This window comes from Impatiens glandulifera, chromosome 1 (genome assembly GCF_907164915.1).
Source record: "Impatiens glandulifera chromosome 1, dImpGla2.1, whole genome shotgun sequence".
NCBI classification, from domain to species: domain Eukaryota; kingdom Viridiplantae; phylum Streptophyta; class Magnoliopsida; order Ericales; family Balsaminaceae; genus Impatiens; species Impatiens glandulifera.
Window position 1 is genome coordinate 12405336 of NC_061862.1, and position 116075 is coordinate 12521410.

The 116075-nt window shown below is 32.6% G+C and overlaps 4 protein-coding genes, 18 non-coding genes and 2 pseudogenes across 23 annotated transcripts; 9 read left to right on the forward strand and 15 right to left on the reverse strand.

The window, feature by feature from the left end:
• Positions 1–18847: 18847 nt before the first annotated feature.
• Positions 18848–22963, forward strand: LOC124912734 (annotated as a pseudogene).
• An 8768-nt stretch (positions 22964–31731) lies between these two features.
• LOC124923167 lies at positions 31732–31929 on the reverse strand. The gene has a single exon (XR_007098177.1). It is a non-coding gene; the product is annotated as a U2 spliceosomal RNA (small nuclear RNA).
• A 1317-nt stretch (positions 31930–33246) lies between these two features.
• LOC124922878 lies at positions 33247–33363 on the reverse strand. Its single transcript, XR_007097929.1, has one exon. It is a non-coding gene; the product is annotated as a U5 spliceosomal RNA (small nuclear RNA).
• An 886-nt stretch (positions 33364–34249) lies between these two features.
• LOC124922984 lies at positions 34250–34352 on the forward strand. The gene has a single exon (XR_007098027.1). It is a non-coding gene; the product is annotated as a U6 spliceosomal RNA (small nuclear RNA).
• Positions 34353–34867: 515 nt separating this feature from the next.
• On the reverse strand, positions 34868–34984 carry LOC124922879. Its single transcript, XR_007097930.1, has one exon. It is a non-coding gene; the product is annotated as a U5 spliceosomal RNA (small nuclear RNA).
• An 886-nt stretch (positions 34985–35870) lies between these two features.
• LOC124922985 lies at positions 35871–35973 on the forward strand. Its single transcript, XR_007098028.1, has one exon. It is a non-coding gene; the product is annotated as a U6 spliceosomal RNA (small nuclear RNA).
• Positions 35974–36488: 515 nt separating this feature from the next.
• LOC124922880 lies at positions 36489–36605 on the reverse strand. Its single transcript, XR_007097931.1, has one exon. It is a non-coding gene; the product is annotated as a U5 spliceosomal RNA (small nuclear RNA).
• Positions 36606–37491: 886 nt separating this feature from the next.
• LOC124922986 lies at positions 37492–37594 on the forward strand. The gene has a single exon (XR_007098029.1). It is a non-coding gene; the product is annotated as a U6 spliceosomal RNA (small nuclear RNA).
• A 515-nt stretch (positions 37595–38109) lies between these two features.
• On the reverse strand, positions 38110–38226 carry LOC124922881. The gene has a single exon (XR_007097932.1). It is a non-coding gene; the product is annotated as a U5 spliceosomal RNA (small nuclear RNA).
• An 886-nt stretch (positions 38227–39112) lies between these two features.
• LOC124922987 lies at positions 39113–39215 on the forward strand. Its single transcript, XR_007098030.1, has one exon. It is a non-coding gene; the product is annotated as a U6 spliceosomal RNA (small nuclear RNA).
• A 515-nt stretch (positions 39216–39730) lies between these two features.
• On the reverse strand, positions 39731–39847 carry LOC124922882. Its single transcript, XR_007097933.1, has one exon. It is a non-coding gene; the product is annotated as a U5 spliceosomal RNA (small nuclear RNA).
• An 886-nt stretch (positions 39848–40733) lies between these two features.
• On the forward strand, positions 40734–40836 carry LOC124922988. Its single transcript, XR_007098031.1, has one exon. It is a non-coding gene; the product is annotated as a U6 spliceosomal RNA (small nuclear RNA).
• Positions 40837–41350: 514 nt separating this feature from the next.
• LOC124922883 lies at positions 41351–41467 on the reverse strand. The gene has a single exon (XR_007097934.1). It is a non-coding gene; the product is annotated as a U5 spliceosomal RNA (small nuclear RNA).
• Positions 41468–42353: 886 nt separating this feature from the next.
• Positions 42354–42456, forward strand: LOC124922990. Its single transcript, XR_007098033.1, has one exon. It is a non-coding gene; the product is annotated as a U6 spliceosomal RNA (small nuclear RNA).
• Positions 42457–42971: 515 nt separating this feature from the next.
• On the reverse strand, positions 42972–43088 carry LOC124922886. Its single transcript, XR_007097936.1, has one exon. It is a non-coding gene; the product is annotated as a U5 spliceosomal RNA (small nuclear RNA).
• Positions 43089–43974: 886 nt separating this feature from the next.
• LOC124922991 lies at positions 43975–44077 on the forward strand. Its single transcript, XR_007098034.1, has one exon. It is a non-coding gene; the product is annotated as a U6 spliceosomal RNA (small nuclear RNA).
• A 515-nt stretch (positions 44078–44592) lies between these two features.
• On the reverse strand, positions 44593–44709 carry LOC124922887. The gene has a single exon (XR_007097937.1). It is a non-coding gene; the product is annotated as a U5 spliceosomal RNA (small nuclear RNA).
• Positions 44710–45595: 886 nt separating this feature from the next.
• Positions 45596–45698, forward strand: LOC124922992. The gene has a single exon (XR_007098035.1). It is a non-coding gene; the product is annotated as a U6 spliceosomal RNA (small nuclear RNA).
• Positions 45699–46212: 514 nt separating this feature from the next.
• Positions 46213–46329, reverse strand: LOC124922875. Its single transcript, XR_007097926.1, has one exon. It is a non-coding gene; the product is annotated as a U5 spliceosomal RNA (small nuclear RNA).
• A 949-nt stretch (positions 46330–47278) lies between these two features.
• Positions 47279–49094, reverse strand: LOC124920340 (probable protein phosphatase 2C 34). The gene is made up of 5 exons (XM_047460809.1): positions 48821–49094; positions 48431–48733; positions 48106–48223; positions 47758–48002; positions 47279–47658 (listed from the first exon to the last, which is right to left on the reverse strand). The coding sequence occupies exons 1-5, from the start codon at positions 49061–49063 to the stop codon at positions 47464–47466; spliced, it is 1104 nt and encodes a 367-aa protein (XP_047316765.1). The 5' UTR covers positions 49064–49094; the 3' UTR covers positions 47279–47463.
• Positions 49095–50633: 1539 nt separating this feature from the next.
• Positions 50634–51618, reverse strand: LOC124921827 (CST complex subunit TEN1). The gene is made up of 3 exons (XM_047462525.1): positions 51472–51618; positions 50976–51126; positions 50634–50885 (listed from the first exon to the last, which is right to left on the reverse strand). The coding sequence occupies exons 1-3, from the start codon at positions 51573–51575 to the stop codon at positions 50790–50792; spliced, it is 351 nt and encodes a 116-aa protein (XP_047318481.1). The 5' UTR covers positions 51576–51618; the 3' UTR covers positions 50634–50789.
• Positions 51619–52813: 1195 nt separating this feature from the next.
• Positions 52814–64612, reverse strand: LOC124919312 (phospholipase D zeta 1-like). Of its 2 annotated transcripts, XM_047459537.1 has the most exons (20): positions 64096–64612; positions 63175–63276; positions 62934–63049; positions 62692–62833; positions 62382–62552; positions 61725–61898; positions 60294–60536; positions 60082–60198; positions 59351–59490; positions 57951–58100; positions 57259–57415; positions 56668–57180; positions 55705–55815; positions 54857–55003; positions 54586–54783; positions 54049–54150; positions 53782–53913; positions 53645–53710; positions 53510–53571; positions 52814–53430 (listed from the first exon to the last, which is right to left on the reverse strand). In XM_047459537.1, the coding sequence occupies exons 1-20, from the start codon at positions 64336–64338 to the stop codon at positions 53181–53183; spliced, it is 3336 nt and encodes a 1111-aa protein (XP_047315493.1). In that variant the 5' UTR covers positions 64339–64612; the 3' UTR covers positions 52814–53180. The 2 variants fall into 2 exon arrangements, with proteins under 2 accessions (XP_047315493.1, XP_047315494.1); XM_047459538.1 differs by lacking the exon at positions 64096–64612 and having other exon boundaries at positions 62692–62849.
• A 9160-nt stretch (positions 64613–73772) lies between these two features.
• On the reverse strand, positions 73773–74472 carry LOC124912840 (ubiquitin-conjugating enzyme E2 D1-like). Its single transcript, XM_047453512.1, has 2 exons — positions 74095–74472; positions 73773–74015 (listed from the first exon to the last, which is right to left on the reverse strand). Exons 1-2 carry the CDS (start codon positions 74470–74472, stop codon positions 73773–73775), a joined length of 621 nt encoding a protein of 206 aa, XP_047309468.1.
• A 2878-nt stretch (positions 74473–77350) lies between these two features.
• Positions 77351–78373, reverse strand: LOC124921601 (annotated as a pseudogene).
• Positions 78374–116075: the final 37702 nt, after the last annotated feature.

Consider the following 116075-nt stretch of genomic DNA (forward strand, 5'->3'; position numbering starts at 1 on the left):
ATATAGTTTATATTTGTATCCAACATATATACTTGGGCTTACTTCTTATGTAGGAACAGGTTGGGAAATGTCCCTTGGCTTCTATATATGCAAACTACACCTGATCTTAATTTGAATAATATGTCAAAACATGAAGCAGAACCCAATGGCTTAATCTGGTATGTATTGCAAATCCTACCGTTGTATCTTCATCATCTTAAAACATAAACCAAACTGTCTGTCATGTGTGGATGGATTAATTAATGTAAATTAGAGACAATTATTTGGCTTACATTTTTCAAGTTTAAAAAATAAAAGATGGGAAGAACTCTCAAAGCCCATTTTATCATCTTAAGAAGATGGTGTATGGCAGACCCTAGTAAGCCAAAAGAAGGCAATTTCATCATTGTCACCCACCCATATATATAAATGCACCAGCCGGGTTCAATATTGAACCCGGGTCTGTACCGTGGCAGGGTACTATTCTACCACTAGACCACTGGTGCTTGTTGTGAAGAGCAATATATTTATTAATATTCTTTAAGTTTCTATTTACTAATCCGATCAATTTTCTCCCTCGTCTTTCAATCATCATCCACTTCTTATTTCCTAAAATATTGGTTGTATTTCATTTTCACCGTCCTCCTCGAGAGAAGACTAAACTCTCCATTTAATTAGTCCTCAAATTCTCCAAGACTAATTAAAGAGAAAGGGAACCCCATGAACTCAGCCAATCCCTCTTCGCCCAAACTTTCATATCACTTTTCACATTCTCATATTTCAAAAACAATACTCTATCCGGTTGTTCCAAACTTGCTTTCTAGTAACCCCCAACATGATCCCAGTACAGCCCGTTCTTGGAAATCCCCTACCAAAAGAGCTCAACCGCTCTCTCCAATGGAAATATCGTCGATTCTTAAGGTTACCTATGAAATGCCACATAAAAACACTGACATATTTTGTGTCACAGCTAGCATAGAATGACTTGGGGTTTTCTATAGAGATGATCAAATCTAATTACATGAATGAATGATAGACAAAAATGTTACTCTATATATAGGTGTTATATATTTATCTCTTTTAGATATATAATGAAAATACATTTGTCTCAATAAATGTTTAACTTATTTTACAAATAACTTATTACATTTGATTTATTCACTCAATTCTATCATTCCCCATCTTGTCTCCAAAACAAAAGGTCCAGTTTTAGAAATACTAAAGCTGAAAGTTGAAGCTAGTGTAGTTTAGATTTGAAGAGTAAAAAACAAGACTCGGTATTATGCGCATTAATAGAGGAGGGCCTACTTGGTTCTTGATTTCAATAACAATACCTTCTTTTATTTGTTTTTAAAGAGAAAAATATGCCAACATTATCACATGCAAATGTGCAACCGTTGCAAACGAATGTGCAAGCGACATTGTGATTTCTTTTGTAGAAATCGTGTGACATGATGAATATTTATTTGATTAAATATTAATTTCTTTTATAGAAATCATGTGGCATGATGATGAATATTTATTTGATTATATACGCTAATTTATTTTATATAAATAACATGTTGGAATAAATATTTTAATTTTTCATGTAGAGGTTAGGTAAAGAATGATTTATATAAATAAATGTTCTTATCACTTATATATAAATTATTTATGAATGATTTATTCATTTCAATATTCACAATAATAAGTATAACAAAAGGAAATTTGTTAAAGAATTGTGTGATTAGAAAATCATTAATTTATTTCATACATATGTGTGTGATTTAAAAAGATACCAACACCAATGTGGGGCAAATAATTTTTTATTAATAAAATACAAAAATTATTGTGCATATTATGATGCATAGCAAAAATAATAATATATTGTTAGAGAAATATGTTCTCTACAAAAGACAAAGTTGCGCAACATACATGTCTTAGACATAATGTTATTAAACTATACTCTCTAATTGTGTTATCAAAATTGACTATATAAATCAAAGATAACATTGTGGATCCACTAACCAAATTATTGAATGAAAAGTTAGTTTGAATGTTTTTTAAGAGATGGGACCTATGCACACTAGAGATCACAATTACTAGGTTTAATAGGACAACCTAATTGTACTAACTTGTAAGATTATTATTGGGGATTAATCATTAATAAATAATATATATTTTAACGAGGATAAACATTTCTCTTTTAATGATTCTTTGTGATTAAAGAGATCACCTATGTGAGGGAGAAATGGGGACGCTTCGAAGAAATTGTACGTTTCAATTCTAGACTCTCTCACAAAACTAGGCACGTGTTCCATGGCCAAAAAAACACAACCATGAGAGCTTAACATGTATCAGGAAGAATTTTATGTGAAAGTGTGTAATGTTTACACAAATGGAAGAATAGGTCAAGGACATCGAGTCTACTAATTGACAAATAAAGTTAAATAAATACTTTTATAAGGGAATGTTCAAAGGTTACCCTACCTATCATATGTAGGATTCAACTAATGAACCTTTCACCAGGTTAATTTTTCAAGTTCCATTAATGTGGGGGATTGTTGTAATTTTTAAATTAATTCTATAAATTCCATTAATGAATGGAAATTAAAATGTGGGTAATAAAATCAAATCAATTTCACATTAAAATTCAAACCTGAATTAAATGGTGAAATTTGATCCAAATGTATAATTTGAAGTAATTAATTTAAAATAATTGATTTAAATACCTTGATGACCAATTAAAAAAATGTTATTAATTTCTAGTGTAACTTATATGAGTTTATTATTATCAATTGTTTTGATAATTTAATATTATTATTAACAATTGAAAAACCCCATGTAACGTGAGTAATGTAAAATAAATATCTTAATTAATTTTGGCAAGCATTTATTCATAATTATAAAGATATATTGAGACAAATGAAGAAACAATCAATGTCAGTCGTTGAATCAATTGATAATTCTAGTTAAAAATTTATTATTTCAACAATATAAATAGGCATTCTATCCCTCACCATCTTATGTACAATACAACATCAATATATCATCTTATTATCTCCAAAATTCTTCTCAATATTTTGTAAGTGTTATTCGATATTTTCGCTCGATATTTTCTGTTGAAATCTGGTGATAATTTATGCACATTGGTTAAGTTTGATACGTAGTGATTCTAGTGAATAGTTACTACTAGATTTATTGTACCCTAAGAGACATCCATATGTGATAAGCTCCAACACATATGGGAGACGATGAAACTTTTTAAGGGAAACATGTTTAACACATTCCTTAGATCAAACCCTCTAAATTAGTGATTTCTCTTTTTGGATATGATAGTTCATTTTTGTTGTAACATCGTATTTATATATTTTCTGTTATTTAAAAGTAAGAATACTAACATGCACTTATACCCCCTCCCAAAAAAAACCGGAGTGGTTGAGTGTAATAATCAATACATTTTTAAAATTGCAAGATATTTGATGTTCCAAGCACAAATGCCATTAAATATTTGTCCCTTTTCAATATTAATGTTTACTTATTCATTAATAGACTTCTCTCACATACTTTAAATAGTGGTAGTCTTTTTTACGGATTATACAAACAAAACTTTATTATTCTAATTTTAAAATATTTGGTTTCCTTTAATATATTAAGAATAACACATCTCATAAAATTAAATATTAAAATAAATCAACAAAATGTGTTTTTATTGGTTTTTAGTCAAAAGGGTTTTAGGGTTTTTTATACTTCAACTATTATTATGGTCTCAAGAGACATAGAGGATTCATAGAGTGAAAACTCCCAAAATGAAGTTAAGGGTTGTGCTAGATTGGAATATCCATCAACCAAAATTTATCCCAAGAACAATGGAAGCTAAATGTATGTTCCGCTTCTAGTAATTGAATTGATCTATCATCTCAAATCCCTTGTTTATCATTAGATGACTATTTAAAGTTTATATAAAGTATTATTAGATTTGGTTTATAAAATATAACCTATGATAGTTTAGTGAATAGCACGCAACATCTCATTCATTAGTGGAGAGCACGATTTTTTGGTCAAAATTACTCTCAAATCTTTTTTCTCTAACAATAATAGAATATAGAATAAAGCCCTTCGTCAATGTTTGCTACGACCATCGACAAAGGTAGTGAAAAACTCTCCAAGATTCTTAACTTTGAAGCTCTAATATCATGTTAAATTCTTTAAGTGAAATATGTAAACTGGAAATTGTAATATTAAAGTTATTATCCAAACAATTACATCTTCTTAATATAAGAGTTTTAAAACTAACTAATATGTATTAAAACTAATTAGTAGTTTTTATCTAACTAATTAATAATTTATTAAATTGTATAATTATTTTACATCTCCCTTCAAGGAGAAACATAGTAGAAACAATGTTTCACCTTGACAAAACAAGTGGATGAAAATAAAGTTATGATCAAGCGGTCATTGCCTTCAGCAAACCAATTCAGTAAACTATATTTTTTTTTACCAAAAACCCCGACAAAGATATAATATTAATTAGAACACATCCCATTAGATAGAAAGTCATATTATACAACAGACGACCATTAGATAGAAAAAACCAACCATTAGATAGAAACAACCAACCATTAGATAGAAAAACCAACCAACTAACTAATAATTGACTCTGAACCCTCACTAGATAGTAAGCCACATCGTAGAAAAATAGATTATTTATGATGATTAACCCCGACAAAAGGAGTAAAAGGCATATCATGTTGGTTGGTCAAATATGATGTGTAAGAGGTGATGACATCCGAGAAATACTCATAAGTAGTCATGCATCTTCCATCAGCCCAAAACACATTCCTTATCTGGGATTCCTCGTCCATATCATAAACATAAAAAAAAATACATTGCAGTTTAATTGAAATAATTTCAGTTTAAAACATGACATTACAGCGCTTCGTTGAGAATATGACAATGAAGCGTTGATAACATGACATGCATTTTTCAAGTCTAATAAACCTAAAAGCTTACATAAACATTTTCAAAACGTTTTCAGAATTTTTTAAATCAAATGTCTATGTTTCTTAAAGTCTATGAAGAACAAATGACTATATTTCGACATACATTTCTATGTTTCTATATTTTTCAAGGTTAAAGGAAGGGAGCTTGCGATGGTAAAAATAGAGATGTGAAAATGTAGCTTCATATTTTTTTCCCCAATAGGCATTACTATTAAAAAAATCTTTATATTAAATATAATTTATAATAAGTAATCTATAAAACATGTCATTTTAACTTTACTACAAATTAACAATAGTTTTAGTAGCCTTTGAAACATGCCTTATAAAGTAGTTTTAGATCTAAAGTGACCATCTCCACCTCTAGTAGTTTTGTAAACTTCAAAATGTTTATTATGCAAAACTCTGGTCATATGAATTATTCTGTTATATAATAAATATTAAATAATGATTACTATTATTAGAGGCTTACGTCCTAAGAGTTTGTTAAATGTGTCATTATCATATGCTTTAATGGTTGGTTATATGGGTCTCCAGATTTCAGCTTTTAAAATTTAAACATGTAATGTTGTTATAAAGGGGAACAACATTATATTAACAGAAGTACATATATTTTTTTTAAAGTTTGAGTTCTAGTATACACTCTTTAGTATGTATGATTTTACTTATTAGATTCATTGTATTTTGAATTTTTCCTATATTGCTAAAAGAAAACTTATTTAATTATACACATCTAGTTCTATTAAGAAATACATACAATATAAAGTTAGTGATGTCAATCATTTTCATGTAAAGTATTATTAGTTATAATTTAATTCAACTTTTTTGTTATCTTATATAAGACTCTTAATTAATATTTGAATTAGAGTGAAACTTATTTTTCATTGTACTTATATTAGAATAGATGCTAAATTAAAGAAAAAATATTAATATTCCAAAAAGTTGATTTGATAAGATTATAGTTGTGTTTACAAATATAGATTGTATAACTTAATTTAATCATATCCTAGACAAGCAAGGTCTTTGTATAACTCAATTTAATCATATTAATTATAACTCTTATATAAGATACTTGAAAAAATATTTGAATATTGATTAAAAATTATTAGTTTTATAAAAAATTATTAGTTTTATAATTCACATTAATTTATTTATTATGACAAAAGAGGTTTATAATTAATTATCTTGTCCCACATAAAGGTGAAAGAATGTTAAGAAGTCCCACATCGGTACAAAAACAAAGAACATAAGATGCATAAGCTTTTCCCGCTCTCCTTGTTAAAATACTTCATTCTTGAGTTAGAGGATCGATGTGGGATAAATTTTAGAAAATGAATGCACATATGCAGATTTTAGAAAATGAATGCACATTTTTCGATGAACGCATGTTTCATTTTTACAAATAACTTATTACATTTGATTTATTCACTCAATTCTATCATTCCCTACTCAAGATAAACATCTTTAAGATGCATCTTGTCTGGAAAACAAAAGGTCCAGTAGTAGAAATACTAAAGCTGGAAGTTGAAGGTAGTGTAGTTTAGATTTGAAGAGACAAAAGAAGACTCATTATTATGCATATTATAACAATACCTTCTTTGATTTGTTTTTAATGAGAAAAATATTAATTAATTTGAGAAAAGATGCGACATATGTGCCAACATTATCACATGCAAATGTGCAACCGTAAACGAACGTGCAAGCGACTTCGGCCTATGATGCTCGAAACATTGTGATTTCTTTTGTTGAAATCGTGTGACATGGTGAATATTTATTTGATTAAATATTAATTTCTTTTGTGGAAATTATGTGGAATGATGATGAATATTTATTTGATTATATATTCTAATTTATTTTATATAAATAACATGTTGGAATAAATATTTTAATTTTTTATGTAGAGGTTGGGTAAAGAATGATTTATATAAATAAACATTCTTATCACTTATATATAAATTATTTGGAATTAGGGTTTTGGAAAGTTGGATTCCTAAATGGGGGCGATGACTGAAAATTCCGCGGGGAAGGTATTTTCAAACAAGATTGAGAAAAATAACTAGCGACGATCGGAGAGGAAACGAGGAGACTCACCCTTTTTACCATGTTGTTAGGATCGGGGACGCCCTTGGAGGACTGGGGTGTTTCCGGTTTTAGGAAGGGTGGCCGCTTACAACACACACAACTCTTTGGTGATAGTCCGGTTAGAGACTAAAACCGTTCTCAGCACTGCACAACCTGTCACAGACTCTTGAACCGGGTTCAAGGGCGGAAATGTCTGTTTCAGGTTGAAGCAACGTATGCGACTTTAGATAATGTTTTAGGAGGAGTCGGTTTTATGGATATGAGTGACCGGTTTAAGGCGTATGATTAGTTTGAGGTTAGGATAAGTTAGTAAGTAATGAAAATGAAAGAAAGAACACGAGACAAGAATTTTTATGGATGTTCGGAGCAAAACTCTCCTACGTCACCCCTTCTTCTCAGATTATGAGAAGGATCTCCACTAACTTTTGTAGTTACAACAATACTTCCGGTCGAGCCCAACTTCGCTACTCGCCGGTTACACCAAACTCACTCTTTGATGTAATACAATAACTCAACACAAACACACACAGAAAGCTTCCGGTTTTAGACACACCGGTTTGGAATATAAGAGTTTATCTCTCTAACTTAATGCTTTTATGATTAGCTTTTCGTAATACTTGATTTCAACGACTGCATTAAATGAAGACGTTTCGTCTCCCTTTTATAGCTGAGAAGAGCCAACAGTCGTTTTTCTTCTCTCTCCTTTGGATTGGTTGCTCGTTATCACGCCTGGTGTAGAGAGATTGCTTGCACGCTTCACTTTCCTCACCACCTGGCAGTCATGCAGGCATCTCTGAGCAGAAGATGACATAGCCGGTTTTCAGATTTGGACACGTGTTGAACATGCACCTCAGGTTGTCAACTTCGGATTAATAAAGCATCATTGCTTTCCTCGCATGCTTCCGATCGGATCCGATTTTCTTTTATTCTTTCAAGACACGTTTCTTTCGTCATGGTACGTCACTCTTGAAGTTTGAATCTTCCGGTTTTTGTGTCTTGTGCTGTATGATTCGGCTGGTTTGTAAACTTTTGTCTTTGCTGACCGGTCGCTTGAGAAAGTAAAAACCGGTTCCTCTGATCTTTAACTTGATCACTTGGAACTGATTTCTTTGAAGTATAGCAGCAACCGGTTTTGATGCCCCAACCGGTTCATACGGTTTTGATCTGTATCTGCACATGAAAGTTAACAACTGTTTAGTCCGTCTGGCCGGTTCCAAAAATTAACTTACTTAATTTTTCTATCAATTTCTCCCTTTTTGATTATTTAGAATAAATATTCAAAACTCGTAATGTGTGGCCGGTTTGAAAATTAACTTACTTAATTTTTCTATCAATTTCTCCCTTTTTGATTATTTAGAATAAATATTCAAAACTCGTAATGTGTGGTCGGTTTGACAAAAACATGTGTTTGATTTTTAAAAACAGTATGTGTAAACTTGATGAAAGAGATATGATAAGATAACCAGGTTCAGAAACATAGTTTAAACATAAATTGTTTTGAAAGATAATAAAAAGATTAAGGCTTGGATGGTCCCCCTTTTCCAGCTCTTTTTCCAGTTCTTTCTCAAGCTGTCTTCTTTCTTCCTCTTCTCTTTCCTTCCACTCCCTGTCGCGTCTTGCAACGTCAATCAGCATTCCGGCCCATACACTTGAGTGGCTTGGAGTCTTTTTGCTGAACCCAAAATTGGCGCAGACTGGTTTTGGTGGAGGAGGCGGTGGAGCAATAATTGGTCTGAAGCTTGGAGTTGCGGTTGAGCCTTCAACTGCCCTTCTCTTCCGCTGGTTAAGTTCCTCAGCATCTTCTTCTTCTTCTTCATCAAGCGGTTGCACATTTAGCACGACTGGTACAACTGCTCTTTGTTCTGTCTGCTTGATTACGTTCACAACTGCGCTCCGTTTCTTCTTATTCCTTGTGTTCATTGAATGGGACGGTTGAACCGGTGAGAGTTTCTGGATGTTGGCCTGTTCCTCCTCGTTGCACTTTTGGGCAAACTCATAGTCTTTGTCCTCAATCTCCTTCTGCAACCGTTCTCTTTCCATTTCTTCCTCTTGCAGCCTTTTAGCGGTTTCAGCATCTGACTCGATTTGCGTTTGAGTTGTGCTGACTTGAACTTTGGACATCTCCCCAATTTGAATGGGCATTGCCTGCAGCATGTCTAATAATGGAGAGGTTGCGGTTTGGATGGACTCGGCGATCAAGGTTTTGACTGAGGTCTGCATAGCCGTATCTATCATGGACCTGATAGAGTTTGACAGATTAGCTTCAGCCGTTGCAATCCTCTCATCGGTTGCGGTTTTATAACTTCCAAGGCATGAGTCAACTGTATCAACCACCGCTTGCTTTATTTGATTGATTTCCGGAGCCTTGGCAGCTTGAGAAGAGTTTTGTTCCAGGTTTTCCGTCGTTCCGGATGTCTCACCGACCACATAGAATGGCTTACTTTGATATAGGTCGGCATTATTGAGTTGGCTTCGGCAACCTTTCCTCCACTGCATATCAAAAAGATCGAGATTTTGTACGATCTTTTCTCGCACCGCAATGAACCGTTCGGCCATTCTCATTTCAAACGGGTTTAGCGTCGCTCCTTTAGTTTCTTGAAAAGCATTCTTCACTGCTTGTAACCGAGCATTTTCAAGAAGTACTGCGGTTTTACTGAAAGCTGGTTGGATAAGATCGGTGTGAGCTAACTGGAGGGCCCTCTCTTCCAGCCTGATGAGCCTGTCCCAATGCCTGTTGCCACTCAGTCCTGGAGCCATGCCGGATAACTTTGTTTCACACCTGAGCTTCACCCACATGAGGTATGGAGCCAACACATCATTTGCACCCTTGTTCATGTCCCTGAGAAGTTCCTCGAATACTTCATCTTCTTGTTCTGCGGTAAAGGTAACCTCGTCCCCGGTTATGACTTCTGGTTGAGGACCGGTTTGTAGCGTACCTTTTCCTGTTACCGTTGAATCTTCGATGAGAACCCTTTTTCCTTTGTTGATCTGAACAGAACCTTCAGGTATTGTGGCTGAGTCAGATGGCCCATCTTGAGCCGATTGGTTTTCTGGAGCTGTCTTGCCTCCTGCGGAACCGGATGGTTCATGTTCTTCAATATTACCCTCCTGAGCCGGAGGTGTAATGTCTGCTGTTTTGGCCGTTTCTTCGACCGGTTGTGCTTCACTCTGATCAGGTATCTCAACCTGATCAACTGGCTTACGACGACTTGACACATCGTCCTCTTCGGTTTCCTTTGCAATATCTTGAACTACGTTCTCAATTGCTTCAGAGGTATTTAAGCCCACGTTGGCTATTACCTCTTCAATTCGTTTGCTTGGTGACTTGGAGGTTTCAGAGTGAACGCTTACCTCTGCTTCCTCCTTTGAAGTTGACTTGTTTTCTTGGCTCCCCGAGGATTCGGTTTGCCTTGGAGAATTAGATGGGACAGGAGTAGGAACGACGGTGTTGATGGGAATGGGTTGAAAGACGTCTACGGTTCTTTCTGGTGGATTATCCGAGGAAAGAGTTTTCTCGGAGTCCGCCGGTTTGTTAGAACTCTTCCTTGCAGCCGCCTTCATCCTCCTCTTCGGTTCTTGTGGGGCTTCGGTTTCAACCGCTTTTCTTGCCGGTTTCTTCTGTTTGGTTACTTCTTCAGCCGGAGCCGAAGAACTGGTCCCTTTGGACGACTTTGTTCTTGAGGATTTGGGTTTGATCGTCTTCTCCGGTTTCTCGATCATTGACTCTGAGTCGAGAATATTGGTGATTGGAAGCGGTTTACCTTCACCCAGTTCCACATTAAGGAACTCAACGATTTTGACGATCTGCATTGCGAAGGCCTAAACCCGGCCATCCTTCTTAATTACCATCTGACAAAATTCTTCGAAAATGATGTATCCCCAATCCACCTTGTCACCGCGGACAATGGCCAACAGCATTTTGAGTTTAAGTTTCGTCAGGTTGTCGAAGTTTCCTCCTCTTCCCTGGATTGAGCGGGCGATGACAATCAGCAACCATCTGTATTCCGGTTTTAGCTTATTCCTCTGGCTAGAGTGGATCACTAGATCCTGATCTGAGAAAGAAACCACCAACCGGGCAGCGTTTGATTCTGCAGCGGTTAGGTCAATCTTTAGGTCCAGACCGGTGTTGGGCAGACCGAGAGCTTCAGCAAATAACTCTTCGGTGATTAGAATGGTCTTCCCGTTGACTGTGGCTGAGACCTTCCTCTTTGAGAGCGTCGCCGTCGCCAGGAACTCCGTCACCGCCGCCGGATAAATGGTGAACGGACCCGATAGAAACTTCTCCAACCCAGAATCTCTTAGAAGTTGAAGAACAGCCTTGTTTTTGTCATCGGCGTGTTCATCAATATCCGCGAAATCCACTTGCAACATCCATTGGAAAGGTGCTTTGCTTAGATCCATGATAGTTTTGAAAAGAGAGGAATAAAGAACGATGATGATCGAAGATAAGAGAGCCTTTGAAGATCTGGAAATTTGTAGAGAGAGAAAGCACAAGTGTTGAATGAGATGATGTGAACTTATATAGATGGCGGTTCCGAACGGTTGGAAGACGAATCGTCGTTTGATGTTTTTGGCGCCAACTTTCCCTCCAAAAGTTACTGCAGTAACTTTCGGCGGTAAGTGCGGAAAACCCATGGGCGGTAAATTTTGGGAGGTAAAACCGTGGGCGGTTAAGTTTTTCAAACTTTTCATTTTTGCTCGAAGTTCCGGTTTTACTTGAAGACTTGTTAACAGGAATTGGTTAAGTTAACTTTAAGTTTTTGTATAAGTTTAGGAAACCGGAAGGAAAGATATGAATGATAACCGGAGACTTTGAAGATTAAATATTTCATAAATAAAGGAACTGGTGAACATTGAGCGGTTTTGGTCGTACAACAAAATGACCAAAAACCGGAGAGGAAAGACACAAAAAAAAATTTAGTCTTCTGTGAACCATCCCCCTTCCATCCTCCTTTCGTACCACTTTTCCATGGTGTTTTCAGGTGACCGTTCCTCAATTCTTGATATCCACCTGTGCATCATGAGTATGGTGATAGTGTTGGATGGTCCAACCGGAACACCGGTTCCAAGGTTGCGACGTTTGGACAACAGGAACCGGGTGATTTGAGGAGCGAAACTGGTCCTTCCCCTTGCAGCGGTCATGAGCCGCTTCAGTTTGTTGAAGAGGTAGGTTGCCCAGTTGATCGACGAGTTTCGAATGATGGCTATCATGATGTCGAATGCCTCCCGGTTGTAGTTTTGGTTAGGCATTTGGCCCATGATAGACCTATGAACCAAGTCATGCAGGACTTGGTAGTGAGGAGCGAGGGTTTCTTTCTTTCCAAAGTCCTTGATCGGAGCGTTGGAAGAAGAGAAAATCTGGAAGAAGTCTTCCTTAGCCGGTAGGAACGGCGTTGGGAAGTTCGAAAAACCTTCGGTCGGAAGGTGAAAGAAGTTGGCGAATTCCTCTTCGGTAAACTGAAGGAATTGACCGTCGACGATGGTGCGGATGCTGCCATCATCTAGAATATGACCGTTGTTGAAGAATTCACACACCTCCTCCACGAGGATAGTGTCTGAACCTTTAAGAAAGCCTTGGAGTCCTGAATCTATGATATGCTGAATAATGCATTCATAGTATGCACTGTCTTTGATATCTTCGAAGTCGACGATAAGGGTATTTCTGAGTTCAGCCGACATTATGTGGAGGACTGAGAAAGGTTTTGGAAGGATTTTTCTGAACTTTCAAGTTTTAGAGAGAAGGAATGCTGGAAGCGTGATTTGAGAATGGAGGAATGAATCCCCTTTTATAGCTTGGAACGGTTGAGGGCATTTATTGAGAATATTTGAAAATTCTAGCCGTTTATGTCTAGTCATTAATGACTTTGTGATTTTCCAAGAAAATAAAGGCATGTCTTGTCGAAATAAGTCAGGCATGCTTTTGATAATGAGAGTTTCTATTTCCAAGAGATTTGATTTGATTTTATTTTGATAAGGCACATTTGAATACTTGATCATTTATGATTTTTAAGTTTTAACTTAAAAGAGGAAGGAAATCTGCTTCATTGATTGAGATACAAAACCGGTAGTACAACAAAATTACCGGTTTTGGAAAGAAAATATAATTGGACAGAGGAAAAGATAGGCTAGACGTTGGATGACTCAGCCGCTTGATTTCTTCTAGCCTTGACTGCTTCCCACCGGTCGATCATCTCTTGTACTCTTTCCTTGGTGAGCACATGCCTTGGGTGGAGAGTTACGAATGGTCCGGAGTGGATGTCCAGACTTGCACAAAAACCGCTCAGCTGAGGAGCGTAGCCGGTTTTGTTGGAGAGGAGCATCTTCTTCAGGTTACTGAAGATGATCCAGGACCAGTTAACCGGTGTCCCAACCGTTACAGCGATCATCATCTCGAAGAGCCTTTGGGTGTAATAGTAACTTTTCTCTCTGCCCAAAACGGACTTTCTCAGAATCTCACAGAGAAGCTGGTACTTATGAGAAAGTTGGCTTTTAGCACCCCAGGGTTTAACCGGGATGTCAGATCCTGAGAACCGGCGACACATCTCTTCCATGGTCACCGGGGAGTATGTTAAGTCGGTTACCCCTTCATTGGGCAAACCGCAGTATACAGCGAAATCTGTCTCGCTGAATACAAACTTTTGACCGTAGACTTGTGCAACGATTATATCTCGATGCACTTCTTTTCCGGTCTGAAAGAATTCTTAGACTACGAGGTAGTCAAGAATGAATCTGTTTTCGAGGAAGCTTCTTAGCCCGCTTCTTTCTACGGCTAAGAACATTTCTTTGACTTCGTGATCTTCATATTGGTAGATTGAATTAAAATCTGCCAATAGAATCTTCTTTGCTAGAGAGTTGGTGTTCACGTTCTTGAGAGAGAGGGTTTATCTCAAGAATGATACTTGTGAATAGTAATCTTGTGAAGTTTTGTGAAGGTTTAAGGGTGGTTTATATAGCCAGGGGTTCGGCTAGATTAATGAGTTTTAAGCATGCTTGATGATGTCATCAGTCATTTAATAGACTTTAAATTGTTGAAGTAACTAATGTTTATTTCCAAGATAAAATCTAATTATTACCAAGATAATAATGATGACAAATATCTATTGACAAGATGTGAGTCTCCCTCTCTTGATGATGGACACATGTCGTCATCTCGATTGTAATAGACTTGTTTTTATTGATTACAGGCTTCATTTTTTAAAATATGCATGAAAACTCAGTCATTCATCCCAGGTTAGCCGGAGAAGTTCATTCCATCAGACCAGAATGCATTTGTACTAAGCGGTTTTCCATGACCGGTTTTAGTAGGATATTTTATTCCGATTGTGAAGAAACGTTGATTTATGTCAACATTTGTTCATTTTTGAATTTATTTTATCTACTTCAACCCGGTTATTTCAACCTTATAGTAAATATACACGTGATTTGAAATTATGAAGTAATCGGGCATAACCGGAGACTTCCTCCCGGTTAGCATTTTTGATTTATCAATGGCCTATTTGAATATGGTTTGAGAAGCGAGAGCTTCTCCCTGAACACATATCCCGGTTTCTTACATGCATGCATAATCATGATATCAATTGATTAATATTAGTAAGTCCCAAAATATTTCGAAAGTGAGAAAACTTAGCTTCCTGAAGCGGTTTTGTGAATATATCCGCTACTTGTTGCTCGGTTGATACATATTCCAGCCGGATGTGTTTCTCCTGAACGTGCTACCGGATGAAATGGTGTCTGATATCGATATGCTTTGTTCTTGAGTGTAACACCGGATTGTATGTAATCGCTATAGCGCTGGTGTTGTCACGGAAAATTGGAGATTCCTTGGCTTCTATCCCGAAGTCCCTTAGTTGCTATTGGATCCAAAGAAGTTGTGCACAGCAGCTTCCAGCCGCTATGTACTCTGCCTCTGCGGTTGATGTTGCAACAGATGTTTGTTTCTTGCTGCTCCAAGTGACTAACCGGTCGCCTAGGAACTGACAGGTTCCACTTGTGCTTTTTCTATCGATTTTGCATCCTGCGTAATCGGCATCTGAGTAGCTTATGAGATTGAAACTTGAGTCTTTTGGGTACCAAAGTCCCACTTCTTGAGTTCCCTTCAGATATTTTAGAATTCTTTTGGCCGCCGTATAATGAGATTGCTTTGGATTTGCTTGGAACCTTCCGCACACTCCGACCGCAAACAAAATGTCAGGTCGACTGGCTGTTAGATATAGCAGTGATCCGATCATTCCTCGATATGCTGTGATTTCAACGGCTTGACCATCATCATCTTTGTCCAGCTTTACTGAAGAACTCATTGGCGTAGCCGCTTCGGCGCATGTATCCATCCCAAACTTCTTCAGCAGTTCGGCTGTGTACTTCGGTTGGCTTATGAAGGTTCCGGCTTCAATCTGCTTAACCTGGAGTCCTAGAAAGAAACTCAATTCTCCCATCATACTCATTTGAAATCTATCAGTCATCATTTTCGAAAACTTGTCACATAATTTTGGATCCGTTGATCCGAATATGATATCATCAACATAAATCTTAACAAGTAAGATTTGTTCCTTCCTTTCAAATTTGAAAAGTGTTTTGTCTACCGAACCTATTGTAAATTTGTGATCAAATAAGAATTGTGTCAAAGTATCATACCAAGCTCTTGGAGCTTGTTTCAAACCGTAAAGGGCTTTATTCAGCCGGTAAACATGATTTTCGTGTTCTGGATTTTTGAAACCTGGAGGTTGATTAACGTACACCTCTTCATTTACTTTACCATTTAGAAAAGCACTCTTAACATCCATTTGAAAAACTTTGAAGTTTTTCAAAGCTGCATATGCTAAAAATATTCTAATGGCCTCAAGTCTAGCTACAGGAGCAAATGATTCTTCAAAATCAACGCATTCTTCCTGTTTATAGCCTTGAGCCACTAACCGGGTTTTGTTCCTCGTAACTAAACCGTCTTCATTGAGTTTATTTCTGAATACCCATCGTGTTCCTATAACCGGTTTGTTTTTCGGTTTAGGGACTAGATACCAGACTTTATTTCTCTCAAACTCGTTTAATTCCTCTTGCATTGCTAAGATCCAATCTGGATCTGACAATGCTTCATCCACCTTTTTCGGCTCAATTTGTGATATGAAAGCAGAGTTTTCATAGTGATCCAAATTTTGTTGCCTAGTTCGGACGGGTGAGGATATGTTACCTATTACTAGTTCAAGAGGATGATTTTTGTTCCTTCTGAGGTTAATCCGAGACGTGTCTATCAAGCTTTCGGTTGGCTGATCAAGGTTAGACTGATCGGTAGGTTGAACAGAGTCAGACCGACCGATTTCTTCAGTAGAAACTGAAGCGTCAACTTTCTGCGGTAAAGCATCTTGATCAGGCTGAGGTTCAGCATCAACCGCTTGGTCCTTGACAAATCGTCTAAAAACCGGAACCTCGTCTTCATCATCAGAATAGATATTAAAATTTTCCATTCTGTTGTGAAGGTCGAAGGGTAATGTAGTGTTTCGTTCAACCGATTCATCGAAAACAACGTGTGCGGTTTCTTCAACTGTTAAAGTCCTAGTATTGTATATTCTATAGGCTTTACTTACAGCTGAATATCCCAACATTATTCCCTCATCGGATTTTGCATCAAAAGCGGTCAAATAATTCTTGCCGTTATTGTGAACAAAACATTTGCTACCAAAAATTCGAAAATACTGTACGCTTGGAATTTGATCAAAGTAAATTTCAAAAGGAGTTTTCGAAAACCGTTTAGTTACTAAAGATCGATTTTGTGTATAGCAAGCGGTGTTGATAGCTTCAGCCCAAAACTTTTGAGCAATACCCGAATCAGCTATCATTGACCTTGCAGCTTCCTTGAGAGTCCGGTTTCATCTCTCAGCCAGGCCATTTTGTTGAAGAGTTCTGGCACTAGACAACTCGTGTCTAATAACGGAATCATCAAGAAAGTAGTTAAATTACTGTTTATAAACTCAGTTCCTCTATCACTTCTGATTTTGTTCACTCGAATGGATTTTTCATTCTGTATTCTCAAAATCAATTTAATTAGGTTTGGAGTTGCTTGATTTTTAGAAGCTAGAAAAGTAACCCAAGTAAATTTAGAGTAATCATCAATAACTACCATAGTATAATGCATGCCTCCTAAACTAGTTACTTTGACCGGACCAAACAGATCCATATGCAAGAGTTCTAAGCATCGTTCAGATTGATAATTTCCTTTACTTTTGAAAGATGATTTTACTTGCTTGCCCATTTGACATGCAACACATACTTTATCTTTTGAGAATTTAATGTTTGGAAAACCGTGAACTAGTTCTTTGGAGCAAATGAAGTTAATCGTTTTGAAATTCAAGTGATTTAACCGTTTATGCCAAAGCCAGTTTGAATCATTTCCGGCTATCATACACACAGGTTTTTCAAAATCAGTTTTCCAATCAACTTTGTAAATGTTTCCCATCCGGTTACCGGTTAGCAGAATGTCATTATCTTGGTTTTTAACTAAGCATGAGTTTTTATGAAATTCAACTTTGTAACCCACATCACACATTTGACTTATGCTTAACAGGTTAAAACGCAGTTTTTCTACCAATAATACATTACTTATGGATAGATCACCATGGACAATCTTACCCTTGCCCACGGTTTTACCTTTCGAGTTGTCCCCGAATGTGATGATTGCTCCGGTTTCGTGCTTGATATCGGTTAGTAGCTCCTTGTTTCCGGTCATATGCCTTGAGCATCCGCTGTCCAAGTACCATTCTGAATTCTTTAGCCGGTTGCTCCTCCTAACCTGCAACAAACAATTATTTACACCTTTTTGGTACCCACATTCAGTTGGGTCCATGGTTGATTAGTCCCTTTGGGATCCAAACTTGAATAAGTCGGATCACCTTCCCGGTATCTGTTTTTATAATATTTGGCTTAACCTCTTGGCTGTTGCTCAAGAGTGCCTTATGTTGTGATGAGTTTCTTTGATGTCGAGTTTTATTTGGTTTATTCGGTTTCCGGTTGACTTTCCGTCTCTCAGGATGAAGCTATTTTTCGGATTTAGTAGGGCTTACATATTTAAGCGTTTCTTCCGGTTTTAAGTCATTTTCGGTTTGTGAGCTCTTGACAAATTTTATAAACGGAAGATTGTTCTTCGTGAGTTTTATCCTGTTAGACTGTTTTGATTCGTTTTGTTTATTTGGTTCATAACCGATACCATACCTACACTTCGGGTGTCTTTTATAGTTACACATTTGTTTTACCGCTTGTCGTGATCTCTCCCACGCAGCCGTGACGTACATTGCTCGTTCATCGGTTTCGGTTACCGGTTGAACTGTCTTCTCATTATCGGAGAATAGTTCATCCGGTTCATACATTTCGGTTTCACAGATTTTATCATATACATCATTTGATTGTTCGATTTTAGATTCTTTTGGAGTTGGTATGTATGCAGATATGTTTCTGAACTCAGCAACCATTTGGTTGAGTGTAGAAACCAGATCTTCTTTGGTAAACTCGTCAGAAGAGAAATCAAATACCTCTTCGTCATTTGCCATGAAGCAGGTTACTTTTTCTTCACCGTCTTCATTGTCGGAGTATGCCCACTCACTTCCACCGTCGGATGCAATGAGTGCCTTTTGAATCTCCTTTCCTTCGTCAGCATGTTGATCATCGTTTCTTCGGTAGTCGTTTCGTTGGTTATTGTTTCCCCGGTAGTTATTCCCTTGATAGTTGTTTCCCTGGTACCGGTTGCTTTGGTAGTTGTTCCCCTGATAGTTGTTTCCTTGATAGTTTCCTTCCGGTTTTCTATCGTCTCTTCTTGGTTTTCTACACTCTGACCTGAAATGTCCAAAACCGTCACAGTTATAACATCTTTTGTTTGATTTATCTACATAGTTATAATTAAAATCATTGTTAGATGGTGGTTGGCTATTCTTCATGAATTTCCCGAATTTCTGAGCTAGCATTGCCATAACATCTTCAGTAATTTGATCGGTGTTTTTGACTGGAGCCGGAACGGTTGATACTTGGACCGCCGGTTCCACCGATGTAACCAAAGCTCTAGTTGCGGTTGATGTGGATGCTTCGTCTTCGATCCGAGACTTAATCTCGAACTCGTAGGCTTTTAGATCCTCGAACACATCACGCAACTTCATCTGCCCAAGGGTGCTCGATTCCCTCATCACCATGGTCTTGATATCCCACGTGCTTGGCAGAGATCTTAGGGCTTTGATGATTACTTCTCGGTTGTCATACTTCTTTCCGAGTGTTTGAAGCTCGTTGACTACACTGGTGAACCGGTTGCTGAATTCCTTCATGTTTTCCCCCGGTTTCATCTTTATGTTTTCATATTTCTGTGTAGCCACCAAGATTTTGTTCTCCTTAGTTCTTTCGTTTCCCTCATGGATCTGAATGATCGTTTCCCAGGATTCCTTTGCGTTTTCACACTCTGATATTTTGTTCAAATTGTTATCATCTATAGCCTTGTAGATGTGTCTCATGCAATGGTTGTCCAGGTTACTCTGTCTTTGATCTTCACTCGTCCATAGTTCTGCCTCCTTGTTGATCTTGATCGGTCCCTCTTTCAGAACTCGGCTCATCTCATCATTTAACGTAATCAGATGTAGATACATCTGTTTCTTCCAACTGCTAAACGCTTCGCTGTTTAGCATTAGAGGCTTGTCGCTGTGGGTCATGCTTCCCATCTTCTTCGGTTGCTTGAGTGCTAAGAACCTCGCTCTGATACCACTTGTTAGGATCGGGGACGCCCTTGGAGGACCGGGGTGTTTCCGGTTTTAGGAAGGGTGGCCGCTTACAACACACACAACTCTTTGGTGATAGTCCGGTTAGAGACTAAAACCGTTCTCAGCACTGCACAACCTGTCACAGACTCTTGAACCGGGTTCAAGGGCGGAAATGTTTGTTTCAGGTTGAAGCAACGTATGCGATTTTAGATGATGTTTTAGGAGGAGTCGGTTTTATGGATATGAGTGACCGGTTTAAGGCGTATGATTAGTTTGAGATTAGGATAAGTTAGTATGTAATGAAAACGAAAGAAAGAACACGAGACAAGGATTTTTATGGATGTTCGGAGCAAAACTCTCCTACGTCACCCCTTCTTCTCAGATTATGAGAAGGATCTCCACTAACTTTTGTAGTTACAACAATACTTCCGGTCGAGCCCAACTTCGCTACTCGCCGGTTACACCAAACTCACTCTTTGATGTAATACAATAACTCAACACAAACACACACAGAAAGCTTCCGGTTTTAGACACACCGGTTTGGAATATAAGAGTTTATCTCTCTAACTTAATGCTTTTATGATTAGTTTTTCGTAATACTTGATTTCAACGACTGCATTAAATGAAGACGTTTCGTCTCCCTTTTATAGCTGAGAAGAGCCAACGGTCGTTTTTCTTCTCTCTCCTTTGGATTGGTTGCTCGTTATCACGCTTGGTGCAGAGAGATTGCTTGCACGCTTCACTTTCCTCACCACATGGCAGTCATGCAGGCAGCTCTGAGCAGAAGATGACATAGCCGGTTTTCAGATTTGGACACGTGTTGGACATGCACCTCAGGTTGTCAACTTCGGATCAATAAAGCATCATTGCTTTCCTCGCATGCTTCCGATCGGATCCGATCTTCTTTTATTCTTTCAAGACACGTTTCTTTCGTCATGGTACGTCACTCTTGAAGTTTGAATCTTTCGGTTTTTGTGTCTTATGTTGTATGATCCGGCTGGTTTGTAAACTTTTGTCTTTGCTGACCGGTCGCTTGAGAAAGTAAAAACTGGTTCCTCTGATCTTTAACTTGATCACTTGGAACTGATTTCTTTGAAGTATAGCAGCAACCGGTTTTGATGCCCCAACCGGTTCATACGGTTTTGATCTGTATCTGCACATGAAAGTTAACAACTGTTTAGTCCGTCTGGCCGGTTCCAAAAATTAACTTACTTAATTTTTCTATCACATGTACCTCGCTATAGATAATTTCTCCTCTATAAATTCATTTATCAAAATTAACCATCTCATTTTAGACGAGGATCAAATTATGTCTTTTAACTTTTCAAAGTTTCAAATAAGTACTAGAAATTGGGAAATTTGATAAAATGGCCCTACTAAAGGGTCTAAATCCAAAAAGACCTTGCTTGATATAGTTTGCTAACATGGCCTTTTTGCCCTGCGAAATGTCTGTATTGCCCCTAGCGCGCTCACTTTACCGCTCAATTATTCTAAATATCACTCTCTCACTTTCATCTAAATCAAGTTTTTGAACTCACGCGATTTAGATAAAGTGAGAGAGTGATACTTCGAGTTAATGGAAAGACTCGAAATACCACTCTCTCACTTTATCTAAATCGCGTGAGTTCAAAGACTCGATTTAGATGAAAGTGAGAGAGTGGTATTTTGAGTTTTTCATCGTATATATACCATATTTGTCCCCTCATTTAAAAAAAAAACCCTTTTCCTTTCCCGACTATGACTCTCTCACTTTCCATTTACGAATCTCCAACTTCATCTTCGTATTTACAACTCTCATCATCATCCAACTTCGTTCCAACTTCGTTAAACATCATCGATCAACTCTCATCATCGTTCGTCGTCCGTCTCTTCGATCATATATTCATGTGAGTTTAGGGTTTAGGATTTAAGTTTAATCTGTAATGTTCTCATTATTCTGCCGTTTATATTGATGGATATTGATGTATAATCCTTAGATTTTAGGGTTATGTAGCTTTTAGGATTTATGTAGCTTTTAAGGTTTATGTAGATTTTAGGATTTGCTTGTGGAGGTGAAGCTAAATGAAAAAGACATTGATGGGCTTGTGGAGGAGTGGTGAATGATAATATTGAGGTATGTCAATTTTGATTATTTGATATATTTCGAGCATATGGTCTATTTCGAGCATTTGATGTAATCTCAAACCGTTCGTCTCTTACTACAATCTCAACTCCAAACTTTGCGCCAATACCCGTTTTCTGATTCGCTGCCGTGTTGGATTCAGTTCACAAACTGTGAAAAAATCAAGGTCAATCTCTTCTTCTCTAGTCTGCAGAACCGTGTCGTTACAGTCTTAGCCTGAAACTGAAGTCCTCAACATTGCCGAAAATGTTACTGAGGTGACCTTTCTCTGTCTCTCAATAATTTCGAATTGTCTAGATCTATAAAAATGAATTTGATTAGGTTAATAAATTTTATATCATTATACTTTGATACTTCTGGTTTGGATTTTGATTATTTGATTGGAGATTGTTGATTAAACATGTATTCTGTTTGGTACATTGCAAGATAGTTGAAAGATTAGTACAACTTTTCTACATAGTTTGATATGGAATTTGTTGAGAAATAAATATCTTATGTATGCCTTCAACAACTTATTGGAAACATGCCAATGCTTTTTCTAAATAATATTACAAAAGGATTTGTTGCAAATATACCTGCGAACCTTGAGATAATGGAGCATTGTTGTAGTGTCAAGGATAGGTGAGAAACAATTTATTCTGAAGTGTTTATGGTTCTAAAGCATTATGTTGCATTGATTAAACTTCTTTTTTCAGGATAGGATACAATATGATTACTAATATAGAGGAGAAGGGGATTATAGCACCAGGAAAGGTACTAGATGATTCTTACACATTTTTGTATAGGATTTATGCAAATAAAATCTTAAACTGATGATAGATTTATTGAATGATTGCTGGTCATATTTTTCACCTTTCTCTTTGGATACTTTATAGAGCATTTTTGTGGAACCTACAAGTGAAAACACAGGCATTGGTCTTACATTTATCGCTGCCTCAAAGGGATATAAGCTCATCCTAACAATGTCTGTCTCAATTAGTCTGGAGAGTCGGGTAATTCTCAAAGCATTTGGAGCGGAGCTTGTGCTAACTGATTCAAAGAAGTTTCAGTCCACAACCGCACTCTATTGTGTGTATCTTTAGTAGAGAATTCACTACCTATAAATCTAACAAATCCAACTCAAGAAAGTGTAGTGGTTCCAGAAATTGATGATCTTGACGTATTCCCGAAGCAGCGGGAGGTTGTCTTTGAAACTGAAAATGACATTGAAGATGAACCATGTTTACTATAAGAGCATCAACTCAACAACAACATCAACCATCATCTCAACAGCAACAACCATCATCTCAGCAGCATGTTGAATAATTCTATTTTCAACAAAATGTTCTAAGTTTACTTCAACCAAGATAATGTTGTATGAATAATGTTCTAAGTTTACTAATGTTGTATGAATAATGTTCTAAGTTTACTTCATCCAAGATCATGTTGTATTGTATGAAACATTGATATTTATTTAAGTAGGTTGAACAAATAGTGACTCGCACATTTTGTAATATGCGTGAGTTATGTTAACAAAAGTCTAAACAAAATGCTTGAATTAGAACAAGTATTACATAACAAATTCTCGAATTACATCATAATATTCAGTATTACATAACAAATGCTCGAATTACATCATAATATTCAGTATTACATAACAAATGTTCGAATTACATGAAATGCTCGAATTAGAACAAATGCTCGAATTAAAACAAATGCTCGAATTAGACCATAACAAATGCTCGAATTACATAACTAATGCTCGAATTAGACCATAATATTTAGTATTAAATAACAAATACTTGAATTACATCAATCCTCCATCTTCTTTTGCACCAACTTCTTCTGCACCACGTTCTTAATCTACACCACCTTGTCTTCCTTCTTGTCTACAAACACATCATCATCCACCTTATTCTGCACATTGTCTTCCTTCTTCTCAATCTTCTCCACAAACAAACCCTCCTCCACCTTTTGCACATTCTACATGTCTTCCTTTTTCTCCAAAATATGTACAAAGACATCATCCTTCTCATTGACCACATTGTCTTTTTCATTCTTCTTCTCCTCACAAGCCCATCCTAAAAAAAGACAAAATGATTGAGATTACATCAAATGCTCAAAATAGACCAAATGCTCGAAGTACATCAAATGCTTGAAATAGACATACCTCAATATTATCATTCACCAACCCATCATCCTCATTCAGCTTCTCCTCCACAAGTCCATCCTAAAAAAAATACAAAATGATTGATATTACATCAAATGCTCTAAATAGACCAAATGCTTGAAATATATCAAATGCTCGAAATAGACATACCTCAATATTATCATTCACCAGCACATCATCCTCATTCAACTTCGCCTCAACAATCCCACCCTAAAAAATTACAAAATGATTGAGATTACATCAAATGCTCGAAATATATCAAATGCTCGAAATTAACATACCTCAATATTATCATTCACCAGCACATCATCCTCATTCATTTTCTCCTCCACAAGCCCATCTTAAAAAAAATACAAAATGATTGAGATTACATCAAATGCTCGAAATAGACCAAATGCTCGAAATACATCAAATGCTCGAAATGGGCATACCTCAATATTATCATTCACCAGCACATCATCCTCATTCAGTTTCTCCTCCACAAGCCCATCCTAAAAAAAATACAAAATGATTGAGATTACATTAAATGCTCGAAATAGATCAAATACTTGAAATATATCAAATGCTCAAAATAGACAACAATTGCTCCTTTAGTCACCTTCCATGCACCATTTCCACAACTGAAATTGTGACATTCTTCATCAAGTTGTGTAACAGAGATCAAATTGCGCATTAAACCTGGAATGTGTCTCACCTTATTAATCTTCCAAACATAACCATTTGCCATCTTCAATTTGATGTCACCAATGCCAACAATATCCAGTGGCTCACCATCTGCGAGATAAACTTTCCCACAGTTTCCAGCCACATAATTCTCCATTAATTCTTTGTGAGCAGTGGTGTGGAAAGACGCTCCTGAGTCCAAAACCCATGAATCTATCGGGCTATCAACAGACAGAAGTAACGCATCAGTGACAGATTCTGTAACAACGTTGGCTGCATCATTTTTATCATCACCGTTTTTCTTCGGTGCTTTGCAGTTCCTCTTCAGATGACCCTGTTTACCACAATTCCAGCACTCAAATGTCCTCCCAGACTTGGACTGACTCCTCCTGCTCCTTGACATAGATCTGCTCTTACCTCGGTTGAAATTTCTATCATTACCTCTTCCCCTGTTTTCCACATTCAGAGCAAAACCTTTGAATGTTTCGCCCGAATCAATTTTACGAACCTCTTCAGCAAGAATACGATCTCTAACTTCAATAAAATTTCAGTTTCAACTGATTTTTTTTTGTCTATTATCTATTACAATAAAATTATATATATATTATCTAAGCTTTGTATATATAAAAAAGAAGAGATATTAACGACACTATCCTTTTTCATTAATAACGTTATTCAACCATAACTAATGACCAATTGACCACTCATTTTGAACGATTCTGAATCGGCTTCATCCTTGAGGCAACAATCATCATCTCATTTGTAACATCACAACTCGTATTTCTAAAAAAACAAAGATAAATGCTTTCGACTGCGCAAGCTACTATATAGCTTAGTACACTGAAACTATTTTAAGATTGTTAGTATTCTTATCTTTAAATTTAAATAACAGAGAATATATAAATATAATGTTAAAATAAAAAATGAACTATCATATACAGAAAATGAAATCACCGATTTAGAGGGCTTGATCTGAGGCATGTGTTAGACACATTTTCTTTAAAACAGTTTCATGCTCTCATCTGTGTTGGAACTTATTATAGATGAATGTGTACCATGGTACAACAAATCTAGTAGTGATTCTATACTAGAATCACTATGTATCGGACTTGATCTATGTAAATGAACTATCATCGAGTTTCAACGGAAAATATCGATTGAAAAACTCAAAGAACACTCACAAAATAAGGAGAGGACTTTTAGAATTCTAGAGTGAAAAAGTATAAGATGATGTGATAATTTACATAAGATGGTGTGGGATAAATTACTTACTTATATTGTTGAAATAATAAACTGCTAACTAAAATTATCAATTGATCCAACGACTTCTTATTCATTTGCCTCAATATTTCTTCTTAATTAAGGGTAATTGTCTGCCAAAATTATTTAAGACATTTATTTTGCAATACTCATGTTACATTAATTTTTAATTGTTAAAAATAATATTAAATTATCAAAACAATTGATAATAATAAAATCATTTAAATTACACTAGAAATTAACATAATTTTATAATTGGTCATAAAAGGCATTTTAAATCAATTAATTCAAATTATACATTTGGATCATATTTCACACTTTAATTGAATTTATAAAATTAGCATAAAAATTTCAAATATACACTCCTCATTGGGGATGTTTTACTCTTATTTATTTAATGGTTGACTTCGGTGAAACTGGGAGGCACGAAACATCGTGACATAGATTTCCATCTCATTCAGGACAATTTTAAACAAGGTTGTATTTAAAGCTTCAAGAAATTTATATCTTCACCATTACGGGATTTTTGAGACCAGATACATCTTAAATATGTTTATCTTGAGTAGGGAATGATATAATTGAGTGAATAAATCAAATGTATTAATAGTTAAATAAGTTATTTGTAAAATAAGTAAAACATTTATTGACAAATTTATTTTCATTATATAATTAAAAGAGATAAATAACACCTAGAGACTATCACAATTTTGTCTATCTTCTCATTCATGTAATTAGATTTCATATCTATAGAAGGCCCTTCTATACTGGCTATGATTAACACTCTTCGAGTAAGAAAATATAAAATGTTTTTCAAATAGCCTTATAACTGTGCCTTTTTAATATTATGTTCTATTCGATTAAACTATATCTATAAGTGTAGTTCTATTTGTCCTAAACATCGATCATAATCTTCACAATTTTGAATTGACAACCTACACCAATTCAAGTTTCATAACAACTTTCATTTATTGAGTCTCGAATTTTTAGTATTTACAGGTTAGTATTTACATATCTAAACTCTTACATGTTAGTGTTTATATATTTTAATACAAGGTTCTTTACATAAAAACATTTTTAATCGGATTATATTTGGTGTATGTCTATTTGAATTATTCAGAAATTCTCAAAGTTTAAGAACAAAACTCAATGCTATAATTTTGCATTAGAATATTTGTGTAATAGACTAATGGAATAAATATGTATAAGTATATATGCACTATTTAGATGAAGTGCACTATTTTTTTCATCTAAGTCATAGATATGCACTGTTTGTATCAGGAAATGTGACTTTGGAGTATTAACAAAACAAACTCAAAAGTGGAATTCATTTCCAGAAAATACATTTTTTTATGAAACATTATATATGGAGAAAGAAAAAATAATTTTCAGACAACAATGACCAACCAATCCCATGTACAATTTCTTTGTTAAGACATTTTTGGATAAATATATGGTGTATTATACGAAAGATCAATTCAAGACCAACTCTTACATTGATCTGAATTACGATTGACTACACTCCAAATCATCCTAGGATGAGATCCGATACATAATATAATTGATGCGAGCAATACTTGGTGGGACTATGGGTTAAGTAATTCTGGAACATTTCTTGCATATTTAAATTTCTAGATTTTAATCTTTTCGGTATTATTTATTTTCTAGGAAAATAAAAAAGATTTTTATCGATATAAAGGAAAGACAATTCCAGACAATGTCTTGTTGGAACGTATTTTTGTTATAGTGGTGATTATATCTACTCCCATTTTTAACCGCTTTCATTTATATCTATTATCGAAGAAGGATCAGTGATTTCGATAAATATTTACCCAATATAAATTACCCAATAAAAAAGAACCAAAAAAGATTACCCAATAAAAAAACTAGGAAAGTATGTGTACGTCTCCTTGAGAGAAATAAACAAATACAACAACAATCATCGCCACTATATCGTCCGTCATGTTCGATTTAATGTCTTCTCCTTCAATCATTTCACTTACACCAATGAAAAAATATTTAGATATTCATCTTGGATAATTGTGTCACGTTGATCTGAAATCTTCAATCACATATCTCATAGGGAATTCTAATTTTTTTTAACTTTCTTAGAGTTTGAAAATAATGAACGACGATGAAGCTGAATAAGCACAAGCTTAAATTTGTAAATATTGTTGACTCCTTCCGCACAAAATCACTCAAACATAGGACTCGATTACATGAGCTTTTCACCGACCCAACATTGAGTTGATAGTTCTATTTTTTTTAGTTTTGAAAACATAACTTATGACTTATTTTTGTGATGTTTCTATTCTAGTTATATTTATGTATTTTTAAACAAAAATATCATTTTTATTTTTGTGATGGCTTTTATTGGAGTAATAATAAAATATATGATTATTTTGTTAAATGAAAATAAGTTTACTGGTCGTAGTGGGGAGTTCTCAAAAATTTAAGTTGTATATTTTTTTTATGTTAGAAGTAGGATATTTTTTAATTAATTTATAACAAACCAACCATAACAATTGGATATATATTATTTTGAAAGTTGAGATAGTTCTATTTTTTTTAGTTTTGAAAACATAACTTATGACTTATTTTTGTGATGTTTCTATTCTAGTTATATTTATGTATTTTTAAACAAAAATATCATTTTTATTTTTGTGATGGCTTTTATTGGAGTAATGATAAAATATATGATTATTTTGTTAAATGAAAATAAGTTTACTGGTCGTAGTGGGGAGTTCTCAAAAATTTAAGTTGTATATTTTTTTTATGTTAGAAGTAGGATATTTTTTAATTAATTTATAACAAACCAACCATAACAACTGGATATATATTATTTTGAAAGTTGATATAATTAAAAAAACCTCACCTTCAAAAACTAATCATTCTCAAATATATACCTTAATGACATATGTTGTGATAAGGTCTATTTTTCTTTCATATTTTTTTTCTTTACTTTCTTACATATTAAATAATATATATGTGTATGCAAATGATTATTGTGATAGTAAATACAAGATTTTATCCTATATAGATAAAGACAAATGATAACATCAATTTACCCAATAAAAATATCTAATAAAAATTGTACTATTGAGTACATACATCACTTTACCCTATTAACAAATAACATTGATTAATTGAGATAATAAATATATACATCAATTTATCCTATAGAAAAACAACAATAAGTACATACATTATTTTAACCAAAAACAAATAATAATTGAGATTTTAGCGTATAAACAAACAAGAAATCCGTCTTTCTTATATAACCATATTTTTCCTCTTATAAATAGAATACTTGACACACAGATCATAACACATATCTCTCTTGTTTGTTGGTTTGTTTCTTTAAAAATCATTTATAAATCATAACACATCTATCTAATTTAAATATTTTATGATCCATTCTTAAATATTATGATTTTTATGATGTTTTAAAAAATTTAAAAGAATGAACAATTAAGATAGAACTTACACTAGTACTTTATTTAATATGATAATGATTTTGTAAACTATTTGGTCGCAATTTGTTTAACAACCCACATATCATTATTTGTTGAATGAACATGTTTAATGTTTGTCAAACGATCATTCCATTTGTTGTGTTAAAATTGTACAAGTTTTAATGAATAATGATAATTAATATTTTTGAGCGGTAATAATGAATTGTAAATTTGTTATAAGATTGATAAATAGTTGTGTGACAAATTACAATTTAGTTGGTGAACGTAAAATTTCAATTAAAGAGGAAATGTTAATGATTTATTTTGCCCATTGTGGAAGTAAGTGAGTGATGATCATTTTTTTGTCATTCAAAGTCTACAATAATATAGGTGTTAAAATCATTAATACAACTATAAATGGATGATATGCAACTCATGTATCAAATACAAGTACATATTAAGTTCCCACAACATTCAAAAAAATATTTAAGCTAAAATTTTTATCATTTTCCACGTTTAACGATATTAGTTCCTTTGCTTTATATATTATTAATATTATATTATTTAACTTCTTGTATTTAATAGAATTGTATTTGTGTTATTGATGATACTAATGTACAAAGTACATTTTAAGGTAATCGAGTCACTAAATTGACGTGGTCAAACTGGTTATACAACTAGAAATGTTAAAACGGTATCTTACCACAATATGATATTTACATATTTTATCGCTGATGAAAAATGCATGATTTAACGGTCCTTGACAAAGTTCGAAACAATCCAGTATATGATTTTCCGCATCCAATACAAGGTGTGTTATTCACTTCATTGTTTCGATTATGAAATAAAATATGCATCAAAAAACTTATGTATTGTTGTAGGTAAATATTACATGGTTGATGCAAGTTATAAAAATATGACTTGTTACATGGCACCATATCACTAAATTTAATAAAAAATTGTTAAATGTATAATTTAAATATATTGGTTTTATCAACAAGTACCAGTGGTCTAGTGGTAGAATAGTACCCTGCCACGGTACAGACCCGGCTTCTATCGGCTGATTTGGGTCTGCCATATATCATCTTCTTGGATGATAACTGAAGGTTCTGAGTTCTTCCATTTCTTTTCTTTTGTTAAAAAACATACTTTTCTAAGCTTCTGAGTTCTTCCAATTCTTTTGTTAAAAAAACATACTTTTCTAGGACCACCATCTCCTTATGTTATAATTTGTGTTGTTTATTTTATATTTTATTTTTTTACTTATATATACTTGTTTTATCCAATTTCAAAATAATCAACCTAACTCAATATCTAAACATTTGAACTTGAAAATGTATAAAATAAACTTGATAAGACCATAGTAACTAGAAATCAAAAATATCTGTCTCCACTTACATTTATCCATAATTCATTCACACATTACAGTTTGGTTTAAGTGGAAATTGTGTTTTAAAGAAATAAAAAAAATAAATAGAAGAACTCAAGTGACATAATACTTAATATTTTTTGTAAAGAGTAATATATTTAAATCTTATTAGATTTTGATAGCATTGTAATTTTGTTGTCAATCTCTTTATGTTTATGTTCTCTCCCCCTAATTGAAGATGATTTATTTCAACAAGTTATCATTCTTCTTCCATCACTATTTTAGTAAATTAATGTAAACAAGCATTTTTTGGGATTCACTTTGTCATTTACTAATCCAAAATTCCGTTCATTTACAGGCCTAACCATAAAAATTCCAAAAAAAACATGACACTAAATAATTGCCAATCTTTTTTATAATGCTTTGTGTTTGCCAATAAAAAACAAGAAAATTACTACTTTAGTTCCAAATTGGCTTACATGGGTTTGCCATACATCATCTATACAAGATGATAGTTGAAACTACTGAGTTCTTCCATTGTTTTTTAGGTTAAAAAAACATACTTTCCTAGGGTCTGCTTACTAGGCTCTGCCATACATCATCTATATAAGATAAATGAGGTTATTGAGTTTTCCATTTTTTGTGTTAAAAAAACATAGTTTCCTAGGACCACCCTCTCCTCGTGTTATAATTTTTGTTGTTAATAAGACCATAGTAGCTAGAAATCACAAATATTTGTCTCCACTTACATTTATCCATCCATAATAAATTCACACATTACAGTTTGGTTTAAGTAGAAAGTGTGTTTGAATTCATTGGTTTGTTGTCCATAAGTTATTTATAGAATAACCCTACATTATTCAGTTGTTATTTATAGAATAATACTTGATAAACAAAGCAAATACTAAATAGTATACATGACCTAAAACAGGATATCAAAATTTTGACTACAGATTGGTGGGATGCGCCAGGCCCAAGCAGAAGTGCAACACTCAGGCGACGCTTGAACAGCGCGAGTAGCAAGCTACTGTAATGGGCCACTCTCCCTAAAAAAATTAATTTAATATCATGTGAGCCGATGGCCCACGTATCAGATATTAAACTGATAAGAACAGATACTACACTTGATCTTAGCCAAAAGGCCGAGAAAGGTATGATTATTTCAGACACGGACTATCCATTTTATATTAGTTTCATATTCTTTCCTAAGTTTGAAGTTCCAATGTGGGACGTATTTATACAATCTTATGTGAGCATGTGGAAACAAGGCAAAATAAAATCAAACTTTAGAGCTCCAACAGAATCTGCTTGCCTGCTTGCTTAATTATTATGCTTTTATAATTTGGAAAATCATAATAAAATAAAATGCTTTTATCATTATCTTATTTTATCTATTGCATTTATTAATTTCAAAACTTCTCAAATAATTCAAATATCCTAAAAAACAATATTAACCAAACTAGGTAATGATCACATAACTCTTTACTTCAAATTCACTCAAATAAAGATCAAATACCAAACATTATAACGCATCCAATACATATGGAATTCACATAAGTAGACAAAATCAGAGTTCCCTAAATATTTGAATCAAATTTATTATATAATTATGATCAAATTTTCATATAACTATTATAAAATTTATTATAAGTTTATAAAGACTTTATAAATATTATTTTTCATCTATTTTATAAAATCATTTTTACGCTATTGGTTTTTCAAATATTAATGAAAGTATTGTCAAGTAAATGACACGTTTTTTGTTTCAAAATTCTCAAATCTTAAATATCTATTTGAGCACCAACTCAAAAAATATATGGTCACTTTAGATCTAAAACTACTTTAAGACATGTTTCAATTTGACTACAAAGGCTACTAAAGCTATTGTTTGTAGTAAAGTTAAAATGACATGTTTTATAGATTATTTATTTTAAATTATATTTAATATAAATAATTTATTAATTTTTTTTCCTCTCTTTGCGTACGCCGGCGACCGGAGGGAAAATAATGTAGTTTTTTGTTGTGTACTTTAGCAGTTTGCACACAATGACATTTGTTGATTTTTTTTTCTCAAACAAACTAGTTATTAAGATGGAAAAAATAAAATACATGTTGTGGCTTCTAGTTTGTAGGGCCTTCGTCCCTTTTTGATTTCCTCTCTAACTAAATGATTGAGTCTTCTCGAGAGCGGGAGGAAGAGAAGATAAGGTCCCTTGTCATGCATGGAACAATTAGGATGTAAGAATTTGTTTTTGAAGAGAATCAACTACGATGTAAAAAATTAATCTGCGCATCGAAACGAATATAATTTTGAAGGATTACAATTCAAAGGGAGAGTATGCGAAATAAGGAGTGAAATATTTTTATTTATTACAAATTTTTGTAAAGTACAATTCAAATAATAGATTAATAATTAATATGAATTAAATTTTCGTAGATATGAAAAGTTCAAAGTTTAAACTCAATTGTACGGTGCCTCCGATTAGAGGACCCAACAAAAATAGGCGTATGCCACGTATTGCAAAGAACACACGGTATTCTTTAGTAAAAGGCGAAAGAATAGTTCGCTTTGTGTTCGGTGCTTGGCTTCGTAATTTCTTGTAATCACCAACTCCCCTCTTATAATAATATCGGATCCCTATTTTCACTTCATCTAACAATGTGGGACAACACACTTCTTTGTCATTATTGTGCCTAATTATTTTTTTCTTCTTTTATTTAAAGAATAGGATAATTCAATAATATTTTAAAGAATTTGATACTTTTAAGTATATTATTTTATGAAACTTATATATATAAATTTTGATAACAAACTATTACAATGATTTTAACTCCAATAAAAAAAGTTTTATTTAAAATATTTGATTTTAACTAAAAACGCTTTAATTTGGATTGAAGTTATTATTACGAGGGTGGTTATAACTCGTACTTTCAAACAAGATATATGACTCTTATTTGATATTTAATAAGCTTACGTTATAGTCATTATGACGAATGTTACTTATATTAATAGAGGCATCGACACCTTCAAGGGCGGGTCTATGTACAGCCCGGGTAACTCTAAATAGTTTGCATTCGAATGACAATAACGACGGGGGAGAAATACCGTCGTTATTGAGTTCGACGGTCGGTCCCTTGTCATTCTAGCCGAGTAGGTTTTATAGAAAAACTTAGTCCGACTAGATTTTAAATCCTAGCTCCGCCCTTGGACACCTTATCAACATGACATAAGGGGTAGCTCCCCATTCTTTTTCTCTCATAAAATCAATATTCCCTCAAAAGAAAAACCCTATAAATCGAGGCCATACTTTTTACGATCCTCATTCTCTATATAGAAACATGCTTTTCTCGAAAAACACTCTAAAAGTCGATCACAAAAATAGCAGCTGTCCATTCATTTTCTAAATTTGATCCCACGTCGATCCTCTAACTCAAGAATGGAGTCTTTTTAAGAAGCAGAGTGAGAGAAGCTTATGTCCCTTCGGGGACATCCGATAAAATTGGAACGATACAGAGAAGATTAGCATGGCCCCTGCGCAAGGATGACACGCACAAATCGAGAAATGGTCCAAATTTTTTTGTACCATTTTTCCTCTCTTTGCGTACGCCGGCGACCGGAGGGAAAATAATGTAGTTTTTTGTTGTGTACTTTAGCAGTTTGCACACAATGACATTTGTCGATTTTTCTTTCTCAAACTAACTAGTTATTAAGATGGAAAAAATAAAATACATGTTGTGGCTTCTAGTTTGTAGGGCCTTCGTCCCTTTTTGATTTCCTCTCTAACTAAATGATTGAGTCTTCTCGAGAGCGGGAGGAAGAGAAGATAAGGTCCCTTGTCATGCATGGAACAATTAGGATGTAAGAATTTGTTTTTGAAGAGAATCAACTACGATGTAAAAAATTAATCTGCGCATCGAAACGAATATAATTTTGAAGGATTACAATTCAAAGGGAGAGTATGCGAAATAAGGAGTGAAATATTTTTATTTATTACAAATTTTTGTAAAGTACAATTCAAATAATAGATTAATAATTAATATGAATTAAATTTTCGTAGATATGAAAAGTTCAAAGTTTAAACTCAATTGTACGGTGCCTCCGATTAGAGGACCCAACAAAAATAGGCGTATGCCACGTATTGCAAAGAACACACGGTATTCTTTAGTAAAAGGCGAAAGAATAGTTCGCTTTGTGTTCGGTGCTTGGCTTCGTAATTTCTTGTAATCACCAACTCCCCTCTTATAATAATATCGGATCCCTATTTTCACTTCATCTAACAATGTGGGACAACACACTTCTTTGTCATTATTGTGCCTAATTATTTTTTTCTTCTTTTATTTAAAGAATAGGATAATTCAATAATATTTTAAAGAATTTGATACTTTTAAGTATATTATTTTATGAAACTTATATATATAAATTTTGATAACAAACTATTACAATGATTTTAACTCCAATAAAAAAAGTTTTATTTAAAATATTTGATTTTAACTAAAAACGCTTTAATTTGGATTGAAGTTATTATTACGAGGGTGGTTATAACTCGTACTTTCAAACAAGATATATGACTCTTATTTGATATTTAATAAGCTTACGTTATAGTCATTATGACGAATGTTACTTATATTAATAGAGGCATCGACACCTTCAAGGGCGGGTCTATGTACAGCCCGGGTAACTCTAAATAGTTTGCATTCGAATGACAATAACGACGGGGGAGAAATACCGTCGTTATTGAGTTCGACGGTCGGTCCCTTGTCATTCTAGCCGAGTAGGTTTTATAGAAAAACTTAGTCCGACTAGATTTTAAATCCTAGCTCCGCCCTTGGACACCTTATCAACATGACATAAGGGGTAGCTCCCCATTCTTTTTCTCTCATAAAATCAATATTCCCTCAAAAGAAAAACCCTATAAATCGAGGCCATACTTTTTACGATCCTCATTCTCTATATAGAAACATGCTTTTCTCGAAAAACACTCTAAAAGTCGATCACAAAAATAGCAGCTGTCCATTCATTTTCTAAATTTGATCCCACATCGATCCTCTAACTCAAGAATGGAGTCTTTTTAAGAAGCAGAGTGAGAGAAGCTTATGTCCCTTCGGGGACATCCGATAAAATTGGAACGATACAGAGAAGATTAGCATGGCCCCTGCGCAAGGATGACACGCACAAATCGAGAAATGGTCCAAATTTTTTTGTACCATTTTTCCTCTCTTTGCGTACGCCGGCGACCGGAGGGAAAATAATGTAGTTTTTTGTTGTGTACTTTAGCAGTTTGCACACAATGACATTTGTCGATTTTTCTTTCTCAAACTAACTAGTTATTAAGATGGAAAAAATAAAATACATGTTGTGGCTTCTAGTTTGTAGGGCCTTCGTCCCTTTTTGATTTCCTCTCTAACTAAATGATTGAGTCTTCTCGAGAGCGGGAGGAAGAGAAGATAAGGTCCCTTGTCATGCATGGAACAATTAGGATGTAAGAATTTGTTTTTGAAGAGAATCAACTACGATGTAAAAAATTAATCTGCGCATCGAAACGAATATAATTTTGAAGGATTACAATTCAAAGGGAGAGTATGCGAAATAAGGAGTGAAATATTTTTATTTATTACAAATTTTTGTAAAGTACAATTCAAATAATAGATTAATAATTAATATGAATTAAATTTTCGTAGATATGAAAAGTTCAAAGTTTAAACTCAATTGTACGGTGCCTCCGATTAGAGGACCCAACAAAAATAGGCGTATGCCACGTATTGCAAAGAACACACGGTATTCTTTAGTAAAAGGCGAAAGAATAGTTCGCTTTGTGTTCGGTGCTTGGCTTCGTAATTTCTTGTAATCACCAACTCCCCTCTTATAATAATATCGGATCCCTATTTTCACTTCATCTAACAATGTGGGACAACACACTTCTTTGTCATTATTGTGCCTAATTATTTTTTTCTTCTTTTATTTAAAGAATAGGATAATTCAATAATATTTTAAAGAATTTGATACTTTTAAGTATATTATTTTATGAAACTTATATATATAAATTTTGATAACAAACTATTACAATGATTTTAACTCCAATAAAAAAAGTTTTATTTAAAATATTTGATTTTAACTAAAAACGCTTTAATTTGGATTGAAGTTATTATTACGAGGGTGGTTATAACTCGTACTTTCAAACAAGATATATGACTCTTATTTGATATTTAATAAGCTTACGTTATAGTCATTATGACGAATGTTACTTATATTAATAGAGGCATCGACACCTTCAAGGGCGGGTCTATGTACAGCCCGGGTAACTCGAAATAGTTTGCATTCGAATGACAATAACGACGGGGGAGAAATACCGTCGTTATTGAGTTCGACGGTCGGTCCCTTGTCATTCTAGCCGAGTAGGTTTTATAGAAAAACTTAGTCCGACTAGATTTTAAATCCTAGCTCCGCCCTTGGACACCTTATCAACATGACATAAGGGGTAGCTCCCCATTCTTTTTCTCTCATAAAATCAATATTCCCTCAAAAGAAAAACCCTATAAATCGAGGCCATACTTTTTACGATCCTCATTCTCTATATAGAAACATGCTTTTCTCGAAAAACACTCTAAAAGTCGATCACAAAAATAGCAGCTGTCCATTCATTTTCTAAATTTGATCCCACATCGATCCTCTAACTCAAGAATGGAGTCTTTTTAAGAAGCAGAGTGAGAGAAGCTTATGTCCCTTCGGGGACATCCGATAAAATTGGAACGATACAGAGAAGATTAGCATGGCCCCTGCGCAAGGATGACACGCACAAATCGAGAAATGGTCCAAATTTTTTTGTACCATTTTTCCTCTCTTTGCGTACGCCGGCGACCGGAGGGAAAATAATGTAGTTTTTTGTTGTGTACTTTAGCAGTTTGCACACAATGACATTTGTTGATTTTTCTTTCTCAAACTAACTAGTTATTAAGATGGAAAAAATAAAATACATGTTGTGGCTTCTAGTTTGTAGGGCCTTCGTCCCTTTTTGATTTCCTCTCTAACTAAATGATTGAGTCTTCTCGAGAGCGGGAGGAAGAGAAGATAAGGTCCCTTGTCATGCATGGAACAATTAGGATGTAAGAATTTGTTTTTGAAGAGAATCAACTACGATGTAAAAAATTAATCTGCGCATCGAAACGAATATAATTTTGAAGGATTACAATTCAAAGGGAGAGTATGCGAAATAAGGAGTGAAATATTTTTATTTATTACAAATTTTTGTAAAGTACAATTCAAATAATAGATTAATAATTAATATGAATTAAATTTTCGTAGATATGAAAAGTTCAAAGTTTAAACTCAATTGTACGGTGCCTCCGATTAGAGGACCCAACAAAAATAGGCGTATGCCACGTATTGCAAAGAACACACGGTATTCTTTAGTAAAAGGCGAAAGAATAGTTCGCTTTGTGTTCGGTGCTTGGCTTCGTAATTTCTTGTAATCACCAACTCCCCTCTTATAATAATATCGGATCCCTATTTTCACTTCATCTAACAATGTGGGACAACACACTTCTTTGTCATTATTGTGCCTAATTATTTTTTTCTTCTTTTATTTAAAGAATAGGATAATTCAATAATATTTTAAAGAATTTGATACTTTTAAGTATATTATTTTATGAAACTTATATATATAAATTTTGATAACAAACTATTACAATGATTTTAACTCCAATAAAAAAAGTTTTATTTAAAATATTTGATTTTAACTAAAAACGCTTTAATTTGGATTGAAGTTATTATTACGAGGGTGGTTATAACTCGTACTTTCAAACAAGATATATGACTCTTATTTGATATTTAATAAGCTTACGTTATAGTCATTATGACGAATGTTACTTATATTAATAGAGGCATCGACACCTTCAAGGGCGGGTCTATGTACAGCCCGGGTAACTCTAAATAGTTTGCATTCGAATGACAATAACGACGGGGGAGAAATACCGTCGTTATTGAGTTCGACGGTCGGTCCCTTGTCATTCTAACCGAGTAGGTTTTATAGAAAAACTTAGTCCGACTAGATTTTAAATCCTAGCTCCGCCCTTGGACACCTTATCAACATGACATAAGGGGTAGCTCCCCATTCTTTTTCTCTCATAAAATCAATATTCCCTCAAAAGAAAAACCCTATAAATCGAGGCCATACTTTTTACGATCCTCATTCTCTATATAGAAACATGCTTTTCTCGAAAAACACTCTAAAAGTCGATCACAAAAATAGCAGCTGTCCATTCATTTTCTAAATTTGATCCCACATCGATCCTCTAACTCAAGAATGGAGTCTTTTTAAGAAGCAGAGTGAGAGAAGCTTATGTCCCTTCGGGGACATCCGATAAAATTGGAACGATACAGAGAAGATTAGCATGGCCCCTGCGCAAGGATGACACGCACAAATCGAGAAATGGTCCAAATTTTTTTGTACCATTTTTCCTCTCTTTGCGTACGCCGGCGACCGGAGGGAAAATAATGTAGTTTTTTGTTGTGTACTTTAGCAGTTTGCACACAATGACATTTGTCGATTTTTCTTTCTCAAACTAACTAGTTATTAAGATGGAAAAAATAAAATACATGTTGTGGCTTCTAGTTTGTAGGGCCTTCGTCCCTTTTTGATTTCCTCTCTAACTAAATGATTGAGTCTTCTCGAGAGCGGGAGGAAGAGAAGATAAGGTCCCTTGTCATGCATGGAACAATTAGGATGTAAGAATTTGTTTTTGAAGAGAATCAACTACGATGTAAAAAATTAATCTGCGCATCGAAACGAATATAATTTTGAAGGATTACAATTCAAAGGGAGAGTATGCGAAATAAGGAGTGAAATATTTTTATTTATTACAAATTTTTGTAAAGTACAATTCAAATAATAGATTAATAATTAATATGAATTAAATTTTCGTAGATATGAAAAGTTCAAAGTTTAAACTCAATTGTACGGTGCCTCCGATTAGAGGACCCAACAAAAATAGGCGTATGCCACGTATTGCAAAGAACACACGGTATTCTTTAGTAAAAGGCGAAAGAATAGTTCGCTTTGTGTTCGGTGCTTGGCTTCGTAATTTCTTGTAATCACCAACTCCCCTCTTATAATAATATCGGATCCCTATTTTCACTTCATCTAACAATGTGGGACAACACACTTCTTTGTCATTATTGTGCCTAATTATTTTTTTCTTCTTTTATTTAAAGAATAGGATAATTCAATAATATTTTAAAGAATTTGATACTTTTAAGTATATTATTTTATGAAACTTATATATATAAATTTTGATAACAAACTATTACAATGATTTTAACTCCAATAAAAAAAGTTTTATTTAAAATATTTGATTTTAACTAAAAACGCTTTAATTTGGATTGAAGTTATTATTACGAGGGTGGTTATAACTCGTACTTTCAAACAAGATATATGACTCTTATTTGATATTTAATAAGCTTACGTTATAGTCATTATGACGAATGTTACTTATATTAATAGAGGCATCGACACCTTCAAGGGCGGGTCTATGTACAGCCCGGGTAACTCGAAATAGTTTGCATTCGAATGACAATAACGACGGGGGAGAAATACCGTCGTTATTGAGTTCGACGGTCGGTCCCTTGTCATTCTAGCCGAGTAGGTTTTATAGAAAAACTTAGTCCGACTAGATTTTAAATCCTAGCTCCGCCCTTGGACACCTTATCAACATGACATAAGGGGTAGCTCCCCATTCTTTTTCTCTCATAAAATCAATATTCCCTCAAAAGAAAAACCCTATAAATCGAGGCCATACTTTTTACGATCCTCATTCTCTATATAGAAACATGCTTTTCTCGAAAAACACTCTAAAAGTCGATCACAAAAATAGCAGCTGTCCATTCATTTTCTAAATTTGATCCCACGTCGATCCTCTAACTCAAGAATGGAGTCTTTTTAAGAAGCAGAGTGAGAGAAGCTTATGTCCCTTCGGGGACATCCGATAAAATTGGAACGATACAGAGAAGATTAGCATGGCCCCTGCGCAAGGATGACACGCACAAATCGAGAAATGGTCCAAATTTTTTTGTACCATTTTTCCTCTCTTTGCGTACGCCGGCGACCGGAGGGAAAATAATGTAGTTTTTTGTTGTGTACTTTAGCAGTTTGCACACAATGACATTTGTCGATTTTTCTTTCTCAAACTAACTAGTTATTAAGATGGAAAAAATAAAATACATGTTGTGGCTTCTAGTTTGTAGGGCCTTCGTCCCTTTTTGATTTCCTCTCTAACTAAATGATTGAGTCTTCTCGAGAGCGGGAGGAAGAGAAGATAAGGTCCCTTGTCATGCATGGAACAATTAGGATGTAAGAATTTGTTTTTGAAGAGAATCAACTACGATGTAAAAAATTAATCTGCGCATCGAAACGAATATAATTTTGAAGGATTACAATTCAAAGGGAGAGTATGCGAAATAAGGAGTGAAATATTTTATTTATTACAAATTTTTGTAAAGTACAATTCAAATAATAGATTAATAATTAATATGAATTAAATTTTCGTAGATATGAAAAGTTCAAAGTTTAAACTCAATTGTACGGTGCCTCCGATTAGAGGACCCAACAAAAATAGGCGTATGCCACGTATTGCAAAGAACACACGGTATTCTTTAGTAAAAGGCGAAAGAATAGTTCGCTTTGTGTTCGGTGCTTGGCTTCGTAATTTCTTGTAATCACCAACTCCCCTCTTATAATAATATCGGATCCCTATTTTCACTTCATCTAACAATGTGGGACAACACACTTCTTTGTCATTATTGTGCCTAATTATTTTTTTCTTCTTTTATTTAAAGAATAGGATAATTCAATAATATTTTAAAGAATTTGATACTTTTAAGTATATTATTTTATGAAACTTATATATATAAATTTTGATAACAAACTATTACAATGATTTTAACTCCAATAAAAAAAGTTTTATTTAAAATATTTGATTTTAACTAAAAACGCTTTAATTTGGATTGAAGTTATTATTACGAGGGTGGTTATAACTCGTACTTTCAAACAAGATATATGACTCTTATTTGATATTTAATAAGCTTACGTTATAGTCATTATGACGAATGTTACTTATATTAATAGAGGCATCGACACCTTCAAGGGCGGGTCTATGTACAGCCCGGGTAACTCTAAATAGTTTGCATTCGAATGACAATAACGACGGGGGAGAAATACCGTCGTTATTGAGTTCGACGGTCGGTCCCTTGTCATTCTAACCGAGTAGGTTTTATAGAAAAACTTAGTCCGACTAGATTTTAAATCCTAGCTCCGCCCTTGGACACCTTATCAACATGACATAAGGGGTAGCTTCCCATTCTTTTTCTCTCATAAAATCAATATTCCCTCAAAAGAAAAACCCTATAAATCGAGGCCATACTTTTTACGATCCTCATTCTCTATATAGAAACATGCTTTTCTCGAAAAACACTCTAAAAGTCGATCACAAAAATAGCAGCTGTCCATTCATTTTCTAAATTTGATCCCACATCGATCCTCTAACTCAAGAATGGAGTCTTTTTAAGAAGCAGAGTGAGAGAAGCTTATGTCCCTTCGGGGACATCCGATAAAATTGGAACGATACAGAGAAGATTAGCATGGCCCCTGCGCAAGGATGACACGCACAAATCGAGAAATGGTCCAAATTTTTTTGTACCATTTTTCCTCTCTTTGCGTACGCCGGCGACCGGAGGGAAAATAATGTAGTTTTTTGTTGTGTACTTTAGCAGTTTGCACACAATGACATTTGTCGATTTTTCTTTCTCAAACTAACTAGTTATTAAGATGGAAAAAATAAAATACATGTTGTGGCTTCTAGTTTGTAGGGCCTTCGTCCCTTTTTGATTTCCTCTCTAACTAAATGATTGAGTCTTCTCGAGAGCGGGAGGAAGAGAAGATAAGGTCCCTTGTCATGCATGGAACAATTAGGATGTAAGAATTTGTTTTTGAAGAGAATCAACTACGATGTAAAAAATTAATCTGCGCATCGAAACGAATATAATTTTGAAGGATTACAATTCAAAGGGAGAGTATGCGAAATAAGGAGTGAAATATTTTTATTTATTACAAATTTTTGTAAAGTACAATTCAAATAATAGATTAATAATTAATATGAATTAAATTTTCGTAGATATGAAAAGTTCAAAGTTTAAACTCAATTGTACGGTGCCTCCGATTAGAGGACCCAACAAAAATAGGCGTATGCCACGTATTGCAAAGAACACACGGTATTCTTTAGTAAAAGGCGAAAGAATAGTTCGCTTTGTGTTCGGTGCTTGGCTTCGTAATTTCTTGTAATCACCAACTCCCCTCTTATAATAATATCGGATCCCTATTTTCACTTCATCTAACAATGTGGGACAACACACTTCTTTGTCATTATTGTGCCTAATTATTTTTTTCTTCTTTTATTTAAAGAATAGGATAATTCAATAATATTTTAAAGAATTTGATACTTTTAAGTATATTATTTTATGAAACTTATATATATAAATTTTGATAACAAACTATTACAATGATTTTAACTCCAATAAAAAAAGTTTTATTTAAAATATTTGATTTTAACTAAAAACGCTTTAATTTGGATTGAAGTTATTATTACGAGGGTGGTTATAACTCGTACTTTCAAACAAGATATATGACTCTTATTTGATATTTAATAAGCTTACGTTATAGTCATTATGACGAATGTTACTTATATTAATAGAGGCATCGACACCTTCAAGGGCGGGTCTATGTACAGCCCGGGTAACTCTAAATAGTTTGCATTCGAATGACAATAACGACGGGGGAGAAATACCGTCGTTATTGAGTTCGACGGTCGGTCCCTTGTCATTCTAGCCGAGTAGGTTTTATAGAAAAACTTAGTCCGACTAGATTTTAAATCCTAGCTCCGCCCTTGGACACCTTATCAACATGACATAAGGGGTAGCTCCCCATTCTTTTTCTCTCATAAAATCAATATTCCCTCAAAAGAAAAACCCTATAAATCGAGGCCATACTTTTTACGATCCTCATTCTCTATATAGAAACATGCTTTTCTCGAAAAACACTCTAAAAGTCGATCACAAAAATAGCAGCTGTCCATTCATTTTCTAAATTTGATCCCACGTCGATCCTCTAACTCAAGAATGGAGTCTTTTTAAGAAGCAGAGTGAGAGAAGCTTATGTCCCTTCGGGGACATCCGATAAAATTGGAACGATACAGAGAAGATTAGCATGGCCCCTGCGCAAGGATGACACGCACAAATCGAGAAATGGTCCAAATTTTTTTGTACCATTTTTCCTCTCTTTGCGTACGCCGGCGACCGGAGGGAAAATAATGTAGTTTTTTGTTGTGTACTTTAGCAGTTTGCACACAATGACATTTGTCGATTTTTCTTTCTCAAACTAACTAGTTATTAAGATGGAAAAAATAAAATACATGTTGTGGCTTCTAGTTTGTAGGGCCTTCGTCCCTTTTTGATTTCCTCTCTAACTAAATGATTGAGTCTTCTCGAGAGCGGGAGGAAGAGAAGATAAGGTCCCTTGTCATGCATGGAACAATTAGGATGTAAGAATTTGTTTTTGAAGAGAATCAACTACGATGTAAAAAATTAATCTGCGCATCGAAACGAATATAATTTTGAAGGATTACAATTCAAAGGGAGAGTATGCGAAATAAGGAGTGAAATATTTTTATTTATTACAAATTTTTGTAAAGTACAATTCAAATAATAGATTAATAATTAATATGAATTAAATTTTCGTAGATATGAAAAGTTCAAAGTTTAAACTCAATTGTACGGTGCCTCCGATTAGAGGACCCAACAAAAATAGGCGTATGCCACGTATTGCAAAGAACACACGGTATTCTTTAGTAAAAGGCGAAAGAATAGTTCGCTTTGTGTTCGGTGCTTGGCTTCGTAATTTCTTGTAATCACCAACTCCCCTCTTATAATAATATCGGATCCCTATTTTCACTTCATCTAACAATGTGGGACAACACACTTCTTTGTCATTATTGTGCCTAATTATTTTTTTCTTCTTTTATTTAAAGAATAGGATAATTCAATAATATTTTAAAGAATTTGATACTTTTAAGTATATTATTTTATGAAACTTATATATATAAATTTTGATAACAAACTATTACAATGATTTTAACTTCAATAAAAAAAGTTTTATTTAAAATATTTGATTTTAACTAAAAACGCTTTAATTTGGATTGAAGTTATTATTACGAGGGTGGTTATAACTCGTACTTTCAAACAAGATATATGACTCTTATTTGATATTTAATAAGCTTACGTTATAGTCATTATGACGAATGTTACTTATATTAATAGAGGCATCGACACCTTCAAGGGCGGGTCTATGTACAGCCCGGGTAACTCGAAATAGTTTGCATTCGAATGACAATAACGACGGGGGAGAAATACCGTCGTTATTGAGTTCGACGGTCGATCCCTTGTCATTCTAGCCGAGTAGGTTTTATAGAAAAACTTAGTCCGACTAGATTTTAAATCCTAGCTCCGCCATTGGACACCTTATCAACATGACATAAGGGGTAGCTCCCCATTCTTTTTCTCTCATAAAATCAATATTCCCTCAAAAGAAAAACCCTATAAATCGAGGCCATACTTTTTACGATCCTCATTCTCTATATAGAAACATGCTTTTCTCGAAAAACACTCTAAAAGTCGATCACAAAAATAGCAGCTGTCCATTCATTTTCTAAATTTGATCCCACATCGATCCTCTAACTCAAGAATGGAGTCTTTTTAAGAAGCAGAGTGAGAGAAGCTTATGTCCCTTCGGGGACATCCGATAAAATTGGAACGATACAGAGAAGATTAGCATGGCCCCTGCGCAAGGATGACACGCACAAATCGAGAAATGGTCCAAATTTTTTTGTACCATTTTTCCTCTCTTTGCGTACGCCGGCGACCGGAGGGAAAATAATGTAGTTTTTGTTGTGTACTTTAGCAGTTTGCACACAATGACATTTGTTGATTTTTCTTTCTCAAACTAACTAGTTATTAAGATGGAAAAAATAAAATACATGTTGTGGCTTCTAGTTTGTAGGGCCTTCGTCCCTTTTTGATTTCCTCTCTAACTAAATGATTGAGTCTTCTCGAGAGCGGGAGGAAGAGAAGATAAGGTCCCTTGTCATGCATGGAACAATTAGGATGTAAGAATTTGTTTTTGAAGAGAATCAACTACGATGTAAAAAATTAATCTGCGCATCGAAACGAATATAATTTTGAAGGATTACAATTCAAAGGGAGAGTATGCGAAATAAGGAGTGAAATATTTTTATTTATTACAAATTTTTGTAAAGTACATTTCAAATAATAGATTAATATTTAATATGAATTAAATTTTCGTAGATATGAAAAGTTCAAAGTTTAAACTCAATTGTACGGTGCCTCCGATTAGAGGACCCAACAAAAATAGGCGTATGCCACGTATTGCAAAGAACACACGGTATTCTTTAGTAAAAGGCGAAAGAATAGTTCGTTTTGTGTTCGGTGCTTGGCTTCTTAATTTCTTGTAATCACCAACTCCCCTCTTATAATAATATCGGATCCCTATTTTCACTTAATCTAACAATGTGGGACAACACACTTTCCATTAAAGGTGCAAGCCTGATGACTTTCACAAAAAAAATAAAATTAAAAAAAAGAACAATTTGTGATTTAAAAAATTGTGAATAAAATCTATCTACTCGAAAAAACGCTTGATTAATTCTATTGTAATATTTAATAAAAAATATTTTTTATACATAATATATCTAAATTTAATACATAATATACTAAATTTTATTTCCAAATATATCTCTCTCACATTAAATTGATTTATATTTTTCTTACTTATCCTTGTATAGGTAGAAGGGAGCATTTTGTAAAATGATGTCGAATCATCATATTTGGTTTACTTTATATTGCCGTAAGAGTAGAGATTTTATTATTTTTAATTCACTATTTTCATTTATTATTTATGAAATTTTATTTGTAAATTTTGACTTATTCTTATTCATTTTTTTTGTGTGTAATAAGAGATGAGAGATGTTATAGAAATTCAATATCTAAAAGTCATTGAAAAATAAAAACTTATTAATAAGTTGAAAAAATATTATAGAAGAGAGAAAGATAATTTTATTGTTAGTAATCATTTTTGCTATTTTAATTAAAGCTTAGAGTAACTTGATTTATTTTTTCACTGTCATTTATTTCAATTATTGTAACCTTATTTATATTATATATCATTTTATTATCATATATTATTAATATTCTCACATTTATAACTATTTACAAAAGGAGACTAAAATTTTATAATGATAAAACAACTACTAAGATAAATATGAATAATGGTAATGTGTTTTGGAATAGTGTTTTTTATAACTACTGAGTTATAAAAAGTGTATTTTTTTAACTTAAAATGTACTAGAAGTTGTAAAAGTTTGATTGAGCACACTGCAAAATATTTCCTGAATATATATCATTTATAACTAAAGAAAATATACACATAGATAAATGTAACTCATAAGATTAAAAACAATAAGTTTTATGTACAATATATATACTATTATAGCTTGTTTATAATTAAAAAAAGTGGTGTATTTATATATATATCATACAAAAATTAACCTTTGGAGATGAGGTGATGAATTTCATCAAGACTGTTTCTTATTTTCGATTGTGGGTTGGAAGAAAAGACAGATAGCCGATATGTCATCCATGGCATATCCTCTTTTCTTTCGTTTCCATGCACTTACAGCCCGTTCAACCAATCTCTTAGCAGCTTCTTCCTTCTCGGGTGTTGATGACACAATCTGCACTGCTTCTTCGTTTGATAAAACGTCCCACACCTTTTTTTTATCAAATATAAGATGAGATCGATGAATCAGAATTAACATTACTATAGAGAAGAAAAGAAATTAAGGAATAATAATAACAATGATAGGTACCCCATCGGTTGCTAGAATAATAAATTTGTCTTTGCTGGTATTAATGTTCCACATGGTGAAGTCGGGTTCAGAGATGAGACCAAAGTCCTTAATGAAGTAATCACCGAATGCTCTTGATATTGCTAGCCCTGGACCACTTGAACCGTTTCTTTGTTTATTTGGAGGCATCCAGACCCTGTATACTCCTGGTTCATCTTCAGCTGAGAATACTCTTCCCTTTGATTGTCTTATTCGACTTGCTTCCTCTGTTGCCCAATAACCATCATTATTACATATGTATGAATCAAATTAAGATTTGTTTTAAACCACTTTATTAAGTTCAAAAAGGAGTTTAAAAGGGAGACTTACGAGGTAAATTAGGTTTAAGGTCAATAGTGAGTTGGATAGGCATCAGACTGCCCTCATCATCAGTAGTTGCCAATACAGCTCGAGAATCACCAATATTTGCTATCACAATATGGTTCCCCTGATCAGAATAATAGTATCATTTTAAATTTCCATAAACACAATTTGATAAAGAATTCACCTTTTTTATTTGGCTTAAGCCATACTTTCATTTTCAAATTGATTCAATTGGTTTATCAAATATGTTTCTATGAACTCAAATTACTCACTTCATGTATACATGATTTAGTAAATGAACTAATGCAATTTAATTAACATTCATATATACCTGCTTAACAAATGTTAAAGCTGTGGTGCCACTATGGAATGTATCGATTCGATTTTGCCTTTTAAGGTCCTGATCAATGGCTGAATATGTTCTAAAGAAAGCTTGCTTCCATATATGAGATTGGTCACTTTTGTCAGGTGTTGCACCAGAAAGCTTAAGGAAAGCTTCAGAAAGAGTCTCTTGCCAATTACATAACAGGAAAGAAGGCATTAACTTCCTTACTCTTTTGGAAACAAGATGACCCCATGGACCATGTCCATCAAAAATCCCACCAAAGATTATATCTTCTTGGAAACCAAACTCCTATAAATCAATTTAAACCCAATTCATCAAAACTACATAGACTTAATCATATATATGTATATGGCTCAAGATTAATTGACATTATACCTCCCACACAATGAAGCAGTCTTGATTCACTCCTTTCTTGCCTCCTTTAGAAAATACAGATGTAAGGTGGTCCGAGTCTCGTGCAATAACAACACCTGGAGATCTCAATATCATATCGTTTTTCGTTGCCTCCTTGACCAAGGCATCTGTGGCTTCTCTTCTGCAATCGACGTCAGCCTTTTTTCCACTCTTGATCAGTATAGTTTTTGTCAAGCCACTCCAAATAGAGGAAATCTGTCTCATCCTGGTAACATTTTAACCAAACAGAAGAATCAATAAAATCATCATAGGAAACTTATCCTTCTATCTTAGATCTTAGATCTTAGATCTTAAATCTAGAACATAAAAGTGAAACTGGATTCTACTAATAAGCAATAGAATTGGTCCGATCTCCAGTTTGACTCACAGACTTTATATTTTACAACATTCAGCTTAACTACACAAACAGAGCGCGATTTGCTTCTAGTCTTATAGAAGGCAAAGAACAAATCAAGCAACATAGCGGAGCAAGTTCGAAGAGAAAGTATCAGAAACGTGAAGCAAGCGATTGCTAGAAACTATGGACGAGAAGGAAGGAACACAGATACACCGACAGTACGGCTCAAGTCACTGTCAATGATCGATTTGCTTCATTCACCTCTCAAATTGAAAACAAACACACAATGAACGAGACAGCCTATGTAAACACCAGCGATCCGGCGGAAAACTTTAAGTTCTATTCCAAAATCTTACCGTAAAATGAAACAGAAAAGAAGCGAGGAGAGAAGATATTCACCTTGTTTACCGAAGGTTTTGGTGAAAATGAATTCCAATTGAGCTGATAAGATCCGAAACTTGATCAATTCGCCGGAGAATTATTTTTCCCGGCAGAATTCCGGCGTTCAAAAGTTTCAGTTAGATTTCACACTCGCGCGCTCATTGAGAAAGAAAGAGAGTATGCGGCTATATATAAAAGTTTGTAACATTTTCAAATTATAAAAATAATTCAATTTTACACCAAATAAGAATTTAATTGTATTATTATATTCTCAAACAAATAATCAATCAAAAAAATAAAAGTAAATTTGACAAAATGATCCTAATAACCGCATTTTGAAAATGACTCAGACTCGATAAGGTTGGCAAAAATGATCTTTTCAGTTCAAAGTCTAAAATACCCTTTCGCGTCACGTGAAGCACCCTTCGCGTAACACAAAGAGGTGCTTAATAATGTTTGCCAAAATGACCTCTCAGCAGTGCTGTTGCGAGAGTGCTTCGTAACGCGGAGGGGTATTTTCGTCTAAAATGATCATTTTTACAAACTTTATCGTGCCTGAATTATTTCATAAAAAAAAAAAAAAAATCATTTTTAGGGTCATTTTGACAAATTCCCAACAAAAATATTCCCAACAAATTTGAAGACATCACCATATTTAATTTATATTTATTAATTAATGTAATTCAAGTAAAAAATCTTCCTCAAGTTCAATATTTACTTGGGAGGCTATCTAAAAAGAATAAATAATTCTAGAAAAAAAAACATTTTATAAATTGATAAAATGTTTTTTTCTTTTTGTGGGTTCATACTTGTCTAACATTCTTGTCTTGTCTAATAAAAACAAGATAGCAACCAATGAAGAACAGTTCCTAAAAGATGGCTAATGAAGTAATAAAAACCTTAAGTTAAAATAAAAATAATAGAGTAAACAAGCGGTTGATATTGAACGAATGCGACATGGGAAAATTTACAGGCCACCATTTATTTTAGTGGACTTGATTACATAACAATAATAAACATTATCATGGTGGTCACACTGAAGGGGAGTAGATAAGCTTCTTTATATCGATGATCATTAGAAATTTCCCCACTACTTCAATATTATAATCTTGATTACATAACAAACCTTTAAATTATGATAAACTATTGAAATCCTTGCCACCCACATCATTTGTGTCATCAAAACGCAGAAGAAATAAGAGCGAAAGAAACTCAATCAATAAATCCTTTTAAGAGCTGCAGAGATTGTTTGTAGAGTTTAAGGTCCATTCCATCTATATTCCTACCTATTCGTGCCTCGAGTATAGCCTGTGTTGAAAAGGATCACACATATCATTGAAATAAATAAGCATTAAAGATGTTTCAATCATAATAGTATTGTTGTCTCGTTATAATAACCTCGTTGTTAGGATGAATGAGTAGTTCTCCGATGAACTGGTAGAGTGAACCAACTCGAAGAGACATGTTTAAGTGTTGTGTGTTAACCTTTAGATTGGCGTCTCCATCAACAATTACAGCAATTGCTGTCTCAACAGAATACTCTTCAAGTCTAAAACACAAAATCATTGGGATGCATTTTTTTCATCTTGAAAAATCAGATTCATGAAAAGTAATCTCTATACCAAATGAAGTAAAAAACGCATGTTATAATCTGAATCATGATATTGAAAATGAAGCCATAACTCAATAATACAATTTGGATCTTATACAAGCGAAATGAAATCACTAAATTTAACTAAGACAAAGCATTTATCCTGTTATGCCCTAGCTATTATCACAAAAATTGAAGGCAAAATGAAGAGAAAGCATAACATAAACTCTTGCATTGAAAATCAAAAGTATTTTGTGCAATAATTTGACAGATTTGCGCATTTAAGAATAGTTAATCACTTACTTTCCAACAACTCTAAGGGAGGCTCCATGTCTAAAGTGAGGAGAAGAGGAATTAAGTTCTGGTAAGGTGATCAATGCACCAGAATTAACTACTGGAACCGCCATTGAAGGAAATGAATACTAATATAGATCCTGCAATTTCAGAATGGAATTGCTATTAACTGATGGATGATTATGAGATTGAGATAAGATCTCGCGACTCTACCAATCAGTTTCGATATCTAAGATATTAGCAATCATCAATGCGGCACTGTAAGATATATAGAGAAAGACTATCACCTGAAAATAGTTTATCTTCTTCGTTATGAGAATCTCTTGTATATGATTTCAACAAAGATGAAGACAGAATCTCCGGCGACGGCGACGGAATGATTTGACTACTGAGAGTCGGAGACGATAAAGATAGCAAACCCCCATGGTGGTGATAAACTTAAAGAGAAATTTAAGTCCCTAATCTTTATAAACAACCGAAAATTGCACTCCAAGCTTTTTGGGTATTAATACTGGTCCTTTAAGAAAAAGTAAGTATAAAAAATTGTTATAAATAAAGAAAAAATCACATATTAATTGTTATATTATTTTTATTTAAAAATTTAGAAGACAACACATATTTTTGAAAATAATAGTTTGTTTGGAAATTAAATTTGTTAATATATTTTAAAATAAATTTATGCTTTTTTTTATTCAAACCCTAATCAATCATTTCGATATTTCCAAACAAATCTGCATAGTTAAGTTATTTTTAAGCACTGGTTTGTTTCTTATTCATTAAGGGGAAAATTGGTAAGAATGTAATGTCACACACATTGGATTAAACAGAATTATTTTTCTTAATTATAATATTAAAAAAATATTTATTTTTTATTTTTCTTAAAAAAATATATAAAAATAAAAGTTGCATAATATAACCTAAAAAAAATGTTCTTTTTCCTTCAAAGTGCGACTAATCCCCGCGGGTTAAGCCCATAGAACGCTGAGTTCCACTTTTCCTTCTTTTAAAATGCGACTAATTCCCGCGGATTAAGCTCATAAAACGCTAAGTTCCCCTTCTCCTTCAGAGTGCGACAAATCTCCGCAGATTAAACTCATAGTCCGTAAATACACTTAACCATTTAATCAGGTAATCGAAACTTACCGTCATGCTCAAAATATCCAATCTTCCAGGTGTTCAATTAAATTAAAAAAAAAATTGAACTTAATAGTTAACTGCCTAAAGTTTTTTTTTCTTTGCCATAATACTAAGTTTTTTGTTTTTTTTACAGTTGAGTAAAACTAGTGCAGAAACATAATGTGAAAAATATAATCAACTAGGAGAATAAATTTAATGAGTATAACTTGGAAAGTGGTCAACAAATAAATGAATGTGTTGTGAGTGTATATATATATATATATAAATTACAAGTAGAATGATTTTCCATAATATATAGGTAGATCGAGGGAGGGGGAGGTTGGTTATACAACAAGATATGATATGAAATTATGAAAATTGCCTCCTAAACTGCCGCCCAGAATTAACAATAATATTTACTTAATTGCTGTTTGACGGGTTTTTCCTACAACAAGTTGCTACAATGAGGACAGCAGCAAAGGTTCCTTGTCGGTTTGATCGGGCTTGCTTTTATTCTATCTTACGATGATGATGATGAAGAAAGCAGCGTATTCTCATTCATTCTGGTAAATGTGTGATTTTCGACTTGACTTGTAAATTAGTTAATGGAAAACCTGAGATGCATAATACTCGCTTTCACTGAAGGCGGGCCTCAAGTCTTCCTTGCTCATGAAATCCAAGGGAAACGAAACGAGGTGCCCCTTGATTGATTCTAATCTTTCCATTGGATTTGTACCCTTTACAAATCCGTCTTGGTAAGATTCTAACTGCATAGGAGCTATTCCTAAATCGGTTGTTGTTGTTTGCCCAAGCTTTTCCTTCCAATAAACCGTACTTTGTCTCAGGGCCACTCTGGTTTATAATAAAAAGGAATCTTCAGCCAAAAATAACCAAGAAAATACATCAAAGATTGGATTTTTTGTGTTTGTACCTTGAATGAATTAGATCATTTGGGAGGCAAGAAAATACATCTTGGTAGATCATGGTATTTGTCTGCACAAAAGTGTTCAGTTCAAAAAAGCCTCAAATTTCTGGAGAAGAGTGTTAATTAATAATATATTCACACCTTTGCAGTTGCCATCCATATATCTTTGTAAGTTGAATCGATCACTGGATCATTTATCGTACTAATCTGAAAAGAAAGAAGAAAAGGATGTCAACCACCTGATAAAATTGGGCATTGCTACTAATTTCATGACGAACCTCTCCAGGACGAAGGCCAAGGTGTTCTGACCATAGTGAAAGACGAAGACTTGAAGAAAATTTCCCTGCCTTCCATGGCTTCCCTCCCATAGATGAATCAACTAATTCTCTGTCTTCAATAACGACACCAATCTGTAAAAGTGTTGAATCAATCTTAACCCACAAATCTGTGTTGTGCCAACCATAATAAACATAATTTTGCTCACTTTATGAAAAAAAAATTGCTGATAATTTAAACTACGGAAAAATAAGTCAACAGATTGATACCTCGGAATCTCTTGAGCCCAGCAGGCTCCTGTCATTTATATTTGCAGACCCAATAAGAGCTACACGATCATCAATTATCATTATCTTACTATGCACATATACCTGCAAGCGCAAAAGAGCTCATCTTTATCTATGTGGTACTATTTATATGCAATTACTTTATGCAAACAGGTTTAAAAGCCGTAGATAGCCTGGTTTCTATAGGCTGTGGTCAACGAGAACTTATAATCAGGGACCGACAAACAGGAAAAACAGCTACTTCTTGGAGACCAAGACCTTGTTTGGTGAACATCAACTAAATTATTCTTACTAATACTTTTTTTTATTAAATATTAAATATAAAGGATACTTTAGTCATTTAACAAAAACAATTCACTTTTCATCGAACAATGTCTTTTTTTCCCTAAAAAATTGGTTTACTTAATTAAAATAATAAACTACATCAAACAAGCTCCTAAGTTGAACTCGATTCTATAAGTTTGCTTTACCTAAGAGATGAACATAAGTTTATAAAACCAGAATAGGGCGTGGAATTACCTGACTAGTGGCTAGGGGACCGTTCTCAAAAAGTCTTCCATAAGATCTAAGGCCATAGAATGAGATGTAATCGTGCATTTTGGGGCCAAGGAGGTGACCAAGATTATGTAGTATTGAATTATTTCCTCTGCATATTGTTCGATATTGCCAATGCATTATGGTTCTTACGGCAGCTGCACCGCCATCATCCAGACCGCCCTGTTCATACCAGATATATAACAGCAAACTTAACATCAAAGATACAAAAAGGATTATTCACAAACATTATTACCTGGAAGCCAGGAAGAAGTGGTATGACAATTATAACTCTGAAACATTTTTTCTCATTATGCGCCTTCAATATACGCTTATATAATGCTTCTAATACACGGTTCCGTATTGTGTCATCCCCTGAAAGACCTGAGATGAAGAACTGATTCTGGAGAAATAGTGGAGGAAACAAATTCAGAAGATATTATTAGCTAGTCCAACATTTTAGAGCATCCAAAAGTAGAACTTAGAAAAGTGAGGCAACGGGCTACATTTGTTACCAAGTTTTTTTCATGTTGATTATGATCAGAATATTTTGTTATGTTTGCCAGAAAATCACAATGATCTAGAAAATAATTTGACATGTAAAACAAAATTCTCTTATACCAAATGAAGCAAAAAAAATACATTGAATCAATGAAGCAAAAAAATACATGGAATCATGATGAGGCAAATAATTTGTATACCAAATGCAGCAACAAAAGTTGCACTATAATCTAGATAATGATCTAGAAAAAGTTTTGATCATGGTCACACTAGAAAAATCTTGCCAGACAAAAAAGATCAACACTTCCAATTTTAACTGGCAATTTTTCAATGAGATCGAAATTGTGACAAATTACTAGTTTTCAAATAGGCTCAATGTGGAAACATATAACATAATAACTTTTTTAGTATGTAGACCAACATTTTATCAACAAAGAGAAAATATTTGACAACAAGAACTCCATGCTGAATTTACCACTTCAGATTCTGATACCTTTCTTTTTAGAGGTCTCATATTTTGTCTGGTGCTAGTGTTTTAGCCAAAAACATTGTAGTGACACTCCAAATAGCCTGAAATGGGAGACATACAGAAACAACCCATACCTCAAAATAGATGAAGTGCTCTGCCCTCTCGATTAGAGAACAATAAGCATTGTGAATACTGTCTTCAACCTGACTTGTTCCAGCAGACCACTGACTGACACTCCTTATTGCCTGAAATGGGAGACCAATTGTCATGCTTATTGAAAAATGAGGACATTTTAATCTAAAGTACAGAAAAAGAATAAATTAAATATATGGTTCTGGTCATAGAATATGCTACAATAAATAAGAAGAAAACTAAACATGCTCACCGAAGCAACACAAGTAATGAACTCGGAGGACACTAAATGGAAGCTATTCATCTTAACCAAATATAGGGCTACAACAACTATAACTAATGCACTCTGATTTAAGTGGGAGGTCATAGCAGTGGGGGTCGTGCTAGCTTTCTCCAGGGAATAAACCCTGGTCTCAAAAGAAAAACTATAACGAATATACCCTATCTCTGCAAAAGTTTTTTCAAGCATACGACATGCAAATATATACATGTTTGCTGCATGAAATATCCATCTGAACCATGAAAAGAAGAGGACAATTGTAACAACAACAAAAAAAGGCCAAAGATTGATAATTTTGACAACTGCGATTCCAGGCGCGTCTTTTGGTGGATGGATAGAAGTTGGTTATTTTGGGGACATATTCAGTGAGCAGCAGCCACTTCCAAAGAGTTAATGAGTTGTATGATTAGCATCATTCTCTTTAGCTTTTCACTATGCAAAAAAAGTGTTAGAGTTGGACTACCCTCATATCTTATATAGATATAAAAAAGAAAGAATGACCATTAGGACAGTGTCCCAAGTCTCCAAACTTTCAATTTGAAAATATAAAATAAAATTGGATCAACATATAAGCTTTTCTTGTTACAGACTTAATTAGAAGAAATTAACCGAAGGAAATAACAGCATAATATGTACAGCCCAACCAGAGAAATAGATTATCTGCCTGCTTTGAATCATATATTACCTGACAACGACACGAAACCCGTGGACCAACTTGCCCAATTTCATCAGGAGAAACTACCTGATCCCCACGGTCCTGAGTTTCCCACCATTCTTTTTCAGAAGCCCTCAACCCAGGCAACAAGATTTCTGATGACCAATCATGCTGATGCTTCAAATTATCGAGGTCATTCACAAAATCTTTAAGTGGCATGTTTGATGCCAAAGGTTCAACTTTGGACTTCCTGAAAGTAAAATGAGTTCTGCTGCCTCTGCTCTGCTGATCATGTTTACCAATCATCACCTTACAATCTGACTTGGACGTATCTTGGACATCAGCTTCTTGAGGCATGAGCAGAGGAATATCTTGATCTTCTGATCGGGAGGAAAATGAATCCTGTCTCTTGAATCCTTCAAAATTGTTTTCTATATCAATAGGGGCCTTCATCACTTCACTTCCACCCATATAATGAGGAATAACCATATGGTGCTGAGGAATAAGTAGTGGAATTGCTTGCTCATTTGGAGCTTTACTACGCTGTAAGTGTGTTTAAAATAATGAGAAAATAGTATGAATACAAAATTACATGAAACATGGCATCCGGAAGTGTCCAACCTTAGCATAATTCCAGCGTTGTACAAAGTGTCTAGCAATGTCACGACATGGTGGTCCCCAAAGGGCACAATGCACATCATGCCATGGCATACGCGGATATTTTTTTCGATCCAACTCATCTTTCATTGTATCATCCCAAGAATTAGGCTCGGATTCCCTTGAAATAGAAAATAAATGTTATCAGTTAAATAAACTTTATGGAAGATGAAGACAAATTTCCAGCAATGAGCCCAATTGATATTGCATTTTGCACAAACAAGAGCCACCATAAGAACAAGTTGTTAATGCATATTACTAGCTGTTTCTGGCCAACTGTATAGGTGGGAGAGTAGTAGTACTTGTACTAGACCAAGGTAGAACACTGCTTCTAAAATATATTATTCAAAAAAAGATAATGTGCAGTGAATAATCTGTATGCACAGTTAATACCATCCAAGTGGTCCAATGATTGTTGGTGCAATCCAGAAACTGCAAGACCTCTACTTAAAAAAAATGATGAAGCCAGTATACAGTTACATAAACAAAGAAAATGTGTTTCTGCAATCAAAATACCATTCATTTATGCTGGAAAGCTCTGGTGTGATCAGTTGTGCTTATAACATATACAAATCCAGCATAAGATGTCATATAAGCTATGCGAGCATGTTCTACTGAATTAATTAAATCAAGATCCAAAATGGAGATTTATGAACCTTGGATTATAATAGTCTTTCCCTGGCCATATCGTCGGGGGTTGGTCTCCCACTTTGTGCTCAGGGGAGTCATAACGGCCAAAGCACAGATCCAGTCCACCAATAAAACAAATATGGTGATCAATAATGACAAGTTTTTCATGGTGGGACCTGTGATAATTGAACATAGTAATCAGTAACCAAGTATATCTATTTCAAAAAGTTTTATGTCTTCAGAGTTGAATTTATTTTTATTTTTTGCTAGGATTCAGAGTTCAATTTGTGAGCACTTGGAGGTAAGAAGCAAATTGCATACTGTAACTACTCTATCTATGCAAGCCGAATAAAAACTTGTGACCACTTAGGTACCTTTTGATGTTTAGCTTATGCGATTATTTTAAGCCAAACGTTCATAACAAATTACCAAATTATCATCCTTTGTTTTCTACCCTCTATTTTCCAGAATTTGCATCTTCTCTTAAGGTGTGTTTGGAAAAAAAACCCTGGAATTAACATTGGAAATGGAATTGGGGGTCTAATTCCAATTCTTAAGTTTGGTAGAATCTTTAATATTAAAAATTAGAATTGGAATTAGAATTTCAATGGAATTCATTCTAATGTAATTTTATAGTTTTCAGTTCCACTCTTTTTATCACAGAATTGTAATTCCAAATTTTATTTTATTTTAATGTTTTTTTTAACAAAATAACTTATTATTTTATTATTTAAAACACGATTAAAGATTTCAATCGATATTTTTTTTTAAAAATTTAGGATATTAAATTATCGAACCGATGTCTTTTTTTTTTAGTTTAGTAAGTTAACATTTTAAATTGATATATTTTTTATTTTTTATTTAAAAAGTTAACATGTTGAACCGATATTTTGTTTATGAATTTAGGAAGATAAAATATCGAACTGATATATTTTTTTTTTTTGAATATATGAAGTTAACATGTTGAATTGATATTTTTTTAATAAAAATTGAAACTTAAAAAATCTCTTGAGACTTGAGCTATCCTAATTGGTTAGGTCAAATCAATATTTTAATCAAATAGATAATATATATTAAAATTATTTTTTTTCTTTTTTTCAAACGTAGGAATTGTGATTGAAATACAATTCTACAATTTCCCAAACATAGGAATTGAATTGTAATTCAATGTCAATTCTCATGGAATTGGAATTAAATTTTCAATGACAATTCCAATTCCAATTGTCCAAACATACCCTTAATGTCATTACTGTTTGACAAAAAGCACCACTAAAAGTAAAAAGAAATATGATTATCCAATGATTTTCTCTTTCTCTTGTATTAAAATGTGGGAGGAGGCCATAGTGCTCGTTAAAGTGCAACAAAGTGAGTAATTTCAAAAATTATTCACAGAGAAAAATAACTGATTTCCATTATAGATGCGTACCACAGATAGACACCACTAGAGAAATGGTCTGGATAGCGCAGCACTCTGATATTTTCGTGAATGCCAAGAAGCTTTTTCTTACTATAAACGCTGTTAATTTTCAGAGCTATAGCAACTTCTTTGTACAGAAGGATGTAAATCTGCAATCAAGATATGGGTTAAAAATTAATTTGCATAAAAATGGATCCATCAGAATTTCCAGTTCCAAAAAAACAAATTTCGGTGTAGCGTACATTACACAGTTAGAGTGAATAATTCCTAAATGAAAATATGGATGGAAAAATTTTCTGAGTGTGATCGAGTTAGAAGATGTCAATATTGGAGCACACAACAAGATGTTCTGGCTAGCAAGTTTTCCTGCAAGTAAATAATCTTTTTGGAACCCAAAAGTTTACGGTATCCTATTACTCATATGTTGGGGATTGTTCCAGTCCAAGGTTTAAGTGATTTATTATACTTGAGCATATCAGCACCAGCTAAATTCTGACTATTGGCTACTCAATAAGCTCATGAAAACAATCTCAAGATTCTGATTCAAAGATAGAAGAATCAGGATAATGGTGGACCATCTTAAAATTGACATTTATATGTGTGTGTATGTGTGTGTGAAGCTATCTCATGTTATTATACTAATTTTCATTTTTTGACACATTTTCTTATCTAAGTTGTGAAGCCATAGCAAATTATTGCAAGTGGGCACAAATTGAAGGTTACCCAAGGAACTTGCATACCTGAACTCCTTGCCTGGCTTTTGCTTCCAGCAAGGCATCAAGACGAGATGATGCATGAGCATGAAAAGGACGTCTAAGGTACAACTCTGGGCACAGCCACCATCCACAAATAAATATCTGCAATAGCTTTTAAATCATTAACGTTGCACTAAATAGTGATGAAACCAGTTTCATCTTAATGAATGACCACATTATCATTGAATAGGACAGACCTCTGACTTTGCTCCTTCAATTGCCAGAGCAATGGCATCAAATGCTGCCTGACCATCAACAAACCATTGAGCTTTACTATCGTCTTCAGTCAATCCCCGAGGAGGAGCAAAGGAGCCAAATCTGTGTGGATGACACCAGCCTTCAGGTGGCCGAAGACCGGCATCATTAATTGCAGCAACCCAATCTTTGACTCTATTTTGACTCTTACATCTCAAACTTATGCTCTGGTTACCACCCGACACCTATTGTTTTCCCGTTTATTGTTAGTAAGAAGATTTTAAACATATGCAGGCAATTTGACCAAAATGACAATCATCAACATATTTCACATCAGAAGAAACACTTTTGTCTCCAGATTACAACTTCAATCACGCTCAGTATTATCCCATAAATTATGTCCAGAAATACAATCTGAATAAGGATTTTGAATACAGTAGATGGGAAAACATTTTTAACTTGTTTGTTAGAGAAATTGCAAATCCTAGGCATGATAATAGGCATATTGTCTATCTAAATTTTGGTTAGATCATAACAAGCTATAGAATTTTAGGACATAATTGAATGATTTCCAAACTTACAAGCTAACCTGTGACCCTGTCCCTAACTGAAAATTCTGATTTTCAAGTATAAGAAAGACTTCATCCATATTTCACTATGTAGTGGCAATAGCTCCTCCAATCAGAAGCTAATCATTTAAACAATGGTTTGGTATTTTGAAAAGAAAAGTTGACAAACGAAATCTAATGAATAGTGAAAGATTACTTAACCAAAAGCAGATAGGGAATATATATATATATATATATATATATATATATATATATATATATATATATATATATATATAAAGTGAAGTATAGGAAACAACATGAAAATAATTTTTTTTAAACCAAGGTTTAGCTAGCACAATCCCCCATATCCATAGCCCCCACTTCAATCGTGGCGTTCTTAGTGGGAATTAAACTTGATACATTTGGTCTCTTAGCTAGACTCTTTCCACTTGAGCTGCGAGTTAAATAACATGAAAAAATAAAATAAAAAACCCAGTTTATCCATTTATTTTTTCTCTTTCTTCCTTTTATGAATCTAAAGCATCATCATCTACACAAGTGCCTTAACAAAAAAAAAATCCTTAACAGAAGTGGCTGATCTATTCAATAAAGGATAATTAAGACCCATTTTTTCAAACTGATGTGCTAAGCTATCCTAATTTAAAGATGAATTGAGCCTTGCAAACAAGTTCATGTGCCAATTATCCCATGCAAAAGTTCAGGAGGTAAATTTGGCCCAATGTACAAGTTTAGAAGCCAAACTGACATTTTAACATCATAAAAGAATATTCACATGTAAATGTCTAGACATCTAAAAGGTAACTGTTACTATATACAAGAAACTTCAAATAAATTTAGACAGTGAAAGCACATATATCTCACCGTAAATGAATGCCGCAGAGGATTACGCTCTTTTGTTTCTTCAGCCAATGACACTCTCCCCTCACCATTTCCATCTGAACTTGGTAGTACATCAAAGACTATTATGTCTAAAAGCCTGGAATCAAAAGGATCTTTTAGTAGAGCAAGAAACCCAGGTTTAAGTACAGCCCAGACCTGCCAAAAGAAATTGTGACACGTAATCACATTAGAAATTATTTCAAGTATAATAAAAATTTACAAAGCTAAAATTTAAGTTCTAAAATTTTAATAAAGAAATTTAGTGCTGAATATATCAAGTGAATTAGTAAAAACTGCAAAGACTTAATCTCAAGTATAATTAAAGTTCACTTAACTTAAAATTGAGGACCTATTTTGCACTACTTAATGACTTAAGTGGTTTACTCAACTTTATTATCAAATCATCTTATTTCAAAAATATCATATTAAGGGACAAGTACAAAAACATGCATAACTGTTCAATAAGTGAGATAGAAAGGGGAAACCTTACATGTAAAAAATCATAATCAATCCATTTTCAGGTAAAATGTGTATGGAAAAAGAATCTAAACATCATATGTAACAGTCCCATTAAGACACAACACGGTTACAACCTAAAAAATGAAAAATGGGTAGAACAATCTAAAGGAATATGGTTACCTTTTGCCAATTGTCATTACAACAGCCAAGCCAATCACATGCACAACACCCTTGTTGGTCATCATCATCTAAGATTTTGGTCAAATGCTTCACCATAACATAGTCTTCTTTTAACTTAGGCCCATACTCAGGAGAGAATGATAACTTAGAAACTTCCAAAAATCTGCAAACCTACAAAATATACCTTATAAGTGAGCCATTGACAAAAACGCATACAAAACCATGTGCATCTCGGTAACAAAAAGATAATGAATCAGAACTTGCATATGCAAGAAGAAGTATCAACTACCTTGAGAGAAAATTATCCTACCTCAGGAGAGTTCACGATATCTAAATTCCCAAGGAAGTGATTCAAATACCCCTGCATAGCAACCTTAGCCTGATCTGACATAGAATGCTGTCTTCCAAGAGCTGGGCGGATAATTGGCAGTGCAGCACTAGATGGTACATCTCTGAACAAAAGAGCACCTGTAAGGAGTCTTATAATTACAGCAGGAAAGATTTGTTTGATGCTTCTGGCCTGTCACAATTGCAGATATTGTATGTTTTAACCTGTTTCTAGTGCTTTCCTCATGATGAACAGGAACCACCTCATCATCAGGTTCATCATCTTCATGTTCAACCGTGGGGTGATCTCCTATCCCTAGGCTCTGAAGCCATTCTTTGACCTTGAGATTTACGGGTTGAAAAATGCATTAACTCCTTTGCACAACATAGGGAATCATAAAAGAAATTCACAGAAGATAGTTAACAATGAATAAAAGTCAGTATCTAATTTTGGAAGGTAGCATACTTGTTCCTGCTTCTCCTGAATTTCCTCCATGAATGTGCGTTTCTTCAAAGCAAAATGTAAAAAAAATACTTGTGCGGCTTTCTTCTCCATCTGCCATTTGAACTGTCAAAATTTAAAAAGAAAGGGTGTTATTCATATGAACCCTTAAGTTGGTGCAATATATTACTAGTTCGTTGTGCAGATAAATTACATTTAAATTTGATGTTATAATTAGGAGAGATCACAAATGATCATCCAATAACCCCGGAGAGCAGTACTATCATTTTCCAAGATGAGCAATCAATCCTCTAGAACAAGACTATATAATCAGCTAACACTATCGACGCGGTAAAGTATTAAGCTGAAAAGATTTAAAAGTATTCCTTGGTATGTGAATGAACCAATAACAAACAAACAAAGGGGACACAGTAATATTAGATGAAAAAGAAATGCAAGGACGTCATTTGATTACATATGTAACTTTTGGTGCAACTCTAGACCTTCAGCAATTGAGGATCACATCAAAGCAGCTTAGAGAAGACTTTAGAAACATAGTAAATTTCCAAGGCTGATAATAGACAATAATATGTTTGCATCAACAGCTCGTGATTGCAAAGTGCAGAATTCCGCCAGAAATATGAAATTCTTGTCTTTAGATAGACATTTGGTAGCACCCGGTGCCATAATGAAACCCTTAATCCAACCAATGGTTTTGTGCATAAAGAAGCTTCTTTTGCAGTACCCACTTATGCTAAGGTAGTATCTTTCTAGAAAAGATGAGCATTTAAAGCAAATTCATATGTCATTTAAGTTTACTTAGTTCCATCGTATGACTATTTAAATCAGAATTGCTTACTTAGCATAAATAGTCCCTTATTATGAATCTTGAAGAATAACAATTCAACATAAAAGAAACAGCATATCAGTTAAAAGAGATCATGCCTGTTTGTATTGGAACTCGATAGTGTAGGATAGGAGGGCAGGACTGATATCGGCAGCGTCAGGGCGAGAAACGAAGACGATGTCGGCATTGGGCAACTCATCGAAAATTGGAGTCGACCCCAGGTCTTCCAATGAATTGGAGAAGATAGAAGATGTCATCGACGCCAATGGCTCCCTCTGCATTGGGAGGTAACGATGACCTCCTCCTCCTCCTCCACCGGACATCAATTGCTCCGACGCCATCGATCCCGATGAGTAAACAGAAAAAGGAAAAAAATCTGAAATTTGTGTGTGGGTTAGCTATACCTCCCTATAGCTGTGAATTTGCGAACAACCGCGATTAGATCCAGGGAGAGAAGGAGGTAGAGAAACGGAGAATTGTAATCCGTAATGTAACAATTGTCTCTCTATCCTTCCATTGTAAGTCATACTCCTCAGCAGAAAGCCTTTCTCGATTTTGCAACTTTTTTTTCACAAGACAGATCTCGGACGATCCAAATTAGCCCCAAACTAGATAACCGAATTCTCATTTTCTTCATTTTATCTTCTAAATTGATCATTATTTATACTAATACATTTCTTGATATTTTATTTTGTTTTATTATTATTTGTAACTCATAGGGTTATAAATGAGTTGAGCATTATATATATCGAGTAAAAAATTTATATTCGAACTCGACTTGATGACAATTTGAGCTGCTCGAGCTAAGGGCTGCAAATGAGTCAAGATCGACTCAATTAGGTATTTATTTGCTCGATTCGAACTTGAACGAGTTTATAAATTTGAGCTCGAGATCGACTTGACTATTTATATATAAGTTCGGCTCGACTCGAAACTTGACTTTGAATTAAAATTAAAATTTTAAATATTTGTCAAGAAAAATTATTTATTTTAAATTTTAGGTTTTAATATTAAAATAAATAAAAATATATATTATTTATTATCTTGCTTGAAATAGCTCGACAGGTCATCGAGCAAATATTATATGAGCTCGAGCTCTGAGTTCGACTCGAACTTGGTTAAAGTCAAACTCAATTCGAGCTTTGATCGAGCGGTTCACGGGTAGTTCACGAGCAGCTTGACTCATTTGCAGCCCTACTCGAACTTAAACTCGAAAACTAAATTACGATTATGCATCAGAACTATGTCTCAAGAAAATTCTACTAAGAACTTAATATTTTACAGAAAAATTGACTCTTACAAAATCATCAGTACAACAATAACAATCTAAATAAATAACAAGAATCAAGTTAATATTATCTGGAATGTGAAAGTTTGATTTACTTATTTGTTTGGAATTTGAAATATCGATTTGAGCATGTGAAATATCGATTTGTTCTTTTATTTCGTAAGGAATAAGAAATGAAGGGAAGGGAAGACGATGAGTTTGGGGAAGATGATCCCTTAGAGGAGGAAAAGTTTGGGAAGAAGATGTGATAAGTATATATAGGGAGCTACTCGAATTGAAAATATAAAGTTCGATTACAAAATTTAGCTACTCGAGCGTCGAGCTCGAGTACGGTTAAATTGAGAGTTGAGCTTTGACCGAGTTACTTATTAGCAGCTTGACTCGTTTACGCTTGCTCCTAAACAAAAGTTAGTATCACCTTTAAAAGAATTTGAATCGAATCTGTAACATTTGTTTTTTTAAAGACTATTTTTTTACTTAGCTACATTAACAAGTTATTATATTGTTGTAAATTATTATTTATATGTAAAAAAAATAACATGGCCCATATAATTGCCTCTCATTCAATTACAAATATTTTTAAGTTGAAATTGAACCATATTAACACTTTCTTCACTTAAAATGATTACTTTAATCAAATATTCACAAAATACACATTTAATTTATCATTAGTCATTATAAATCAAAATATTTGTTACAACATAATTTAATAAATTTTATGTGAAATATATTTAATTTAGATTTAACTTATTTATAAAGAACTTTATTTAAAATAACAAAATCTCATATTAGATTCTTATAAAGAACTTTATTTAAAATAACAAAATCTCATATTAGATTCAAAGTTAGACGGTTCTAAGCTGAAATAATATGGAGTGTCTTATTAAAAACAATTATAATAAATTAAGATTTAAACAAAACTTAGTTTTAATTAATTTTGTGATAAATAAGTATATAAAACATTTTTGAAACGAAACGTCATGAATAGCATGTTTGTATTCAAATAATAAAAAAGTTATTAAAAATAAATGGGAGGTGTTTTTCATACCCCTCCCATATTCTCATCCCTTGTCCTTATTCTTCAAATAATTCTAAAATTACTTATTTATCACTATCACTTTTATATATTTACCTTTCTTATTTTATTTATTTTACTTATTTTATTTTATTTAATTATTAAATTTTTTTATTAAATATAATTAATTTTTAATATGTTTTTTAACTTTATTTATTTAATTAAAAATATAAAATATTATTATTTTTATATTATAATTATTTAAAATATATTAAATATTGAAATGTGTACTAATTTAATAAAATATAATATTATTAATTAAAATAATAATAATTAAACTAATTATTAATTATTATTTAATAGATAATTTTATTTATAAAAAAAATTGAATCATTCAACTATTATTTTTATAAGTATTTTAATATATATATATATATATAATTAATATAATAAAATATTAAATATTTATATTTTATTAAATCAAGACACAATTTAATATTTTATATATTTTAAACAATTATAATATAAAATTAATAATATTTTTAATTTTTAATTAAATAAATAAAATAGAAAAAAAATTTATTAAAGATTAATTAATTAATTATATATAATGATAAAAAACTTAATATTAAAATAAAATAAAATAAATAAAATAAATAAGATAAGAAAGGTAAATATATAAAATGTAAGAGATAAATAAATAATTTTTGAGTTAATTAAGGAGTGAGGCGGGGATAAGAATATGGGAGGGTGGAAAAAGCAATTTACATAATTAATTAATGTTTGTTAAAAAATAATATAATTGCTAATGTTCAAGTGTCATTTTAACATTTTCTATAACTTCAGTTCAAAATAACATTTTAACCTATTACTCATTTATTCTTAGAGAAAAGTAGACTCTAACACTCATGCAACTCAGTTAAAATTAAAATAAGGGAATGCTAAGACGAATTTGAAACAAAGATGCAATAATTGATAACTCTATGGGAGAAAAGGATAAAAATGGTAAGAAATGTCAGGGCAGTAGCAAGGATTCTCAAACATATTGAAACAGAGTCATTTTTTACAATTATCATTTTTTACAATTAAGTTATGGTATAACTAAATGAAAACTTATCAAGAAAGTCCTAAAAACGAGGTAATCATTATTCACAAACAATTATTATCAAATGAAAAAGTTCAATCACCAATTATGGAGAGAAGAGCTTAACCGAAGAAGAAGGGAATTAGACTTGGCCCATCACTTTAAAACATCAGGAAAGGCAAAGAGGAGAAACAACGAAAAGATAATCAATGGAATAATCAAGAAAAGTTACCATTGATGTTGAGAAACAATATATTCACAAAAGAAAAAGGAATATAATTCATAGAAGAAAATGAATAACAACGTTTGAAGGAATGAGAGCTCGGTCAAAGATGAGATTTCTCATGAATCGCACTTTTAATGTTGCAGATTTTGTATGTTTTATATCTTTTACTCATTCGGTTTAACCAAAGTTAGAGTTTCACTAGCTTTGATCTTTATTCATTTTAGATTCTACTTCACTATTTGATTTTTTTAATTAAATGACATTAAATTGTTTTTAAAAAACAAAAAGTAAATAAAATTGAGAATTTGAATATTTCATATAAATTGAAGGGAAAATAAAGATTTTAACCATATTATAATATAAAAAAAGAATTATATAACTTTGAATTTGGGTAAGATGTTATTCTGCTTCATTGTTGGGCTCATTGCTCAAATGAGTTATAGTCCTTATTTATTTATTTATTTGTTCTAAAATATTTTCTTACAGATTATTTAATCCAAACTATTGAATCAAATATATTTTTTAAATACAATCAACACATTGACCGAAACAAAAAATTAATAGTGAAATATTATTGAGACGTTTCTAGAAATTGGTAAAAAAAATATATATTTACTTTTATTAAAGTAAATGCACCCTCATAGAAAAAATCGACGGTATAAATTACTCAAGGATTGAATTCTAATAGTAGATTTTCCACAACTTTGCAAACTATCAAAGAAAATATAATTAAATATTTATCCTTAAGGTGAACGGAATTAAGATTGTCGAGGCAAACTCCATTCGGGATTCCATTCTCTCTTTCTATGAAAGTCTTCTCATGAGCCAATTTGGGAGGAAAAAACTTTAACAAAATTAGCGAGCAACAAAAGTCCTCTATCAAGCAGGATTTTACAATTGAGGAAATTTGGAAAGCTATTACAAGTTTGATGGAGACAAAGCACCTGGCACAGATGAATACACAATCGCTTTCATTAAGGAGTCTTGGGAATTTATTAAAGATGACTATTTGAGCTCGTTCAATCACTTTCATGCTACAGCTTCCTTTGAGAAATGTTGGAATTCTAGCTTTATTGTCCTTGATAGGAAGATTCAAGGGGTCAAGGAACTCAAACACTTCAGACTTATTAGCATTGTGACGAGCTTCTATAAAATCTTGGGGAACTTTAGTTAATAGACTCAAAATTCTTTTGCCAGAACTCATTTCTCCTAACAAGATATCGTTTGTACAAGATAGACAGATTACTGACACTTCTTTAATTACAAATGAATGTATTGACTCTATTACTAGAAGAAAGGGGACGGGTTTCCTTTGTAAACTTAATATCGGAAAAGCTTTTGATCACATGAGTTGGGATTTTCTCTTTTCTCCCCTCAAGAAGATGAGTTTTAGAGTGAAATGGAGGAGGTACTGAACCTAAGTTCTCAATTTTTATAAACGACACTGTGTTTGAGTTTTTCAAGAGCTCAAAAGGGGATCCTTTATCAACCCTCCTTTTCACGGTGGTTATGGAAGGTTTGTCAAAATTATTCGAGAGAGCCATCAACGCTAGTCTTTCCACGGAAATCAATATAGGAACGACAAGAAGACCCAACTAGATATCTCACTTACTTTTTTCTTATGACACCATTTGTCTTACTAAACCTACAACAAAAAACTTCATTCTATTCGAAAGATTCTTATTCTTTTTGAGGCATGCTCGGGATTAAAGATTAATAGAGAAAAGTCTGAACTTTTTTTCCATCGGTAACGTTCATAATACCCAGTCATTAGCCAAAATTATGGAGTTCAGAATTTATTCTCTCCCATCAAAGTATTTCGGTTTCCCTCTCGGCGCAAAATTTAGTTGCAATGATATTTGAAATCATATCATTGAGAAAATTCTATTTGGCACTTTGGAAAATCAAACTTCTCTCTAAATGAGGTAGGTTGGTCCTCATTAAGAACTCCTTCGCCATAATCCCAACATTCACTATGTCACTCTTCCCTATCCCTGCATCAGTGACAAGTAGAATCGACACAATCATTAGGAATTTCCTCTAGGGCAACTCTAACTCATCTAAAATCACTCATTTAGTGAGATTGGACACAACGAAGCTTGACGTTGTTGAAGGAGGACTCAAAATCAATGACTTCTCCATTTTCAACACTTTGCTTCTCTGTAAATGGTGGTGGAGATTTCAACGAAAACACAAGTCTTTGAAAGAAAACAATTATCGTTAAGTATGGACTTTGAGATAACGAATGGATGTCTCTTTCTAGGAGAAAGTTTATGGGTAGAAGTCTATGGGGCCGTATCTGTAAAACATGGGAAAAACTTCACCCCTTCTCATTTTTACGGTTTGTAATGGTAATAAAATTAATTTTTGGAATAATTCGTGGCACCCCAACGAAAAATTGTCAGACTCTTATCGGGATCTTTTTGAGATCTTTAGTTAAAAGGAGGCTAAAGTAGTCGACTATTTTCGCCTCACATCTAACTAAATTTTTTAGAGAATTCCTTTAAATAGACGATTTTCCACCGAAGAGGAGGGGAGACAAATTCTCATCATAGATCCTCTTACCAACGTTTTGATTGACCTAGAGACTAACAACAAGTTTTCTTTGTCCGACTCTCTTGATTTTAAAACTAGCTACATTTATCATGCGTCTCTTCAAAAAACTTCATCCCAGTTTCCTTGGAAAGAGGTGTGGAAATAACAAATTTCATCAAAAATTTCTTTTTTTGGTTGGGAAGCTATCAATAGAGGAGTCTTAACATCTAACAAACTAAAAAAAAAGATTTCATCTTGCTAACAGATGCAACATTTGTTTGAAGAGTGAATAATTCATTGATCACATTCTTCTTCATTGTGACGTTTCTAAGAGCATGTGGATTCGTCTATATAACCTCCTTCAATTTCAATTGGTACACTGAATTGTGTTCTAACAACAAAATCGCGGACGATTGTAAACCAATTCCCCTCATCGTGTGGTGGACAATATAGAAATAAATAAATAAATAAAAGAGTTTTCGAAGGAAAAAAATATGAGCGTCTCAAAGGAACGCGTTCGCCTTAATCCGAAAAAGAGGGGCTTGTACGGGATGAAAATTTTTCGATCGTATTGGCATTTAAAATTCATATGTTAGTTTCTTATTTATTGTTTTGTTTTTTTCTTTATTTTTGTAACGTTTGAACATATTTTACGTTATTTTTTTATAAAATTGATCTTAAAAAAAATTAGAGTGGGTGATGGTGTGATAATTTTTTTTCTAACTTAATCTCTAACCCACAAATATTATCTTTTATTTTAATAACTTACACTATTTTTAGTATAATTCAAAACTCGTGCATTTTGTAACTTTCAAAATATTAAATCTTAATTTAAAAATGAAAAAAAGGGAAAAAAAAGTAACATATCTTTAATTATATATATATAAATATATCAAAACTAAATTTATATAGAATCTTATACCTTAAAATAAATGATAATAATCATTTACAATTGAGTTCTTTTAAAAACGACTTCAAATCTGAATCTGGAATATCTGAATTTTGTTAAGAAACCGAGAAATAATTTTTATATGTATTTTTTTTTAAATGAATAAATTTATCTGTAAATTATTTTTTAATTTATAGTTTTTATTTTTACTCTAGAAGTTGGTTAATATTTATATTAATTTTATATTTATTATATTTTTATAATTTAAAAAATATTTTTATTTATTTAATTAAAAATAATAATATTTAATTATAATTGAATTATACACTTAAAAATATTTTATTTTTTAAGATAATATTTAATGATATTTGATAATTTTAATGCTAATTAGTAATAACTAGAAAATTATAATATTATTAATGTGTTTGTTTAATATGTCACCACAGTTTGAATACTAAAAATATCTAAATACACTCATTTACTCTTATTTATTATTGCTGTATCACCATTAATATTCCGTTGCACATCTATATATATATAATGATGCTTAATTTTTAAAGTGTCCGGATTGTCGGGTCGAGAGTTGTGGTTAATTTTGATACTTGTGTCGGATTGTGAGTTGACCCGCCCATAAACGGTTAAAAATAAAATTAAAAATGCTAAAGGTATGTTTTGAACTTGTAACATAACAAAACAAGTACAACCCTATAATCAACTAGACTACTAAGACTTTATATTTTAAATTCAACACAAAATTAGATGAACGCGGGACGTTTGAACATTAATATAAGTTTAACTTTTTAAATAACTAATATATAAATATATATAATGATGCTTAATTTTTAAAGTGTCTGGATTACCGGGTCGAGAATTGTGGTTAATTTGGATACTTGAGTCGGATTGTGGGTTGACTCGCCCATAAACTTAAAACGGTTAAAAATAAAATTAAAAATATTAAAGGTATGTTTCGAACTTACAACCTAACAAGACAAGTATAACCCTTTAACCAACTAAGCTACTAAGACTTTATATTTTAAATTCAACACCAAATTAGATGAACGCGGGACGTTTTAACATTAATATAAGTTCAACTTTTTAACTAACTATATATATATATATATATAATGATGCTTAATTTTTAAAGTGTCCGGATTACCGAGTCGAGAGTTGTGGTTAATTTGGATACTTGGGTCGGATTGTGGGTTGACCCGCCCATAAACTTAAAACGGTTAAAAATAAAATTAAAAATGCTAAAGGTATGTTTCGAACTTGCAATCTAACAAAACAAGTACAACCCTTTAACTAACTAGACTACTAAGACTTTATATTTTAAATTTAACACCAAATTTGATGAGCGGGACGTTTTAAAATTAATATAAGTTCAACTTTTTAATTAACTAATATATATATATATATAATTATGCTTAATTTTTAAAGTGTCCGGATTGCCGGGTCGAGAGCTGTGATTAATTTGGATACTTGAGTCGGATTGTGGGTTGACCGCTCATAAACTTAAAACGGTTAAAAATAAAATTAAAAATGCTAGAGGTATGTTTCGAACTTGCAATCTAATAAAACAAGTACAACTCTTTAAACAACTAGGCTACTAAGACTTTATATTTTAAATTCAACACCAAATTAGCTGAACGCGGGACGTTTTGACATTAATATAAGTTCAACTTTTTAACTAACTAATCTATATATATATATATATATATATAATGATGCTTAATTTTTAAAGTGTACGGATTACCGGGTCGAGAGTTGTGGTTTATTTGGATACCTGGGTCGGATTGTGGGTTGACCCGCCCATAAATTTAAAACGGTTAAAAATAAAATTAAAAATGCTAGAGGTATGTTTCAAACTTGCAACCTAACAAAACAAGTACAACCCTTTAACCAACAAGGCTACTAAGACTTTATATTTTAAACTTAACACCAAATTTGATGAACGCGTGACGTTTTAAAATTAATATAAGTTCAACTTTTTAATTAACAAATTTATATATATATATATATATATATATATATATATATATATATATATATATATATATATATATATATATATATATATATATATATAAATAGATACTTGGGTCGGATTATGGGTTGACTTACCCATAAACTTAAAAATATTATCCGTAATTTTTTTCACAGTTTTTAATATCATTACTCGTGTAAATGCACGAGTTAAATGCTAGTTAATATAATAGTAGTATAATATTAAATTTCTCAAATTAAATTTATATATTATTTTCATCTAATCCTCTTGGCATAAATTTATGCCCTCATATAGGATTTATCTGGGTAAGGTTTATTTTGATGTCTGTATAATTCCATTCTTAACATCCTTTCTTTAAAGATTCTAACTTAATAAGCTAGGTTATGCATTTTTTTATTGTTTATAATGAAGCTAACATTTTATTATTATTATTTTATGTAATCAAAATAGGTTATCTATTAAAATTTTATATTAATTACTTCATGAAATGAGTTCATGTCAACATGGAGATGAAAATCCTTCATAGAGGAAGAAGTTCATATTTGGGTTTTGCTCTTTTCAATCTAAAGTTTTCATTGCTTGAGCTTTTTAATAATATATACTTTTGAAAAAAAAAAAATTCATTTATTTATACAAGACACTATTTATTACAAGTAAAATAATAAAGCAATTACAACAAACAAAAGGATTAGACCACCCATTTGTTAACAATGAAAAATATAAAATATTTGTTCTAACTCATGGCATACTGGAATGTCCATTTCCTTGCATTTTCTCGAAAAGTTTTCGTATCGTCAAGATAGATTTGAGCAATGTAATTTCCATTTGCATTTGCATTGGTAACATCGGGATGAGATAGGAATGAAGCGATAGAAAGCATCAGCTTCTTTACAGTTAGTACAGGACTCCATTTCTCGTACAAAATATCCATATGATCAATTCTCCCATCTTTCTCATCAATACATGGATGATAAACCTGAAATCAAATAGAAGACGATTATTGCAATGAAATTATTATCATAAACAACAAACAGGATTATTGAAATGAATTTAACCTTGGTGATGAATTTGACAGTTGGAGGATTGAAAGGATAATCAAGAGGGAAACGAAGAGAAAGATAGAAAATTCCACCCTCATAAGGACTATCCAATGCCCCTGTAACGGTTCCTTTCCAATTGAACAAATCATCAGAATCAACAGGACCGTAGCTGATATGGGTAGGCGGATTATCGTTTATATCTTTCATCTCCATCTCAAGCCTCTCCCTCGCAAAACTCTCACTTTTCTCTTCCTCCTGTCCATCACCAAACATGTCGATCTTAAACAGAGACTGCCAAAATTGTAATGATTGATCATCATCACCATCAAACATGTCGATCTTAAACAGAGACTCCCTAATTTGTAATGATTGATCTTCTGGTTGATGTTCCATCTGATCAACGAGATAGATGGTCAATGTGGGCTTTCTCTTTTGAACGATGTTTGATGGGTTTCAGATTTAAAGGCAACTGGCGTGGATTGTTAGTGGAAGACTTGACGGAAGGACCAAGATGACTTAAGGCCTTGTTCTCTTTGGGTTTTTAAAAAATTCATCCAAAATCAGTTTTCCCATCAATCACTTCTTAACAATTACATCACTCATTTCATTAATTAAAATACTAAAATACCATCTATTTTAAATTATTATTTTTTATTTTATTCATATATCAATACCCTTTAAGTCTTTTTACAAAAAATAATCATCGCCCCTTCAAAATCATCACCAATCATTACTTTTTTCCCTCTCTAGGTTTTTTCAAAAACCCCAATCCGAACAAGGTCTAAGAGCATCAGCAGTGCACAAGACCTCCGCCCTCTTATTTTGTGAAATCAATATTCCACATCGGCAGAAAGCGGACACATATTGTACTTGGTCAAAACACTCCAATGCTTGCGCCCGCCCTCTTATCTAAATAATAAATTTTATTTATACTATTTTAAATAAATAACTAATATATATACTTTTGAGATTTTAAACCCTTAAAAGATGTTAATATAATTAATAAAAAAACATATTAATTTATTTAAAATATATATTTATTAATTAAATATATATATATAACTAATATTAAATAAATTAAAATATAAAATATTTTTATAATTTAAAATATATTATAATATTAAAAACAATTACAAGAATAAATTTGAGAATATATAACATATATTCCTATATTATAGGAAAATTTGAGAATATATAATTAATATTTCTATATTATAATAAAATATAAAATATTTTTATAATTTAAAATATATTATAATATTTTTATAATTAAATATATAATTAATATAATTATAATTTAATATATAATTAATATTCCTATCTTATATTCTAAAACTTTAGAATATATATTTATTTAATGTTATTATAATGTTACTTAAGAATAATAGGAAAAAATATTATAATTAAATATATAACTAATATTCATATATTATATAATATATTATATTATATAATATATTATATTATATAATTATGAAAAAATCAGAGGAGGGCATGACGGGCATAGAGGGCATGCCCTCTTTTTGCTTTTATCTACAATGCAAAAAATGAAAAAAAAACCCAATGACCTGCCCTTTTCCACGCTGTCAGATGCGGGCACAGGTCATGCGCTGAAAATGCTCTAAGAATCCAAATGTGAGAAATTGGGAATTATTTAAATCCAAGTGTGAAAAGAAGACTTATCACTAGTTATAATTATTGTCCTCACCAGAAATATATGTGATGAAAAATAAATGAACAACAAAATAATAAGAGAAATGTACTTGAGAAAGTCTCATAATAAATAAGAACTTCAAATAAAATAAATAACATAGTTAAGAGAGTGAAAGAGATGTACTCATTTAAACCAGTCTTATTTCTAGTTACATTTTCATATATAATCTACGGTAACTAGAAACATGTGTTTAAGTGTTTTCAAAAGAACCCAGTGTATAATCTTAGACCATTTAGATTTAAATAATTTAATTTCTTACCAAAATAAAATGATGCAATTTGTTAGTTGATTTCCACCTAATTTACGATGATACGACGTCGTTGAGAAGACCCCAACTCGGATTCTGGTTTTGTATTGGTTCATGTATCTAGTTCTCTCTCTAGCTCAGAAGTCGCTGTCGACATTATTATTCTTTGATTGATATTTTTATTATTATTGTCACGTGTTATTATTGGAACACTACTACGATTTTGCTTCAAATTCAGATATTTTTATATGTTTAATTAATAACAGAGCAAATTCTTTACCACCGAATTTTCCTGCACCTTCAATTTAGAGGATCTCAATTTCGTTTAATTAAATTTAATTTACTTTTCAAAACACAAAATCTATAAAGAGTCATAGTTTTTAGTGAAAAAAAAGTAAATAAAGAGTCATAGTTACTATTTATTAAAATAAAATAATATTTATTTATTTTGAAAAGCTATAAACATCTAACTCTGTCTCATTTTTCAATAAAAGCACTCCCAATAATAATCAAACAAAAACAAAATAATATATATAATTATAAGTCTGTATAAATTTAATTTTTTTTTAGAAACCGCGGATTAAACATATAACCTGCAAATGTACTCAATCAATTTAACTAGACAAACAGAACTTACCGTTTGACAAGTTTAAACCCAGACCTCAGGGAGGCTAAAGAACCTCAGGGAGGCTAAAGAACTTGGGTATTCACCACATTTTATCGTCAGGCTATAAGACGGGATAATCATTTTATTATTATTTTGAAAAACTAAAAAATAATCAATTTTGAAATAATAATTTTATTTATAAAAAATTAATATAACCCATAATTATTGTATTTCACTCTAACTTTAAAAAGTTTTACACATTGATGTATAAAATATATTTTTATAAATTCAACCATAATTAAATATAATTATTTATCATCAATTAAATCACTAAATTAATTAACTATAGCTTAAAATATTAAATTATCTTTAATTTATTTTTTTTTATCATAAATAAACCATTACAGCTCATCAACATTTTTTTTTAATTAAACTTATGTTTATTTAAATAATTTTTTAACAAACAAACTCTTAATATAAATTGTTTTTTAAGCTGTTTTTTTACTATGGATTAATAATTTACTTGATTCTATTAAATGTATGTGTTATCTAACTTATCTCACTTAACCACCATATTAAAATAATAATAAATAATTCATTAAGATTAATAAGTGATAAAAGACCAAAAATCACATATACTATCATTAGATTTAGAGCTAGCTTCCTAAACTAAAAATAAAAATTAATAATAGATGCATGAAAATCAAAATAAAATCCTCTAAACATTCATTAAATACATAGATGAAGGCCTTAGCATCTCAATACACCCATAGTTACATTCATAGATATATGGTGCTTTTATAATGATTATTTATTTTTAAAGTAACACATGTTTTTGGCTCTCCATTAATTAAATGGTGGCATATGATATTGATCATCATTATCATCACCAAGATGATCCAATATCCACATACCAACCGATTCAGACTCATTAACCGCCTCAAACTGAGTCAACTCATTCTCTGGTTCCAAACCCAAGAACGATTCTAACCCCAAGATCTGTTCTCTTAACCCAAACCCCATTGGGGTGTAGTATGGATGGCTCTTAGGCGGCTCAATCAACTGAGTAGTAGAGACCGAATCGGACTGAGTCGGTTCGTAACCGGTAACTCGTCGCTTCTTTGTCTGTTGTGAGAGTGACGGATCAGAAGAAGCTGCCACCGGTGACTGGTCGGGGAAGTTGAGTTTAGCCTTGTTACCTCGGATTCTCTTGGCGGCAGCGTCGTAGGCTCGTGCGGCGTCTTCCGATGTGTTGAAAGTACCGAGCCAAACTCGAACACCCTTTTGTGGGTCACGGATCTCGGCTGCCCATTTTCCCCATGGTCTCTGTCTGATTCCTCTGTACACGTTCTTTCTCGTCTTTTAATCACTTTTTCCTACAAATTCTAAAATGATGGGTACATTACATGATATTTGCAGTGCCGAATTAAAAATCTCACCTTTATTGAGCTGTCTTGGATTGAGATCGGCTTTTGTGGGGTTGTTCTTGGGGGCGCCATTGTTGGAAGCTTTGAAACCCAAACCAAGAAGGTCAGATAAGGTGTCCAGCTCCGACCATAGATTCTCGGTCGTAGAGTTTTCTCCTGTTCTCAGCGGCGTGTAATTGGAGATTATAGCTCCTCCACACATCTTTTGATGCTAGTTGGTGTTCAAAGTAGGGCTTTCAAAGCTATATATTTTAGAGAGAGAGTATGAAGGTGGAAGGATCAAGGAAGGAGACAACTGGAGAAAGGATTCAATAAATACAATAAAAATGAGCCCTCGGGATGGCCACAGTAAACTTAAACTGCAGGACGTTTGATTAGGCTTTATTTTCATCTTAAACATTTGAAGAATTATAGTGAATAGTAATTTTGCGTAGTAAGTTAATATGGAAAAAATTATAACTAAATTTTGTGTAATAAGTTAACGAAAAAAAAGTTATATAGCTAAATGTATTTTTGGTTTTAAACTCAATTTTTTCCAAAACATTCTCCTTGAAAAAATTGAGTATAAATTAAATCTTATATAATGTACTTGAAATAAACTAAATAAGTGATAAACTAGAGCGAGAAAGTTGAATGAAATGATCCTAAATGTTTTATTTGGTCATAAGGTTTGATCGTTGTCAATAAAGAAGTATTTTATATTTTATTTTAAATAATTATATGCCCATAATATGAATGGAGTTGTTAGCATAGTATGAATTAATAATATTGTTACTTTGACAAAAATATAAAATTGAAAAATATTTTTTTTATATTTTATGTATTATATATGATTCAAGATATAGGTATGATTTAAGATAAAAACTTTTCACTTCTCTTACAATTTTTAACAATTATTTTTTTATCAAACTAAATGTATTTCATATAAAATAATATATATTTTTAAATGACATGTATATAATAAGTCACTTTTAAAAAAAAATATTTTCTAGCTCCCCAACTTTGAGATTTTAACGTACAATTTGAGTGATGTATTTTGGTAGTATTTTCATAAGATTATTATTTCATATAAAAACCTTAGTTTTAGTGGGTAGCATTGTTACAATTTGTTTGTTTGTTATAATGATTCTGTATAAAAAAAAATATTTGGAAAAATTTTGAGTTAAAAATTTCATCAAATATCTCATTTTTTTTAGATGATCCACTATTTATGGTAGAATTTTTAAAGATATTATGCGCCTGAAAAAAATTTGTATTATGGTAAGTTGTTATCGTATTATCACGAGTATGTTGAATTATCAATTCACTTACTTTACAAGTTTACATTATCGAGAGACTAATATTTGAATCATTTATGTACTATTTGGTTAGAGAGAAATTATTAATCCTTTAATCGAATTCGTGACATTTGTTTTTTTTGAGACATTTTTGTCTCATTAACCATGTTAACCCATTATTATATTGTTGTGAATTATTATCTATATGTAAAAAAATAACATGACCCATCTAATTGACCCTCATTCAATTACAAATATTTTTAATTTGAATTGAACCATATTAAATTACACAAATTTCACTTAAAAATTATTACTTTAATCAAATATTCACAAAATACACGTTTAATTTATCATTAGTTCATTTTAAACCAAAATATTTGTTACAACATAATTTAATAAATTTTATGTGAAATATATTTAATTTAGATTTAACTTGTTTATAAAAAGTTTTATTTAAAATAACAAAATTTCATATTGGATTTAAAGTAAGAATGTTCTAAGTTGAATTAATATGGTATGGAGTGTCTTATTAATTTTTTTTTATAATAAATTAAGATTTAAACAAAACTTAGTTTTAACTAATTTTTTGATAAATAAATATAAAAACATTTTTGAAATGAAACATCATGAATAGCATGTTTGTATTCAAATAATTAAAAAGTTATTAAAAGTAATGTATAATTAATTAATGTTTATTAAAAAATTATATAATTGCTAATGCTGAAGTGTCATTTTAACATCTTCTATAAGTTCAGGTTCAAAATAATACTTTAGCCTATTACTCATTTACTCCTAGTCCTACCTAACGGACGTTAAATGAATTTTGAGGCAGAATTTGAATATTTCATATAAATTGAAGTGGAATTTTTTTTTTAACCATATTATATATAAAAAATATAAATAATGTTAAATTTGCGTAGAATGTTATTCTTCTTATTGCTCAAATTAGGTACTTCAACTCATTCCGAAGATAACTTACTAACACAGAAGCATCAAATAAAAAGACCGAAATTCGCCATTAAAGTTTCAAAACTTTGGATTTTTCGAATTTCTTGTTAAGGCCTTCAAGATAGGAAGAAAGCTTCCTTAAGAATCAAATAGTGTTCTTCAATCCTTGGTAAGATTCAAATCAACCTCTAATTTATATTTACAGTTTAAATTTGGAAATTTTATATTGCATAAGCTTGTATGTTTACTTTTTATGGTGTTTTATTGTTGGAAATTCATCCCTAGATGATTTATAGGATAGAACCGATCAATCGATCTAAATAACAAAAACCCAAATTTGAATTTCAAAAATAAAAAAATTGGTTTGTTGTTCTTAGGTTAATTCAATCGAATCACAGCCTAAAAAACTTCCCAACATGATTTTAATGATGTTGGGTAACTGTTTGGATCATGTTTGATCCATCCCGATCATGTTTGATCAAAATCAACTTTTTCAAAATAAAATGAAAATTTTGATTTCTTGAATTGGTGAAAACGAATCGTTAGTGTTCTTATTTTGGTACTAATCAAATATATGTGATATAATGAAGCTATTGGATAACTCATATCACTTCAAAACAACCTTAAAATAAAAAAACCCGATTTTTTTTATCATAAACTATTTTATATAAATTGATCATCATCTAGACCGATCCATACATTGAGATAATGATCAACATTTTCTTGGGAGCTTTGTGAAGCTACACAAGCTTTTAGAACAAAGAATCAAAGCTAAAAAAATAATTTAAAAAACCTTCAATTGTGTTCTTGAGGACCGAGGCATGTGAGCCTAGGATCGAGAGATCTGACCAAGAATGCTCGGTCCGGACCGAGACCAAGGACCGATAAAAATAAATTAGGACCGATGTTCTTGAGTTAGGACCGAGACCTAGGACCGATGTTCTTGATTTAAGACCGAGAAATCCGACCGATGATTCTCACCAAGGACTAGAGTTGGGCAATGGGTTGAATCAATACGAACCGACACAATACAACACAATATTAGTACAAAACGACACAATATGATATTATCTCATTCTAGTCGTGGGTTAGACACGACACAAACACGAGACGACACAATACAATTATGAGTTTATACGATCGTAACACGCTCACGAGTCGACACACACACAACACAAGTATAGACACGACACGATCACGAGTATACACACGAAACGGCATAAACACAATTAGTTAGATGACCTAGGGTACTCAACTTAACATTAACATTTTCTTTAAATCTATTTATATTCTCATTCAATTAAAAAATTATCTAATTTAAAATTGTAATATATATACTTAAAACTAAACATACTAAATTAAAATATTAAAATAAAATATTAACTTAAATAATATTAATTTAAATATTTATAAATAAAAAATAAATAAATTATATGATTAGAAATGTGAGTCTCCAAATAATTCTCTCCCATATTACTTTTATTAATTAATTTATTTTTAAATAATTTTATAATTATTAATACATTAAATAATAAATATATTATAATAATTTAATTTTAATAATATATTAATATATATTTATAATTTTTACCCACTTTTTCATTAAATTATAATATAATAATAATATATATTTATAAATATGTTGATTACAAATTCATTAAATTGAATTTGTATCCACCTTTTTCATTTCCTTCATCAAACTATCCACATCTTTCCCATTTCATTACCCAAATTAAATACATTTACATTAACATTCTTAAATTAAATATATTTACATTCTCATTCAATTAATAAATTATTAACTAATTTTATTTAAATAATTATTTATATTTTAAAACATATTTTAAATAATTGACATTCAAATTATTATTTATGAAATTATATGTTAACATTTTATAAACATCTTACATATTTAACATATTAATTAGTTTTTAAAAAAACATAATTTAACACATCTAACTTATTAAATTAATTTAAGTTTTCTAAATTAAAATAAATAAATAAATTAATAATCATATTTTATAATTTTTACTAATAATATAAATTAATATATATAAAAAATAATTAATATGAGTGTGTCAAGACACGACATGATACACATGAAAGCGGACATCGACATGATACGATTAAGTCAAAACTCTAGTCAGAATAATAAGAAACACGAATTTAAACAATATTAACTCAACATGAATAAACTCATGGATACGAATTAATACGACACGAAAGAGCCCGTGGATCATAATATTTTGAGTGTGTCCAGACACGACACAACACGACACGATTGAGATTATAATACGACTTGTCCAAGTCGAATACGAGTGTTTATGCATGATGCCAAACTCTACCGAGAGGTACGAACTATGACCGATAAAATTTGAACCTAGGACCGAGAGGTCTAACCTAGGACCGAGACTCTTAAGACCCATGACCGAGAAACACAAACATGGGACCGAGACTCTAGGATTAGTTATGGACCGAGAGTCCTTAACACCTCGACCGAGAGACTCCGATACTCAAACCGAGAGCTCCCAAGCCTAGACAGAGGGTCTCTGGACCCCGATCGATAAAATCAGACCCAAGCTTTGGGACTCCGGTCCTAAGTCCTGTTTGGTTCCACTTTTCAAAATCCAAAATTATTTTTATACTTTTGAGACTCTAAATCATTTTCTTAAAATCCCAAAAAATTAGAAAATACATTTTCAATATTTTTGGGATATTTTTACAAAAATATTTAAACAAAGTTTGTTTGATGTTTATTTATAAACCCTAATATCTTTAAAAATTACTAATATTCTTCAGGTATTTCCACCCTAGTTATCATCCACAATAGGTATCATCATTTAAATATTGATGTTTCATTGTTTTAAATAACGCTAAACTTAGAAAATGACTAGGACCAAATAAATAATTGGTTAAAACTCAAAATGTGATACAATCGATTTTCAAAATCCAACTTTATAATTAGAGAACATTTTTGAACGAGTACGAAGGATGAAGCACGAAAGCCCTTTTCCGAGTATCACCAAACTTCGAACAAAAACACAACTCTAGAATAAAATATGTTTGTACACGTACACCTTTTTATTAATTTTTCTAAAAAAAATTGGCGATTATGTCTTCAAATAAGTAATATTTTCTTAAATTAATTATATTTAATTAATTTAAATCGGATTTCAAATCAAATCGTCATTTGATTACAACAAATCCCCAAATTATTAAAATTTTAACAAAATTAATTACTTTTACATAATTAATTTTAAAAGGCGGTTAGGTACTATCAAAATCTCTTAAAAATAATGTTTTATTTTAAAAAATACTTGACACGTAAACCAAAGTTGAAACCATCGAACATCGAGCCACCCCGGATCCCCCCGTATTTCTATGTGTCCACCAAACGCGTGCTAAGCTACGAGAGAGATTTTTCGATGGTTACAGGTTTAATTATTTTAATTTTATTTATTTAAAAATAAATCAAAATAATTATTTTAATTGGTATGTAGATTTTTAGTGTTTATATATTTATCATTTTATTCCATGCAACACCAACACTACTCAAATTTGAGAAATCAGGATGCACCCTATCAGTCCCTCTCGAATTTTCAGAATGGGGCTGAACCTCATTCTCCACACTTCGAAGTGGAACCTTATAAACGACTCTCCCTAGGCCGAACCCACCAAGTCTTTCTTCCATCTGTCTTCTCTCATATACTATTTTGTCATTCCAAAATGATAAGATGGTAAACTAATTTTGATTTACGGTATAATCTTCAAAAAAAAAAATTCTATGTAGCATAACTATTTTTTTAAGTGTCTACTAAGGAGCAATGATATGATATGTGCATATATAAATTACCAATAAAAACATGAGTGGTCCACGGTAATATGAGGCTTCGTTCGTCTGCCACTTCTTCAAATTTTCCACAAATCCGTTTAGTGTGAACTTACATCAATTCTGTATAGTTTTATTATTATTATTTGAATAATTAGATCTAAGATGTTGAATTATATATTAGTAAACTTTTATAAAACTTTAAGGGCCATTTGAATTTGAAAAACCCTAAGTAAAAAAATAAAATAAAAAACTCTTTGTACAATTTTATTTGCTTTAGTTTTCTTTTGTTTTTCTTTATTTTTTTTATTTTTATTTTTTTTATCTCATGCAAACCATTTAGATGTTTAAAATGGAAAATTTTAAAATGTAAAGCGTAAGAAATTTTAAAAAAGGCCAAAATTAATTAGTAGAGACCTTAGGGGTGTTGTGGGACATAGCGTCTAAAAAACCATTTCCCACACGTAACCAAACGCCGAACTCACATCTCTTAATTTCTTAATTTTTGAAATTAGGTGGCGACTCTCTAGTCGTGAGGTTAATTAATATTGAAAAAAAGTTAAAAATGGCCTATGACATACTTCTCATTAAAAAACTCTCAATCTCTCCCAGATTCGACGAGAAGGTAAGTTATGAAGTTGTCTACAAACCCTCATTTTTAAAACTTAATTTTTTGTAACATTAAAATTAATTCCCCTCACGTTTTCAAAATTTAATTTTTTTTAAGAGTGTCCCAGAATTTTTAAACTAGTTGATAAAAAAAATTATTTTTTTAAAAAAAAATTATTTTTTAAAAAAAAATCGATCACAGTTTTCTGGCGACTCTGCTGGGGACATTCGACGTTTGACTTGAAAGTAATTTTGGCCAAGTATTTAAACTTTCTTACGCTTTAATTCATAATCCATGTTCACATTAATTGATTATTTGCATGAGACTTGGAGCTCCAACGTGGAGGTGTGTGGGTATACATCGTTGGATGAAGCTCACACATCTATATTTTATGTGTTAAGGGTAGTCAATGTGAATAACACCCTCAACCCTTGCCTTGAAGGTTTTGTGTGATTTGAGAGTTGAAAAAAATAATAGGAGAAAACCTGGATTAACCCTCTCTTCTTTTCAAATATCCTCTATTATTGAAAATGAGGGATTTTGAAATAGAGGTGAGGGAGATGTCCAATTGAGAGCTCCTCTTACATCGGGAGATCCCTTTTGGGATAGTATCCTTGTCGGTGGAACAACTCTCTCTTAAGCCATTTCCAACTTTAGAACAAAAAACCAAAAAACCAATTCTACCAAGCCATTGCCTCGTCTCGTCCTGTCGAGCAACAAAGCCACGTCACGAAACCCTTTACTTGACTACTATATATGATAAATACGTGTATGCATATAGATATTTCTAGACGCTCAGTTTATCCATTCAAAGTTTTAAAATGTCATGAAACATGTGAACAATTTCGAAATTTTGAGGTTAAACTTAATAGTTTTACAGGAGTAAAATCGAGGAAATCTAGAAAAGCTAAAAGAAGAATCTAATGTAACTAGTTTTCTTTCTTTGTGTCTTTACTACTCAGATTCTAAGCGCAAGATCTAATCAAGAAAGACGCGTGAAACACAAAGACGATCAAGAGAGACGCATGAGGCGCAAAGACGATCAAGAAAGATGAAAAGACTTGAAGGTTAGAAGACTTAGACTAGATTTCTTTATGCTTGAAATGTAAATCTCTTTATGAAGATACATGAGCGACATTGTAACGAAAGGATGAGGGGTGCTTGCTTTCTTTTCTTATTTTATTTTATGACTTGAGTTTGTGATTTTATCCATGACACTTAGGATTTTAATAAAATAACTCATTCTTATTTTATTCATCCTTTTCTACATGTTTTACATTGTGAATGGGTAAATTGAGCGTCTATCGCGTGTTAGGGATTATGTGCATACGAGCAACGCATTGCTTGTTTTACTTGATAAAGGGGTTCGAACTGACTTTGTTCTCTTGAACACAACATACTCATATTCATCATAATTTACAATGACTAACCCATAAAAAAGGTTCAATGAGTCAGTTCATCTAAAGCTAGACAATCTCCGTGATACACTGATATAATTGGGGCAACAACTTGAAGACCTCACAACAGAAATCGAAACTTATGCGACAATTGAACCCCCCATACCAAAGAGCATGTGAGAAGAAAGAGAAAGGGTATGCATGGCATTCATGGACGGTTTCATTCACATGCAGAACATTATTTTAATAACTCTAAGTATGCGGGCACTTTGAACAATGATTTTAAAAATGAAGAAGAAACTTTTGATTATATGTCTTTCGATGAAACGTTTAAATCAGAAATGACCTATGAGATGAGGCATTATCTAGATAAACAAGAGGAGAATTTTTCCACTACAGAAGAAACAATTGAAATAAATCTTAACACAGAAGAAGATTCTCAGATTTTTTTAATCGGAAAAAGTTTAAATGATTTAGAACGAGAAAATCTGACTAAACTTTTAAAAACAAACAAAGATGTTTTTGCATGGTCTTATAAAGATATGCCAGACATTGATCCAGAAATCATCCAACACCGCATACCACTTTATGAAGACGCAAAACCGGTGAAATAGAAGCTCCGAATAATGAAAGCAGACATCGTGGAAAAGATCAAAGAGAAAGTTTAGAAACAGCTCGACACAGGATTCCTCGAAGTGGTAGATTACCCAGAATGGATCGTCAATGTAGTCCCAGTCGCGAAAAAAGATGGAAAGATCCGAGTGTGTGTAGACTATCGAGATCTCAACAAATCAAGCCCTAAAGACAGTTTCCCACTACCACATATCAACGTGCTAGTGGATCATGCAACAGGCCATCAACTCCTATCATTCATGGACAGATTCTCAGGCTACAACCAAGTACTGATGGCTCCTGAAGACAAGGATAAGACAATGTTCATCACAGAAGTCAGAACATTTTGTTATCGAGTCATGCCTTTCGGGCTGAAGAACGCAGGAGCAACGTATCAACGAGTTGCCACGATGATTCTTCACGATATGATCCACAAGGAAGTAGAAGTCTATGTCGACGATATGATTGTCAAATCAAAAGATCGAGAAGGGCGCATACAAAATCTTGAAAAATTCTTACAACGCATCCAGAAGTTTCAACTTAGGCTCAACCCAAAGAAGTGCACATTTGGAGTGACAACATGAAAGATATTAGGCTTCTTAATCACGCAAAGAGGAATTGAGGTTGATCCGAGCAAGATAGAAGCGATCACGACAATGCCACCTCCACGAAGCGAGAAAGAAGTGTGAGGCTTTCTAGGAAAGATTCACTATATAAGTCGATTCATAAACAAGTTGACTATGACATGTGATCCTTTGTTTAAACTTTTAAGGAAAAATGAAAGATTCGTCTGGGATGACGCTTATCAGCACGCATTCGAGAAGATAAAGGGATATCTCAAGAATCCTCCTATTCTGATACCGCCAAGACCAGGCGTACCGCTAATCATATACTTAACAGTCACGGAAAACGCAATGGGTAGTCTACTGGCCCAAGAAAATGAGGAAAAGATGGAAGTCGTAGTCTACTACATAAGCAAGCGCATGATAGGCTATGAACTTAATTACTCGCCAGTAGAAAAGGTGTGTTGGGCCCTAGCTTGGGTCACCAAGAGGCTAAGGCATTACATGCAAGCCCACACAGTCAAGTAAGTATCAAGACTCGATCCAATTCGTCATTTATTCCAGAAAATGCTTTTGTCTCCGAGATTAGATAAGTGGATAATGATGATATTAGAGTACGATATCGTGTACACAGTTCATAAATCTATCAAGGGGAGCGTTGTAGCAGATTTCTCGCAGACCAACCAATCAAAGTTGAAGACGACGAGGAGTTAACATTCCCAGACGATGAAGTGTTGACTATTAACCCTACAACCGGGAAGCTATTATTCGATGGAGCTTCAGGAAAACAAGGTTATGACATCGAAATACTACTCATCGATCCTATGGGAACATACAACCCAATCTTAGTCAAGCTCGAATATCAAGTGACGAACAATGAGGCAGAGTATGAAGCATGCATCTCTGGCTTGAAGATTGCTCATGAAAAAGGAGCGAGACGTCTAGAAGTAGTAGGAGACTCGAATTTAGTCATTTCACAAGCTAATGGTGAATGACAAGTCAAAGGAGAGAACCTCAAACCCTACCATCAACACTTATCGACTCTAATGGAAAAGTTTGAACATATAACATTCACACATGCTCCGAGAAGTCAGAATCGATTCGCAGACGCTTTGGCCACGTTAGCAGCCATGACGCAAATCCCGGAAGGAATCAAAATCAAGCCTTTGAAGATTCGTCAGAAACAAAAACGAGACTTCGAGAAGAGGACGATTGCCAACACCGAAGTGGCACCCAAACCTTGGTTTGAACCTCTATAGAAGTACGTTGAGCATGGAGAGTATCCTTCATACTTTTAAAAGAAAGAGAGGAGAACTCTACGCCAATACGCAACCAACTACGTGCTACTCGCAGGAAAGCTATATCGACGCTCCTTTGACGGTTAGAACATGATATGCATCGACCAACCTCAAGCATCACATATCATGGAGGAAGAACACGTAGGAGAACATGGAACAAGAATGTGTAGAATATGTTAAAAAGTGTCATCAATGTCAAGTTTACGCGAACTTGAAGCACACCCCGACATCTCTACTTTACAACATGACTTCACCATGGCCATTCTCGACATGGGGAATAAATATCATCGGAAAAATTTATCCTCACGATTCAAACAGACGCGAATTCATCCTTGTAGCTATCGATTATTTCACAAAGTGGGTCGAAGCTCAATCATACAAGGTTCTAAGGTCATCACATGTTTCCAAGTTAATACGAAACAACATCATTGCACGTTATGGAGTTCCTCATGCCTTGATCTCAGACAATGATGGACACTTCCGAGGAGAAGTACTCAAAGTACTAGATGAATACATGATTGAACACCATAAATCCTCGCCTTATCGTCCTCAAACCAACGGCGCAATAGAGGCAGCCAACAAGAACATCATCACTATCATCAAGAAGATGACTTAGACGTACAAGGATTGGCATGAGAAGCTTCCATACGCCTTATGGGGATATAAAACAACCATTCGAACGTCAACGGGAGAAACGCCACTTGCAGGTCTACGGAATGGATGCAGTACAACCTATCGAAATCGAAGTGCCTACTTTAAGAGTTTTACTCAAGACACAAGTAGTGGAAGAAGATTGGTGTAAGTCACGGTACAACCAACTAGCTCTTATGGAAGACAAGAGGTTATACACGTTATGTCACATGCAAGCATACCAAAGAAGAATGACTAGAGCTTTCAACAAGAAAGTGAAACCTAGGAACATTCAAGAAGGTGATCTAGTCCTAAAGAATAACTTACAAATACTAGACCCTAGAGGGAAATTCCAAACACCATGGGAAGGACCCTACCTCATCAAGAAGGTCTTTTCAGGCGGCGCCACGAGATTGACCACCTTGGACGGAGAAGAACTCTCAACACCCTTCAATGTCGACATGCTCAAAAGATACTTCTTCTAAAGCATGCGTGTTGAATCTCATTCACTAAAGTTCATAACTCACAAGTTGTGAACTACGTGAAACTTGATCTCTCTCGAGAGTACGTAGGCAACCCATCTAGGGTGCGGTCACCACTATCAATAATCGAAAGAAGTTAGTAGACATTTCACATTACATGCATTCATTACACATACATCAAAGTTCATAACTTCACAGTTGTGAACTACGTCAGACATGATCTCTCTCGAGAGTACGTAGGCAACCCATTCAGGGAGCGGTCACCGCTAACAATTATCGAAAGAAGTTGATAGACATTTCATTTCACATCACATCGCATACATTCATTGCATATACATTAAAAGGGGAGTTAATCACACTCTGAGTTGACTCCTAAACCAAAAACTCTTAGTCAATACTAGGGGAATTTTTATTAAAATAAAAATGACTACAAGATTCTCACAAAGTCCCACTTGAGAAAATATAACGCCTAAAGCTAAAGTATTTTTGTCTTCGACTTAGGATCTCAACGTTTTCACAAGAAACGTGCATGAACCTACGTTGCACCTGATTTCCCTAGCTGTGGGATACGTAGGCAGCTTGTATGAGCCCGGTCCTAAACATTTTCAAAAATCAAACCCTGTATCGACACTAGGGACATTTTATGAAAATGAAATGATCGAAAGATCCTCACAGAGTTAGCTTAAATGAGTAAATATAACACCTAACACATGGCTAAAGCACTTTATTCTCTAGCACTTTAGGATCTTAAAAGATTTTCATCTTAAGTCAATTGCAACTCCAGTAGATACTTAAACAACCTCCCCAACTTAAGTCAATTGCCACTCCAACAGACACTTAAGAAATTTCCACAACTCAAGTCAATTGCAACTCCAACAGAAAATTGAGAAATCAACCTCAATGAAATGTGGAATCATGATCTATCTGTGATACAATTTTGGAACTACGTTCGAACTTGATTTCTCCTTTTATGAGAATACGTATGCAACTTTCCACAAATATAGTCCCAAATTCCTAGCAAGCCAAATCTTGAGTTAGGACAAAACACATCCTCATAGAGTTCAAGCCAATGAGAAATTGGGATCATAAATCTATCCAAAACAATCAAACCCCTTGTGTCGAAACTAGGGGCATTTGCGTAAGATAAAAACAAGATAGATCCCTAAATTTTTCTCGTGCCAAGCGATCTGATGAACGAGTGCAAGAAATAAGTAGGGATGTGGGAAAATACGTTTCTCCCCAATGAATGTCTCTTGACGAACCAATGTAACTTGTGGGATCCGAGTAAAGCGCTTTGCAAATGGATCTACCTCGAGCTTAGATGAAAGCTTAAACTACTGATGTTTAAGAGGGAGCTCATAAAAAGATGAATGCCCAAACTCGAAACCATGTCATCAACCAAGGCGATGTCTCGTCTCAATTAGAGGTCAAGTGCAAAGGATCTCAGACCTCAAGTAAAGTAAAACTAATAAAAGACTGTGTTGGTTGAGATATGAAATATAATACTGTTGTTCATTTAGATTCTATCTAATTGCCAAACAAGAACAAAGTGTTTGAATCTATCAGATACACCCCGGTCACAAAGAAAAGAGGCAGGAGAAAATAGAACAATACTTGTAGAGGTTGAGATATTGAAATCATCATTTGTTATTCATCTAGACTATTGTCTAAATTGCCAATGCAATAACAAGAATGTACCGATTCTATTAAATATACCCTGAGTATAAAAGAGACCAAGACCATAGAATCTTAAGCACACTAACCTCCGAATTTGAGAAGCGAGACGCAACCTCATGACGCATGGTTGAAAGATTAAGCATTCGAGAGAACAAATCCCTCGAAAAACTTAGGGCAAAATGTCTCGACGAAAGACAAGTCCCTAAAAGTGACAGCATGAATCTCGAAGAACATCGTTTACATGTGGTTTCCTCTCGACACACTCTAAGGAAGAAAGTATGGAACCGATTCTTGAAAGTATTTCAAGACCGCTGAAGAAGACGCTAGTGCTTTGAAAATTAAGGAAGTCTAACGTCGAACTTAAATCACTAATTAGAGTTGTGATTAAAAAAGTATTTCGCTAAACTGACCAACGATACTTAAATCTATATGATCACTAAGCAGAATTGTGATTAAAAAGTATTTCGCTAAACTGACCAGCGATACTTAAATCTATATAATCATTAAGCAGAATTGTGATTAAATAGTATTTCGCTAAACTGACCAGCGACACTTAAAATCTATATAATCACTAAGCAGAATTGTGATTAAATAGTATTTCGCTAAACTAACCAGCGACACTTAAATCTATATAATCACTAAGCAGAATTGTGATTAAGTGTTTCGCTAAACTGACCAGCGACACTTAAATCTATATAATCACTAAGCAGAATTGTGATTAAATAGTATTCGCTAAACTGACCAGCGATACTCAAATCTATATAATCACTAAGCAAAATTGTGATTAAATAGTATTTCGCTAAACTGACCAACGATACTTAAATCTATATGATCACTAAGAAAAATTGTGATTAAAAAGTATTTCGCTAAACTAATCAGCGATACTTAAATCTATATAATCACTAAGTAGAATTGTGATTAAATAGTATCCGCTAAACTGACCATCGGTACTTAAATATATATAATCACTAAGCAGAATTATGATTAAATAATATTTCTCTAAACAAACACAATTAGTAAACTAAGTCAAGATGTGTACTCATGTACAATCCAAAGACTAGGCAAGGTGTGTAGAAATATGGTCGAAACTACCCGGCTCGATCTACATGATCGATAAACCAGGAGCGATGCATATTCTAAACAGAGTTGAATCGTCAACGAGTGGATGGTAAATTACACGGGTCTCTCGAGAGACTCGCCAAGTTTGTTCTCATTTCATTCAAGGAAGCCAAAAATAAACTATAAATTGGGTGTTTTCAAAATGTAGTGCCTATTTTCAAGCTTGGACATTTATTTTTCTAAACCGAGTGTTTTCTACAAATTTTGTCCAAGAGGGGCATTCTGTAGACACTCATTTTTACCCCGCCAATTTTATAGTTTATGCATTTAATAAATCCGAGTCTATACAAGTTTCACGAATTCATTCACGGGCTTATTGCACGATTTATTTTAAAGACGATTATTTTTAAAACAATTGAGTTTCGAAAATAATTGATTTTGAATACTTTATAAGTTAAGGTAGTAATTTGTCTATGCTACAACACTTAGGGAAGTTATTATACTTAGAATATTTAGAGTTTTATTTAATTAATTACCTTGAGTACTTAAAATATATATTTTACAAAATATGTATTAACGTTTTTTTATAAAAGTTTGTTAGATTAGTTTGTTAAATTAGGTTTTGGAATTTTATTTTTAAGTTAGTTAGCATCTTATTATAATTATATTTGTTCCTTAAACATAGGAATAATTAATAATAATAAAAGGATAACGATGCAAAAAAAACTAACGGTGGAAGAACGTGAAATCTCTCCACAACCGTGAGTTAAAAAAAAGATGAAAGAAGAAGTGCGGTCAAAGAGAGAAAGGGAAAATTAAAAAAAAAAAGTTGCAAGATAAAAAGATTCAACGTGAGCATGAAGAAGACTTGGTCATTATTTTTTAATTAAAAATTAAAATGATGAAGTATTACATCATTATTATTAAAAGCTTACATGTCAAGTGGAGATTGATCAATTATTTTAAACATTTGTAAGTGTTTGAAATAGTTGTTCTTTCCAACCGAGTGTGTTAAATGGATTTGGGTCATAGCTTTGCCTATAAATACCCCTCTTAAGACCCTAGGGATCGTCCTCTCTCTCTTCACATTGCACATCTCTCTCTTCACATTGCACATGACATTTTTTTTCTTTTCAAGACCCCAAATTTTAATATTCAAGTGCCATTTGGCTTCCCCTTTGAAATAAAAGAGTTCATCCACTTGAGTCAAGAAAGCAACCATCTTTGTAAGCTTCTTGACTTCACCTTTAGTTTTTGTCTTTATATAATAAAATTGCTTTTGATTTTTCTCATATAATAAGATTGCTTTTGATTTTTCTATTATATAATATGATTGTATGTATGATTATTAGTTAATTAGGTCTTTAACTTTATGTATGATTTATGTAAACATTAATAACATATTTAACATGTAAATAAAATAAAATATAACTAAAAACAGAAAGTTTAATTTCAATAAAAGGTTAAAAAAAATTGTTTATTTGAATAATTAAATCTATGTTGAATTATATATTAATAAACTATTATAAAACAACTTTAAGGGCAATTTGAATTTGGAGAATCATAGAATAAATAAATTATAATTTGAAGAACCCTATATATAAAATAAAAAAAGTGTTTTCTTTTAGAGTTTTATTATTGTTATTATATTATTATTATTTGAATAATTAGATCTAAGATGTTGAATTATATATTAATAAACTTTTATAAAAGTTTAGGGTCAATTCTAAGAACCTAACAAAAATGGTATAGTTTTATTATTATATTATTATTACAAAATAGTTTTATTATTATTATTATATTATTATTATTTGAATAATTAAATCAAATTGAATTATATATTAGTAAACTTTTATAAAATTTAGGGACATTTGAATTTGAAAAACACTAAATAAAAAAATAAAATAAAAAACTATTTGTACAATTTTATTTGTTTTTGTTTTCTTTTGTTTTTCTTTATTTTAAAATGGAAAATTCTAAAATGTAAAGTGTAAGAAATTTAAAAAAATGCCAAAATTAATTAGTAGAGATCTTAGGGTTGTGGGACATAACGTCTAAAAAACTCTTTTCCTACACGTAACCAAATGCCGAACTTATATCTCTTAATTTTCTAATTTTTGAAATTAGGTGGCGACTCTCTAGTCGTGAGGTTAATTAATATTGAAAAAAAAGTTAAAAAATGCCTATGACATACTTCCCATTAAAAAACTCTCAATCTTTCTCAGATTCGAGGGGAAGGTAAGTTATGGAGTTGTCTACAAATCCTCATTTTTTAAACTTTATTTTTTGTAACATTAAAATTAATTCCCCTCACGTTTTCAAAATTCAATTGTTTTTAAGAGTGTCCCAGAATTTTCAAACTAGTTGATCAAAAAGAAATTTATTTTTTTTTTAAAAATTATTTTTTTATCAACTAGTTTGAAAATTCTGGGACACTCTTAAAAAAATTTGGGAAAACGTGAGGGAATTAATTTTAATGTTAAAAAAATTAAGTTTTAAAAACGAGACTTTGTAGACAACTCCATAACTTATCTTCCCGTAGAATTTGGGAGAGATTGAGAGTTTTTTAATGGAAATATGCATGTCATATAACTTTTTTAACTTTTTTTTTCAATATTAATTAACCTCACGACTAAGTCGCCACCTAATTTCAAAAATTAGGAATTTAAGAGATGTGAGTTCTGCGTTTGGTTACGTGTGGGAAAAGGTTTTTAGACGCTATGTCTCACAACGCCCATAAGGTCTTTACTAATTAATTTTGGCCCCTTTTTTAAATTTCTTACGCTTTACATTTTTAGAATTTTCCATTTTAAACATCTAAAGGTTTGCATGAGATAAAAGAAAAGAAATAAAAAAACAAAAGAAAACTAAAGTTTTATAAAAGTTTAATATATAATTGAGTAAAGATAGAGAACGACCGAGAAAGTCGGCTTTTTAAACACCAAATATTATCTCTTCTCTTATTAATTAATTTCTCTCTATTTCTACTAGTTAATTTATCCTTAAATTTATCCTTATTCTCAATTAATCTATTATCTCTCATCTAACTTTAACTAACCCATTACTTTACAACAAACTCTCACATTAAATATTTTAACCCATCACTTTACAACAAACTCTCACATTAAATATTTTAATAATATGTTTAAATGAAATATAATGTGTTATATTTATTAATTAATTTCTTTTTCCCTAAACCCTAATCTCTAACCCCTTCTAAACCCTATACTCTAAATTCTAAATCTTAAATCTTTAACCCTAAACTCTCATTTCTTTCTTATTTTTCTTGTTATTTTTTTCATATTTTTTAGTTTTATTACTTATAAATCTTTATCTAATATTTATATTCTCACGATTAATTATTTTTTAATTAATTAATTTTTTTCACTCACTTCTTTAATAAATTCATAATTCAACTAAATAAAAATAATAATAATTTGATAAATTCATAATTCAACTAAATTAAAATAAAAATAAAAATAAGAGATATTAATTAGGATTTAGGATTTATGGTTTAGAATAAATTAATTAGATATGAGAGATAAATTAATTGATTAGTGAAAGAGAGAGAAATTAATTAATTTGTAGAGAGAAATTAATTAATAAGAGGAGAAATAAATTAATTAATAAGAGGAGAGAATAGTCGGTGTTTTATGGGAATATTCTATTTTCGCGGCGCCTTCGGCTTTCTCTATCATTAAGTCTATATAATTAAATAGATCTAATTATTCTACAATTTTTTATTCGCTTTCCCTATCATTAAGTCTATATAATTAAATAGATCTAATTATTCTACAATTTTTTTTAGGGTTATTAAAATTCATTATTCTACAATTTTTAAAGTTTTATAAAAGTTTATTAATATATAATTCTAATTATTCAAATTATACTCTACCAAAACATTAGTTGTTTTGGTTCTTTAAATTCAAATGTTTTATAAAAGTTTATTAATATATAATTTTTAACGATCTAATTCAAATAAACAATTTTTTTAACCTCTCTTGTTTAAATTAAACAATTTTTTTTATTTTTTAACCTCTTATTTAAATTAAACTTTCTGTTTTTAGTTATATTTTATTTTATTTACATGTTAAATATGTTATTAATATTTACATAAATCATACATAAAGTTAAGTTAAAGACCTAATTAACTAATAATCATACATACAATCATATTATATAATAAAAAAATCAAAAGCAATCTTATTATATGAATACAAAAATTAAGGTGAAGTCAAGAAGCTTACGAAGATGGTTGTTTTCTTGACTCAAGTGGATGAAATCTTTTATTTCAAAGCACTTGAATATTAAAATTTGGGGTCTTGAAAAGAAAAAGAATGTCATGTGCAATGTGAAAAGAGAGAGGAAGACTTTTACTAAGGTGTTAAGAGAGATATTTATAGGCAAAGCTATGAAACCCTATGGCCCAAAGGCCCATTTAACACACTTGACCGAAAGAACAACTATTTCAAACATTTACAAATGTTTAAAAGAATTGATCAATCTCCACTTGACATGTCACTAAATGTCATGTCAGGTCACTTCACATGTCACTAAATATCAAGTTTTCATGCAATAGGATTTAAGCTTTTAATAATAATGATATAATTTTTGGTCATTTTAATTTTTAATTAAAAAATAATAACCAAGCCTTCATGCTCACGTTGAATTTTTCTTTCTTGCAACTTTTTTTTTAATCTTCCCTTTCTCTCTTTAACCGCACTTCTTCTTTCATTTCACGTTCTTCAACCAACCGTTAGTTTTTTTTCCACCGTTATCCCTTTATTCTACAAAAGAAATAAAATTAAAACAAAAAATTTAAGAAATCAATTTTATTATTATTAATTGTTTCTATGTCTAAGGAACAAATATAATTATAATAAAATGCTAACTAACTTAAAAAATAAAATTCCAAAACATAATCTAACAAACTAATCTAACAAACTTTTATAAGAAATGTTAATACATATTTTGTAAAATATATATTTTAAGTACTTAAAGTAATTAATTAAATAAAACCCTAAATATTCTAAGTATAATAACTTCTCTAAGTGTTGTAACATAGACAAATTACTACCTTAACTTATTAAGAATTCAAAATCAATTATTTTTTAAACTCAATTGTTCTAAAAATAACCGTCTTTAAAATAAATCGTGCAATAAACCCGTGAATGAATTCGTGAAATTTGTATAGACTCGGATTTATTAAAAGCATAAACTATAAAATTGGCGGAGTAAAAATGAGTGTCTACAAATTCAGGTCCTTTATTCTATCAATATACATTAATGATTTAAGGATTTTGAACTTGCAGTGTTGAAAACATGAGATATTATAGTTTAGTTTATCAGACATTACAGTTCAGTATATCAGACATTACAGTTCAGTTTATTAGACATTACAGTTTAATATATCAGACATTACATTTCAGTTTATCAGATATTATAATTTAGTATATCAAGCATTATATTTCAGTTTATCAGACATTACATTTTAGTATATCATACATTATAGTTTAGTATATCATACATTATAGTTTAATATATCTGGCATTACATTTCAGTTTATCAAACATTATATTTCAGTATATCAGACATTATATCTCAATATATCATACAATACAACTTAGTATATCAAACACTACATTTTAGTTTATTAGATATTACAGTTCAGTTTATAAGACATTAAAGTTTAGTTTAAATGACATTACATTTCAATTTATCAGACATTACATTTCAATTTATCAGACATTATATTTCAGTTTATATAACGTTATAGTTTAGTTTATCACACATTACAGTTCAATTAAAATATATTATAATTGAGTTTAAGCAATGACAATTATTAAGATGACAACGACAATTATTAAGAGTCCTTATTTACCTGCATTATGCATTTTGTGTTGTCCATAGAAAACTGGAGACGAGATATACAACGAAATCACATTTGAAGTCGTCATTCACATATTTATTTTATATTATTCTCTATGGATGGATAGAGTTGTAGGAGCTCCTCCATTATCATTGCCCATCCATCTTCTCTTCCAAATCCTCAGCATTTAGAGGTACTCGACTTCATCAGATTTCTATCCTTTAGACTCCGTTATTTCGACATCACCTTTGGGGATGTTCAGTACGCATTAAATGTATGCTTCGTCGATTTTAGCATCTCCATGTTACTCAGCAATAGAGAACTTCTTCTAGCATCGAACTTGCTCAATAGGTGACGGTATAGTTTGAAAGGACATCTTGAGATACCTAAGGACATGAGGGAGCCAAAACCAATTGCCTTGAAAACCTCTTTCTAAACGTCCAAGAGTTGTCGGACAAGTTTGTAAAGGTCATTTGGAGAAGTTCAAATGTTTAAAATAGGTCATTTCCTTGCACGAATGGAAGAAGCGAGGGTGGGGGGTGAAAAATGTTTCCTCTTCGATACCTTGACTCTGTAAAAAAAGAAAATGACAATCCATTTTTGAGAACATTATAATCAAATTTTGAGAATATGACAATTGTTACATTGGATGAATGGAAGAAGCGGGGTGGGGTGAAGAAAGTTTCATCTTAGATACATTGACTATGTAAAAGAAAGAAAATGAAAATCATGTTTTGACAATTAAGTGTTAAGAAGATGGCAATTGTTACCTTGAACAAATGGAAGAAGCAAGGGGTGAAGAAGCAGGGGGCGGCGGGTGAAGAAAGCTTCCTCTTAGATAAATTGACTTTGTAAAAGAAAGAAAATGACAATCCAGTTGTGATAACATTACATTCAATCAAATCGGCACGATTGACACAATCGGCACGAACGACATGGTATCGACTCTAATAACTAGGTCGTTTATTCATCTGCAAAGCTTGGTTGGAAGGTTAAAGTTTCTAATTTACCCTATTCTATTATAGTTAGTGTTTCTAGTGTATCATATTTTGTTATTACTCTGTTTTGTTGTTGTGTTTTTCTATTCATCAAAATGGGAAGAAAGAAAAGTAATAAGAATAAGGAAGTCAGAGAACTTGTGATGGAAGGAGTAAGGGAGGTGCTGAAAAAGAAATCAATAGGATTGTTGAAGAAATTATCCATAAAAAGCAGGAATGCAGCAAAGGTAAAGAACCAATTACTTATATAAATTTTGAAGAAAGTGCAGTAGGAAAACAGAGGAAAAATGAAGGAACATGGAAGGAATATGATTTCAATACACATGCATCAAAACTCATAAGTCATTTCATCATCAAAATCTCAATGGTTAAATTATTTCAACACTTAGTCAAAATAATTTGACCCAACAATTTCCCCCTTTTTGATGAAGAAATTGGAAACCTGCATACATATACCAAAATATGCATTCATCATATAAACAAAACAAACCCTTGTTCACTTACTTCAAACATCCAAAATCAATATTCGAAAAACCATCAAAGAAACATTGTTTGAAGGACTTAAATAGAGTAGAAGAAAAGAGATTATTGTTCTTCTCTTTTAATTCGAGGATCGGTTGGACTCATTTCTTGACCGGGAAGCATGTTGAAGAAGGGAGGATAGTCGTGACCACCACGACCGCTTCCACTTGATCTACCACCACGTTCACCACCGCTGGCACGACCACCTTGATCAACATTGGATAGCCTACTACGGCCACCACCGCTTCGACCTCCACCTCTCTTGGTTGGCCTAGGATTATCATCGGTGCTTGGAGCTCGTCTGGATCTAGTGCCGGTTGACACACCATCATTTCTTTTACTTGACTCGCCTTGAGTGATTCGAGGTTGTTCACTTTCAGCATTAGCCTTTGCGTTATCCTTTGCTTGAAACTTCCTTGCAATGGAGTCAGCAAATTACTGTCGTTCATTATCATTTCTACTCAAACAACCCTGAATTTCCACCATCTGATTCTTCACTAGACTGAATTCTTCCAAAATCTCCTTATGACGTTCATCATTGATTTACCTTTCAATATCTAACAATTCAGTTTGACGGTTGAAGAGTTGCTTCTCAAACTTGGAGTAGTTTATATTTGAGACATGAGTCTCATACGTGTTCTTCTTCAAAGTATTGTCCAATTCCTTGAGAATTTTGACAATTTCAGCAAAGTCCTTTCTTTCTTCTTCTTGGTTATTCAAGGACTTTATCATGCTTTTCTGAAGAGATGAGAGCACAGAAGTCATGGACTTTAACATCTTATTACCATCAGTAGAGGATTCTTTATTTGATGAATTTTTTTGAGACTCTACTTCCATACTTTGAATAGGCTCAAAGTTTGTATGAATCTGCAAGGATTGCTCCGGTTGATTCTTCTCGACTTTCTTAGCAGCTTCATCCTTCTCTTCGTCTAACAATTCTTCTTCAGCTCTCTGAAATCTCTCATATAAATTTCCAGAGTAATGAAGAGGAATGTTGATATTTTCGTGAACATTTCCCACAATGGTGTCGGGAAATAGACGGGGCTTCTTATAGGTTGCTTGTTGATCCTGTTCCTCCTCAGATGAGGAACTTTCTTCTTCAAAATTCTTATCCTTAGAGGGTTCCCCCTCAGATCTGACAGTTTCTGGCTGAGTTACCTCGGCCACTTTTTTTGAACTTCCTCTGTTCTCACAACAGGGGTTATCACAACATCTTCTTCAAGAGGAGCTTGATCGGCCTCCTCAGTCACATCTTCTACATGAACTTCTTCTTCATTTGTCTCAAGAGCTTGTTCAGACTCTTGAGCAATCACTTCTTCTTCATTTGGATTCTCTTGAATAGGTTGATCCAGAATGCGTCTCTCTTCGACAGAAAGATTCCCGAATTCGATCAAGAGAGCAGCATCTAGCTCATATGCATCGTTGTCAGCATCAATAATATCCATAACTTCATCATCATTGAGAGGACTTGCGCCAGAGCAATTGGCGCCATGGACGTATCGGGAAACAACCGAGACGTAACTGTCCAAGATGTCGTTCAACTTCTTCAAAACTTTCATTTCCACTTCAGATCCCTTCTCATCAGAATTGAAATTAGTCTTTCTGGCTTCAAGAATTGGGAAAAGGGCTTTTCCATACAGGCAAGCTTCAATGAGATCTTTTCTCTTTAGAGCTTCAGCTACCTCTGAAGTTCTGGCCCATTTAAGAACTTTCTTTTCATTAACTACTCGCTTCTTCTATTCTCGGGTTATCGCAGAATTCGTAAGAGCATCATTGTACTTGGACGATAGTCTCTCAAGGGACCATGATTCAAAAATCTCCAATTTTTCAGCTGTAATGGTTTTGACTTGATCTAATATGAGGTCAACAATCCCTGTTGCCTCCGATACTTTTTCAAGAACTGGAGTCGCAATCTTCTTACCTTTTCCAACAACCTCTACGAGTTTTGGAGCAGGTATGGGTTCACCGATCACAATTCCACCCGTCTGTCTTGCGGAACGCATTAGTTCGAACGCTGATTGAGGTTTCTTACATAGCTCAGTAGGGAGCTCTACACGAATAACTTTTCCGGCTACCAGTGAATCTTTAGGAGCGGGAACAGAAGATTCTTGTTCAGTAGATTAACCAGCAGCAAGGGTAAGAACAACACCTTGTTTTGGTTGAGATAACTCTGTAGCACCGGCGGCTACTAGATCAGGTTGGACAACAGGAGACACATTTCTGTTAACATTTTCATCATTTGGACCGGCTGACTCAACAACGGGCCCTTCAGCAGATTCCCTTAAGGGAGAAAATACAGATTCAGCTTGTTCCACTACAGGAACATCAAACTTAGGCACAGGGGTCAAAGATTTAGAAGAGGTTACCTTTAAAGATTTAGACACGCGAGGCGCCTTCGTCTTTTTTTCCTTTGAGACACGGGATCTCGAAGGCTTCCTTAAAATGGTTGACGGAGTAGATAGAGAGGACATCGGAGTTGCAGCAAGTACGCTTGGACCTTGCCTTAACCTTGAATCGACTGATTTAGAGTCCTTTTGTTTGAACTTTTTAGACTAGAGGAACTGGCCTCCGATTCATTCACTGTTTTCGATCTCTTTGCCCCTATTGACATGACAAAAGCAGACGGTTGCTTGGATTGAGTAGAAGGCTTTCCACCAGTTTGAAGACTAGATGCACCAGATGCAGATTTTAGGTTGTTCTTCATCCTTATTAGTATGTTAGCCACTGTAAGGGCAGTAAAAACTCTCAGAGAATTGATCTGCACAAGTTCACCGACATGAACCCCCAAATGCTTCAACAAATGACTCAGTTGGGCCGCAAACGTTATGCTTTCTTTGTTCGCCTGACAGATTGAAAAGCAGAGGTTTTGGTAAAGGGTATGAGCCCAGTTTACCTGGATTCCTTTCGAAATAGCGCACATATAGTCAAAACGATCTTGACTATAGAGATGGAAGGAGACATATTTCCCTTGTAGCGCATTTGCCACCACGTCGTTCAACAGACTGAAATGAGATTTAAGGGCCTTCTTGAGTCCATTAACATGGATGATCGAACCATTGGCATAAAAGGTTTTCTTCATATCCTCCATGATTTCTGGTGAAAGGATCAGATCGAACGTGTGCCCCTCCGTTGGAAGTTCAAAGAACTCCGCATATACAATTTCATCGAAGGAGAACTCCATGCCATTGACGGTTGCTACGATGGATTCACCCACCATAGTTGCGGATTTGAAGAACTCGCGAACTTCTTTCTCATAGAATATGAACGGACCGCCTAGATACTTCCTTAACCCAGAATATTCTAGGGTTCTGAATATCTCCACCACCTCTAGTTGATCGAAAGTGTACACTGATAGAAAATCCACCTGCAAAGTACAGTGACCCAAAGTGATTTTTTTGTTCACCATTTTCAAAAGAATATGAAACGACATAAGATTTTAGAGAGATTTAGAGAGATAAATGCAAAAAAGACTAGGGTTCTTAAGGATTTCGAGAGATTTAAAACTTTCAAACTCATGCACTAATGTCCTTATATGGACAGAAAATAGAGATACAGAATAACTGTCTTTTTTCTTAAGGGTATGGCCCATTAATAAATGTTAAACGTCCCTTTTCAAGGAGTCATCATTAAAAATGAGGGTATATCAGTCATTTTCTCTAAACTTGAAAGACATGTGTCTTCATGTTGGTAAGAGATGACTTTTTGATATTTTGAGCGGGAAAAATAAATAGCTCTCAACGTGGGACAGTTGTCCTTGATCAGTCTAATCAGCACGTAGTTAGACGTTTTTCTTACTCCATAAATCCATATAACTATACGTCTATTAGACGGATGGGTCTATTAGACGCATACGTCAAATTTCGTGTTATAAAAATCCGTCTAATGTCTATTAGACGTGTACGTCTAATTCCGCATAAACACCACGTGTTAGACGTGTGTTTGATTAAACGTGAGCATCCACTTGCTCATGACGTAAAAACGTCTAACGTCTATTAGACGTGTCCGTCTAATCGCGTAGGTATAACACCTCAACACATAGACTTAGATGCATATATTGTGAGCAAAAATACGCCTAATTACACACTGTTTCTGTCAGACACACCTGTCTAATTAGACCGATTAAGGATATTCGTCTGGAGAGAATCTTTATTTCCAAAGTAATTTTCCCTCTCATTTTGTACATAAAAATGTAATAAATAATTTTTGTGGTCCAAAGACCAAAAACATTTTTAACTACTAAAAACATTTATTCTACTAGAATGGCAAATACCATTGTTGATCTTCAAGGCTGTGTACTCAAAAGAGTATTCTTCTAGCTTCCTTCCTGCATCACCTACAAAAGAAACTATGTACACATTTTGGTACCATACTCAATAGGGTCCTCGATCAATTAGTCCCTTAGAAATCTATATTTAAGTTATTCTGATGGACTTCCTATTTTGTGTTGTGATTAATGCATAAAATTTTGACTTAGCAGATGACTTCCTGCTAGCCACTGATCCTTTAACCTTTGAAGAAAATTTTCTTTTAAAATTCCTTGACTTAGAGTCAGGTTTTAGATTGCCAGACTTGTTAGCTGCTTCTAGCTTATTCTTAAGCCATTAACAGTAGGCGGAACATAAACTATTTCATTTTTAAAAACAACTTCTTCATGAATATGATCATATTCAATGTCAATCATACTCTCTTTGACAAAGCTTATTGGCTTAAGTTTGTCATATGAGTTGGACTTTTTGCATGACAGGTTAGGGTCATTGCTATCAAACCCCAATCCGTATCTAGATCCAACAGGTTTCAACATGCTAATCTGATATTTTACAGCATCTCCAGACCTTGTCCGTGCACAGACAACATAGTTTAACCTTTTGTTTCAGATGAGAGGGTTTGAATCTGTTCCTTGAGCATCTCATTCTCAGATGAGATCTCTTCAATTTTCTTTTCAAAAACATTTGATTCTTCAGCTTGAGACAAATTTTGTTTGTTTACATCTGATGAAGATTTAGTTTCATTTAGGGATTCTGCTAGCTTTCTGTACTCGATGACCATGTCATCTAGTGCAGCTACCAGTTGTTCCCTTGAGAACCTTTCTGAAGAGAAATCAAATACTTCAGTCTCCTGAGTTTTTTCTTCATCTTCTCTTGCCATGAAACATGCCACCTCTTCTTCATCACTTTCACTGGATGAAAAATAAGGTCCACGACTGCTACCTCTATTCTTCCCATCACCTGCTATAAGAGCCTTCAGCTCTTTTCCATCATCCTTGGCATCTTCACGCTTTGGCTTCCGCCATTCCGATGCATAATGACCTTTAATACCACAGTTAAAACAAGTAACATTAGCTTTAGATTTTTTTATTGTCATTAGAAGTTGAAGCGTTTGAGTTAAAGTTACTTTTCTTCATTAAGTCGTCAAACTTCTTCACAAAGAGAGACATGGCATCGCTGCTCAGCTGCTGAGCTGCCATCTTCACATCTGGAGCGGTTGGTGGCTCTTCAGCAGTCACCAGCGCCTTGACAATGATAACGGACGTGGGTTGATCTTCTTCCATCCTATAGTTCAGCTCGAACTCATGGGCTTTGAGATCAGCAAAGAGATCAAAGAGAGAGATCTTGTTAAGATCTTTTGATTCTCTCATCTCCATAGTCTTTATGTCCCATTCCCTTGGAAGAGCACGCATGTTTGATAGCAAGCTTCCGATTGCTATAGGTCTTTCCTAGGATGGACAGAGATGAGACGATCTTGCTGAATCTGGTGTCTTAATCGTTCATTGTTTTACCAGGACGCATCTTGAAGTTGTCAAACTGTTGAGTGGAAACCATGATCTTGTTTTCCTTGGTTTGCTCATTGCCCTCACACAGTTGAGTGAGTCTGTCCCAGACCTCTTTGGCAGTATCGCATTCGATAATGTAGTTGAACATGCTGTCATCGAGATATCTGTACAGGACATCAAGAGCCATGTTGAGGTTGTTCTGCCTCTTTTCATCAGCGGTCCAGTCAGCCTTCTCCTTATCAATCTTGATAGGACCTTCTGTGACAATGCTTCACATGTCATCATGAAGAGAAGAGAGATGAGCACCAACTCTTTTCTTCCAACAATGTAGTTTTCTCGAGAGAAGGTTGGAATGACTGTAGCACTGACATCTTTAGTTATGATCGACATATTTCAGGAAAGGCTTGAGAATAGAAATAGGGCTCTGATACCAATTGATAGGATCGTCTTAATCAATAGAGACAGGGGTCTGGCTATGGATGAAGGCTTATGAAAAACGGTTTGAAAGAAATCCTGTTAGAGATTTAATTTGCTTTCTATTCTACGCAAACACTTGTAAACACTTGAAACTGATTCAAGGTGGAATAATTTATTTGGGTTTGAAGCACAAGATAAAATATGAAAAGATGACAGAAATGAAAGACCACAGTAGTTTGTTTATGGATGTTCGGAGAAACTCTCCTACGTCACCCCTTCTTCCAACCACCGGAAGGATTCATTATAATATGATTCGAATCAAATACAGTTTACACACACTTAGCTCACTATTGAACAAAATACTTTCTGTTCAATTACAAGATGAAGAATATCACTCAGCTAAAGGTGTTTTTGATTCTAGCTCTCTCTTGATTCACACACAGTACAATCAGAAAGCAGCTTCACAATAAGAATATTCAAATGTTTGAATTTAGTAAGCAAGATGATCGAGATCGGAAAATTCGTAAGTCAGATTGTCCGTTGTCCTTGAGATTTGTTAAATACTGAGCAGGAGCTAACGGTCGAATCTTTTAGAATGATATGTGGCACTCTTCCATTGGAAAACCTCCATTGCACACAACAGGTTCTGAGTACAAGGATTGTGGTCGTACATCACTGGTAGTGCACCGAATATTCCATCAGGGATGTACCTGCAAAACAAGTAATGTGAGGAAAATTCTCTTACGTGGCATTCGATGGTTGGATTCATATAATTGTTGTATTGATCTTCACTAGAAAGTGGAGCAGGAGTAGGATACAGCTATAGCACGTGGGTAGGTGAATGCTAGCTTCAAGCATACTGCTTAAGCTGAGCATTAGACGTATTTCAGTTAGACGGATTGTAAAAATCAGTCTAATGAAATCAAACATCTCCTTCTAATAACAGAGTCTATTAGACCGCCTGGTCTAATAGAATTAGACTTACGTCTAATTACAATAACCATTAGACTGCACGTCTAACTCCACTAAGTTAGACTGCACGTCTAATTCCGGTTCTACCTCAGACTAATCTGAAAGAGTTAGACTTACGTCTAACTTTCACTTAATTAGACTATACGTCTAATTATCCAATAAACATTATAGTGCACGTCTAACTCCACTGAGTTAGACTACACGTCTAATTCCGGTTCTACCTCAGACTAATCTGATGGAGTTAGACTTACGTCTAACTTTCACAATCTATTAGACTGCACGTCTAACTCCACTGAGTTAGACTGCACGTCTAATTTCGCACATATTAGACTATCCGTCTAATTGCAAATATATTAGACTGCACGTCTAACTCCGCTGAGTTAGACTGCACGTCTAATTCCGTGTACATTAGATTTGCGTCTAATTGCAATTATATTAGACTGCACGTCTAACTCCGCTGAGTTAGATTGCACGTCTAATTCCGAATATCTAATAGACCTTACGTCTAATTTTATGCATTCATTAGACTACACGTCTAACTCCGTTGAGTTTAAACTATACGTCTAATTCTATACATTCATTAGACTACGCGTCTAACTCCGTTGAGTTAGACTGTACGTCTAATTCTATGCATTCATTAGACTACATGTCTAACTTCGTTGAGTTAGACTATACGTCTAATTCTATGAATCTAATGCCAGAATCGGTCTGATTAACCTCATTAGAGCCAAGTCTTATGAAATATGATTTCAATACACCTGCATCAAAACTTATAAGTCATTTCATCATCAAAATCTAAATAGTTAAATTATTTCAAAATTTAGTCAAAATAATTTGACCCAACAAATGAGATTGCATGCCTTCATCTCAAGTTTAATTTGTGAAGAATAAATTGGTAGATAGTGTCAAATTTACATGGGAGTTAACAAATCTATACAAAGAGACGCGTAAACCTACACCAATTATAAACACGGAAATTGCATTCGTTTTTAACGGATGAATCATAGGAAAATGAACTATTCGATAAAGGAATAATCGCCTAGGCATTTTCATATGGAATCAAACAACTAAATGGCTTTAAGCAAAAACAGGAGCAGCATGCAAAGCAACCATAACCCTTTTCAACCACACCATTCTACACATACAGGACATATGGGGATAAGCATTCCATATGGAATCAAACAACTAAATGGCTTTAAGCAAAAACCCTAGAAGGAACTTGAATATTCCTAAAGAATCAAACACATACAGAACTTGAATATATATTTCGGCATTTTTTACTAAAAGAACTTGTTAAATATTCCACCAGATCAAAAGAGAAGAAGGAAGAAATCGACCTGAATAATCGCTTAGAAGGAATCGTCTTGAGCAATCGCTGAGAAGATATAACCCTAGAAGCAATATTCCTGAAGAATCGCTCAACCCATAAGCAATATTCCTGAAGAATCGCTCAACCCAGAAGCAATATTCTTGAAGAATCACCTAGAAGAAATCTTCTGAAACTAATCCCTAATTCGTGATTTTAGAGAGAGAAATGGAAAAGAACATTTTAGGGGATGCTTGGTACGTGGTTTTTGTGCTCAGGAATGGGAAAGGGAATAAAATGAAGTGTTTGGTTGATGGGTTTCATTCCAGAACATTGATTTGATTCCCGGATACTCAGGAATCATCCATTCCTCTCTAAATTGGGAGGAATGAATCCCATTCCCTTGTAATTTATTTTCTCTCCCATGATGTCCACTCTCCCACGTTCTCTCTCATAATTATAATTATAATATTATATATATTTTTTCTTTTATAATTATATTAGAACGTTCTTTTATAATTAAAATAATAATTTATTTTAATTTATTTATTAAAATAAATTATTTCAATTATTTAAATAATATTGAGAAATTATTTTAAATAATATAAAATTAATAAAATAAAATAACTATTTTAAAATAATTATAATAACTAATAATAAAAAAATTATTTTTATATAATTAATTTATATATTATATATTAATAATCAAATTATAATAAATTAATTAAAATATAAAAACTTAAAAATAAAATAACAATTTTATATAAAATAAATATTGAAAAAATATTAGAAAAGTTAGATATAAAATATTTTAATAAAAATTTTTATTAAAAATATTATGCAATGTTATAGTATATTATTAAGTAAAATATTATATTTCATTTTATTAATTATTAATATATAATATTTTAAAAAATTTATCTTTATTAATAGATAATTTTTATTTATAAAAAAAAAAAAATTGAATCATTCAATTATTTTTTATATGTATTTAAAAAAAATATATATTTATATATATATATATATATATATATATATATAATTAATATAATAAAATATTATAGGTTTATATTTTATTAAATTAGAACCCACTTCAATATTTTATATATTTTAAATAATTATAATATTAAAATAATAATATTTTATATTTTTAATTAAATAAAATATAATAAAAATAATAAATATTAATCTAATTTAATTACAAAATAATATTAATAATTTCTCTCTAATAAATCTAAACATTATCAATGGAATAAAAATATCAGAATGAAAATATCCAAACACTATCAATGGTATTGAGAATGATTAATACTCATAACCAAACACTACACTTCTATCAATCATACCCATTCCCATTCCACACATCTATCAATCCCATTCCTATTCCGATTCCCTTATTTGAACCAAGCGCCCCCTTAGAAGATTTTAGAAGGGTGTAAGGTATTGGAGGGAGAAATGGGAAGAGGGTGAAATATTAGCGGCTGCTGAAATTTTTTATGGTATAGGGTAATTTAATTTTATAAATAATTTTAAACATATTTTCTAACTATAATATATATTACACATTTTTAAAATAATTTTGAACACTTTATTAAAATTTTGTTGCCAAATAAATTACAATCTTAATGAAAAGAAGTATAATTTTTTATATTCTAAATAATTTGTAACACATTTTTTAATTAAAATATATATTACCAATTTTGAACTCATTTTACAACTATGATATTAAACATTTGTTACCAATTAAGTTGGTAATTGAATGAAATAAAATAGAGTAAATTTTGAGCTCTTGGGTTGAAAATCATTCTTAATACTTCCTAACATGTTTTATAACTATAATTTATATTACACATTTTCAACATAATTTTGAACACTTATATTAAAATTTTGTTGCCAAATAAATTACAATCTTAATGAAAAAAAGTATAAATTTTTTATATTCTAAATAATTTGTAACACATTTTTTAATTAAAATGTATATCACCAATTTTGAACTCATTTTACAACTATGGTATTAAACATTTGTTACCAATTAAGTTGGTAATTTAATGAAATAAAATAGAGTAAATTTTGAGCTCTCGGGTTGAAAATCATTCTTAATACTTTTTAACATTTTTTCTAACTATAATATATATGGAATATTTTCAACATAATTTTGAACACTTATATTAAAATTATGATGCCAAATAAATTACAATCTAGATGAAAAAAAAGTAGAAAATTGTGAACTCTCTGGTATAAAATCATTTTAAATAATTTGTAACACAATTTTTAACTAATGTTTTAACTCAAAATAATATATCGTTAAAGGAGTTGCAAAATATAGTCATAAATCACCTCACCAACTTCAACCAACCAATATTTAACTTTCAAACCATCTCTTTCATCCATTCATTTTCATCTATTCTTCATCCGATCCAGATGAAACAAAGGGATAATTTTTATACTCTTCTTCTTCAACATTTCTCATACATTCTATTCATTTTCATTTCTTCTTCATCCGATCTAGATGAAACACAAAGGTAATATCAATATTATTCTTGTTCTTCAACCTTTCTCATATTATTCCATTCATTTTCATTTCTTCTTCATTCGATCCAGTTGAAACACAAAGATAATTTTTATACTCTTCTTCTTCAACCTTTCTCGTATTATTTTTTTACGATCAAACTATATAAATGTAGTTATGTTTTATTTATAATCATTATCACATCTTGATTCTTGATTCTATTTAATTATGAATCCAAACCCTAATATTGGTTAGTAAAATTATTGAGTATTATTAATGATAGACTCCTTAGGTTGCATCAAATACTGATTTTAATAGTAGGCATCATGAAAATTTGACATTGTTGTTATGATTAGATAAAATGTCCATCCTCACTAGGTACTTTATAAACAAATTATGTTGTTGTGCTACAATGTTTTAATTTTTCTTTTATTACAGGACAAATTTGTTGTGATTAAACATAATGAGACCCGGTCGTGTTTGGATGTATAAGAAAAGATCCACAAATGAATTTCTAAATGGTGTTGAAGAGTTTATATCATTTTCTACGAGTCAGCTTTGTTATATGGATGGCGACAAGATTAGGTGCCCTTGTATAAAATGTGGTATTCAAAAGTTTATTCCTAAAGATTTGTGTCAAAGACATTTGTATACAAATGGCTTCATGGATAACTATTATACGTGGACCGCTCATGGGCAACAAATTCAAAACTCAAATATATTCCAATATCCGAAGAGAAGATCAAGTCGAGGAATGATTGAATCTAGTGAACAAGTTAATGAAGAACATTTCAATGCGTATGAGGAAATGATATTCGATATTGCATCAAGTAGCCAGCCTAGTGTCCAAAATCAAAGTTCAACTTCTAACTCGTATCACACTTTATCTGCAAAATTTTGGGAAGCGTTGAACGCGGCACATCAACCAATCTATCCTGGTCATCCAAGTGAGACTAAATTATCTGCCACTACAAAACTTCTTACTATAAAATCTAAGAACAATTGGTCTGAGAGGGCTGTCAACCAAAATCTGGATTTTATTAGATCTTTATTGCCAAAAGATAATAATCTACCAGAGAATTTTTATAGCACAAAAAGGTGGGTCAAGGATTTAGGATTGCCTGTAACGAGGATTGATGTTTGTAGAAATGGATGCATGTTGTTTTGGAAGGATGAAAGTGAAGGAGAAGTATGCAAGTTTTGTAAACTTACTAAATATAAGGAATATAGTGATAAACGTAGGTCGTACAAATAACTCTTTTATTTGCCATTAGCTCCAAGATTGCAAAGGCTTTATGCATCGAATGTGACAGCCACTCACATGACATGGCATGCTCATCATGTTACTGAAGAAGGGGTAATGTGTCATCCTTAAGATGGAGATGCATGGAAGACATTCAACAACTATTACCCATAATTTGCAAGAGAACATCGTAATATCCGATTGGGACTTTCTTCTGATGGATTTGCACCATTTGGTCAATTTGGAAAACTTTATTCGTGTTGGCCCGTAATTTTAACACCTTATAATCTTCCTCCGGGAATGTGCATGAAGACGCCATATATGTTCATTTCTCTAATTGTTTCGGGGCCAAAAAATCCAGGTAAAAATCTTGATATATTTCTTCAACCATTAGTAGAAGAATTGAAAATGTTGTGGAATGACGGTGTGCCTACTTATGATGTTTCTAAAGGAGAAAATTTTAATATGAGGGCAATGTTATTGTGGACAATTAGTGATTTTCCTGCATATGGTATGTTGTCTGGATGAAGTACTCATGGGCTAGATGGGTGTCCAATTTGTATGAAAAAGTCTAAATGATTTTGGTTAAAATATGGTCGAAAGGCTTGCTATTTTGATTCGCATAGGCAATTTTTGCCTCAAAATCATCCCTACAGACTTGATACAGATCATTTTACCAAACATCGATTTTAGATGACCCCTCCACCACATAGGCTAAATGGTGATGAAATATAGTCTCAAATTGTACAATACGAGTATGCTACAAAGAACCCTCACGGAAATCCTCCTGGTTTTAATGATTCTCACAAATTGACAAAAAAAAGCATTTTTTGGGAACTACCATATTGGAGAAAACTTCTTATTCGACATAATTTGGATTTTATGCACATTGAGAAAAATGTATTTGAAAATGTCATAAATACGGTTATGAATGTTAAAGGTAAGACGAAGGAAAACCTTAATGCTCGAAAGGATATGTTCTTATTTGCAATCAACCAGAATTACATATTGATCCTCAAAGTTCATCGCACCGGACCAATAAGGCAGCTTACACTTTGACGAGGGATGAAAACAGAATTATTTGTCAATGGCTAAAAGGTTTGAAATTTCCAAATGGATATATCTCAAATATTTCTAGATGCATTGATAAATATGATTCTAGGTTGATTGGATTGAAAAGTCATGATTGTCATGTGTTTCTCGAAAGACTTGTTCCTATGCATGAACTAAGTTCCACATCATTGAATATTTCTAAAATGCAAAACTTGGAATCATAAATTTCAGTCATACTTTGCAATTTAGAAAAAATATTCCCCCTTCATTTTTTGATTCAATGGAACATCTTTTGGTGCATCTACCATATGAAGCCAAAATAGGAGGCCCATTTCAATACAGATGGATGTATCCCTTTGAGAGGTATGTACTTCTACATATATCTTAGAAATTTTATTTGTAGTAGTATTATTTTTCATTAATATATACATGTCAATGTTGAACTTTTCATAGGTTTTTACAAAATATAAAACAAAAGGTCAAAAATAAAGCTAAAATTGAAGCATCCATTTGTAATGCATATCTTCTAGAGGAAATTTCAACATTTTCCTCGTATTATTTTGAATCTAATGTGCAATACAAACGGACACAACCTCAAAGAAACACCGAAGGTCCCATCAACCATTCCAAACCTCCAATATCTATTTTTAATTACCTCGGGCGTTCTAGTGGGGCGGGAACTAAAAGATACTTAAATAGTCAAGAAGAGTTAGTTGCTCACACGTACGTTCTTTTAAATTGTCCTGAAGTTGAACCATATTACTGGTAATTTCAAAATAGTATAGATTAGTTAACCAAAAATAAATTGGTAAATATTAAATTAATTGTTCTCTTATATGATGTTTTGTAGTTTGAAAGTTGGATTGCCCGAAGATGAAATAGATCATCAATTCGCATCATGGTTTCGATCTAAGGTGAGAAAATTAACTTAATTATTATGTCATTATATATGTATTTTCGTTTTTGAGGATATTTATTTGTCAATTTTTATATTTTAGATTCTTGAGGATCATAGTCAAGTTGCTTCTAGAGGATTGTTGTATTATCTCTCATACGGACCAAAAACACCCGCAACAACATATCCAATGTACTTTGTTAATAGATTTTTGTGGCGCTCTAGAGATTTTGGATCAAATAAATCAACTATGAATGGTGGTGTTTGTGTGAATGCTGATGATGCAGACTATTATGGACATCTAGAAGAGATAATTGAAATAGAGTATCATGGTCCTTGTTTACGCGTCGTTCTATTTAAATGTTTATGGCTTGATCCATCACGAGGTACAAAAGTTGATGCAAATTATAGGATGGTTGACATAAACATGAAACAGAAATATTCTAAATACGACCCATTCATCCTAGCACAACAAGGTATACAAGTCTATTATACCAATTATCCTAGTAGGATGAATCAGAATAGTGATTGGTTAGCTGTGTGTAAGACAAAAGCAAGGGGCAAGATAGAAGAACGATGGACAAATGAATTGGTGTATCAACAAGAGATGTCGATTACCGAACTATATATCGAACTCAATATTCCACTTTATGAAATCAACAATTTGTGTGATCCTAATGGTCAAATTGATGATCTCGGCGGTGATAACATAATGGGAGAAAGTGGATATGACGAGGTCGACGATAGTAACGTAACAGGAGAAAGTGAATATGATGATGAAGCATCGACAAAAAATGATGAGGAATCGGATAACTCGTCTAATGACATGTTTTAATTGCAATTTATGAATAGATGTTTAAATTTATATGTTATTTCAATTTGTAATTGAAAATTATGGTTGACATGTATTGCATTATTAATGCATATTTTTTGCTTAGTGAAATAATATTTTAATAGGATTAAATTACATTAGGTGAAGAGAGTGATAGTTTTAGTTTGTGCAATTTTTAGGGTTTGAGTTTCCAACATATTTTATAATATACTAAACCATCTTCCAACTTATTTTGTAACTTTTGTGTAATATTTTATTGTCAAAGGAGTTCTAAAATAATTTTAGAAAAATGTGATACATGAATTTTTCACCCCCGAGAGTTTCAAATTTTTTACCTTTTATGTTATGAATTGGTAAGTAAGTTTGTAATTTAATTTTTATTACTATGTTGTGGAATAAGTTACAGATTTTTTTATGTACATTTAAGTTACAAAATTAATTACAATTAATTACTATCTTATAAATATATAATAGTGCAATATGTTTCTATAGCATATATAACATAATTTTTGTTGTTAAATCAATTGTAAAGTGATTAAACAATGTATATTTTATTTTTCCTTACATATTTAAACACTTTGCAATTTATTTGGTAATTTTTAACATTTTTTTAGTGAGTTTAAAATTAAAAACTAAAATGTGCTTAATGTGTAACTTATTTGACGATCTATATTTATTTGTATGTAGTTAATAAATTGAAAATATTATAAAAACTGTTGAAAATTCTAATCAAGATAGTAATTTTAAAATTTTAAGAATATTATTTGTAATTTTACTGTAAAAATATATTATATTATTCATAAATTATATTTTGTTGTAAAAGAAGTGACAAAAGAATTTTTGTAAGACAAAAATAAAACTTTATCAACATAATTTTCAACTTATATTATATGTTATGTTATAATTATTATCGCAAAATTTTGAGTTGGTAAAACAGTCAGAATAATATAAAGTCAAAATTATATTAAAATGCTTAACGATATAGTTTGTAACAATGATTCAAAATAGCGTTGTTTATATGATTAAATTCTAAAAAAATAATTCTCTTATCGAAGATTAAAAAGAATTTGTAATTTAAACAACTCTTTTAGCCATATTTGTTTTACAACTTTTTAATTTTTTGTCAAAATAGTTTAAATTATAAAATATGTTGTAAAATTTTCACTATCTTAATTTTTAGTTAAATATTAAGTTGCTGTTCAGTTATTTTACCAACATTTTATTTTATGTTTC

Excerpts from the sequence above, each read along its gene's own strand:
- LOC124921827 (XM_047462525.1), bottom strand. The coding sequence starts at position 51,575 with ATGGCGGTTCCAGTAGTTAATTCTGGTGCATTGATCACCTTACCAGAA. Across the intron at positions 51,127-51,471 it reads TCCCTTAGAGTTGTTGGAAA|ACTTGAAGAGTATTCTGTTG; the intron begins GTAAGTGATTAA and ends TTTGTGTTTTAG. Across the intron at positions 50,886-50,975 it reads TCATTCATCCTAACAACGAG|GCTATACTCGAGGCACGAAT; the intron begins GTTATTATAACG and ends TTTTCAACACAG.
- LOC124912840 (XM_047453512.1), bottom strand. The coding sequence starts at position 74,472 with ATGGAACATCAACCAGAAGATCAATCATTACAAATTAGGGAGTCTCTG. Across the intron at positions 74,016-74,094 it reads CTGTCAAATTCATCACCAAG|GTTTATCATCCATGTATTGA; the intron begins GTTAAATTCATT and ends ATTTGATTTCAG.
- LOC124920340 (XM_047460809.1), bottom strand. The coding sequence starts at position 49,063 with ATGAGACAGATTTCCTCTATTTGGAGTGGCTTGACAAAAACTATACTG. Across the intron at positions 48,003-48,105 it reads CCTTAAACCTAATTTACCTC|AGGAAGCAAGTCGAATAAGA; the intron begins GTAAGTCTCCCT and ends ATTGGGCAACAG. Across the intron at positions 47,659-47,757 it reads TTATTCTAGCAACCGATGGG|GTGTGGGACGTTTTATCAAA; the intron begins GTACCTATCATT and ends GATAAAAAAAAG.
- LOC124919312 (XM_047459537.1), bottom strand. The coding sequence starts at position 64,338 with ATGGCGTCGGAGCAATTGATGTCCGGTGGAGGAGGAGGAGGAGGTCAT. Across the intron at positions 62,553-62,691 it reads ATATCGTGAACTCTCCTGAG|GTTTGCAGATTTTTGGAAGT; the intron begins GTAGGATAATTT and ends TATATTTTGTAG. Across the intron at positions 60,537-61,724 it reads CTCTGCGGCATTCATTTACG|GTGTCGGGTGGTAACCAGAG; the intron begins GTGAGATATATG and ends GGAAAACAATAG.